General features: G+C 40.6%; 2 protein-coding genes and 1 long non-coding RNA gene across 5 annotated transcripts; 2 read left to right on the top strand and 1 right to left on the bottom strand.

The window, feature by feature from the left end:
- Window positions 1-3,139: 3,139 nt before the first annotated feature.
- Window positions 3,140-58,331, top strand: SHC3 (SHC adaptor protein 3). Of its 3 annotated transcripts, none has more exons than XM_048932168.1 (13): window positions 3,140-3,174; window positions 8,090-8,254; window positions 25,681-25,751; window positions 38,829-38,892; window positions 40,901-41,020; window positions 44,202-44,255; window positions 47,199-47,250; window positions 49,157-49,283; window positions 50,118-50,271; window positions 51,170-51,266; window positions 52,196-52,381; window positions 54,538-54,833; window positions 57,732-58,331. In XM_048932168.1, the coding sequence occupies exons 2-13, from the start codon at window positions 8,105-8,107 to the stop codon at window positions 57,858-57,860; spliced, it is 1,500 nt and encodes a 499-aa protein (XP_048788125.1). In that variant the 5' UTR covers window positions 3,140-3,174; window positions 8,090-8,104; the 3' UTR covers window positions 57,861-58,331. The 3 variants fall into 3 exon arrangements, with proteins under 3 accessions (XP_048788125.1, XP_048788126.1, XP_048788124.1); XM_048932169.1 differs by lacking the exon at window positions 3,140-3,174 and adding an exon at window positions 6,101-6,212; XM_048932167.1 differs by lacking the exon at window positions 3,140-3,174 and having other exon boundaries at window positions 7,412-8,254.
- Window positions 58,332-66,746: 8,415 nt separating this feature from the next.
- S1PR3 (sphingosine-1-phosphate receptor 3) lies at window positions 66,747-80,396 on the bottom strand. Its single transcript, XM_048932189.1, has 2 exons — window positions 80,055-80,396; window positions 66,747-70,771 (listed from the first exon to the last, which is right to left on the bottom strand). The coding sequence occupies exon 2, from the start codon at window positions 70,588-70,590 to the stop codon at window positions 69,448-69,450; it is 1,143 nt and encodes a 380-aa protein (XP_048788146.1). The 5' UTR covers window positions 70,591-70,771; window positions 80,055-80,396; the 3' UTR covers window positions 66,747-69,447.
- Window positions 80,397-88,765: 8,369 nt separating this feature from the next.
- Window positions 88,766-99,567, top strand: LOC125687260 (uncharacterized). The gene is made up of 3 exons (XR_007374030.1): window positions 88,766-88,846; window positions 90,348-90,425; window positions 99,295-99,567. It is a non-coding gene; the product is annotated as an uncharacterized LOC125687260 (long non-coding RNA).
- Window positions 99,568-144,179: the final 44,612 nt, after the last annotated feature.

Below are 144,179 nucleotides of genomic sequence, written 5' to 3' on the forward strand. Positions count from 1 at the left end.
ATACAGCACACTGTTTAACTTCTCATTTGCTAAGGAAACCTGTATAATTTAATGGCACAAGCTGGTGGATTGTATTTCAGGGTGAGAGTAGATAATCAGGCATTTGTCCTGGCCTGTGCAATTAGTACATTTCATCTCTGCACTACCCATAACTTATTCCTAGATTTGCTCTGCCCTCAGTTCAATTTTTCATTTAGTGAAACAATGTGTAGATCTTGTCTGTCTGGAAAAAAATAACTGTATTTTTCTGTGTTATTCTTCAGACAGGTGCCATAGCATGTGTTTTATGCCAACAGAGCAAAGGTGGTGACAAATCAATGAAAGGTGTGTGAAAGCAGGCTAAGCAGCTCTTGCAACTGCCACCAAATGTCTATGCAAACCTCCAGAATTTTGGTCAGATGTATATAAAATACAAGGTAAAAGCACCCCTTTATACTATTCCTTGTTTTTCTGTCCTTATCATTTTGATTGTATCTTTTTGGTAAGAGGAGGGGAACATGCAGCATTAAAAAAGTTCATCATTTTTAGTGGACAATTACCAGCAAAGACAAGGCTGTTACCACTTATACAAAAAATAAAAGAAGGAGCAGTGTGGTTTTCACTGAACAACAATTTCAGACAAATATGAGGACCCGTTTATATAGAGAAAGTTTTGGGGTCAGGACCTTTGTGTAAGTTATGCTATTGCTTTGTGATTGTTTTATATGTTGTATGTGTGAAAAGTAGGTCACTCTGAATGTAATGCCTCCTATTTATTTCTATGGAAATTACAACAGATTCAAAGAATATAATAGCACTATTTGATAGTACAAGTTCTCAGTTATAAAACAGTATTTTTCAGCAATCACTATCATTTTTGCCAGCAATGAACAAGAGCCTATATGCCATATTCACATAATTCTTCATGAGTAGGAGTTCTTGCATCATTTGTTTGTAGAAGATGTTGCTATTTACTTTTTCCTATGAATCTTCCTAATTGTTCAAAATAAAAATCCTGCCTCGGGCAGATAAAGGTTTATCTAATTTTCTGATTTGTCTCTTTTTCATAAATGGATTGCATCATTAGCATCAGCAAATTACAGAGTGTTACAACTGCCATCTTGCTTTCTAACTTCCAGGTTTAGTTTACTTGAACAAAAGCTTTCATGTCTTCGTACACGATACAGTCCTTATTCTCATCTTTCATTCATGTGTCACCTGTAGCAGCAGGGAGAAATACTTGAATGATAATGTGGATATGCCAAAGAGAACTATCATTTCTTGTCAACTGGAGCATCACAGCATTAGAGAGGCAGTTATGGTCTCGTGCTATCTTACACAGGACCACACAGTTTGTTAGCCATGCAATAGTTCTTGGAGGTGGAAAAAGACATGGCTGAGTGGTCTTTCTCTGGGAGACAGGCTCCAAGTCTGGTGTGGTGTTTCAACTGAAGTGTAGCACCTGAACTCAGTCTGTGCCTACAGGAGCAGTGTCCCTGCAGTCACTCTGTAGGAACATTGGTCTAAAGTGATTCTGCAGAGCTCCTTGTGCCTCCAGCTTGGTTAGATGAGGGAGGGAGGCTGTTCAGGTACATCACTTCATGTAAAACACTCACATGAGGTTGTCTAGAAATTTCCTGTGAAGCAGCCAAAGTACAGCAAGAGAGAAAAGGGAAAAAAAAAAAAAAAAAAAAAAGAGAGAAAAATGAATAGCAAAAAAGTAATGTAGCTCAACTGAAAGTAAAACAAGTGAGTTTTTAAATGAATACTGGCAGCAATGGATCTACAAAGGTTGTTGCGAGGGTGGAAATGTCCTTTGGTACAAGTGAGATGAGGGAGGCAGAGAGAATAATCCACATTGTCCACCTTCCATACTGCTGCACTTTAGGTGTGCTCAGAAGGTACAGCCACTACTGCTGCAGCTGATTTCCATTCTCACCTCAGATGACAGCATAGATAAGAGTTTACTATAAAAATTTGTGTTCTTAAGAACAGGTTTAGTGTTACAAGGTTGACCTACTGCTAATTTGCAGATTGTGATGGAGTTCCATCCATCATGAAGCCATGGAGCCACAGTCAGATTCTGTAGTAAGATCCAGATCCAGTTCAGATTCATACTGAACTTTCACTGTGTGCTGGCTTTTAGCAGTAGGCCAACAGGAGCCACACTGATGCAGCATGAAGAGCTGCAAGTTTCATTCTCTACCAACTATTCCATGGCATATTTCACAGAATGAAAGAGTCTTGAGGCAGAAGTGTTCCAGTATTTTCAAGCAACCAGAAACGATCCTGTTTAGGATCAGCTTCTGGCTTCAAACCTGCACATTTGCACAGAAATTTTTGGCATACTTTGAACCTTTATTTACATTGGACTACTTCAAATTAAGGCAGAAGTTGAATGTTAGTAAATAGTAATCATTGTTTTTAAACAGTTATATTTCCAACAATATGGTTTTCCAGAGAAATAACTTGCACAACTGCAGATAATGTTCCAATTTACTCACACAACTAACCCTTAGCAATAAGGTTGCCACAGAAGCAGCAAAACTGATTGTGTGAGAGGATAGAATGAAAAGGAAAGGAAGGCAATTTGCAGCAGGTTTTTGTTGAAATAAATCAACTAGAACTTTTTAAAATAGTTGTTGGAGGTTTTTATTGTTGTCTTTTTTTTTTCTTTTTTCTTTTCTAAAGCAGAACTGCAGACTTTGCAATAGACCTCATTCTTTTCTTGCAGACTGTTTTGTAATAGTCCTGGCTCTTTTTAATGACATTGATGGAGATTTTGGTTCTTTTGGATATTCCTGTCAGCTCTGTGAAAGTGTCCCTTAAAATCACAGGAGCATGTAACTGACCTCTGTGTGCTGGTATGCCAGAGATAGTAAGGACAGATGTATGTAACTGATGTATTAAGTATGTTCAAACAGAATAGATATATAAAAATTAAGTAGAATAATTTCTTTAACTATGATAGTGTATGGGAACTGCTGAGTCATGGCCTGAACCTCTGATTAATCACCTGAGGCAAGCCATGAGTCAGCCAGAGGAGCACAGGTGAAGACAATTCACCTGTGCTGCCAGAAGGGGTGGAGCCAGGCTGCACCCCTCCTAGACCTATTTAAGGGCTGGCTACCAGAGGGGAAGGATCTCTTCTGGAGATCACCTCTCTTGGTGTCTTCTGGTGAGCTCAGCTGAAGGGTAAGCTCTTCCACTTATTCTCTTTTGTGATCGTTGTTTACTTTGCCTAATTCTCTTGATTATATTGAGATTATAACATCTTGATATCTGTTCATTATACAATTATATTGCGATTATAACATCTTGATTATACTGATAGCTACATACCTGCTTAAGAAGTTTAGATTATAATGCTCTGCTGCTTGTTGTAATGTTACTTGCTTATCTATAACCATGTCATCTAAGCTTCCCTCACATATATAAAGCTGTGTAAAGCCTGATGAATATACAGTTAGAGGTTTCCGGAAAATATCTATAGGATGAAAGCTGGTATTTTCTTCTCTCAATTAACAAATCAGGAGATTAAGTATCCTCACAGAACATTAGAAGCCATTGGACTGTTGAAATGCTATGTTTTAATGTGAGCAATCAATCACTTGTGATATTAAATAGTCTGCAAAATGATTTACTAAAACAGAGTATTAACCCTTGTGCCTACCAGATTACAAGGAGAAAAAGTATAATCCTATATGCTGATGATTTAATGCTGCAACATAACAGCATTGATTATCTAGGACTTTTTATAAAGAGGAAGGTCAACTACAGTAGAACTCATATGTGCTTTGTGGGTTGCAATCAAAACTCATGGCAACATCTGTATTCAAAGTTGTTTGACATTTTCAGTGTTTCTTGTAACAACTAAACCTAAATCAGCTTAGAGTATGTTTCCTCCAAAATCAGTGTCTTTTTCATGCACATCGTTTTTAAAAATCAGTCCAAAATAAATTTTTTCACCACTCGCCAGAAATGCAAATGTCCTTTCTGCACAATTTTAACATCACCCAACTTGGCTGCTTACTGTACATATTTACCACAATGCAGTACTAGGATTTTGTTCCTCATTCTGAAATGATTAACATTTCTTTAAATATGGATCACTCACTGGAAGTCATTGCTTTGCTGTCAAACGGGCTTCCATCAGAAAGTGGTGGAACACTCCGGTTCTGCCTGCGCTTCCCTTTGTGGTGATCACAACATCTCCTGCATGAACAGTGCCTCCTACCTTTGCATCTGGAGAAATGTAATCCCTTTAAGCCTCATCCCAACAACAGAAACAAAAAAAGAAAAGAATTTTCTCCTTTCCTTTCTCTGATCTTGACCCAATTATCTTTTTCCCCCCCTCTTTGTGAGTAATAAAACTTCGTTGCTTCTGAAATACAGGCTGTAGAGGTCATTAAGATACAATAGGAAAACAGCACTTCAGAGCCATCGGAAAGGGAAAGGGAAATAATAATGTGAAACACTGTCTGCATTCATATAAAAAGCCAATGGAGATAAGTTCAAAGCAAGAAGGAGCAATCAGAGATACCAAAATTAATGGTAGTTCCTAAGAAATGCTGTACTTGGTCAGAGGTGGCTACTTCCCCTTATTATGTGTATATTGCTAGGGCTATGTATTATTTTGCATTTATCAACACTGAAGTTCCACTTAACATTTTATTACTGAGTCCACAATGGACTGACTGTTCTATGGCTATTTATTACTCATGGTGCCAGTGTCTGGCTCACATCCCTTCAACAAAAAGGCTCATGTTTTAACTTGGATTCACTTTACTAGCTGACCTAGCATGGCTGCAGATGGATTAGAGGGAAATAGTTCACTGAATGCCTTACTGTTGAGAGTGCTCTGGTAATGATGATGATAATAATAATAATAAAGGTTGCAGGCTAGCATGGTATTATATGTGTGAAAACAATGGGCATGTAGTTCAGAAGACACCTTATAATGATCTGACAATACAGAAGAAGTGACTGAATTCTAATTCTAATTGCATTTTAAGGCCACTACAAGTTTTCCTACTTTTATTATTTACTTGAGTGAGTTTTGGGTGTGCTGCCTGTAGGGCAAAATTTTCTACATGTTCTGGTCACAAGAATTACTATAGACTAAATTTTCAGATATTCAGTTTTTCTAGTTTTGGGACAGATTTTCAAAGGAAACCATTTCCTATCAGATCAAATTTCAAGCCCTTAGGGATTCAGTAGCTACTACTGCTCTGCTCTGCAACAGCATTAAATGTCATATTTTTAGGAGAGTTCAGAGTCTGTTGGAGATCTAGATAGCATTTCTATGATAATGTCAGAATTCCATCCTGCTTCTGTGGGTCTGGGAAGTGGAATCAATCCTCTTTCCCTCTGCTTCTCTCTCACTGGCCTGGTAATCACAACATTTTAAAATAATGTGCTAATAGTGCAAATAAATATCTGCTATTATTTTATTTTTTTCTTTTCAGGCAGTTTGTTTTGTTTTGTTTTTTTTTCCTTAGACTTATGAATGCAGAGCTGTAAAATCTGTGAATCTGCTGGCACATAGGCAGAGCAGTTAAACATCAAACAAAATATGCACATTCACGTTCCCACTCTGGATGCAAATGAATCAGCCAAACCAACAGCTCAGGGAAGACCACAGCCCTGGCTCCCCATTTTTCCTCCCCTGCCACCTCTATCCCACATAATCCTTGCATTTCTCCTGCTATACCCTTTCCCCTATAGTGGCTTTACAATGTGCTGTCACCCACCCTTGACACCAGCTTTGTTTTCTCGTGCTACTGCAGGAAAGATGCCACCTGTGTTCAGAATGGGATCTTCCACTATTTAGCAAGCCTTTGCTGAATGAGTCATCAAGGCCGGCTGGTATTGGCTGGCCTGGTGAGTACCCAAGGGGATTGCCTGGTAGAGGCTGTGAGGCCTTGCTTCATTCACAGAAATGTGAGGTTGCTAGCCAGCCCTTCCATTCACACACTCTCATTCATATTTTGCAGTTTTGCTAGCTGCTTCTAATGAAGAGAGCCATTTGGGAGTGATAGGGTTTTCTGGGCAGTTGAGTCAAGTAAAATTGGGCTATGATATGTATATTTGCTGTTGCTATGCTAGGAGGATGAAGAAAGGAACAAATGCTTTGAGGATGCTGTAGCAGGTTGGCAGTGTGATGGTGAGAGGCTGTTCCACATCACTAGAAACACAGACACTGCCATTATTCATCACTGCGGGGACAAGAGGTGCTGATTTAATTTAATGGCATAAATATACTAATTAAGTAACTGTATTTAATCTGTTTTGTTGTATTCGAATACTGTAGCCTTTATTGAGGGAGAGGGAAGGAATACCACAGGACTTTTCCTTTAAAATTTTCTGCAGTTATTTGTCTGTTCAAAAAAGAATGCTATATACTGTACTTTTGTATGTCTAAAAGATGTTTTGAAGAGAAGGTCAGCTTAAAAAAAGAGCCATATGGCTTGTGATGAGCATTGTATTTCACAATGCTGTATACACTTTGCATTTTAAAAAGAATAAAAAAGAGAGAAAAATGAAGTATCTGATTTCTTCATGTTTTTCTCCTCCCCAGATCAAGTGCTTGTGGTTGATATTTGTGCTTAATATGAATTGGTTTATTCCTGTCCTTGTACTGCAGGACATTAGTGAGATGATGCATGGACTTTTGACTATTCCCCTTGCACTTCTCAGTTTTTCAGAATTGTAGCAAATATTCTAGGGAATGGAAGATCTATTTCACATTTTTCTTTGGAGTGAATATCAGTGGTGAAAGAAAAAGCATCTCTTACACCTGTTATTGGACGTCAGAAAAATACTTACTTCATACATAGGTACTTTATATAATCCTGCATTAAAACATAAGATTGCTGTGAGGTAGGGGAGAAGGATTGCTTTCTCTGTGAAAAACTGGAAGTAAGAATTTCTGTGAGAAATAGCATTGACACAAAAGCTTGTAAAATCTGCTAGACTGCTTTTTGTGAGGGGAAAATAGTGTATTTTCTTTATTTCTATCATCTGTTTTTGAAATGCTTAAAGGTATTCTGAAAACCCTTGAAGTATCTGTATTTTGCTGGTGGAAAGAGAGGGGAATATATGTGTGTATATATTATCCAGATATTTGCTTTCTAATTGTATCTATAGATTCACAAATATGTGAGGTGAAAGAACAGTTAAACAGAAGAATAAAGTGTGGTGTTTTATAAAGGCTGTTAATTCCTTTTTAAAGGTAATTGCCTTTGGTATGAAAAGGAGTGGTGGGGGGGAGGAATAAAGTGTTAGAAGGAAATATCTGTTTGAGGAGAGAAGATAAGGAAATTTGAGAATTGATTGGTGCTAGTGTGCTGTAAGTGGGTGGATTTTTTTTTATTTTTTATTTATTTATTTTTTTTGCTACAGGAAGTGATTTGCAGTGCTCACTGAGCCTTTTGTTGAAAAGGGTCCTTCTCATTTATGTGAGTCATGCTTTTGCTGTGAGCAAGTTGGCAGCTCTAAGCAGGACTGGGATCTCTGTTATAGAAAACTGTTTCTTCACCTAACCTTAACGTGGAACCACAAAAAATATCTTAAATATATAATTTTTTTGTTCTTCCTCATTTTATTTGCTTTTTTACCCTAAAATCTTGTTCTCTGCCTGTGTTGCTATGAATCGCCTGCTATGTTAGCACAGGCATCTCCTGCATTGGCATCAGATTTGCCAGAACATATGCAGGAAACTAGATAGAAGGGCATGCTTCAACGTACCAAGTATAACCGCTTCAGGAATGATTCAGTGACATCAGTTGATGATCTTATTCACAATTTGTCCATGAACAGCAAGGTTTCAGCAGTTGCTACAACTTCGGCAGCACCTTCATATCTGGTCACTCCAGAGGTTCTCCGCAAGGACCAAGAAGATGGACCCACCACTATGTGTACCCTCATCCATAAAGTGTCCCACTTGAAATTCTCTAATACAGGCAGCCTTTTGGGTATCAAAAACCTGTCCTCTGCAGTGAAGGAGCTTGCAGTCTCCAAGTTACAGGGAAGCTCGGGTGCTTCCAGCTCAGCAGCAGAAGCTTTTGACAACACATGTAACCTTGTCTCTGCTACTTCGTGTTTGCAGCAGGACGTGAGCAAGATGAATATGGGGAGAAAAACACAGTCAGAGGAAATGCACCCCAGAGATGAAGACTGGAATCAAAGGAGCAGCACTGTCGATAAACCCTCTCAAGGATGGCTGCACTGGAGTGAGAAGATCCTGGGACCTGGTGTGACGTACACTGTGAAGGTTGGTCTGATTCCTTCCATTCTCTTCTTTTTATCAATGAAAAATTCTGTGCTGGTTTTGATGGCAGGCTAGAGGGGCAGAAAGGATCTCTATTTGTATGCTCCTTTTTTGTGCATAATGCACGGTATGTAAATGCAGAAAGGCAGTGTTGCAAAGCAGTGTTAATTACTTATACCAGCTCAAACCTGCAAATAGACTTCTTGTCAGATAATATTCTGCAGCTGAGTAAAAATATTGTTTTTAAGCTAATGGCTATTTTTATTACTATTGTGTTGGTTGTTCCCACCCATCTTCCTAATTTAGGTTTTTAGAGTTACCTAGCATACTGTATGTATCTTGGATGCATGGGCTTCCAACATATCTGGTGCAATCTACAGTAGGAAAGAAATACACCCTGATGTATGAACAACCATCTATCCTGCATGATATTTCAGATTGAAAATACCTTTAAAGGCATGTGTGCTTTTAATGTGAAAGTATAAGGCACAGATTGTAATTCTTATCATGTTCCACAAATAGAAATACTGTTGTGGGTAGAGCAGGAAAATGCTTGTTTTACATAATGAGAATTCAGCCACTTTTAATGTTATTGCTCTTCAATTCACTGATACTGAATGTCAATAGCAGCAAATCACAAGTTTCCAGGGTAATATTTTGGTATGCTTTGAAAGTATTTTGAAATGATCTGTTAAAATAGATCCTCTGAGAATAGGTTATGTGCTGCATAGTTTTGCAGTCAGGTATGATACTGGTTATGCCTTCTAGCATCAGTGTAAAAATAACATCTGCAATTCATTCTTCAGTCACTCTTCTTTGCTGAGAGGCTTTTGCATGATGTTTAACTGTAGCAGACTGTTAATAAGATTACAGACCTATTTTAAATCTCCCCTTATTTTGGGGACAAATGTTTTGTTTGCAATACAAAGCATGATCTTGTATCAGGATGCTTTAAAAGTGAGTTACAAGAGTTACTTAATTCTTAACAGTATTTCTCAAGTGTCATTATCAAATGCATATTTAACCTTTGGAACACTGGGAAGCAGCTTTCATGTGTTTCTGCTAGTTATAAGTTTTGCAAGCAATGGTAGATGTATTATATATAATGGCAATAAGTAGGCCAATTCAGAGACTGGTAATCTAAAATAGCACTTCCTGACTATTCTGACATTTACTGCGACTACAAAAGAAAAAGAGAGTCAGTGTTACCCTTTGGGATATAAAATGCTTCTCTCTTACTGTTTGAGAAGCATCTCGATAAAAATGTTCCATTAATGCTAGATGTAACTCTGTGAAGACCCTTCTGCACAAGAAACACTCTAGTTGGAAGAAAATTGTTTAATGTTCTCTGGTTAGGTCAGGAAACTCAGCTGATTTATTTTGCTTTGGGCACTGTAAGTAGGCAGACAGTCACTATGAGAATTCACAGCCTTTTTTTTGTTTTACCTGAAATCAAACACATTGTTCATTTTCTGTGATTTTCATTGGTTGAATTTATACTTTCAGTTTAAAAGAAAATTACAATTATATATGAGCAAACTTTCATTTAATCATCAACCTCTATCTAATACGGATACTAGAACAAGAACTTCAATTAGCTGATTTCCAATATGTGAAAGTATATTTCTAAATATGACTGTTAGAATTTCAAAATAAATCATTAGCACTTTGTACAACTTACACTACTGGTGTTTATTTTCCTGTGATTAGAATTTACAGAATCCATTTTTAATGAAGTATTGTTCCTATTAAAACAGGGTGATATTTTACATTTTGTACTCTTTGCCATAATATCAATGGTGAATGAATGAATGAAAATAAACCTGTTCTCATTTAGCTATAATTTGTCTGTTCATTAAGTATCTCAGAATTTCTCTCAGCAACTGCAGCATTCATATAGATAAGGAGTGCAGTTCCTGCATCATTAAACACTGTCAGTTCCGAAGGCTTTTATGCATTCAGACTATCAAATCAATAGATAGATAATGTACACTGAAGCGAAGCATTCCTTGGATACCTCAAGGCTGTATTGACTGTTTGGGAGACAGGCACTGTGTTTAATTATTGCCGTATGCTTTGCAGAAGCAAAAGCCATACGTAATTAGTTAAGACAAAAATTAGATTTGTTGTTAACTAGCATTTTTTGTGCAAATGTGCACTGGATTGCATTTTCCATATTCAGTGAAAATAATCTCCGGGACAGGGTAAATAATCAATGCTGGGCAGCTAGGTAAATCATATTGGAATCTCTTGAAGTAAGAGAAATAAGTTACTACGTGCAGTGTATGACAAATGTAACACTTTCATGACACTCTTTTGATATGTTTCTGTTCTCCAACTCTTCTGGAGAGCCTTTTTCTGTTTTCTCCAATCATTTTCTGGCAGTGTTCATTCTGTTTTTCCTTAGCCATTTTGTAAATGTGCAGTGTAATGGTAATTCTTGAAAAGGAGTGTAGAGTTATGGTAAACAGGAACTGTGTTCTGATTTCCATGGTCTGCTGCAATGGAATTATTTTCTGCCACTGGACTACTGGCACAGTCTCTTTTTTTTTTTTTTTTCTTCCCATGGATTTTGCATTGAATTTTTGTACATTACTTTCACTAGAAAATTTCTTCACAGAAAAAGCAAGCGTTTGTGTAACAAATCAGATTTTGTCCATAGCCAAAACCAGGGACATAAAGTAGTAAGGTACTTAAAAATACCATTCAACAGTTTAACAAATAATGAATTAATGGAAAAAAAAAAATAGTTTGCAATGATGAAACTAATTGATAAGCTTATTGTTTTTCCCATAGGGAGACTGACAGAGTGATTTTAATGTTGTCAGAGTCAAATACATAAAATTAAAAAGTGTTAACTTCTGAAATGTAACAACAGTTGAAATCTATTTATTTCCAGTGACAAATATCTACTGATGCATTTAACTGAGTAATGGCAGAGATTTTCCAGATTTTAGTTGATTGAACTAGGAGTATAATGAACAACCATGATAAGAGGCAAATATACATCTGACTTTAGATAACTTGTGGATGGGCATTGCAATAAAACTGTGCTGAGTTTAAAATTCCATTTTTCAGCAGTTAAAAAATATATAGAGAGCCAAAACACTGAAATATAATGTTAAAATTATATATTTAATGTTTCTGAAAGAGCCTTGAAAACAAGATAGTGGCATAGAAAATGCTTGGGTAAATCCTATATTGAAAAAAAGGAGTTACAAAGGTAATATCTTAAAGAAGCTACACAAACCTTGCAAATAATATTTCAGTGAAAAGCAAATTAGTTTATTAAGACAAAGTAGCTAGAGTTAATGGCTAAGTATTATTCTTTAACATTATTATTTCTATAATATTTTAACACTTATGTGTCTTGGGATGGGTGAACATTCCTAAAAGAATATTCTCACTGAATTAACTACTTCCTTATGCTGAAAGTATGTGCTTAAGGATGAAGTAAATTACTGAGCTTTATGAATCTATTGCATCTTTTTCTACTTCATTGTAGTATTCCCTTCAGCATATGTGCAGGGCTAATATAATTTCAGCAGTCCTCTGCGAGTAGGTACCAAGATTACAACATCACTTTCTTCTTTAGTGGCTAAGCCAGTCTGCAAAGTATAATCTTACATGGAGCTAACATGGCAGAAACTGTGACATACGTGCCATTTCTTTCCATCTTTTCTAACAAAAATTGGATTTGCTGCTGGCCTACAGCAGCAGTAAAATACCACATTTCATGGTTTTGTCATGGTAGTCTCCATTTTCCTGTTTGAAAGGTACTTCGTGTACCATAAGAAAAAGATTGAAGAGGGTTTATTGTTTCCTCTTACTCTTTTAAATAGACATAAAGTCAAAATTATAACCAAATTTACAATTTTCATTTTACCTTTTTATTCATTTTTAAGAACATTAATGTTACAGCAAGGATTTTTAGCTTCCTTTCTAATTGATGCTAGTTTTATCATTATTTCTTATGAAAAAATTAATGAAGTTTTTTTTCGTTTCGTTTCAATTTTTTTATTTTTGAATTCTGCTTCTATCAGTCAAGTTGCAGTTGTGTTAGTAGTTTATCACTGATATTTTATGCCGAGTAAAAACCTAGTTGGTAGGATTTTGTGCATGTGATTCTAATAACAAGGAAAATAGTCCCAAACCGTTTACATGCTTAAGATGTGGATTTTATATTTCAGGCAAATTGTGATAATAGCACTGAAAAAAGACCCTTTATTTGAGATTCTGCTCTCCTCTATGTAGGTACCCAAAGAGTACTAGCCAGAGCTCAAAGACTTATAAGACTGGCTTGTCATCTTGGCTGTTAATGCTGCATGCATGAATTTTTTAAGGAGAGAAAGTGGGAAAATGTGATAAAGACAGTACTGGTTTTAGCAGTTGATTCCTGCCGACATATTATATTATTTTGCAATTAGTTAGTGTCCTTCACATTTGCTTTGCTGTTGTTTGAACTATGAAAAATACATCTATTATTTGGTTCAGTATCCCATTCTGGACAGCTTCCCACATCTGAGTTTGTTGTAGTGTGAACTGATTTGAAAAGAGACTTTCCCACAGAAGTTAAATCAAATCCTACAAACAGAAATCATACAGTCAATATTACTCTAACGACATAAATCAAGTATTATTTCTTTACTTTTACACACCTTTCAGAGAAAGAAAAGCACCTGGTGATTTCAGTAGTGAAAGAACCAACACTGAAAGCAAATATCTGGTCTGCAGAATAGCTGGGGTATTTGCAAAATAGTATAATTTGTGCAGCTAAGGTTGTTTTGTAAGGGACAGAGTTTGGCCACTGTTCATCTTGATTTCAAAGTTTAAGTGAGAATGACATCCTTTTTTAAAATGAAACTGATACTGTTTTAAAGTCCACAGATAAATTTACCTAATCCTTTTAGGAGGCAAAACTACAGACAGAATTCTTTCTTTGTTTTCCCTTAGAAGTTGGATTGTAATTTTCTTATCTTCAAATAATGGTTATTTTAAGAGTACCATGTGTCCAATTTAAGTATCTTCCTCTGTAAAGAAAACACATGGATGAATCAGAATCTTCAGGGAAAATCCACATCTTTTCAGCCAGTAGTGAGGCACTTATCCTGCCTACTGGGCACTCCTTTGTCCCCCAGCCTTGTAACCTATCAAGAAATGTTGTTTCCATTAGCACACCAGCTACATTTCCATTAGCACACCAGCTCCAGATTGGCTTCAATTATTGTAGGAAGTTCAAGTGAGTACACAAGGTATTAGTATTAGATTTTCTTCATGTTTGCAATGGGAAAAGTGTAGATCTGCCTTGGACAGCCCCAGACAGGCAGCGTTCCTGGTGGCAGATGCTCAGGCAGGGTGAAGCAAGCAAAGGAGACAATGAAACAAATTCCATAGTCATAGAAGAAAAAGTAATTGCTTGCATGTGTTTCTGGACTGTCCTGATGTACTCCTGGTTTATGTGATTCTGTGCACTTACAACAGCTTTCACTGCAGCACTGTTCCTGTCTGTACTGAAATGCTCTGGGGCAGAACCTGGCCATTGCAATGGCAACAAGGATGCAGCGACATCCCAGGTGTCATGTGTTTTTGGAGAAGGATGGGGATAGTTTCATAAGGCTAATCTAGCATGTTTGCTTAACAAGTGATATTTATTCCATAAATTTTTTTCAAATAAGTTTTCCTTAGGGCCTGAAAAGATTGACTCAGACAAGCCAAGTTGCAGCTGAAAGTTTTAAAACATGGATAGAAAAGAAGACAATAAAAACTAGAGAAGGGTAGCAAGCAAAAAAAAAAAAAATATGTTTTTTTTAAAGTAAAGATAAACAAGTTGCTGGGAGACAAAAAGAAAATAACATGAGGCAGATAGAAAAAGCTTCCTGGGCCTCTTTTCCCAAAGCACCATCATACTACATTTACTGGCACAGCCATTTTAAATAAATTTAAAAAAAAAATCTCAGAAACTGATCCTGGAATTGGTTACTGAATACGAGAAAGAACAGGGACAAGACTGAAAGGAAGATATGGTGTCCAGGGGATTGCTCAGCACTATTTATGTCTTTCTGGAGTTGCTGTGGTACTAACTGTCCTTTATTCCCGTGTTTAGCTCTTGTTAGCACTGAAATGATATGAGAACAGGCTGGCACCAACATCCTGAATGGCATTTGACACAGTGTGATCCTGATGAAGAAATTACTGGAAACAGAGCTGTCTCTTTGCTCGTAAACAAGTTTCTTCTGTAATTCACAGGGCATTGAAAAAGTATCCTTAATTTTCCTAGAAATTAAATGTTTTGGAAATGCTACCATTGCCATGCAGTATGGGGTCTATCCTTCATTTCCAAGTGCCAAGCACAGGTGCAAGAAAATAAACTACCCCTGGTAGTCTGATTTCCAGGCTACTAAATCCCCAGCTGAGCAAGAAGAGTAGGCAAATGCTCTTTTAATTTGCAAATGGAGCAGATTTATGGCAGAAATTTTAGTAAAAATTTTGGATGGACAGAGATACATCTTTGCCCAGGAATGCAGACCTTGCCTTTAAATCACTGTGGTCTGTCTGCTGTGACACTGTGACACTTGTAATCATTGTCAGAAAAGATCACCTGGCACATAGTGCCTGACACAGCTGGAGGAAAGAAAGGATTTCCTATCACACACATAATTAAAAATGTTTTGAAGAAAATTTAGATACATATTTCAGATGCTCAGAGTTGGTGCTCTGTATGGATGTTTTTATGATGGATCAGGCTTGTGAAGAATAGCTCAGCCTGTAGACTTTGATGCAACAGACTTTTCAAGATAAGACAAGGTTGAGGGTGTTTAAAATTCTTTTAGGGATGTAGTATAAATTACTTGTGGATTTTACCATTTATTGCCATTCATTTGTTACAGCAACCCTACTCTAGAACAAAACATTCAAACGCTAATTGTTGAAAGATATAGCTTTTACTCATTTTCAAATTTTTGTAAATTAATTTTATAGTCATGAAATAAGCAGAGACCAGTAAGTGAACAGAATCATCCCATCAACTCTCTCTTTCAGGATATATCCTCCTGTGAAGGAGCAGGGCTGCTCTGTGCAGCAGAGGGACTGTGGGAGTGTGTCCTTGCAAGACTGGTGGCTTCCAGCCCCTGCTTTGCTCTGCTCATACCCACTGGCTTTCCAGGCCTCCCTGCTGCCTGTAGAGATTTATAGTCCTTTACATCTGGTCTGTGATGCTTCTAACCTTCCCTTTTCTGTTGTGCATGCTGGGCCGTATTTTGGGCACTCCTTCAAGAAACACAAGAAATTAAATGCAAGAAAGCTGAATATTGACCAAGATTCAGGAAAAACGCATATTAACTCCTGTGATGAAAACCTGTAGCATTTATATAAGAAAGGACTCTCTCTCTCTCTATTTTGAATTATGGGTTTTAACACTGGCAGAATACTTCTGGAATCACACCTTCAAATTGTATATTTGGATACAATTACAATATACAATTTTGAAAACATAGCAGTGTTTCAGAATCTTATCTCAGGTTTATACCCAGTTTAGAGGAAATGCTCCTGTCTTCTGGATCTTTGCTGTAATAAGTAGATTCATCAAGCAGTCCTACTTCATGTCTAAGCTGATGTTCTTCAAAAAACTGGATATATCTACAGTCTCCATATTTATGATTTTAAACTTCTAATTCTGATTTTCAGGTTTTGAAGCATGTTTTGGCTGCAGAAGTTTTGTACATTTGCATTAGATGAAATTTGGTGCAGAGCATAAGCTGCTAGAGCTAATGTGCATGGAGATTTAGAAGGAAAGACATCTTAGCGAATATTCAAGGTAGTAAGTAAACTGTCTGGAAAGTGTTCACCCATTTTTGGTATGTACCTGAGGAAAATGAAGCATTTCATTTGTGACACTGTTGTGCATATTACAGGCATTCACTTTGGTTAACGTCACACTGCAGCAATTGCACTCATCCTCTATTATATGCCGTGAAAGTTATATCTGAACGATACAGAACTAAACTACATGCAACTTCTTTTTTCACTAGAACCTGTAATGTATTAAAAAAAAAAAAAATTGGCAGTATGCAAAACATGTTTACATATAAAATGGTAGGTGCCTAATGTATGCATTTCTTATTCTAACATTACCAAGTTTTTGCATGCAAAAATATAAGTTTGCAAAATGCAAACAAAAAGAAATATTGTGCATATAAAAGTACTGATATTTTTAATGTGGAATATTGTGAAAGTCCGTTCCGTTTAGCATCTGCATTGTATGAGTATTTTTGAGCAAGATGTTGGCAGTCTTCTTTCTCTATGCTATAAGTAAGAAATGAGAAAAAGGTCTTTTTTTTGAAGATGGTTGTTTTCAGTACTGTTTGAGATGGAAATTAGAAAGTCAACAGATGGAAAATGTGCTTCCCTGTGCTATTTTTCTCCTTACTAGCAAGAAATGAGACTTTAGAGTTGACTTAAGAAATTGCATTTCAAGATAAGATAAAATATATTTTCCTTTCCCTAGCTGAATCGTTAGCCTTTTTTTAATGGAGTTCTGAATCATTATCCTATGACTTGTGTGTGAGATGCTGACAGAATGTTTTCACAGGGGACAAATGTAAACCACTATTAATATCTTATGATAATTATGAATGTATCCGGATTGGCATTGATTTTCTTTTTTTTTTTTTTGCACAGAGATTTAGGAGATATCCTTTTGTTTTTGTTTTTTTTTTAATCATTGATAAAATGTTGCGTGACGATTTCTAGGGCTGCTCATATCTACAAGTCTGATACAGGAATAGTAGAAAAAAATCAGTAGAAAAAGTTTATTTTCTTAAAATCAAGGGAAAATATAGCAACAGAAGAAAACTACACTTGGAAGCATGGAGAAAATATTGCACATTGATGCACAGCTTAACTTCAGACAACATTTCCCTCAGCAAGTGATAATTTTTAATCACATAAAATCTTAGTCATGCATTGGGAATTATGTTAACAAATGTAGAATCAATTGCTCAGTACTATTCTACCTTCTGTCCTTCTGCCCTGATAACAGTGGCACAGAAGTACCATTTCTTTGTCAAATGTTGCTCTCTCTGACTCACTTTCAAAAAGAATTGGAGACATTCAAAGTGTTCATATTTTCTTTAAGGCCTCAGTGTTTATGTGAACCCCCAGGTAATAAAGAGGGCCTTAACAGATTATTATTTTTTTTAATCTCTGTGGGGGGAAAAGGATAACAAATTTCTGTCTTTTTCAGTGTTGGCAAATACTTCTTACAAAAAATATTCAAGTCCATAGATATATACATATAGATATATACAGCTAATATGCCAAAAGTTGGTATATTTATCAGCTGCCCACAAAATATTAAAATGGCATTTATCTATAAACTGTTTTTCAGAAAGAAGAAAAAACTTTTTTTCAGACTTAATGGTACTTGGTAAATATTCTTAAGAACAACGGTACTGTATATTTCTGCAAACATGTAGTCAATATATAGGGTTTGTATGTGCATATATATATATATACACTCATATATAAATTAAAAGCATTTTTTAATATGTTAAGATGGATTGATTCTTTATATAACATTTAAGCAAAAATATGAAAAACAGGAAAAACAAGTTGCTTGCTTTTGTTTAGAAGCTGGTACTTCTAGCAGTGGATCAGACTTAAGAATTTATTTAGATGAAGTTTCACAGTGTCTCTGTATTGATTAAGTGTGAAGCACATCATTGTGTTGTTGATCTCAGAATCCTGCTGGAAGTCCGTCTCCCCTTACTTATGTGGCTGAATGCCTTTATGAAAATCTTCAAGAAACTCTTTGTAAAGGGATTTACATGATTAAGGCTAGGCATCTAGGAAAAATACAGTGACTTACTGTCATGCACTGAAATTTTTAAAATATGACCTTTCTTTTTATTATTTTGTATTCTAGATGCCAAACAGTTACTGTTTGGTGGCAGTGAATCAAAATATATCAAGGCACAGATATACGTAGAAAGTCTTATTTCCCTGCAGTCTCTTATGAAAGTGTTTTGCAGCTCTATGATAATCAGAAAAATGTTTCTCTATTTCTCATGGCAGCATATGTTTATGACACGTTTTTAGTTTTAGATTCTGACAATGTCATTTAGGGCCTTTCCCTCATTCATTTCCTTCATTATGCTGCCCATGTTTCATTTCTACAACACTGCTGAGTTCTGTAGGAAGCAGGGCACCGTTATGCAGATACTTGGGAAGCACAGGGCAGTGATGCAGATCATTTCCCTCAACATCTGCTGGTGAATGACAGGCATCAGGTACCCTCAGAGGCAGCTCTGAAGATGAACCTTGCCATAAGGGAAGGGAAGAAAATCACACCAGGTGTGACATGGCTTCACAGAAGTGCATGGACCTCAGCTCTCACTAGCTGCACATGTGCCTCAGTACATCTCTGAGGTCATCCTAAGGCTCAGTGCAGTCATTACATTTTGGAGATAATTGCAGGAGAGGATTAGTTTGGGAGTTCAGAAAATGGCTATATGTATAGAAATATCTGAAACGTGTCACTACAAGTGTATCTTCTTACACAAAAGATTGATGAAATTTCAAATAACAGACTGAGATTAATTTACGCTACTTTATGATGTGTACGTACAGTGTAACACTAGTTCTAGGTAAGATTTTAATGTGTTAATTGATAGCTAAACAGAGGACTTATAGACGAATATTTATATCCCAAACTTCTAGAGAAACTGAAAATCTCTAACAGCTGACTTGAAGGCTCTGTATCTGCTGCTCATACAAATTTATTTTTCTCTAAATATCCAGTTTTACTTCTGCCCACAGCTTTTTCTAATATTGTAACTCACCCTATGTTAGAAATATCACAGAACTAATCTTCTATTCCACCCTTCTGCTTAAAATATCTAGATACTCTGACATAACTCTGAATGGCTATGTACGTGCTAAGCCCTTCTTCTCACTGCTCTGCTGTCTCTTCAGAAGATGGTAGCTCATGTTTGCCAAAAGCAACTCCATTCCCAGGAGGCACCTTGCTTTATCAGCAACAACTGCAGAAAAGGGGTGTCTGCAGACATCCATGGTGCTGGAACTGGGGCAAGGCAGTGGCAGGACAGTGCACACCTACTCTTCACTTACAAGAAGATTTTTGCCTGAGTTTTGGCAAACACCCTCTTAGCAGACACTAAAGTTTGTTTGTTTGTTTTTAAATAAAGTGGTTGCTGCATATTGAGAGTACAGATCTTCTACAGAAAATGCTGGCTTTCAGCTGTTATAGAGGAAAACTTCCTTATGATACTGTGTTCTGGTTTAGCTTCAGAGTAGATCTGATGCTTCAGTGTAATAGCTGACCAGATCCAGATCCTGCAGGGACCAAGGCTCCAGCCCAGCTGCTGAGCTCCTAGTATCATGTGGATGAAGTCCCTATATATATAGTCTTTTTCAGTATGAATGCAGTAACACTGTATTTAAAATTTTTCAAGCATAAATTTAGCCTTAAGAGCTTTCCATGGTTTTCAGTACTCACAATTGATTATTATGCCAGCTCTTATTCTAGCTTTTGTCTGCGGTGGTGCTGAAATGTATGGCACAGCTTCAGCCAGTAGTGCTGAAATGTATGGCACAGCTTCAGCCTGTCTATGTGGAGATATCTTCACAACAACCCTCCTTCTAAAGTGATCCTTTTGTTCAATGGAATAAAGGCTACCCCCACCCTTAACCTAACTAAAGGAACTGTTTACCTGGTTTGAATGGCTCTTTCTGTTAAATGGGTAGAGATTTATGCTTTTTAAGCTGCAATATAAGTGTGCCATATATCATTACATTAGAAACAAAGTTTTATTCAAATATATGTAAGAACTATAAATACCTATCAATGTTAGCTATCCGGGTATAGAACCTTGCTTCCAGATCTTCAGTACCTCCTTTCCAATGTGCTAGCCTGACACAGAGGTGTGAACACTATGTCAAGTCAAAGGGTACAAAGGGTCCTTAAATAGTCAGCCCGAATTGGATAGATTTGTCTTCAAAAAATGCTGAGCAATTAACTTTCTTCCTGCAGATGTGGTAGGATATGTTCTCCTGTCATGTGCCACTTTGTTACAGGTAACATAACATGCAACTATGTATTTCAAATGCTAGGTAGGACTCTACCCGTTTTGCCTTAAAAAAAATTGCAAGGACCATTTTACCTCCAGACAGATGCTCTCAGACAATGACTCCTGCTGCCTCTGTTTGTGCATGAGTAAAATGTAGCATTCAGAAGATAAGCAACAGCCTAGAAGGGGGATTATTTTATGGGTTTTCTTTTAAGATTCCACTGTCTTCACAGAATTAGTAGATTTTCTTCTATGTAGTTTGGTATACGTGCAACTAAGGTACAATGTCCTTATGAAGTGGAGGAGCAAATGTATATTATGATAAACCATCCTCTCTTCGTGCAAACAATTTGAAGTGCCTTACTCCAATCAGTAAGGTATTCAAGGCAGTAAATGTTATGTTGAAGCAAAATTTTAGAAGATTATGAAATATTTTGCATATCTTATTAATTTTTTACTTAGTATTTTTGTATTAATGGAAAGACCTTTTGATTGCAATTCCTTTTTTTCTTTTCCTATTCAGTAATTTAGTAAGTGGGCATTATAAATTCAGTTAAGCTAGGAATGTGTTAAAAAGTGATGTCAAAAGGATTCAAGTTAATTCCTCCTTATTATTTTGCCAAAGACAAAAATTACTTTGAAAGTGGTTAACTCTGAACTCTCTATCTAGGACCTGGGTTGCTTTTGGTTTTGTTTGATTTTCTTCTTTTCTTGCATCAATTGAGTTTTTACAATACAAATCTATGACTGAGTTTTCAGTTATGTGTGGAGAAGTTTATTAACTTGAAACTGTCAGTATTTTTGTATTATACCCTGCTTGTTAGTGTGCATCCAGATTTCAGTCTTGATAGGGCTTAGGAAGGAAGGCAAGCTTGTAAGTTGTAAATCTTGTAGAACATTTTGGAACTCTTAGTGTCCTTTTACCAAACATATTAGGCTGTTATTGACAGCATCTGAAATACCAACAATTGGTTGTTTTGATGAAGAAATAAATGTATGCTGCAATAGAAGCAAAATAGTCTGAAATTGACATAAAAGCTCTCCTTTTGAAATAGGGAGCCATCAGCTGGGCTTATTTAGCAACAGTCAGCTCTTAACTGGTAAATTATCTTTTTTTTTTTATTACTTCACCTAACAAGTAAAAAAAAAAAAAGTCATGAAAATGTCAGGATATTACTCTAAATACACATGAGAAATAGATGTGGCAAGTAAAAAAGTGTTCTTTTTTGTATACTTCACAAGTAAATGCGTAGTCTGAGCCTGAGGGTGACAAATTGTCCAACTTATTACAGAGTACCTTACAAAATGTTTCAGAGCTTTCTATTTTCAAAAATTAGGTCTGTATACACCATGCAGAATCACCTCTGTTTTTCGTTGGGTCCCTAGCCTATTATCAGCATTTGTGCAATGCTTGAACAGATTTCAGATACTCTAGTGTTTGAAGGCACTGGCTAATTTATGGCCGACTGCCAAGTGTGTGTCTGCTGACATAACCCTGTTATCCTTTATATAACTTGCACAAGGCTATGTGTGTTGCAGATGCAATCTGCAGCACTGTGAGCCGCTCGTATTTATGGCAGGTGGCTGGAAACACAGATTTGAAACCACTTTTAATTTGCTGTGAATAAGTATGCAGCTTTGGTGAACTAATGATATTCTAATAGTTTAGGTTCAGGGATCAGGTTTCCTTATTTTGTCTGAGAGTTCATGATAGGTGTATCTTAATGCTACCCATCCTTCTGGCAGATACTAATCTGCTAGACAGTGACACCTATACACCTGCCATTCAAACATTTGTTGTTCCCAGGCTGGACTACTGCAGTGCTATATGTGCCTAAGTGTTGCCATATTTTTATAAAAATGTTTATTGCTGTTGCTATTACTAGCTTCTGACAAAAAAAGTGAAAGATTTCTTCTAGTAAATTGGTGTTTTGAATGAGCTCATTATGAAAAACTGAGCAAGATTTTATGTTCTAGGGAAAAAGATAACTCTGATGGTGACTTCCCTCTTTTGCCTTTCCTCTTCATTGCACGCACATGAACACACTCAACCCTCATTTGTTGAACTGTCTGTTTCTGACACATGGTGAAAAACTCTGTACCCTTTCTTGCCCTGAGTACTGTAAAAAATTTTTAGTTGTTAAGCAAGAATTTTCTGAGTGAGTCATAGAGAAGATAGAGAAACTTCAGGGAATTTGGAAAAAACCTTTGCCTGTGGGATAAACTAAAAACCTGGAATGTGTTATGCTTACCTGAAAAAATGATGACTAGCCAAGATGTTTGAAACTCTGCAGTAGAAGACATGATTCCAGTAGAATGTGATACCATGCTATTGGATTTAAATCAGTGTCCTGCAAGGCACTGGTTAGAATGCAGAATGTTATGATTCTAAAACCTCTCAATGGGGAGGCATGCATTCCTCTGAAAGATGTCACCTTAGGGTGCAGTACCACTCAGTGAAGGTATACAAGCTGGAATATTCTCATTCAAATATGAGAAACTAGACAGAAAGCAGAACATTGTCTGAGAGAGCTTGGTGCTCCCAAATTTTCCTACTTTAAGGTGAGCTGCATTTGGTGTATTTATTTATTGAGCATGAGAGAGAGGATGCTAGTGGGATGCTATCTTGATGCACAGTAACCAATTGGTTAGAATGTGCATTAAGTGTTGGGTGAATAGGAGCTTTCTTACAAGTAGACTGCTTTATAACTATATTTTAAATGTTTTGTGGAATGCCTAAAACAAAAGATAGCATTTCTTTTTAAACAGGATATGTATTTGTTGAAATAAATGAATAATTTATTTACTTGCTATCTTGGTTGTATGTCTCCTTTCTGTGGATCCTTGTCAGGATGTACTTCAAATGGATATTTTTAGAGAACAGTATTGGTCTTTGGGAATAAGTGAAGCATAGCAGTAGGTGAGTTATATGTCCCTGTAGTTGGCCTTTGGGCCTTTTGAATGTGAGTTTTTTTAGTAATTTCATTACTTGAAAACATGCCATGGTGATTAAGTGTTCACATCTTTTATCTAAGAAAATCAATTGCCATCTTTGCCTTGATCAGTCAGGAAAATTGCAAGCCTTACTATGTTGTGTTCAACTGTCTCCATGCTATACATAAAGCAAGTACAAGATAATTTTTCCATTTGACTTTTCTTCAGTCTGGTTTTGTCTCTCCTTTCGTTAATGCAGACCAGGTAGTATGACTCAAAAGGAGTCTAACTGCACGCCTTCTGTTTATGGATATTTGTCTAATTGCTTGTGTGTTTATTTCAATACGTGTGTGAATATGTGTTTGTATATTTATTTGCACGCCTGCATGTACTTGTGAAACTACCTTTCAGCGTTTACTTCTAAAGTGTTTGACTTAGTCCTCAACATTTCTGCAATTTCTGAGCTTTAAAAAAACTTGTGGCAAATACAAACATGTAAAGGAACAAGTGCAATTCAAGAGTCTTTTGGTATCAAGCGGCCTAAGTGGGTATGTTGAAAAAACCAAGTATTTCAGTAAGGAACAGTCATTGGAATGCTTTTCAATAGTTTTACCAGTTTTCAACATACTAAAATTAAAAAAAAAAAAAGTGCTGTATGGAATAAATATTTGGGAATATTTATCTTTAAGAGAATCACAGAACTAAACCAAAATGACTAATGTCTGTATGTTGGCTTAACTTACTTCAGCTGATTATCTCAACTGATGTATAATGAACTTCATCTTCAAGAAAATCAAATCATCCTCTGAGATACTTAAAAATAGAATTAATAGCTTAACTTCTCTCATCAGAACATGACAATCTTTTTGGATGCTTTAAGTGCTTAGGGAGAAATTTACTTAAAAAAAAGAAGCTACTTGCAATGAGATACAGGAGGTTACCTTTTTTTCACTGTTTCAGGATTGGTAATAGTCTAAAAAGCCTGAGGACATGACCCTTATTTTGAAAGCTCCAGGTGCCAGATCTCCATCAAGATGATATTTTCCACAAGGATTTTACAAACTTTTTGAAAACTTAAGATAATATTGCAGAATAGTAATAATAATAATAAAATGATCTTGAAATAAGCCTTCCCAGAAACTTCAGGCAATTATAATCCAAATTTGAGCAATTTAATGAATATGAGTTATTTGATATTCTAGTTTGTTTTATTTAGTGTTGTAACAACTTCATAACATTTAATAAATAGTAATTGACATCTGAAAACAAAAAAGTAATTTCCTCAGCTTGTAAACATTTTGTAACATATATGTTTCTGTAGAAAAAGCACTGCTGAAGATCCTAGTAATGAAATAAAATCTTTTTTTTCCAGTAGAATGAAAAAGTCCTAAATAGACACAAAATGCTGACCTCCCTTGGTTTTTGCACCAGTTTTGTGTCTAAATAGGTTTGATTACACTGCAAATCGGTATTATGCTAGAATAGCGTTATCAAGTTAATTATCTAAAAACTCATCCCAGCTTCCCATAACTTTCAAAAGCCAGGTGAATGGCTGAGTGCATGCAGTACATGCAGTGATGCTGCCACTGGATATGCCTATTATAAGCTGGTTTGTACAAAGCCATTCTACTAAATACCTGTTGAGATCTGCAGCTGTAGCTGTAGGCTTTATCATGTGCAAATTATCCCTGCTTTTGGAAGTAAGTTCAGAATTCCTCTGAGGTTGTCTCACTCCTATGACAGTTACTGTTATATTTGAACATATTTTCCAACTTATCCCTGTTTTTCAAAGAGATGCCGGGCAGAAATGTCTGGTCTTTTCCTAAATATTAGCCAGCCTTCATATCTCTCCTCTCTAGAATAATTCTGTTGAAACTGTCTCCCTGTATTTGTTACTAACGTATTTTCTTAAGATTTTCCTGTATCTTTATACTGTTACCATTACAACACTAAGGAAAATCCCACCTGTCCCTGAGGTAATCATTAAAGAATCTTTGGATTGCTGATGCTGTTTTCAATTCCCTGCCACAATTTTTTTTTCTCGTTTTCCCCCACTAACAGTAGTTGAATTTGTTTTTCTGCACTTCCTTTTTATGTAATTTTTAATTTGAATAGCTTTGTATGTAAAATAAAACATGGAAAGTGAAAAGCTAAAAATCAGCACATTATGAACAACATATATTAATGGCATTAGATTAAACTTACAGAGAGATGTTGAATCTTGAGACTTAAGTGAAATTGTTTATGGAATAAGTCTGTGTTACACAAGAGCATAATCACAAAAATCTCCCTGACACATAGGATTCATGGAATGTAAAAATACAAATTGTGCAATGCCTTTCAGTGAGTATTTTGTCTTATAAATCGAGAATATTTACATGGTTTTCAACTGTTTCTTTTTCCTTGCAGTACTTGGGGTGTATAGAAGTCTTGCGTTCAATGAGATCTCTTGACTTCAATACTAGAACACAAATTACAAGGTAAGACTTTATACAAGTATATATTTAAAATAAAGTATGAATTGTTTCCACAGAGAGGAGGGGATATGAAAATAGCAAGACAAGACATATAGTAAATATTTTATGGATACCTTAAATCTGCTTTTTTTTTTTTTTTTTTTTTTTTTTGCTTTCAAAAACTCAAACATCACACCTAGTATTAATAGAGCTCCAGTGGAGTCTAAGGAATATATTCCTTCTCTTTCTCTTTTTTGTTCTAATTTTTTAATTTTATGTGCCAGGAACTGCTTTAGAAAATTTTAGTCTGTTTTTCAAATTATGCTGCCCCAAAAGGCACTTAGCTAGCTAGTACTTTCGTGACATTTAGGCTACCAAGAATGAGAACTATGTTTATAATCTGTATACAAGTCTACAAGGCATTCGTCCAAATTAGTCAAGGGAGCTAAAAGAAATGAATGGATATGTTCTTTTCCAGATAACACGTAGCAAACAACAAGCTTATATTAGACTCTCTTTACAATTCTTCTTTGAAAGCTATCCTGGTATTGTTTTAAAGGTAGTATAGTGTCTTAAGAAGTGACCATGAATCATTTCATTTCTAAGATATATTTTGAGAGCAGTAGCAAATAGTATTTTGAAGATGTTTTCACTTGAAAAGCTGAGGTCATTGATGCAGAGAACTGTAGTGTTGCCATCTTCCAGCAACTGGGATCACATTTCAATGACCATAGTCACAGCTGCTGATAGTCTTTCATAAAGCACGGTCATACTATAGGTACCTAAGTATTTCTGTCATTAAGTGAGTAAAATGACTTACTTCAGGCTTGGATGCCATTCTTGTGGTCTGTATGTACTGCCTTTGAGTTACCTTCGCATATATCAGCTTTGGATAGGACCCTGTGTGTCCCTAAAAATATTTATCATTTACTTGTCAAGACACTGATTTGATGAGGAACATAAAAACACAAGGAGAGATTAATAGTTGAATTCTGAATTTCAGACAATATAGACAATGGTGTCATCTGAGAATTTTCTTACTGTGTTGTTTTAAACTCATAGTGTACGTTTCTGTGTTATTTGCAACAGTGAACTTCTAAAATGCTTGTATGTCCAGGCAGACTTACAGTTCCAGTGTTATGCTACATCTGTGATGATCACTTGGAATTTAGATGACTTACTGTGGTAGGTTATTTTTCTATATTTCATAACTGAGGATGGAGTTCAGCTTTTTTTTTGTGTGTGTGTGTGTGTGTGTGTGTGTGCAGTCTCTTTACACTTTATGCCTCCAATGAAACAGCATTCCAATTTTCTTATTATTTTGCTTATAGGCACAACTTTGCTTTTGATACTTAAGCATATACTTATGCATAAACTTAACTGTACTGTTGATCTGAACCCAGTGCCATTTGCACAAAGTATTGTGTCTTACAACTCTTTAAATACAAAATGCTTTTTGGCTTTCATTGTGAAACAGACTTTGAATCACATTTTTTTCTGTTATGTTATAGCATATTTGACTACATGCTGGATATACTGTTGGCTTATCTTCCCTGTACCACATGTAGTGCACAGGATATTTTTTCAAGCAGGAAGCTCTGTTTTCATGGTTTGCTTATTGTTTAGCGTTTTCTACTTTTTGATTCATAAAATAACAAGAACTTTCTAATTCATCATTCTGATCATACTATTCCCAACTAAAACTTATTCTGAAGTTGGAATCTTTAGTTCGAATTGGAATCAGAATCTAGCACCTTAACTTGCACTTCATTAATTACTCTGGCTCCTGAAATCCTCATGTCATGCTTTAAGTACCTGCAGGAAACAATCTGATCAGGATTAATCCTGTAGCATTTCATGTACGAGCCTATTTTTTTAATTAGTTAATACTAATTGCTACTAAGGAATTACTAAAACTCACATTTGCCAGCTAGCTTGCTCATGTGCACTAAGAAGCATAACATAGGCTTGAAGGTATATTTTGAATTATTATAGCTGATATTCTCATATTACAAGCACCAGTTCCCTCTCAAAGCGACACCTGTAACTCTGTACAACCCTTTAATTACAAATAAAGTGGAAGTACCTGAAAGCTATGTCTATTCGGGAGTGATAATTGTTTCAGTTTACCTCTGCCTGCATGAACTGCTCTGAATGATTCCCTTGGCTCTTGTCAAAGCAGTAGGCCCTTCCCTGTGGCCTGCTGCCAGCCAAGGGCTGCACTTGTGATCCAGCTGTTTGTGGCAGGACATCACTGGGCTCCACATGTTCTCAGCTCCCTGCGGCTGCGCTACAAGGTCCTCTGTGTGAGGGGCGATGTGAAATTCTCTGTGTGTTTTTCAGTATCTGGAGAAAGAGACTTCCTAGCAGCTCTGTTTCTTTTCTGACCCACTACTTAATAATTCAAACCTACTTTATAAATGTAAGCTTGTATCGTAACTTTTCAATATAATGCTGTTTTTTTCCTAGACTTTGCAAAATCAATCACAGAAGAAACTGATCCATTTTGGGCCAATCTAATTTCCGGTATCATGCTGTATTTGCCAAGCAGCGTAAAAGTCATTCAGAAAAGATAATCCAGGTTATCTGGTGTGTGTGGAAACCTGGATATACCTTTTCCTAACTGGTGTGCATTGTGCTTGACACATACAAAACACTCTCAGGTGAAGCATCTACCCACACCTGCTTGCTTTCTTGTCTTTGCACTTCCTCCGTATTGCAGAGCTCCAGCAAAGGACATCAATCATCAATCTTTCAGAATTCCATATTCGCTTTTTTTTTTTTTCCCTCTCTCTCTTGGTTATTTTGTACATCATATTTTATATATCAAGTTATCTTTCTGCTGGCTCAGAGCAGGAACAATCCTCTAGGAAAGATGAGCAGCACCAATTCATAGAAAAAAAAAAACAGAACTGGCTCAGTCATTGTGTGATTGAGTTGTGTAGTCACTGGCCCTTCTGTAAATACTGGGCATCATTTTGGGAACCATTAGTCTCACTTTCTGATAACTCTGTGATGAAGGGAGTTAGTGCTTGACATGTGGCACTTGCATGATTGGTGAACATTTAGCAATTGCTTAAAATCTGGCTACCATTTCCACATAACTAGTTGATTAGACATTCATATTATATAGGAAGAAAATGAGAAAAGATGTATTCATGTCTTTGAAAATTCCATCCTTTATAGTTAACACATTAGGAGAGAATACATGTCAATATGAATGCATGGACTATTTTTGACAAATCATAAATCGTAATTTCAACACCAGGAACAGGACTGAAGCCAAGCTATCAACAGTCTGATCAGGACTTTTTCCTGTCATAATCGTGGGGTGAATTACAGTTATTACCAATCCATAACATCTAGTGCCATTGTATCTAACTTATGACTTGGTTTTTCTTTTCCACATTTTCACATATCTTTTGTAAATTAAAATGTTAAACTTGTAGATATACATTTATCTTTGTGCAAAAGCAGTGAGCAAACACTTTCACTTGTCATGCTCATCATCATCATGAGATTTTTTACAAACTTGGTGGTGCCTGTCAAAAGGTATTTTTATCCTTGCTGTGGAAAATCATTCTTTAGAATTGTTTCAGAATAGCACTTGCTTAATTATGAACTAGGTAAGGGGGTGAAGAGCAAACAAAGGCAATGATGGGTGCTATAGAGAGGGATATTGAGCAACAGCTTAGAAAACGGGAGCTAGAGGGGGAGCCAAAGGATGCAAGCTGAAGAATGCAGCCTTATCTGTCTTGTGCCACTTCAGGCACTCATGTGCTCACACCTTGGTTCAGGCTGGTTCAGGCTATGACTGCCTCCAGTGGATGCAGCAAGGTTGCACCCTTTCATTACACCAGAAGGACAGAATGTAGTTCCCAACAAATGTCTCATGCTCCCTGATGAGGAAGGAGCCAACAGGGACCCCCATCTCAGTGCAGTACTCTGTCATGAGCCACTCAGCAATGTGCCGCCCACTACTCCCTACTTCCAGCTTGCCATGGAACCATTCCTGTGTGAAATGCAGCTCAGTGTTGTTGCTCACCTCCTTCTGCGCAGATTGTCTCCCATGTTTGTTTCTGGCTGGGATGTAGAGTGAGATCCATATGTAATTGATGGAGTCTTTCATCATTTGGCAATCTGCCTTCTGCTCCTTTGTCACACATGGACCCATGGTTCCTTGCCACTCACCTCTGTCAGCCACCTCAGGTTTGGTGGGGCTTGCCACTGGTCAGCTTGCCCTTTATAGCATCCGCTCACACCCATGCCAGGTGTACAAGCTAGATGTCTGGTGATTATGTCAAGAGGTACTGTCTGACATAAATAGTTACAATCTTTTGATTTTCTCCCTCCATGTCTGCCAAACTTATTTACACCTGCCAAGGTCTTTTGCTAATCAGAGTGAGAACGTCTTTATTTCCCAATGATACGCAGATTAAAGGAAGTGAAATACTGGACCTGGATAAATTAATTGATGGGGCCTTGGAGAGTATAAAGAAACAGGGATTGTAAATGAAAGAAAGAAATTGGGAAGAACAGTAGCAGTTGCACTAGAAGTGGTACAACTAGCTGAGAAGATGGCTATCATGTACTGTAAAGCCCACCGGAGGGGAGAAACAACTGAATAAGTGGGCAATGCATTAGCTGACTGAGAAACAAAGAGTGGCAGAAATGGAAGACAAGAGAAATGCAGGCTTTGGTTCCAGACAGTAAAATTCAAATTGAAGGTAAACCAAGATATTCAAGAGAGGACCAAAAATTGATAAAGGACTTAGGAGGGCAGGTGAGAAAAGGAGGGTGGATTAGGGTTGAGAACAAAATAATAGTTCCCATCTCCCTGTTATGGGCCATAATCATGGCTGAGCAAAGGAAAAGTCACTAGGGAACCAAGATCCTGTATAAATACCCGAGCCAACAAATTGTGGCTTGGAATTTATACACCATCATTAAACAGGTAACACAGTGGTGTGAGATTTGTTTAATCCTAGAACAGGCCCCAGGGTCCCGTTGGGACAAATAGGGAAGGGAAATTATCCTGGGTAACAATGGCAAATTGATTTCTTTGAACTCTCAAGAAAAGGGGGGTATAAGCATATACTGGTATTAAAAGACACCTTTTCAGATTGGCCAGAGGCTTTCTCTTGCAGGACCAACAAAGTGCAGGAAGTAACAAAACTATTGTTACAAGAGATAATTCCAAGATTTGGGGTTCCAGAACATCATATATATAGTGTGGATAAAAGAGCAAGCATTGTGGATCCAATACACACAAGTTAAGAAAACATCTCAATCCCAGTGGACTATTAAGAAGGCCGGACTGCTGAAACTAAGGGTTAAGAGACAATATGTTTAGAATGTGTTTTATAGGTTGCATGTATTATGTAAGACTTGCTGTAGCCTGGCATGAAAATACAAATTTAAACATCACTAAAGGAGTAGTGGCTAGCCTAAACCCCATTGATTGTTGGATATGTACAGACTTGCCAAGCGATGGAGGGATGGAAATCCCTCAGTATGGGATTCCCTCCACCAATTGGTCACTATGGGGTGGAGCAGGAGCTAGGCGTAAATGTGCAAATAAAATTGTGACAATAGGAAAAAAGGATCTAAAAGGATCTAAAAGGATCTAAATTCAGTACACAACTACGGTACTTAATTCGGATTCTGTGGAACAAATTAACCAGTTGGTTACCAAACTTTGCCTGGCTAAAGCAACTCTTCATAACTTGTGTAGTCCTACTCTTTCTTGGAATATTCATACGTTTGTTGTTTCTTGTGTATGTCTAAACAACCAGGTGGAAATTATGAGATGTAGGAACAGCATAAGATACGCTAAAAGGTGGAAAGCGGGGTATATTTTCATAAATCCTTAGGAGAGAATGATATCTAACAACACGAAGACTGCTAGATTATAGAAAAGGGGGGAATTGATGTGGAACATATTTATTTAGAATTGTTTCAGAACAGCATTCACTTAATTATGAACTAGGTAAGCAGGTGTAGACTGAACAAAGGCAATGACAGGCACTACAGGGAGGGCTTGACTCACCCACCCCTCCTAGCAATGGCCCAGAGAAGGTGGAGGGGGGGCAGTGAGCCAAAGAATGCAGCCTTATTTCTCTCATGCCACTCCAGGTACTCACGTGCTCACATATTGGTCATCCTAACTTTGAATCTTGTGAAAAATGAACAGCTTAGTACATTTTATAAAATATTTTTTCCATTTTCATTGCATATTTGAAGTTCTAAGGTTCTTTAATTATGGGAATGCTTGAGTAGTGTACTAACAAATTGTACTGCATTCGTTCTTTTCTATAATGAATGTAATGTACTTTTGAGCAAATTAATGGAAGTGCAAACCAAGGGTCAGTAGTTTAACGTAATGAAGAATAAAAGCCATCTGAATCTGCATGGTGCATCATTAATAATCAGGTGACAACTCTTGTAACACTTGTAAGGTCAAGATGACTTTCTTAAGGAACAAGATGAACAGAAGCATTTAATTTTAAAACTAGAGGAGGAAAAAAGAGGAGTTAAAGGCAAGAATGCTCAGCTAACAGGTGCAGGTGTCAAGAAGTCATTCATCTGAAATCTGTCACCATCAACAGAGAAAGGTGCACTGTGTTCTTGAACTTTTGTGACCCCAGCATTTGTTCCCTCAGGCTTTTTAGAAAGCAAAGATCAGGTAAGGAGTTTGCAATTCATCTAGTATTTGTAAGCTTATTGTTAAACCTGTTACAGTGTAATGAGTCTTCACTGCTTGTTATGTGCATGAGCGTAGTTGTGCACTGGATTGAATTAGAATAATGTTGCATGCACTGTTTATTGTACAGCAATATCTGGGCTACAACGCCATGTGTTTTTTATCCTACTGTAAGCTACCTAAGCAAATGCAATTGGATTACTGCATGCACTTCAGAAAACCATGCCTGTCTTTGCAGTGCAAAACACATTGCATAGTAAATAAATGGCATGCAGTGTCAATAACAAGTAGAACAGGGGTGCAAAGTATTTCATACTAGCACTGAACCGAAATCCATACTCTTATCTTCTCTGCAGCTATGCAATGCTGAATGGTTTGAAAGAGATTCCTCTACATATCTGGGGCATGACCCCATCTTCATTAAGAGTGAAAATCTAACTCATTTATGACAATATCCCAATCTCTTGAAGGGGTAAGAATGCAAATCCATGCTTCTGAGTTTATTCAATGCTAAACCACATGAATAAAATTTGGTTCATGAAGTGTTTCCTTCAAACGTATTTGTTGTTTCAGAAATTCACTATCAACAAGCATCAGTGAAAAATGACTGAAGACACTGGAAAGGAAGATGCTTCCACTGTGTTTTCAGAGGATGGATAGTGATATAGGTTGGTTTGTCTAGCAATAGGGATTAGTACATTAGTTTAAGAACTAATATAAACTAAGTTTAGCAAAAGGAATCCACAAATGATAATTCTAAAACTTTCCATTTCAGCTTTATTGGGTGAACAGTATTGTTTTTCCTCAATAATTCTGCACTGGGGACATAATAGAATATTTTCATTTTCTGCCTCAATGATTTTGCCTTATGAGATGTACTGGAGTCACAATAGAATGCTTTTATCTTTTACCTCAAAACATGCTGGGACGTTTTCCTCAGATTCCACATACATTGTTGTTAAAAAGCGGTTCACTGTGGTCTAATAAGCAGTGGAAATCTTCCAAATTGGAGAAAAGTTAATGAAAGTGAGTCAAAGGCTTCCATGATGAAGCTGATGGTGAAAAAAGGGAAGAAGTAGGTGGGCACTTGACCACCCTGAATACCACTTAGCATTCCCAAAGGAACATTAGCATATATCTATGTGCTCTTGAAAAGTAGTGAATATATATGCCAAAGTACTGCATATCTTAACTGTTTAAATATAGAACCTGAACTCTGAGAGCGTAGGCTTTCTTGTCAAGCTGCTCGACGTGCTTCGTGAGGAATGCCAAAGGAATGCCACTTTCTAACACCACATAGGAGTTACAGAGTTTTCTTCTCAGATTTTGGATGACTATATGTACCACATATCATCTTCAGAGAGTTCTGAGCCCAGCTTTCTTGATATCAAGCCCTCTGGTGTAGAAGGTGCATGTCGTCTGCCCCTGCTTTTTGCTGTGTGGACTCTGGGTGTGGGGCAGTAGGGAAGGACTAGTTTACATGAAAACACAGAGCACAGCATCCTGGGTACGTGGCTCCACAGGGCAGAGCTGGGAACAGCAATGGTCTGCTTTCCATGGGCACACTTACCTTGGGGCCAAAGCCCTGGGAAGGAAGGTTGCTGGCCACTGCCGCTTTACCAGGAAGCAGTACTCCTGGAGGTGGATGGAGTCATCCTCATAATTCAGACAACAGGTCATTAAGTGAGGCAGTGATGGCTGAAGCTGCTGAATATGTCAGGGAATAACTTACATTTGCTTGTTTAGCTGTCAGTAGCACGGAAGCAGACTAGAATAAAAAGGGTTTTGTATGCCTAATATTTATATCTTTCATTAGGATGTGTTACTTCTGGGGAAAAATGTTAACTGTTTTTTGGATTCATTTGACTAATGCATGGCAATGCAAAGCCTGAGTGAGAGTAATTAATTGAGTTCTCCCTCTCCACTTGCCTTCATGAGAAAAAGCCCTCAGAGAATTGGAAAGCTGAAGAATCTGAAGCTAAACGTTCAAGGAAGCAGTTACAGTTATAGCAGAGTGTCTTAGCATACTCTCAAATTTTGTTAATAGCACCAAGTGGTCTGATTACACAGAGAAATTTATGCCTTTTATGTGACATGTCTTGTCATACCAGACAGTTCATCAACATCAGGTAGAACTTTTAGGCAGATATATCTTGTATATTTGTAAAATGTCATAAATCTTATGAGATTGCATGATTGCATGAAAGCACAATGTTAGAATGTTTATATTCTAATAATATCTTCCAAGACTCCTTTTTTATTTCCAAAGTCCTGTTTTAGATGTTAAACCAATTAGGAGTAAAGGAAAATATTCTTTAGATCAATTTTTTAAATTTTATTTTTGTTAGGCTTACTATGCCTTTCCTTTGAAATGTCTGCTACAGGCTGTTTTTTTGAGAGGATGCTATACTAAATGACCTGGCTGGACTCAGTCTGGAGGTTATTTTGATCCCTATCCAGATCCTGTCCCTCTTCCTGACAACTACCAGAATAAACAGCAAGAGACCAGGCTGAATGGAAGAAGGCCTGGAGATCACAAAGGTGAAAGGATTGGAGCTATCTATCTAACAGTTTAAGCCTCCAAGTACATCTTTTTCTCTTTTTTCTTTCTTCTTCTTCTTCTTCTTCTCTTCTCTTCTCTTTTTTTTTTTTTTTTTTTTTTGGTCTTATTCCTGACGGAAAGTTGTGCAAAAGGAAAGGTTTTGGTGGGTACGCATTCAGAATCAAGGTTTTTTATATCTCTACTTTATATCCCCAAAGCTGTAAACTATTTCAAGAGCTTTCCTCTTTGAAAGATACCCCAGATTTTGGACCAAGATTATCAGAGACAAAGCAATATTCAATTGCTTATGACCATATTCTCAGCAGCCTTTTTGGTGTCACCTGTTGGTAACATACATTTGACAAAACTGTAAGTTAAAAATTACAGTGGTTACTGCAGTTTTCTAAGTGCTAAGCTTACTGTGTGTGCATGCAGAATGAAGTGATAAGGTGGGTGGACAAACAGTTTTCACTGTGCCTTTGTAAAAACCAGGGCATTGTTCAGAACCACTGTCTTGGGAGATACCATCAAAAGCAGCTGAATATCTCTGCTAGTGATGAATGGAACAGAGCAAGTTTCTGAAACGTGATAAGAAGATAAAGATGGCATTAAAATTGCCTCAAATGTCCCTTTAAGTTAGATTACGTATGCTGTCATAAGGCAAATGGAGGGACTACATTTATTTTTTCTGAGAGAGATGCTGAGTCATTTCAAGGTAGAATATGTCAGTCTGGGGAAATGCACACTTGTAATTTTTCACTGGATATATTTGCATGTTGAAAATATTTTCAAAATGCAAAACAAGTTTTGTGCCAAGAAAGTGACTCCACAGTATGACCATCTGCAGAATAGGAAATACCCTTGGACAGATTTGGAACTCAGCATTTGGTTCCGCATGCAGATAGCACAGTAACTAATTTTAGAAGATATCTGGATTAATTCTGGTGTTAGCCTCTGCCCAGTGATTAAAATGGCATATGGCAATTTATTTAATAAAATTTTTCCTGAAGTTCCCAGTATTTTCACCAAAAGCATTAACTCAAATCTTGCAATTGTTTGAGTAGATTTAGTATTCATAGTGTTTTTAAAAATGGGCTTAATACAAATTGTCAAATTTCAGTTCAAATTACCTGCTTACCTGACATGCGTCTCAATGTGCTGTCACCTTTCTCAGGTCTTCCTTCCACTTCCAGCATTCACCGCATTTGGGAACGCTGAGTTCAGTAAAACTAGTATTTTACTGAAAGGAAGGACTGTTACAGGAAAATCTATAGTGCTTTGTTATTGAATAGGAGGATGTGTGCCATGGCTTTTCCGCTGTTCTGTGCTCTCTCAGCAGGGCCACAGAAACCAAGGCTGTCCTGCTGTCCCCAGCCCTTCTAGAGCTGGTTCATTTTCTGTTGCACAATCAAGCCATGGTTTTGATCAAGAAGGGTCCTTGAGTCAGATCGATCTGTTGAGTTACGTGCTTTATGCCTGGTAACTTGGAGATGCCAAATACAAAAGGCAGTACTAGAAATATTACAAACCGCAACCCTGCGCCAGAAAAACTGCATACTTATAAACAGTTTTGGCCAGGCCAGAAAATTTCCTTTTCTTCCTGCTCACTTCACACTGCTGCAAAAGATAGAAAATGAGGGAGGCAATAGGAAGAGAAAGGAAATTATGGACAAATTTAAAGCACACTGAATCTAAAATGCAAAGCCTTTTTGTAATAGGCAAAATGTATGAGGGATCTTACTATGTCCGTTGTGCCACTGATAACAGTAAGGATGGGGACAAAGAGGATGAAGTTCTGGTGGTGCATCTGTGACAGCAGTTTGCAGTGGGGGAAGGACAACTCTCTCCTTGGCAGGAGTCTTGGGCTTCCTGCCACGTTGCCTTCAAAGGGTGCAGTGCAGTTTAAGAAGGAGGTGGAAAACAACAATGTTGAGTTCAGTGACAAGATAAAGACCTCTGTATAAAATAATGTCTGCTGGTTTTGTAATACTAGGAAAATCTTTTCTGACAGAGAAGAAGAAAATTTATTTTCGTCATTACATTTTCAGAAATAACCTATGTCTGAGTATCTCATGGCAATAAGCATTTGTGATGCTTGTGTGCTCTATTTCTAAGACTTATCAGAGCTGCTTATTTAAACAAACTTTTTTACCTTCTAGTAGCTGCTTTAACTAAAAGATTTATTTGGGTTCGAAGAAGTGCTGTTTTGAATGTAGGAACGGGGCACTGTACTGTGAAATGGGCTGCTAATGTAGCTGTGATGGTATAAGGACATAGACAAGGCAGAATTTGTAGCGAGAGGCAATTTTATTAGATGAGCAGATGTAGCTGGGAGAAAAAACAAGCTCTCCTCTAGACCTGAAGAAAGGATCTGAAAGCTTTTTGATTATTTGTTTCATGAAATCTTGCTTCAGAGTGGCAGGACTTTAAACCTGCTGCAAGGCCTGTTACTCCCTTACCCTCCTCCCAAAAAACATGCAGTTCTTTCAGATTACTTGAACTTTGGCCTGCCCTAAGTAAAACCAACCCAGACACAACTATATATTAATTACTGAGTACGTATAGGTAAATCTGTGACATTTGCTCAGCTATTACGTATTGAATGATGAAACATATATGATGTTTCTCTCCAGACTCTCTTGTTGATCCTAGGCATTCACTTAATGTGTTGTTGAAAAAACATCCTGTATATGGCACAAAATTAAAATAATACATATTCTTATCAAGATTGTGTTTCTATGCTTTGAGTATTTTGACTGTTCTTTATTTCACAGTTAATTGCATTTCATTCTATATATTTTTGGCATAAAATACACACTTTTTGCAAGATTTTAGGTCTAGAGACAATGAGCTATTATTCCCAATTTATATTTAAATAAACAAGAGTTGCAATCAGCTTTACTGGACTCCATGCAACAATTCTATATTGCAGTGTCAGTGGTGCAGGTCTATTAATAGTACAGTTAGCACTGTAGATAATTGTCACAGGAATGTCTGGATATGCACAGTAGCACATTTTAAACAACAGCCAGATGATTGACCATTTTTGTAATCTTTTAAGTACCGAAAGTAAATAAAGGATTTGTTGTTGCTGTACAATTTGAAAAAAAATTAGTAGTACATGGTTACTCTCCTCATTCAAATTCACTTTCAATGTGATTTTCTTTCACTGAATGTTGTATATGGTGCGAAGAATGAAGAAAACAGAGGAAAAGTGTGTAGGGCACTAATTTTGATTACAATAGCAAAAATATCATGAATAAATTACTTAGCTCATATTGAATATATTATCAATTCAAATTGTGTCAAAACATACTTTGTACACCATGTGTATTACCAAGAATATTGCAGGTTTCTGATATTGTCTAAAGCCAAAAAGGTGGTTTTGCTGTGTCTGAAGAAGTGCGTAGTGAGATAAAGAATTGTTACTAACCCTTGTTTTACAGGAAAGTATTCAAATAAAGGTGTAAAGCAATGTTAATTAAATGCATGTATTGTGTTCTGATTCCTCGTGGCCTAGTAAGATACAGGAATGAGAAGTGGAAGAAAGTATTAAAATAAATATTGTAATTTAAAGTGATGAAAGATATTTTTTGTAGTGTGAGGAAATATTTTTATCCTTTGCAGTTTTCAAAGTATTTTTCCTTGCATTAATGCTGGGCTGCTTGTTGCCTTCTGCTTTACTCTGAAGTAGTCTAAATCAGAATAGTGGGTCTGTTACTGATGAGGAGAGCTCACTGACTCGCTAACTGTCCTCACATGTGAACAGAGATTCTGTCTTTTCTAGTGCATTTCAGAAGTACAATGAAGAAACCCACATGTTCATTTGCCATAAACCTTTTTTCTGCCTTTTCAGGGAAGCAATCAGTCGTGTTTGTGAAGCTGTACCTGGTGCCAAAGGAGCCTCCAAGAAACGAAAGGTATTCTTCCCTTCTTGTAGTGAAGTTGACTGTTTTTTCCTAGTTCACCCCAAGGAGACCAGCACAGCAGGCAGGAAACTTAAAGCAGCTTTGAGAATTGCAGATCATTATGTATTTAAAGTATTTGCTCTTCTTACACACTGTATGCTGCTTCTCTCTCTTTGTCAGAATCTTCTTTCACAGGAATCTTGAAGTAGGAGTACATCTCAGAAACAGACTGAAGCTTGTTCCTACTGTAGAAACTCCATTTGTGTGTGTGTGTTTTCTTTTGTAGATTTGCAGGTGAAAGGCTAAAACCAAACAAAATGGGATGCCTTTTCATTCAATACATGAGCGAATTGTGAAAATCCATACTGGAAACTACTGAAGAGTTCAAAAGTATACATTATTTTGAAAGTGACTAGATCTGTTTAAGGAGCATAGCTCTTCTGATGACATTTAAAGAGTTTGGAAATTGCTAGTTACTGGAAATTGAAAGAATGTGCCCAGCAATTTCCTGTTTCACATGCTCTTCCCTGAGCAACATTGGCCTAGCGCACTGATTACTATACTTTGATTCTTATGTGTAGTGCGAATTAGGATCTGCAAACAAGGAATGGAGGAGGCCTCAGCTTGGCCCCTGCAGCACCATACGCTCTTCTACATGCCCATGAGCAAAGTTGGGATTCAATGCTAAGCCTCAGGGAGAGAGTGCAGAATGAAATTAACTGTAACTGTTGTGTGTGTTTCTGGATGCAGAAGAACAGGCAGGTGAAAGTGAGGTCTGCCTGCTTGCCACTGCCTGGCCATCTTTGCAGTCCCCACAGAATAGAGAGACTGAATTCTGCTTCTGCAATAGGTAATGTTCCCAAAATAAGGCAATGGAACCACATCTGTGACAGCATAATTGGAAATTGTCTCAGAATTGAAGTTGTGATTCTTGTCTTCTCCAGGAAATTTATCTCATTGGCAGTGTTAGGTTCTCCAGCCTTGATTTTTAAACCAAAAAAGGCAAAATGCCTTTTTTGTAAGTGTTCTATCATACAAAATGTAGGAATCTTACACGCCTAGTGAGACACTATATTACTATGTTTAGGAGTAGTGTCACTTATTAGTTGTGAAAATGAAGTACTGTTCTTAAAATAAATCTACTGGTGGAGAAGAAATTTTGCCCAGCAACAGAATATCAGCAAAACGTTAAAGACAAGTTATCTGTTGTCATGGTGTAACTTCCATGGTTTTGCCTCTACTGGTTACTGATCTGGTTAAGGAGGCTTCTTGAGGACAGTGGCACCATTAAGTGGGGATCATCAGGCATTAGCTGGGAAGGGTTTAAAAAAGAAAGAATAGTTAGAAGAGCTTGTTTTAGAAAGCTTCTTGTGAAAATACTGTCTCTGTAACAATATGAATTAAAACCCATGGAGCACAGATGTTGCATGCAAGTAATAAGTAGTCAGTGTGTTTTTAATCAATCAAACTGAAACGAAAAAGTTAGCAATGAATTTAAGCTTTAAGGAGTACAAGATTGGCCAGTGTGGTAGAGACAAAGCTTACCAGCCTTGCAGGCACTGTATCTCAGATACATTGGCAGAGGAACACTGCCTTCAGTCACAGCTCTGCTTTCATAATCTCATTACCAACATGCATGTGCAGCTGTATATCTGCAGTGAGTGCATGGCTTGGTCTGCTGTTTCTGCAGGGCAGCCTGCTTTTCAGGCTGCATCAACCTAGACAAGACAGCTGTATGAGCTGCCAGAAGTGGGAAGTTTGTGACCTATGTAACTGCTCTGAGGTAACCCCTCAGGTTACACTTTGATCAGGCATCAGGGTATACCTACCTAACTTGTAATCACTATTAGTAGTAGTAGTATAAATGAGATAATATCTCGAGAGGAAAATAGCTGTTCCAATGAAGTGATCTTTCAAAGGTTAGCAGCTTTTTAGAAGTTTTATTGTTTGGGATAACCCTATCTACAAGAAAGGTCACCCAAGTAAATGGAGCAAAAATATGCTTTTCCTCCCCCAACAGACACCGAACAAAGTTCTGTCCAGCATCTTGGGAAAGAGCAATCTTCAGTTTGCAGGAATGAGCATAATGCTGAATATTTCTACTGCAAGCTTAAACCTTATGACTCCTGATATGAAACAGGTGAGTATAAGAACGATATTAATTTGTGAGTCTTTTGGCAAACAGCCTAGTGTGCGGTTATTTGTAATCTACCAAAATACTGGCTTAAGGTGTAATTACTCAACATTGTTAATAAAGTGAATGAAAATAGAATATAAATCATATTAGGAGTCATATTATGCTGCAGCATTCAACACAGATTTGATTTTCTCCTTACCATGCTTGAGGTTTTGCTCTTAAGGGACCCGTAATTTGAAAAGGCGTTTACTGGCTATAGGAGTTCTTGTTAGGCACAATTACAAGCATTCAGAGTGTTCAGAGAGGTGCATCTGGAGTAGGTGACTAAAGGACAGAATGTGCAACCCTGATTTTTTTTTTTTCATTCTTCTGTCTTAGAGCCTTGAAGGGCAATCTGTTTCTAAAGTGCTGCTAAAAATATAGCTGGAGGCATTTTGCAGTGCAGTGAAATGCCAGTCTTTTCAAAAGACTAGGCAGGCTTTTTCAGGCAGCCCATTTCTTCTTCTCTGTGCTGAAGGTACCCTACAGACTTTGGAGAATTACTGCATTGGTCTGTGAATTATGAATGAGATGAGAAAAATTCTTGCTCAGAGTATAGAGAAAGCAGTCAGGCTTGTGTAGTCACTGCTATGCTATTTGCAGGGAGCCTCATACTGTGATAAGGCACACAACTTTCTGCCCAGATAGGGGAAAAAAATTTTTTTGCGGGCTTCAAGAGCATCAGGATTACAGAAGAAAATGAATATACACATTGTGTGATAAAAAACCTGCTGTTCATTATTATATTTTCACTGATTATATTTTCAGTGATTCTTATCCTCCATTTCAAAAGCATTGTAATCTTCTACAACGAGCACTGAGACTATGAGTGCAGTGTTATGGTTGCTTGCAGTATTTTGGAGCCTTATTATGCAATAGATAAAGAGATGTTTTTCATTAGGCCAGTTGCCCACAGTCAGAAGCATAGGAACTTGATCTATTTATATTACATCTATTTACCTATTTATAATATACTGCATCTATTTAAAAAGTGCCAGACCCTGAAAGTGATTTTGTTTTCAGCCGACATCAGAGTAGAAATGCAATTAAATGTTATATCCCTAAAAAGGATCCTCCCCCAAATGCTTTGATTTTTCTCTGTGAGTGATGAGCCTGGTCTAGCATAGAATGGGGAGTTTGGTGGCCCTGCATGTGCAGGGAGGTTGGAGATTCATGATCCCTGAGGTCCCTTCCAACCCTGGCCATTCTGTGATTCTGTGATGAAGTGATAACCAGTGAGCTGAAAAACAAACAAAAAAAGGAGTTGACAAAATTGTTTCTCCCAGATCATTATTGTTCTGGATGCTCCCAGTCTGAGGAACATCTGGTTTCTCAGAGATCCAATTAAACTATTGCCTCTTGTTTGTGCTGAGCATTTGACTTTAATATAAGCATGGCTCTGCCCTTGGAGGCTTCACCCAGGAATATGGCTCTGGGCATCTTTTTCCCAGAGGAGGTGAAATGAAAGAAAAAAGGATGTTGCAGGCTCTTGGGTGGCAGGCAAGCAGTGGCTTATGTCCCTACACAAGAATGTTGTGATCATGCTAAGCAGAGGCATACGGAACCTTTTTGTTTTCTTTTGTTTCATTTTATTTGTTTAAAGTGCAGATCTGGGTAAGCTGAGGTTTTTCCAAACAATTTGCCAAGCAGAATAAACTCCTTCATTTAAATTAGGGCAAGATACCAATTATCTGACACTCCTTTCAATATTTTGTATTTGGGGAAAAAATTTAGTTTGCCTCAAACTAATCTAAAATGTTTAACTATGGAATTTGGAAAGAAAAAAAAAAAAGAAGTCTTACATTTCCTTAAAATTTGAAAAAATATTTTTGAGGCAATCTTAATTTTTCTTTTTAATGCTGAAGAATGAGATGTTTGCACAATACCAAAGGTGCAGAAAATGTCTATTAGTTCACTTTCATTGTTAAGTTCACTCCCTTTTTATGGAAAAAAAAGTTATGGAAATTCTCACTGCTGAATACAGAGTGGTGGTTCTGCATTGAAAACATAAAAATTAAGGATAAATCCTGAGGCTGCTGTGGAAAAGGAAGAGTATTACAGAGGTAATGTTCTATGTATGAAATAAACACTTTGAGTTGTCTGTGTTGATTCTATCTGACTTGATGAAGTTTTCTTTTTAAGGAAGGATGGTTGCTAATTCTTTTAGATCTTTAAAATTGAGGATGAATAAAGACATCACAGAATTTTTTCTACTGAGTCATTCTTCCCTTCCCTCCTCTACCTGCTCCCCTCCCCCTCCAAAAAAAACCCCCAAAACAGTTTTCTTAAATTTATGGTTCCCTCTCCAAGTGAGGGATTGAAATGTCCGAGGCACTGAGTAAGAGGCCTGTCCTAAAACAGATGAATACTTTGGTATGAATTCTATGAATAAAATGACCAAGAGAAATTTTCTCTCAAATGACCTTTTCTTTCTTGGTTCTTACATGATTTTATTATTAAAAGAATAATAAGTTAAATCTCAGGACAGCAGTGCAGCAGAACTGTTATCCTCGTATTAGAGGTTCACTACAATTCATCTCTTCAGAGAAATATCTTGTTAGTTCAGACTGTACATAAGCAAATTGAATTTAGTCATTTCAAAGCCCTGGGGTATGCCTGAAATTTTACCATGATGCTAGATTGCAGCTAGATTGAAAATCCCATTTGCATATTCCAAACATTTATGTTTGCAACATAAAACAATACAGAGCTATTGGAAGGAATATTAGGAACTTGAGCTGGTGTGCAGGTTGGCATGATATCATCAATTTCACCATCATGGTATTAGCAGGAAAGTATTTTGATGAAGGGGACCCTTTGCTTCATTCATTATTAACTGTGATAAAGAAAGCAAACTTTAGCAGATTAAAAATTCTCATGTGGACTCTGTATGAGAAATCCATATGAATTACTGGAGTTCTAAGAACATTTAACAATTTTGCTGTGTCCTGCCAGGTTGTAAAGAATATCAGAACGAATACATTCATCCTTGAGTTTGTTTACATTCTCATGTTACAGATGCACTCTTTTGTAGATATAACACAGTTTATTTTGATTGCGGTTTTGGATTTTCACCCCCAAAAAGGGGTAAACTGTGAAAAAATCCTACTGACTTGCACTTCATTCTTTTGATCTTTTGACACAGATCATAGCAAATCACCATATGCAGTCTATCTCTTTTGCATCTGGAGGTGACCCGGTAAGCATTTATTTTTAAGCTTTCTCCCACACAGATAATGCTTCGAGAACCGTGTGACAAAATTTATTGTATAGCTTTCTGAAAGAAAAATACAACCACCTTAGCTCCTGCTTCTTGTTTCATGAATTCTTCTTGATTGTTGCCATCAAACTCTTTTTGAGGGAAACTAATGTCAGGCAGTCACAAATCCTGCTCTTTGAATACTGAAAGGAAAAGTATCAAGGGCTGCAAACATTCATATAAAAACTGGTAAGTGGAGCTCCATTTTTCATTGTAGGATAAGCAAATGGGTATTGTGTGAATTTTCATCCCAAATGTTTTTTATTTTGTCGTCTTTGCAGTAACATACAGTTATGTTGCAGGTATATGTATAGGTTTTTTTCCTTTTTGTCTTGAAGAATACAATGAAGAGTGCATTAAGTACTGCCTCCAGGTATACTCATTACACACAGGCAGTGTGAAGACTGGCTTTCAGAAAAGGCTAGATCTTTCTTTGTAATTTTGCAAAGTTTTTAGATACACCTACACATTTGATTCATTTTAGATCGAAGGACAAACTCTGGTTGTGCTTTATCCTGTCTTTATGAGTGGCCCATCCAAAGGCATAATAAATGTGCTCTAAAAGTATTTCTCCTTTACAAAGAAGTGAAAGAACTGTAAAACAGGACAGTGCTTCCTTCATAACCTTAGGAATATGAGATCTTTTAAGCCTAGACTAATTGTATGAACCTACTTTTTGCTCTGTCATATTATCTTAATTTATCTGTCACAGAGTACAGTAAGGTGACTTACAGCCTGCCTTTGTAAGCTATTTCTCAGTTAAGCTGTTAAGTTGAAGACTGGTGGCATTTCCCCTGTGCATTTTACTGTCCTTGGTAAACATAAGGGCAAACATCAATCTTTGAATAGCTCTGCTGAACTCAGTTAAGATCCAGAAGGGAAAAGGACACTATGTCATAATAATCTGAGGAACAAAAAATGGATTAACAGCAGCTTTCAAATACAACAGATTGCAATGGATGCTGCAAATGAACAATTACTGAAGTAGGCAGAGGAGTGATTAGCACAGATCTCTGCCTCCATAAGAAGATTTTTGCTCCCCATCTGCCATCCCAAAAGCTAAGTTGCACACTGCCCACTGATAGAGTGATTTACCAGAGGAGAAAAGCAGTAGCGACTGAATTTGGAGTAAACAGGCTCTTCTAAATGTTTTGAAGAGAAAATTATACTACTGAGTCAGTGAGCTAGCAGAGAAATCGAAAGGTATGGCGTGAGAGAGCCTTTGAGAGACAGTGAAATTGTGACGTTAATTTCTCAGTATGACCACTCATATGATCTCATCCTGGAGGTGGAATGGGTAGGTGTGACACTGTGCAGGCTTATCTCAGGTGGCTAGAATATGACACAACTTTAAATCAAAAGCTGCTTCATAAATGTTGTGGTTCGGTGATTTTTTGTTGTCAGTATTCCGCATCAGAACATCATGTGGACCAGCGGCAGTTAAAGAGTTAATGTTCTGGTCGCGTTTTCTGCCTCTTATGGGCATCCTGATGGGAGGAGAGGGGCGGCATCCCTTGAGGACCTGGCGGGAAGAGGAAGTGAGGTGGAGCTCCGGAGAACTGCAGGGGCTGCCTCTCTTTCCGGCTCCAATCAGCCGCGTTTCTCTCGCACCGTCTTGGTTTGACTCGCACTTTCAGTGCTCTTGTCACTCTCGTTTTGTTTGATTTGGTTAATTTAGTAAATTACTGTTCCTCCTCAGATCGTTGCCAATTTGCCTTCTCAATTAAAACTACCTGCTAGCTCTCTGCCCTTCTCCCTCTCCCAGAGCTCACGCAGCCGGGGGCAGGAAGGGTCGTGTGGCAAACTGTTAGTTTCCTTCTTTTTTAAAATCTTTTTCCTGGGGCCTGTGCCCTCCCTATCACGGACTTATATCTAGGGATAACCCCGTGACAACTGCTGGTGGTTCCTTTGTGCCAAGAGCACAGGAGAGAAGGCGAATGTTGTGTATGTGATGCAAGGTACTGCTTTATTAACCCACCTGTAAGGAATTCAGACAGAACTTTAATCAGCCCCTTAATTGTGTCCACTTGGTTGAAGGTTGATGTCAACAAACCTTATCCACAAATCACAGTTGAGTCGTAGTCCATACACTCATCTCATTGTATAAGATTTCAGATGTAGGCATAATGGCCATACTGCACAAAATGTGAGAAGCTGAGATCTGTGCCTGAACTACTCCAGGGAATACTTCCCTTATAGTGAATTTTGAAGTTTGATTTATTCAGAAGTGGGTTTGCCACTACTCCTCGACCCATCCATTTTTTCTACTCAGGCTTTCTGCCACACGTTTTTCCTAGCATTTAGCTTTGCAACTTTCCTTCTACTCTCTAAGTGTTAATTACCTTCATAACTGAAAATATATCCAGCAGAAGAGTGTTCCTTGGTCTTGTAGAACTGTTTGAATACCATCTCATATTTGCAATATTTCTCTTTGCAATGAGTCAGACCTTAGTAGTGATGCTTAGCCAGTAATGTAAATACATCTTCTTATTACCCATGAATGAACTACACTGCTCAATATTTCTGAGGGCCATCAGTTCTGCTTTTTCTGTCACAGACCCCATTGCTTATTTGTATTTTGAAAAAAACTCTCTGGGTACTTGAAAGATGAGGACTTGACATTTCTATTCACCTCTAAATTAGGCCTTATCCACATCATTCTACTAGATTTGTTTAATTGATTTTCCAGGACCTTGAAAGAGATTTTTAAGTTATGCTGGAATAGACCATTGTACCAAAACATGTAAGTGTTTTTATTCATTTTAAGTTGTGCATAACATGTCATATTGAGCCCATACTCCCAGGAATATGTACTCTGGACTGCGATAATTTGATTTAACCTGTGCAAATTTTTTGCATTCAATGTCGCTAACTTTTTTTCAGGATACAACTGACTATGTTGCATACGTAGCTAAGGATCCTGTTAATCGGAGAGGTAAGTTAGAAATGTCTGTTTGGCATCTATTTTCCCTGGAGAAACATGGACTATTTATCATGTAATTCAGACTTTTTTGCTCCCTGAAAAAAATAAATGTAGCCCAATAAAACATTGGCTTGGACAGAGTAATGGAACAATTGTGTAGCAATAAAGAACATCCATATGCAAGTTGTTTCTGAAACCTGGAAAAGGCCTTTTCTGTCTTTCATTTCTAAATTTCACTCAGATTTTCTTCATCTTTTAAATCAAAAGCCAGTCTGCACAAGCTTCTAGTCAACAGCTGCCTCAATCAAGATGCAAGAAGCATCTTGATTAACTCTTGTGATTAGGAGGCTGAATCTGTCAGAGCTCAATTCATGACTTATTCTTCCTGGTAGAATCAGATATTTTTACTAAGTGTGAGCTTTTGAACCAGCTTGCTGGAGGCTGTAAATCTTCTTTCTCTATGAAGTTTTATTAATGCAGATTCCAGCTTCTATTTCACTGTCAGTGAAAAGTCAGGAATAGGGAACCTGTTGCTGATTGTGTTCAAAGACTGAGATCTGGTACAGTCTCAAATATAATAGCAAATTAAAAAAAGTGTGAGTTACAGTGTGTAATAATGGATACATAAAACATTCCTGCTTGTAATGCAGAAAGCATCATAGGTCTTAATACTAGATTCAGAATATTGTATAACGTACCTGAGAATCTATTTATTATCATAGATTCATAGAGGAAAAAGACTAGCTCCAAAGCATGTCCAAAGTGGTCCATATTAGCCAGCTTTCTTGGTTGCTTCTTCCCTTGAGGGTTCTACCCCACAGTACTTACCAAGCAGACCCTTGAAAAGGCCAAGCCTGCTCAGCTGAAGTCCAGGGTATTGAGCTTGTTGTGTGCTCTCCTTACTGTTCTAAGAATCTTGAAGTCTTGAATTTCATGGTCACTGCAGCCAAGGCTGCCTTTGAGCTTTACATACCCCACATGCTTCTTCTTATTGACAGGAGCGAGGTGCAACTTAGCACATCTCTGTTTTGGTTCCTTTATCACTTGGAAAGCAAACTTACCATCAACACATTCTAGGAGATCTCCTGGATTGCTTATATCCTTCTGTCCCTCCAAAAGATATTGTTGAAGTTGTTGTTGAAGTTGTTAGAAGTCCCCCATGAAGACAAGGTTGTGTGAATGAGAGGTTAACTGTCTGTTAGTAGAAGGCTTCATTTGCTTGCTTCTCCTGGCCAGGTGGCCTATAGCAGGCCCCCAATATAATGTTAGCAATCCTTTCTTCCTTTTAATCCTTACCCATGAACTCTCGTCAGCTCCTCGTTCATCCCTGGACAGAACTCAGTGTGCTCCAGCTTGTCACTGACATAGAATGTGACATCTCTGCTTCACCTCCCCTGCCTGTCCTTCCTAAAAAGCCTTTATCCTTCCATTCCAACACTGTAGTCATGGGAGTCTGGGATAAAACTAAAGTGGGATAATATTAGTGAAAACAAATTATGGATTGGTTAAATATTTTATAGTTGGTGTTGTTATTAATATTTACTAATGTCTTCATAAGCTCAACTTAAACCTCAGAATTTTCTTGCAGCTTGTTATTTTGAGGTAATTACAGATGAGTTTTTATGAGGTTCACAGTCTTTATGGACCTGTTAACATTGTGGAACTGATTTGTGCTCTCATCTATTACAGACATAAGCTACAGCAATTTTATTTAATCGTTAAATATTCCATTGTTTGAAGTTCACTGTGCTTGCTTTAGGGTTTATTGAAATACACATACCGTGAATAGGGCAACTATGCCTGACATGGAGATGCTTTGTCACAGGTCAGCGAATCCCTGCTGCACTGCATATCCCTGCTGTACTGCATGCACTCTAACATAAGTAACAGCTTCCATGTGTTAATCTTTTTCATGTAGCTTGTCATATACTGGAATGCTGTGATGGCCTTGCCCAGGATGTCATCAGCACCATTGGGCAAGCATTTGAGCTTCGATTTAAGCAATACTTGCAGTGCCCCTCTAAGATACCTACTTTCCATGATAGGTGAGTATGATTACAGAAGATTGCTAAGGAATCTACTACTTCATATTTATTTATTAAAATGTGCTGTAGAAAAAAAATTGCTGAGGAGGAAAAGGATTTACATGCTTCAGAAAGAGAGTTCTGCTAAATTGCAAATCTGGTTTGCCTATTTAATATGAAAAGAACACAACCATTTTAAAAGAATGCAGTAAATCTGGATTCCATAGTACAGTTACTAAAATGATCATGTATTCTCTGTTTATATGCAGAGCTGGATGGCTAAAAGTGAGTGTAATTTGTGACTTTTCCTTATTGTTGTTACTCTCATATTCAATTTAGATAAAGTGAACTAGAGTTGCTGGGCTTCCAGTATGACTAGTGATGTAAACAAATGTTAAATTCCGACTGAAATCACAGATTCAATCTCTTGATTTCATGAAGTTATTCCATAGTTACTTGAATAACTTTGAAGATTTACTAGTGCTAGAGTAGATAAAATTAAAGACAATGATTTAGAGCTTAGTCAGTCAATGAAGTAATAATACAACAAAGGATACCATGAAATTAAATATTTTGCTAATGCAGTTTTTACTGACTGTTGAAGGTAAGTAAAAACATCCTTTACTCAGACTAAGGAATTTCACCCATTGCAAAGGGAGTTTTCAAAAAATTAAAGCAAATTGTCCAAGAATGAGTCTGCTGCGCAATCCATCATTCCTTCCTGACTTATAATGGTATCTGAGTTTTCCAAATAAGATGCACAAGTGATTCCCTAACAAGCAGTTTCAACATGCTGCAAGTATCTGTAAGTGCTTTGTGAGTGAAGGATAAAATGAAGCACTCATTTTCTTACAGGATGCAGAGTTTTGATGAGCCATTGATGGAGGAAGAGAGTGCAGCAGCAGAACATCCCTATTATAATAATGTGCCAAATAAAATGCCCCCTTCTGGTGGCTTCATTGATGCCAGACTCAAAGCAAAGATTCCCACTGCTGCAGACACAACTCAGGTCAGTGCAATTGCATTTCTGCCTTCTCACAGATGGATCTGAAAAAAAGTCTTATAAAGTGGATACATCAGGAACACAAATGTGTGGCTAGTTCAGTTTTGAATGATCAGTGAAGATCTAGGAGACAACAGACTAGGCATTTTGAGAGCAAAGGGAGATGAATTCTTTGTGGTGTTAAAAAATTATGTAGGTTCAAGGAAGATAAACCCATTCAGGATTACTGTATCTGTAAACACCACATCTGTCTCAGTATGAAATGAGTGCACATTAACTGGAAAAATAATGATACAGAGGTTTTTGAACAGTCTAGCGTAGTCATTGCTAACAGTTACTTATGTTAATAACTCAGCAGCAATTAGTATTCAGCCAGATTCATACGTAGATCTTTCATCTCATACTGAAATGAAGCCTAATAAGATATTTCTGCCAGCATCATGGTTGGAAGTTTAACTGCAGTACCTACATAGCCATGTAAGTGTTTTAGATCCAGCCCAGTTCTGCTGAAATCTCTTAGGGCCCTGTCTTCAAAAAACATTCTCCTATCAATACCTGAGTGAGTCTTCCAGTAGCAATGTGACTCTTTCAGCTATGGAGAGTGCTTGGGGTGTCCATTCATCCTACATGTAGTTTCTTTTCCCATAGAATGTCAGGGCTGCCTAAGGAGGCAAATGCTCTGAAGTGTCATTTGAAATTAATAAAAGCAGGAATGAGTGAAGTTTTCATGAAGGTCACCAGTAATATCTTATTCCTACACACATTCCTGAAATATATATTTTGACACAATAATAAATCAGAAATGAAGAATGGGAGTACACAGAATACAACCAAGGGAATTGTCCAAACCACTCATAATATACCAGACCGTTATAAAGATTTTCTTTGCACATGTCCATTCTAGTTTACAGCAGGAATGAAAAAAGAGAAGATCTATTACCAGAATCGTCACGTAGGAGACAAATTCAATGAAGACTGGCATCAGGAGACTGTTAAGCAAGGTGAGACTTGCTAGTTCTACATTTAATACTGCAAAACATCTTGGGTGTGCAAAACATGTGGCAATCTGATGCCTTAAAGCCTTAAGGCAATGAAATGCACTTCCCTGATTCCTTTTGATAAGAATTTATTGCTGATATCAACGTAAAGCATATGATAAATGCCCCTGGATAAATTATTTAATGTACAGTTTTATAAAAATGTATATTTTGCAGAACAAGTCATATATGGATTTAGCCCAATCTTTCCGCCATATAGCTTGCCATGTCTTAAAGTGTGTATTGTTTAAAGACAGGCTTTCTGGTCTTTTCGGAAAATTTGATCCATGAGAATATGCAAGATGGAGTTTCCATCTTCCAAAGGAAGGGCCTAAAGTCAGCAGCTATTTTAAAATATAGAATAATGCATGTGTTTGCACATGATTTGTGTTCTAAAAGTAACAAAGACTGTGTGGTTTTCATTTTTCTGTTGCCTGTAAATTATAAGGAAATCACATCAAAATGTCTGCATAAAATTTTACCCCATCCATTCTTAAATGACAGCTTTGAGGTGTTTCTGGGGACTCTATTTTCAAATGCTGGAATATGGTATCTGCTGTTAATGTGCAGCAATTTGGGGATTTTGTTTTATTTCCTTTCTTCACAAGTCCCCAGCTGAATATTAATTTTGAAACTCACAATCCTTATTTACAAAAAATTCCCTTCCTTCTTGAATAATTAAAATTCATTGAATTGAATGAATTTGAATTGAATGCTCATCAGCATTTTTTCCTACAAGGTTCATCAGTTACTATCTCTCCAGCTCCCATTTCAGCAAATTTTAAACCTATGGTGATGGGTTGTGATTTTATCATTTGGTCTTTCTAACAACACTGTTCTGTAAAATAAAAAAAGAAGAAAAAAAAATCTCTTAAATTTTCTTGGATCCCTAGATATTTATTGTATGCCAAAAGGGAAATCACAAGCAACCACTGCAGCAGAGATGCCAACGTATGTGAACACACAGCATATAAATATGGAAAGTCTACTGGCACTTCCGGCAGATGCTGAAAGTGACATCAGTGGAAACACAGATAGTACCAAAGAGAGCAGCCCAGAAAAGGATCTGTTCGATATGAGTAAGCTCTCTTTCTTTTCATTCCCTTTCTAACAGGAAAATCAATATCTTTATACATTAATTCTGCATACAAGTAATTATAGAATTGGCCAGATGGAATTTTAGTGTTCCAGTGAACTTAAGATGAATTTTAGAAATCACAGGGGTTTCATATCTGACATGGTTAAAAATGCAGTTGACCAAAGTCTTGAAGCTAATTTGTACTAGATATGTGTTAGTCTGAGCTGAAACTTTTGTTGTCCACAGCATCATGGCTATCTGTGTCAGAAGGAAAATTAATCATGGACTTTGTCCTGCAGGAAAGTGAGTGAATGGCTTGGAGAACTTGCCTGCTCTAAGTATGTGTTACTAAAAAGCCAATGCATACAGCAAAAACTTTATGCAGCATGGAATCTGAGTGGGAAATCAGGAGAGTATGTTATCTTTTCCTCTGGGTAGGACTATAATCCTACCTAGCTATCTCTTTTGGCATGGGAGTCAGCTTTCCCAAAGCCAGTATCTTATCTACTGTCTTAAAATAGAGATTTAAGCATCAGCATCAGCATTATTTTGCTGCTGATTATACCCATATACAGTGTTTTTAGTACTGAGTTGGTACTTAAAAAAAAAAAAAAAAAAAAAATGTGGGGAAAGTTGTTTGATGAATAGGAAACTTTTCTTGTTATTCTATTCTTTCTGTTGCCACTCAATAGCTGATATCATTTATTCAATTTAGGTCATATAACCAAAAGGCAGTGAGACAAAGTGATAGGTGCCTGCATGTTATGTATATAATAACCTGTCTCCATTTCTTATATCTCAGTCAAAACTGTCTTTCTGACATGCTTTCACTGATTTTAGAATGAAAGAAAGGGAGAGGGGAGAAAGTTAGACAGTGTACATATGTATGAAATAAGAAAAGTCTGCTGTCTGAAATTATACATGTTAACATTGATTTGTAACAACTTTGCCCTTAAAATACAGACATGCTTAACTCTATACTAAACATATTCTTTTCCTAAAAATGAAAGCTGATTTCTCATGTTCCAGCCTGCGTTATACTTTATTGACCATTGAAATATAATGGAAAAGTAGTATCTGAAAATATGTCAACTTGAACAAAGTTATTAATTTGTCAAGTTAAACACAGGCTTTGTGCAGACTGTAATGTAGTGAAGACATACACAAAATAGATTCAAGAATTACCCAAATCATGACAGCTCTGTATGTGTCCTTTTAATTTGACCTAAAATAACTTCTCAGTGGTTCTCTACAAGTATGGCTACGTGTCCCTAGATTTCGAGCAGTCTATTCAGAGCTTCTGTAATGCTTCACAGTACTGCTTTGCATATATTCTTTAGTAAAACTAGCAGGCACAAAAAAAAAAATGTCTTTATAATATGCTCTAGTTGGCCAGATGAAAATCTGGAAAGAGCAAATAGCTTCTATTAGTTAAGCATAGCCTATAATGAAGCATACACTGACCAATTTACTACTTCTCTAAGACTGCTGGGATATTTAATGATACATCTTTTTCATTGGGATTAAAAGTTCAGCTGAAATTTAAAATATTGTTTCACGAAGGCTGATTTCACTGAGGTAAATCACACCACAAGTGTCAGTCTGCCTCTGTATCACAAAGTCCCCTCCCTAAGCTGAGACTTGGAGGAGGCTGAGTAATCAGGGTGACTGAATCTTTCTGGAGACTCAGTAATAGATAACTGTTAAGTGAGTATGTTGCTTGACGATGGAACAGATATGATTATATTGACTTTGTGCACCAGTATTATGCAATTTATTTGAAATGAGACTGAATGATGTAACTAGTAAGGCAAAAGGACAGCTTTGCTCTGTACCAGGTTATATAAATACAACTGTTGACAATGGCCATTTCTGAAAAAAATCAATGTTTCAAAAGCTCCTGCTAAGGTTCACTTTGATTTTTGTTACTATTTTTCTGCATGTCACATATTATTTTAACATATTACATTCCTTGGTCTTAGTATATGATATAAATCAGTAGGCCCAGCACCCCACCTTTTTCTCTTTTTTTCTCTAAAGATAAAGAGAAGCTGCTGGAACACAAAATAAGTACATTTTAAAATGACTGGAATATCACTGTTTTGCAATTTGATTTACCTCTGAATAATCTTACACTTGTTTTATTTCCACAACCAGAACCATTTGAAGATACCCTCAAGAACCAAACGTCTGAGCCTGTGCTGAGTAAATTGACTTCTGTTGAATGTACTAGTCCTCTCTTATGTAGAGCTGCTGACTGGACTAGAACAGAAGAGCTGAGTATAGAGCCATGGTATCAAGGAGAGATGAGTAGGAAAGAAGCTGAACAGCTGTTAAAGAAATGCGGAGACTTCCTTGTGAGAAAGAGTACCACAAATGCAGGTTCTTACGTATTGACAGGCATGCAAAATGGACAAGCCAAACACCTTCTTTTGGTGGATCCAGAAGGAACTGTAAGTATGACTCAGTGATGCAGGAGGTTTCCATCTCTATTTTCTCTGAGTGTTTAATCTTATTTGCAACTGACTGTAATTACAGCTTCATGTTAAATGCAAGTTACATCCATTTCTCGCCTAATGCCTAGGCAAAGATGTACTGCATGAATTCTGCACATTGTAGGGGTAGGTGAAGACATCCTGCTTGACTTAGGTAAACTGCAAGAAGCCTAGGGATGAGTTTCCCCGGTTTTGGCCACTGCAGTATTGTCATACTCAAAAGTGTAGCTGAGTCCTTATCTAATCGTCTAGCTGCTGGTGGCCATGCAAGTTCAACCAGCAGTTTTGAGGACCAACACCAAGTCCTCCAAGCCATGAAGTTTTCCAGCCCTGAAAGCTAGAAGACAGATGGGTTAAAAGCTACACTATCACTTTGTTGCACAGGGACTCCTTTAACTGATGAAGCCTCCCAGCAGCAGCACAGTGAGTGCCAAGAACTTCTTGTTTTTTCTAGCTGTCCTGTTGTACTTCCAGGGAGGCTGAGGCAGGCTTCAGTGAGCACTGGTGTACATTAATCTTGGCTCCTGGTAGCTGGCAACTGGCAAATCCTCTTATGCTATAAAGAACAGCATTAAAAGCCACAAAGTAAATGAGAAACTCCTGGGAATGAGATGGCCTGTTGGCATCCATTTCAGCTGAGAAACCTGCAGAAGGAAGACCCAGGAGAATTGTGCTAGTCTTGTAGACTCTAACCAGAATAACCATAGCACTCTCTGGCCTACTTACTTACTTTTGACACATGAGGGCAGTCAAAGACTGTTTTTAACACTTTTATGTGCCAGCTTCTGGCTTGGGCTTTACCGGTAGGAATAGCCTCCTTCTTTAAAATGTTGGTGGGTGCTGTCTGACTCCTGCAGTCAGACCCACTAATTCTTTCTTAAAAATAAGCACTGTAGGCTACTTTCTGCAAGGAATATGTTGCTGTGTGGTGTGGCAAGTGCAGAGGTTTGAAGCCAGGAGGTATGGAAGCCTGATGATAGTTGTGTATCTGTTACTCCTCTGGCTGGCAGGGAGTACCAAGGCCAGAGATGCTTTCTGCACACCTTGGCAGGGCTCTCCAAGTATTTCTGCTGCTTTGCAGCGAGTTTGGCTGACTTGGGAGGCACTACTCAGTAATGAGCTATATTTAGGTTAGTTGAGCTGTTTGTATGAATTGTGAGGACCCGACACAGCTCCTGAGCAGCTTTATTTGTAATTTGTCACAGTCATCCATAAAATGTGTGTGTGTGGTGGCATGTACTTCTCTGCATGGCCTCAGAGTGAAAAAAAAGCTAGTTCATACAAAGCGTGCCTAACAGCCACTTCACACACAGATTATCTAGGAGCATGTTACAGCCCCTCAAGGTCTGTTTTGAGAGCAGAGATAACTGTCCTGATGCTTCTACTCTGATCCAGCTCAAACAAACAAACAAACAAACAAAACCCCACTTGCTCAGATAAGGCATGCTAAAGATAAGGACTGCGAACTTTCTACTGGGTTTAGGATTAGAGCTTGAACAGTAATGAGGATGATGTGTGCTGCTGATGGTGAGAAAGTTCTAACATGATTTGGAAGGACTGAAAGTATCTTGGCTTGAATATAGGTAGTGAAAGCTCCTGATGTTATAAATATATCTTAATTTGCAAAATATAGCTTTGAATAATGACAGGAAGTTGTGTTTTAAAGAAGAATAAAAAATCACAAGAGCCTGCTAGTTTTCTTTAGTGAGGCAGCCATGTGTAACTGAGTGGAAGGCATCAAAGTTGCTTGTTGTTTCCTTTTCCTGTGACATTGTATCCCAAATTCTAATAATGTTACCAGAACTTTATTATGAAGACTGAAATATTTCAAGTGAGGTGCTCACTGAAGTACAGTATTTCTGGAAAGTTTTAACAGAAAAATAGATTATAAAAGTTGTTATCTATTTTTGAGAACAGTTGAAGGAAAATAGATGATATGCTTAATTTTAGAGCAGTGTCTATACACTTTTTCTTGCGACATCGTAGTGCTATCCCAATACAGAGCGCTGTTTCAGCTTTACTCTGCCTTTGGAACTATATGCACGAAATAGTTTTAAATGTAAAAAGGAAAAAAATGTTTTGAGAAGATGAAGTTATAAATTTAAATATCTCTTTGTAATACAAATTAGGTTTTGATCTGTTCTAGCTGTGACTGGTTTACCTTGCAACATTAATTTTCTCGTATCACAAATGTAATAATTCATTCAGGATACTGGTACAAATGCTAGTAAGAGGGCCAGAGAAAATTACATTCCTTGTCCTAATGTGTTTCAGTTTCAAAGTCCCAAGCAGATACTATGCGTGCAGCATGGGGCAAACCCAAGTCAAATAGCAGTGGTATTTGGTCACCTTCAGGGAAAGGGAATTTTCCAGTGGAAGCCAGCGATGTTTGTTGGTACCTTCTTTGTTGAGGAAAAGGCAGAGATGCTAAAGTGCACAGAGAGGTTCTGATGTTGCCAGAAAAAAAAAAAAGTAAAAAAAAAAAAAGTAAAAAAATAAAAGTGAAAACACCTGAAAGGAACCTTTAATTTCTTGAAGAAGAAAACTTGAGCTAAAAGTCCATCTTATGGCAAAGAAAAATATTGTATGGAAACTTTTCAAGCAGATCAGGTGTGTGCTTTCATCAGGTGTAAAAACAGTATACTGGCCCATAGATAACTAGCCAAATATCTATTTGGAGAGACTAAAAGAGTCATAGACAAAACAGAGATCTATTTCTACTGTTTCTGATGGAGGAGCAGCCAGTGTCTAAGACATGATCAATTGTCCCATTTCATCCTTAGAGAATTTGGTGTAAAGTTAAGGGGAAAGGTATTTTGCTGCTTAATCTATCTTCTTGCATCCTTTTTTTTGAAGGTTCGTACAAAAGATCGTGTCTTTGACAGCATAAGTCATCTCATCAATCATCACCTTGAGAATAATTTGCCAATAGTTTCTTCTGGGAGTGAACTCTGCTTGCAGCAGCCTGCTGAGAGGAAACACTGAGTCGAGATAATTATTTCAGTTTTTGTAACTTGCAAGCTATAACTGGTGAAAACTGCAGATCTCAAAATGTATGTTAAAAAAAGAAAAAAAGCATATTCCCCTATAATTCACCAGTATATTTTCTTTAGTTTTAATAAACCCTCTTTCACATGAAAATTCTCAATGCTTTATGTGGATATGAAGCCACAACAGAAGGCTTTCTAAAAAAGTAATTTCAATAAAATTGTTCCGATTCTCTGTTGTGAATACTAAGTGTATATATACACATTATACATAAATACTACAAGTATTTATATTTTTCAAGTCAGTCTGTTGATGTTATAGTGTTATAGGACTAATTTTCTGTTAGATGTGTTTTTAACTGAAGAAAATCGCCAGTTGTGATTGTTCAGATAAAAACAGAATACAGCAGTCTCAATTTCTCAAGGGAAAAAAAAAAAAGAGCATCTTATTTATGATTTTATCTAAGAAGCACAACTATGGGGATAACCATTGGATCACACTGCTTAAATACTATGTAAGGAGAATGAATTCAGCAACTTGTACTCCAACTCAGAATTTTAACATGAAAGGATTTTTTAAATGTTATTCAGTGTTATCGATATCAAAACCATTTTATCTTTCTGATGTCAAGTCTGAATTCTTGTATGATACTACTCAAAGCATTTATATGTAGCTTTAACAATGATTTGGTGTGATCTCTTTGTGTACAAGATGTATGCACTTGGTTGTTTTTAATTATAATATAACAATATTCTGCAACTTGAATTTATTAATTTGAGTGACAAAGTTATTTGATTAATTTGATAAAGTTCTCTAATTGTAGTGAAGAGGTAGGTATCCTTGACTGTCAGTTTCCAGTGGAGATGTTATATACTGATTAGACAAGTTCCAGTATCTTGTGTTTAGTTGGTTTAATACAAAACATGAATGGTTGGTAAAAGACATTTGAAAAAAGCTTTTCTTCTTACAAAAAATGAAAACTATTAACACTTAGTGATCAGTTTTGCAAATGATGTAATTTGTGTTTACCAAGTTACTAGGTGCCTCTTCCAAAGTATAACTTGACTTTGGCCTTCAGCAAGTGATAGTAGAAATATCAGGTTTTCTCTATATATCAAAGATGCATTTCTGGCAAATACATTCTTGACTTTTGGTACTGGGAAATGTTTTAATGAAGGTTTGTGCTGTTCAAGTGCAAGGACTATATGAATTTATCTTCCTAGAACCTGTAAAATGTAAAATCATTGAGCCAAATTCAATAGACACAGTTCCTGTTATGGCAGAGTTTTTAGCTAGAGCCACGATATAGCCTTCAGCATTTCAAGGTCACAGGCATCTCAAATCAAATAATAGACTTGATTTGTAATGGCCAAAACTCAGCAGGATAAGTCTCGGTTATGCACCTGCCTGTGCTGAAGTAGCTTTTAAGATATTTGCTTTTAAGGATTTTGAAAGTTCAAGAATTTGTTTTATTAAGATCAAACCGATGAAAGAATTCATTTGGAATGAATTCAGACAACATCATTATATATGTGTGTGTGTATACATGTATATATATAAAACAGAAAGAAAAATACCCAAACACAAAAAAACTTACCACAACTTCAGGTAATTTTCTTAGACCTTTTGCTCTGAAACATGGTGAAGTTGCAACTTTGGAAGGTTTTTTTGTTCACAAGAACAAAACTTGGTAAGGTCTCTAAGACTGATCGTGTGACCTATGCCATGAAAGTACTTCTGATTCTGTAAACAAGACATTCTGAAACCAAACTAAGACATTCAGTGAACCAAATGTTTCCAATTCATTTTGATTGCAGCTAGTTATTAGGTTTCTAGGTCGGGGTGCAAGCTGAAACCAAAGGAAAGAAATCAAATAAGCATGGCACAAATTAGCATGGAGTGGGACAAGTAGAATTCTTAAGATCTAGGTCCTTTTACCAGGTTGGAATTTGCAAGGGAAAGTGAAGAGATGCATCAAACTGATTTTATTGATGAGAATCCATTCTTACCATATTTCCATTTGAAGTATCTCAGTTGACACTTTTTTTCATCATATAGAATACCTTTTTCTGGGCTTCCACCTTCCTACAGCCATGAAATGGGAAGTTTTTACCATTATATCACTAGCCATAAGAGAAGGCCACTTCAGAAAGTGTCAGGTGCCTAATTTCTTCAGATGCCTTCAAGAACACCACCTGCTACCTATCTCTGTTTTAGATTCCAAAGTATCTTGTCAACATATGCATGGAAAAATGTGACAAGACACAGGTGTATGACTGAAGGCACTAAATAAAGACTGAAATAAGCAGCTAATTTTTTTTTACTGTTGTCCTAATGGTAGCTTTAATAACTTAAAAGCCAAATAGCTGTATGTTTTGGAAATTAAAGCAGGTGTCAGAGACATAAAATGAAAAATCTTGGCGGAAATATACAGTTCCCCAAACTGTATGTCACACACCGCTTCCAGATTTTCAGACTTTTTTCCAGAGGCTGTTTCAGACTGTTCTGTCAACTCATCCAATTTGCCAAGTATGTTCACTGATGTTACAAGGGTTACATGTAGCTTGACTGGGCACAGTTTAGTCCTAGGTGTTTTGGGCTGCAATAATGTCCTGCTGTGGCAATGTTCTGGGAGACTCTGGTCAGTAGCAAGGTCCAGACCCTTTTCTAAGTCACTGGGAATGATCTTGAAGGTAGAAAGAAGGAAAAGCACAGGGCAAATCAAAGTTCCTTTTTTTTTTTCTTTCTTTTTTTTCTTTTCATTGTTACTCTCATAGATTTGGCTTTCCTTCATATGACAATGCTGTAAAAATTGTACAGCCATTTGGATACAAGATCCTAAACTGTTGCCATTAGAGTTGAGGAGTCAGGGCTCATTTCTGTGAGAAACACCATTGTAGGCAACTGAAGATACATGAAGTTATGAGACTGATTTGAATGGTGTACAATTAACTAAATATGGTATTGCCAACACCATTACAATTTGAGCCTTTTAATGTTTGCCTTTGGTTATGAATCCCCTCTCCTTTTGATTTTCTTTGCCATGTCCCAAGGGATACACACTTACTTGTTTAAAAATATGATCATCATTTAATACCATGACTACAAGAGTTAGAATTTAAGTGAAAGAAAAATCTACTAGGCTCAATAAAAATCACTGAGATTAGACAATATTGTGGTATCCTTTTATATTTTTCCAGGGAATAATTGAGAAGCTAGAAATGAAACTGAATCAGAAAATCTCAATAACATTTTTGATTCCAGTTGTATTGCTATTCTCTGAACTACAAGCAATGAAAATACATTACATTCCTTTAAACAAGACAAGTGAAACAAGTACTTATGATTGATTTTTTTAAAGATTAATTATTCCAATAATAGCATTTTCCATTGAAGCTGAGAAGGATACATTGGACAGCTGAGGTATAGTCACATCCCAAATTTTCAGGTTACCAGTTACTTCAGGTGCTTTACAAGCAACCCCAAAGGTAGAAAACATGAGCTGAAAACTGAATTCCTTCTAACGTCAATGAGAGTTTGTCCCTCACTCCCTTCCATAGCAAAATAAAAGGATGTTCAGGTTGGCTGGTCTTCAGTGCAGAAGGGGATGCAGTCTCCATGGTTTATTGTTTAAATGCCAAGGACTTTGCACATGAGGACAGGGTAGAAGAGAAGGCTGATGTGACGCCCATCTACAAGAAGGGCTGTAAGGAGGATCCGGGGAACTACAGGCCTGTCAGCCTGACATCAGTGCCAGGGAAGGTCATGGAACAAATCCTCCTGGGAGAGATCACACGGCTCGTGTGTGACATTCACGGGATCAGGCCCAGCCAGCATGGGTTCATGAAAAGCAGGTCGTGTTTGACCAACCTCATCTCCTTCTACGACTGGGTGACCAGACTGGTAGATGAGGGAAAGGCTGTTGATGTAGTCTACCTAGACTTCTGCAAAGCCTTTGACATGGTCTCTCACAGTATCCTTCTGCGGAAACTGGCTGCCCGTGGCTTGGACAGTTTTACCCTCCGTTGGATAAGGAACTGGCTGGAGGGCCGCGCTCAACGGGTGATGGTCAATGGAGTGAAGTCTAGCTGGAGACCTGTTACAAATGGTGTCCCCCAGGGGTCGGTGCTGGGGCCCATCCTGTTTAATCTTCATTGATGACTTAGATGAAGGGATTGAGTGTACCCTGAGTAAGTTTGCAGATGACACCAAGTTGGGAGGTGGGGAGGCCCTGCAGAGGGATCTAGATAAGCTGGATCGCTGGGCCGAGGTGAATGGGATGAGGTTTAACAAGGCCAAGTGTCAGGTCCTGCACTTTGGCCACAACAACCCCATGCAACGTTACAGGCTTGGAGATGAGTGGCTGGATGAGTGTGAAGAACAGAAGGACCTGGGGGTGTTGGTTGATGCTCGGCTGAACATGAGCCGACAGTGTGCTCAGGTGGCCAAGAGGGCCAACGGCATCCTGGCCTGCATTAGAAATAGTGTGGCCAGCAGGAGCAGGGAGGTGATCATCCCCTGTACTCAGCACTCGAGTACTGTGTTCAGTTTTGGGCCCCTCACTACAAGAAAGACATTGAGGCCCTGGAACGTGTCCAGAGAAGGGCAACAAAACTGGTGAGGGGTCTGGAGCACAAGTCTTATGAGGAGCGGCTGAGGGAGCTGGGATTGTTTAGTCTGGAGAAGAGGAGGCTCAGGGGAGACCTCATTGCACTCTACAACTTCCTGAAGGGAGGCTGTGGTGCAAAAGGGTCCGGCCTCTTCTCCCAGGCAAATAGTAGGACCTGAGGAAACGGCCAGAAGTTATACCAGAGGAGGTTTAGGCTGGATATTAGGAGAAACTTTTTATCTCAAAGGGTGGTCAGGCACTGGAATGGCTGCCCAGGGAGGTGGTGGAGTCGCCGTCCCTGGTAGTGTTCAAGAGGCACCTGGATGAGGAGCTACGAGATATGGCTTAGTGCTTGTGGTACTAATAGGAATGGGAGGGTGGTTGGACTAGATGATCTTGCAGGTCGTTTCCAACCTTGTGATTCTGTGATTCTGTGATTCTGTACAGTAGCTTCCTCCACTGCAAATCCTACAGGGTTCTATCAGAAATCTATCTGCCATACTTGTTCAACAAAAAGAAAAGAACAAAGGAGTTATGTCTTAGACTAGGATTTCAGTACAACTTACAGTACATTTACTGCCTACTGTTACCTGGCAACACTGAATTTCCAATATTCTGTTATCATTCTTCTTTCCACTACAAAATGCTCACATTTCTTATCATGGTCCCTAGGCATCAGGATGTGCAGTAAGAGGAGGAGAATTCATAAAATTTATATCACAGTGCAACTGTTGCTGCTATATCAAGAGCCAGCTACAGCATTCATCATAGAATGTATGCGTATTTTGATATTTGTAAGTAGTAAATGCTCCACTTCAAAGCAAAGTTTTGCAGCCTCTAAGACATTTGCATCTCTAGAACAATTGCAATCCGTGCATTTTCTGACAATATATTACATACCAGCTTTCAAACCTTTGTTCTTAGAATCCCATATCTGTATGAAGTGGTGAAACGAAGAATTTTATGTAAACCACATTTCCCTTAAAAAAAAAGAGCTGAAGTAATAGCTACACTTTCCTTTTGATCTACCAGTCTCTCAATATGCTCATAAGAAATCCAAATATACATTTACCTAAATTGCTGAAAAAACATGTTGGTTTGCTCTGTCTTTTTTGTGCAAAACTTTGTTTGCACCTATACACTCTCCATGCTGGTTCAAAGCTGTCAGGATATGGAGCTAATTACTGCTCAAATTCTTACACACACTCAGTGTCTGAACTTTGCTCACATCCATGCTGGATGCAACTGTAACATGCACAAGGCTGGGTAGAGGATACACGGGCATAATGATTTGCCGGCAGTTAACCAGAGACTTGGGGTGAGGCAAAAGGTGAAAAGCTGCCCAGGGAGAGAAGACCCTGGGGGTTAGAAGTATGAGGCTTGCCAACATGAACCAATAGGCATGTAAGCCACTAAGAAGACTAAAGATGTGTCACCAAATTATAAACATGCTGGTTGGCTGATAGGGTTAAAGCAGAACCACAGCAAGGGAAATTGCAAAACACTTGTGCAATTCCTAAGGCTCATCTTCTTTTGAGACACTCCCGATCTGTTCCTCTGCATTCTCCAATATGAGCATAATATATGGCTTCCACAGAGAGTGAGCAGTAGTTTTCAAAAACTTTTTTCAATAAGGGGGATAAGAGATGCAGGTTTCTAGCCAAAGTACTGTATAGGGGAAAAGCTAAGGAAAGGGTGTTTAAAACATTGTTTGACAACAGCAGCAAGTGTGGGGGAAAAAAAAAAAAAAAAAAAAAGGAAGATGAAACTAGATCATTCATTCCACTAACCCATTTTGTGGGAGATTTGTTGTAAGGAATGTAGCCTCAAATTCTGAGATTAAGATGCAGGCTTAGGTTCCTGTAGTAGTTATTGTGAAGGTTGAATAACAAAGAATAAATGACAGCTTGTCGTCCTTTTTCTTCAGTGAGACAAAAACTACCCCAAACACCCAAATACTCATTCTAAAACAGTGAATTTTTTCATTAACTGAAGTATGTGAAGATTATGATATAAATATCCTGTGTTATGGCTAGACTGACGCTTCTAAGTAAAGTTCTGCAGAGTTAAATCTTGAGGGAAGATGGGTTTCTTCTTTTGAGGTAAATGTTTCTCTTCATATTTTGTGGACAACAATGAAACAAAAAAGTGGCTATTTTGCTGTAAAAGAGAGTCTGACTATACATTTTATATTTATTAATATTTATTACTTTTAGAAACATTTTTAATTGAGAACTGCAGGAAAAAATAAAGTGTGTGGAAAAACAGATCACTTATACTCCCAAAAACTTCAGTGAATCTCAAGTTTTTGCCTGCCTGCTGATTGTAATATTCTAGTTATGGAGGCAAATCTTGTCTCTGAGGAAGTCCTTAAGCAACAGAATTTGTGTCATGTAAGTGTCATGCAGCTGTTTTCTGATTACTCAGTTTGTGTTTGATAACCAAATTAATAAAATAACAAGCATTGCTATCAACACTGAATGCATGTAAACTGGGCTTGAGTTTGTGCTCCTATGACCAGGTTCCCTAATAATCCATCTATATCTATCTATCTATCTACTATCTACGTACCTACCTAGTTCCTACCTACCTACCTACCTATGGATTGGATATTGAATATTTTTAAGTTAATGAATTACACAGTAGCAATAGAGACCAAACATTTCAGAGGACAAGGTAGTATGTAAAAGTACTGGTCAGCTACGCTGACTTTACATTAGAGCAGTTCTATTCACTTTGACAGAAATGACTTTGATTTCTACTTCTCTTTTTTGCCAAACAACATTTTCTTGATACAAGTAAAGGCCCATACTCTTCGCAGCAGATGATGTGCTCGCCTGAAAAGGTAGCTCTCCTGCTTGATGTGTGAGTGAGAGTAAACCAGTTCCACAGTTTCTCCATGGAGAGTGACTGCAAGGATGACATCCATACAAGAGCGGCTGTTTAGTGTGCTGAGAAGAAAGCCTTCACGTTTGAAGGACATTCAGCTGTGCTGACACTCCCCAGTTTCCCTTCCTACATCACCAGAAGTTCCTTGCAAAGACCCTTCTCTCAAAACTAATGGGAGAAAAGTTTAGCCCAAGAATGCCATTGCTCTTGGTGAGAACTGCACCCCTGAAGTCCACATAGGTGCACATCTCTTCACGGTGCTTGCAGCCTGCTGAAGGCTGCATTAAGCCTCATGGCCCAGAGACACCCATGCAGAAACCCCTGAATCACTGCTGCTGTCCTTGCTGCTAGTGAGTTTTTGCCATGAGAAGAGATTGTCCCCAAGTCCAGGGACCATGCTTCCAGCATAGTCAAGGGCTGATCTGTGCTGCAGACTATACTGCAAATGGTGGGTTAAATGACACTGATTGGTGCTAGCAAACCTCAGCTCAGGAGGGGTGGATTGGCTGCCCTCAGGATCTGAGGTCTTTTTGGCACCTAACATTTCACACCCAGGTCTATTTTCCATTTCCTCACTAAAGCTGTTGGAAAAAAACAAATGCTTCAGGCAATGCTACACCCAATGCTACAGTTGCTTAGTGCAAAATGTGCCTTTTCTATGGATGTTGCAGCCAGTCAAGACCCTCAAAGCAGTTATGGTCAGAGAGCTTCCAGAAGAGGCTGTTTTCTGCTGCCTCCAGACTGACAGAATAGTAGCCTTGGGCTCGCTGCTGCTCTCACAGATAGTGCTTTCAGGCATGATATCCAGAATTTACATCTGTGTTTTCTAAGGAAGGCCAGAATCATTCTACATTTCCTGAAAAGATGATTGCTACATAACAACTTTGCTCAAAGCTTTGAGATTCAAATAAAAGTTTCCTAAATGTTTATGGCACCCATACTCGATAAGACTCAGTAATTGTGAAAGCTGAATATGAAGGGTGGTTGTTTTTTGTTTTTTTTGTGTGTTTTTTTTTTTGTGTTTTTTTTTTTTTTTTTTAACCTTAGATGGTTGTATTTCAATTTCTTTTGCAATCTGGAAAAGAAAATCCCAACCCATGAAATTGAAATATGAATGAAATGTGAACTTGCTTTACAGTTTTTGTTCCATGTAAAACCAGTAATGAATGAAGACCGACTCAGATTTCTGGCAGACTCAAATCATTCAAGATATTAAAAAGTTTGGATACTACACAGCATTTTAAGGAACTTTATAAAATTTTAGGGGGGTAGAGCTACGTCCTAGTTGTTTAGGATCCATAACTTTTAAGCCCTTGATTTATCCTACTCCAAAATTTTGCTATGAAATCTTCCCAAATTTGCATTTAACCTAATATATCTTGTACCCACTGAAGAAGGACCAGGAATCTTATTTTTATCAGTATTATGTGGATTTTATTACCAGTGTTCCATGAAAAAGCATGAGTACTAAGAACCTGCTTCAAGTATGCTGGGCAATGAAATACTCCTCACTTTCCAATTTCCTACCCTAAAAAAAATGCAAAACTTAAAAAACAAAAACAAAAACCTCCCAAAATAAGAAAGTAGAGTGAGAGTTTTTTTTTTTTTTTTAATTATTATTGACACATAATCATGTCTTCCATCAGTTGCTTGTATTGTTTGTACCATGCATCAACTAACAGCAGCTAAGGCTAGCACGCAGATGTCACAACTCGTACTTACAGGCATGTTTCTAGATTTTGGCTACTGAAATTTTTATTTTTCACTTAAATATGGAATATCACGTAACATCATAACACAGTGTGAGGGTTGATGTGGAACAGCCACCATGATTTCTTCACCAGCTGTCCTGTCTTCTCAGCCTTTCTCATTTACAAAAAGCAAGAAATGCTGCCACATGCCACCACTTCATAAGCTAGCACTTAAGAGCACATTAGCATTTTAGCAGGCAGTTTCCAAACAGGCAACTTCAAGGCAGATCTTCAAGACCGAAAGTACACACAAATAGCACTGTAGCATCTAAGAACTTAAGCCACAACAATACAATGTTGTCAGTTTTATTTGTAAAAAAACCTACAGAGTTGCTGACCTTGTCCTTATCTGCAGTGTATGCTCCTGTTCATGGTAAGCTTTGTTTGTCTGGTTCTTTCTCTCTATCTGCCCTGTGTTATACCATTTTTGGTAGAAGTTATTCATACTTACTACTCTCTTTCACAGTTCGTTCAAATGCAGTCTATGTTCTTTGTTCGTACACTTCATTAAATGGAAGAAAACATTTACAAGTACCCTTCTAACTTGTAAAGATAATCACAATGTAAACCTCTACATTTTAAAGGCATTACATCACTTCTGCATTGTACATGCTTGTCTTAATGCTGTTGATAATGATTAAGATCAGACTCAAGCTAAGGATGAGCTGCTACAAGTTATTAATTAAAAAAGCTTCAACCTCTTCTGATAGTGCTTAAGGTGAAGTGTGGTTTGAGGCATTAAACAGGAATCTTCAAAGGAGTCCAAGAAAGTTAGATGTTTTCATTGAGAAGTATCTGAGTATTTCCCTTCCACTGAAGGGAAAACCTACACCAAAGCCTCTAGCTGTAAAGTAACTGGATGGAAGTACCACAGGCCACTTCCATGGGAATATAAACTCAGATGCTTCTGAAGTCCTATCTACTCCAGGTCTTAGGTTTTAGTGATGCCAAACAGCATCCTATACTGAGGCTGGTAAGGCAGTGATAAATTACAAAGCTGTTTTCATAGAGGTTTTCTGGACCTGCCCCTCAAAAGGATGATTCTGAGGCTCCTGAAAAGTTGGAAGATCTTTCAAACTGAATGGGCTCTCATTCCAGATCCAAGGCAGGGCCTGGTATAAACTGAGAGATGCTGTTCAGCATGATTCTGTTGTACCACATCTTCCCTCCTGTATCTACAAAAGTGCTCAGAGATGATAGAAGCATAATGTCCCCCTGCCAAAAAATGGGATCTCATCCTACTGGTGGGGCCTCTTCCCAAGGACAATTTATTTCACAATCCCATGTTATGGTCGTGCCCAGAGGGAGAACGAGGAACTCCACAAGAACCAGGTTGTGGTTCACTGCTCTCTGAAATTATACATCTCTGCTTCAGAAACTTAAGAATCTCAATTTAGGTAGTGCATTCACAAGGTACACAGGTTTACATGGGTTTTACATGCATGTTTAAATACACTAAAAATAGTAAGTAAAAATATATGCATTGAAATAATACACACCCTTGATTTATGTATGGTTGGGTCACATTTTAACTGCTTTAAATAGCAAACATACATAACCTCTCACAATAGTTATTTACTACTGCATGCTTAAAATAAATCGTGAAATGTCGGTGACAACTGTCATGTTGTCCTTCACTAAACATGAAAAGTTTGAGCAGCAGTAGAAACAAAAATACTGCATTGATATGGCATCAAAGTTTGTCAGTTTAAAGCTACTACTTCATGTATTTTAAAAATCCCCCTCAGAACACATCCGCCTATTACTATAATTCGTCACCTTATACTCTATACTACAATATAATGTTTAAAATACAGTTAACTAACCCGTCAATAACTTTTTAATAAGGTATTGTACAAATATACAGCTATTTATAACAGATACAATAAAGCCATTAACATAACAGCAAGATACATAAAATTATAATCCCCAATATATGGAATGAGCTTTTCTCTGAGTCAGACAAAATCAGGCTCATTTTTTAATTATCAGCAGCGTTTAGTGAATGCTGAAGTTTTACTGATTTTGTGAACATTTAGTGAATGTAACAGATTTTACTGATGTCCTGAAGGATCAAGTGGTGTCCAGTACAGCTTCACAACGTAATTCCACCACGGTCACAATGTCAATAGATGTGCATGGTCTCTGAACTTGCTGTTGAGTAGCATGAAAAGTTTTTTCTGGATGCCTTACTGAAAGATACGCAAAGCAAATGACTGTTGATGGTGAAGTCCTTAAAGTTAAATAATTGTTTAGTGTTTCCCCCTAAAATTTAAGTGCACGAATAGTTAAACTACACTTGTAGTTTAGAAAGGTCCTTGTCTTGAGGAATATTTTACTTACAGAAGCTTCCATTGTAAAATGAAGATTCATGTTTCCCAATGACACGTGACGGAATGCTAATCTGTGGGAAATCATCCTTTGGCTTCTGGGTGTTGCTGCTGCTGGACTTACTTCGGCTGTGATCTGGTGTGGGCTGGATAGGCAAAGATCTGGCTGCCCTGGATCTCACCAGGCAGCCACAAACAAGGCGAAAGAAAGCTCGACGCATTTCCTTACTAGCCAAAGTATAGATGATAGGATTCATTGCAGAATTGATGACAGCCAAAGCTATAAACCAGTTGGCTTTGAATAGGACAGAGCATTCCCTGACTTGGCAGGCCACATCAATAAGGAACAGAATGAACAGAGGTGACCAACAGGCAATGAAGACACTAACAACAATCACAACAGTCCTGAGGAGTGCCATGGACCGCTCTGAGTTATTATGGTTAGTGACATTACGGCTGCTGGACTTTACCAGGATGTAGATGCGTGCATAAAGGATAACAATGGCTACCAGAATGGCTATGAAGATACTAATGCAGAATACAACATACTTCTTGGAGTAAAGAGGCAAAATTGTTGAGCAATCTGGCAAGTTGTTTATACAGTTCCAGCCAAGGATGGGCAAGGCACCCAAGGATATTGAAATAAGCCAGCAGGTTCCAATGAGAAGGAACACTCTGTATTTTTTATTTGCATCATAAGGCCTCATCTTAATCATTGTCAAGTGTCGTTCAATAGCTATTGCTAATAAGCTGAAGGTGGAGGCTCCTAACGCAACAAACATACTGCCTTCCCTAATAAACCAAATTGTGGAGGACAAGCTCAGAGTTTTCTTCCCAGACATAAGAATGTTTACTTTGTAAACAATTCCAGCTAAAAGATCACAGAGAGCTAGATTGCCAATGAAAAAGTACATGCGGTTGTGAAATTTATTGTTTTTCCAAATGGCAATCAACACCATCAGATTTTCCAGGACTATGAAACTACATAGGATCAGAAATGCAACAGTGGTAAGGTCTATGTTATCAGTTGCCTTTTCCCTCAGAATAAGCTTTCCTGTGTAATTATAATGCAGTACAATCAGAGAGTCCATCTCCTCATTTCCTTCAGTACCAACAACAGCAGCAGGTATCACAGTAACTGCTGACATAGTTTATTAGCTGCTGTTGGATGTTTCTTCTTTAATGTCACGAGAATTTAGTTCCAGTAATGTTCCACAAGAGGGAGATCAAGCCACAATCCTCCAAGTGCTCCTCTGGGTAGGCAGTGGATATTCCCAGATCCAGCGAGTCTCTCATGTTAATTTGGGAAAGCAGCTAAGAAACCAGATTCTGAAAATAAGAACAAATGCAAAGTAAGTCTCGCTGTCATCACACATCACCCATATAGACTGTGTGACTGCTCAAGCTGTAATACAGGCCCTGGATCCAAAAGGGATGTTGGCTATGGCTGAGTTCTGAGGTCACAGATTTATTAAGCTGGTGGTAAGGAAGCCATAGGTCTTGCTCCTCATGGGTTCAATTCTGCTATGGAAATATGATTTCAATGTAGAGAACTGTTGGTAAGTGTTTTCACCTGCAAAAGTTCCAAGTTCAAAAAAAAAAAAAAAAAAAAAGAAAGCAGGAGTAGAGAGAAGCTCCCAGCAAGCCTGTGTGCACAGTAACTGCTGCAATCTCAGAAAGGCTGGAGTGTATGTGGCACTGCCAAAGCACCACCCCATCTTCACTGCCTGAGCAGTAGCAAGGCAAAATTACTGCTTTTTAGTTTTCCACAGAGATTTAAGGCAGCAGAGAACACAAGAAAACATCAAACTTCGTCCACTGTGCACACTGCCAACGCGTAAAATAGCTTTCCACACTTAACAATACCAAAACTATGCTACTTGCAGTTAAGGAGACACTCTGAAAGCCATTCATGATAAAGCTAATCCTACTTCAAATTCAAATTAGTTGACCAACGACTATCATTTTTTAAACAAACATAGCCAATCACATCTTTCTATTACTTTTTTTCTATACTGTGTATGCAACACATGCATATGCACAAAACAGAATCAGAGAATAGTTTTGGTTGGAAGTGATCTTTAAAGATCAACCCTTCAGCCCTGGGCAGGACTGCTACCTACCAGATCTGGCTGCTCGTGGCCCCATCCCACTGGCCTTGAACACCTCTGGGGAAGGGGCATCCAGAAGTTTTTTTCTGCGCTAGTGCCTCAAAGGGTGATGAGTAAAAAACTTCTGCCTAATGTCTAACCTAAATCTCCCATTTTAGTTTAAAGCCATTCTTCCTTGTTGTTTCACTATTAGATTATGTAAAAAATAGGTTCCCCTCCTGCTAATAAACTCCCTTCAAGTACTGGAAGGCAACAATGGGGTCTCCTTTGGAGCCTACTCTTCTCCAACTTAAACAAGCCCAATTCACTCAATCTTTTCTCTTAGGAGAGCTACCCTTCGACCATCCTCATGGCCCTTCTCTGGACCTGCTCCAATAGCTCCCCATCTCTCCTGTACTCAGGATCCCAGACCTGGATGCAGAACTCCAGATGAGGCCTCACAAAGGCAGAGTAGAGAGGGACAATCACGTCCCTCACCCTGCTGGCCACCCCTCCTCTGATGCAGCCCAGAATACAGCCCCAGCTGCAAGCACACACTGCTGGCTCATGTACAGATTTTCATCCACAAGGATTTCCAAGACCTTCCCTGCAGGGCTGTTATCAATGAGCTCTTCTCCCAGTCTGTACTCATATCTGAGATTGTCCTGAGTCTCTCTGCACTTGTCCTTGTTGAACCTCAATAGGTTTATCTGTGCCCACTTTTTGAGCCTGTATAGGTCCCTATGGATGGCATTCCTTCCGTCTGCTACGTCAACTGTACTACTCAGCTTGTGTCATCATCAAACAGAGCACTCGATCCCACTGTGCTGAAAAGGACTAGATCCGAGATGGACCATTGGAAGACACCACTCATTACTGGTCTCCACCTGGACACAGATCTAGATATAAAATCACAGAATCACAGAATTGTAGGGGTTGGAAGGGACCTCCAGAGATCATCGAGTCCAACCCCCCTGCCAAAGCAGGTTCCCTACAGTAGGTCACACAGGTAGGCATCCAGGCAGGTCTTGAACATCTCCAGAGAAGGAGACTCCACCACCTCCCTGGGCAGCCTGTTCCAGTGCTCCGTCACCTCGCTGTAAAGAAGTTCTTGCGCATGTTTGTGCGGAACTTCCTATGCTGCAGTTTCCAGCCGTTTCCCCTTGTCCTGTCTCCACTCACCACTGAAAAGAGTCCGGCCTCGCCATTCTGCCCCCCACACCTTAGATATTTATAGACCTGGATCAGGTCCCCTCTCAGTCTCCTTTTCTCAAGGCTGAACAGACCCAGTTCACTCAGCCTTTCCTCATAGGGGAGATGCTCCAGGCCCTTCACCATCTTCGTGGCCCTCCGCTGGACTCTTTCCAAGAGATCCCTGTCTTTTTTGTACTGGGGAGCCCAGAACTGGATGCAGTACTCCAGATGAGGTCTTACCAGGGCAGAGTAGAGGGGGAGGATCACCTCCTTTGACCTGCTGGCCACGCTCTTTTTAATGCAGCCCAGGATGCCATTGGCCTTTTTGGCCACAAGGGCACACTGCTGGCTCATGGCCAACCTGTCATCCACCAGGACACCCAGGTCCCTTTCCACAGAGCTCCCCTCCAGCAGGTCATCCCCCAACCTGTACTGGTGCATGCAATTATTCCTCCCCAGATGCAAGACTCTACACTTGCTTTTGTTAAACCTCATCCGGTTTTTTTCTGCCCAGCTCTCCAGCCTATCCAGGTCTTGCTGAATGGCAACACAGCCTTCAGGCGTGTCAGCCAATCCTCCCAACTTCGTATCATCAGCAAACTTGCTGAGGGTGGTCATTATCCCCTCATCAAGGTCATTGATGAAGATGTTGAACAAGACCGGACCCAGCACAGACCCCTGAGGAACACCGCTAGTTACAGGCCTCCAACCGGACTCTGCACCACCAACAACGACCCTCTGTGCTCTGCCAGTCAGCCAGTTCTCAACCCACCTCACTGTCCACTCATCTATCCCACACTTCCTCAGCTTTGTTATAAGGACGTCGTGGGGGACAGTATCAAATGCCTTGCTGAAATCAAGGTAGACTACATCCACTGCTCTCCCCCTATCCACCCAGCCAGAGACAACATCATAGAAGGCTACCAGGTTGGTCAAGCACGACCTCCCCCTTGTGAACCCGTGCTGACTACTCCTGATAACCTCCTCTTCTTCCAGTTGTCTGGAGATGACATCCAGTACAAGCTGTTCCATCACCTTTCACAGAATCACAGAATCACAGAATCACCTGGGTTGGAAGGGACCCCAAGGATCATGTAGTTCCAACCCCCCTGCCTAGCAGGGCCACCAAACATACACATTTAGATCAGGTTGCCCAGGACCCCGTCCAACCTGGCCTTAAACACGTCCAAGGACGGGGCATCCACAACCTCCCTGGGCAGCCCGTTCCAGGGCCTAACCACTCTCCTAGTAAAGAACTTCCCCCTAACATCTAACCTAAATCTTCCCTCCTTCAACTTAAAACCATTTCCCCTAGTCCTGCTGTTGTCAGCCCTTTTGAAGAGTTTACTCCCCTCCTGGGTGTAGGTTCCCTTCAGGTATTGATAGGCTGCAATGAGGTCACCCCGCAGCCTTCTCTTCTCCAGGCTGAACAAGCCCAACTCCCTCAGCCTGTCCTCATAGGGGAGGTGCTCCAGCCCCCTGATCATCTTAGTCGCCCTCCTCTGGACCCTTTCCAAAATCTCAATGTCTTTCTTGTACTGAGGGCTCCACACCTGGACACAGTACTCCAGATGGGGCCTCACAAGAGCCGAGTAGAGAGGGACAATCACCTCCCTGTCCCTGCTGGCCACCCCTCTCCTGATGGAAACCTTTCCAGGTTTCCAGGGACCTTTCCAGGTACCTTTCCAGGGACAGAGGTGAGGCTGACTGGCCTATAATTGCCTGGGTCTTCCTTCTTGCCTTTTTTGAAGACCGGGGTGACGTTGGCTATCTTCCAGTCTTCAGGCACCTCTCCCGTCCTCCAAGACTTCTCAAAGATGACAGAAAGCGGTTCAGCAATCACCTCTGCCAGCTCCTTCAGCACCCGTGGATGAATCCCATCGGGTCCCATGGATTTCTGAACACTGATGTTGCCTAGGCGCTCCCGGACCACCTCTTCCCTGACAGAAGGGGGGGTCTTCCATTCCCCAGATCCTCTCACTAACCTCCAGGGTCTCAGATTCCCGAGGGGGAGCTTTTTCACTGAAGACAGAAGCAAAGAAGGCATTCAGTATCTCCGCCTTCTCAGCATCCCCCGTTACCAGAACACCCCCGTCACTTAGCAGGGAAGCCACATTCTCCCTAGTCTTCCTTTTACTGTTAATGTACTTGAAAAAACCTTTTTTATTATCCTTTATCCCCTTTGCCAGATTTAATTCCAGGCAGGCTTTAGCCTTCCTTGTCGCATCCCTGCAGACCCTGACAACATTCCTGTATTCTTCCCAAGTAGTCAGACCCTTTTTCCACAATTTCATGGGCCTTCTTCTTTCCTTTGAGTTTGTGCATGAGCTCCTTGCTCATCCACACAGGTCTCCTGCCACCCTTTCCCGATTTCTTCCTCACAGGGACGCACCGATCCTGAGCTTGGAAGAAGAGCTGCTTAAATGCTGACCAGCTCTCACAGGCCCCCTTGCCTTCCAACACCCTAGCCCATGAGACAGCTCCAAGTAGGCCCCGAAAATAGAGTATGTATAAAAGACACTGATTTAAGATTTTTCTTTTTTAAATACTAAAATGACCATTCATTGTTCTTTTCAATTTACTTCTGTTCTTCAAATGGAGACTTAGATTAATTGTAGCATTTTCCCATGGACTTTGAAATGATGCATTTTCACAGCAGATTGATTCTCTTACCTCTTTTTTTGCACTTCCATGCATAAGTATTGGAAGAGATCTATACAGCTTTATAAAAATATCAGGCGGTGACAGAAGCGCTTAATACTCTACCAAAATGTGACAGGCACTGCATACTTCAATGAGAATCAGTGCTCATGCCTCAAGTGCATGCAGTAAGGTTGAATGGATAGCCAATTTTTCAGTTCAGCTACCAAACAAGGATGAAGACAAGAACAGAACTGATTCCATCTGAAGCAAATTTGTGTGTTTTTTTTTTAATTCATGAAAAATAGGAAAATAAAATTTCTGCTACATGGAGGTCACTTTCTATTGGTCTGCCCTCCCCCTAGTGTAACTTAATTTTAGGAATTTATAGGAGCTAGAACTCATATATATATACTATTTACAAAATGGCCATGAGCATTTCCCAAATATGTCAAAGGCACTTTCAAAAGAAGACATCAAGAGATGAATTAGAGATTTCAGCCTCGACTAGTACACCAGCAGTTTTCAACCTCTGACCTATACGGTGCAAGGACTCTCTTAATTATTCTACATAACTGAGGTATGCAGGCTTACTGTCAGTAGGCTTAGGCTTAATGCAGGAGTGTATGTACTTTCATTGGAAAGCACACAGGTTTCTGAAGATCACAAAAGCTCCTGAGTTACCACTATTCCAGCACATCGTTTTGTACACTTCAGAACTGGGAGTGGAATTTCAAGTGCCTTGTAGAAGACTGGAGGAGCAAAGCAAGTCCCAGTTGAATGTAAATGGAGTAAAGGATGACCCAACCCATTTTTCCCACCCTCCCTTTTCCTTAATTCTCTCCTTCAGAAAAGAATGAACCTAACAAAAGCTTGTGGTGACATGACATAATTTCATTATCACATTCCGGACATATCAAAATGATTGTCTGAGAGAGTGATTTTCTATTATTATTCGCCCATTCTAGTCTCTATGTCCAAAATTCTTTGGTGGAGAGAACCACAGGGAGAGGTTATGCAAGAAGCACAGTTATCTCTTGGAGCTGTAAGTCTTTTTCTTTCTGAAGATGGCAATCCCCTCATTCATTTCTCCTGATCTGAACTGGGCCCTCAAGTTGTTCACCGTTTTTCTGAAGCATGAACAGCAAAGCTCTGAGCTTCACCTCAGCCAAGGTTCAATCTAATTGTAATTCAGTTAAAATCTGTACACTGTTATCACAGACTATCACAATCTTTCATTGTATTGAGTTACAACAAAATGCCACTGTTCATATGAATTGCAAGTGCTTGTCACTGTACAATAAGCAATTATATTTGATTAGAAAAGTATTCATTAATGACAGCTTAACTAGCATCAGACTGCTTGAGAGAATTGTACTCAGTGTTGTTACAACACCACATGCAACAAAATGCGTGTTTCTGTAAGACTTTTCCAAGCAGAGATATGATACTCTTCTATCACAGAGCAAATGCATTTCATTCTGACTCTATTGAAGGCAATGGTGCTATACCAGTTTCCCTGGCAGAAAGCATGGGTGATGCACTCAATCAGCAGAAATTACACTGGGTCTTTTTCATTGTTTATAATTACTTCTTCTCTTAAAATTATTACAGCAAATTCAGTATCACTGGTAAATCTGCCTCTGACAGCCCAGTGTCAAGGCAGTGGAGAATGTAACAGTATTCACCAGGACTCTATGGGAATGAATTTGACTCACTAGTCACCTGAAAGTACCTGAAATACACCTGAAAAGTCACCTGAAATACACTAAATTAAAAACTACTCCTTTCTGGCAGCAGCATTCAGCCATGCCATTTTTTAAAGATTGTTTTCATTCTTCTCCTTCTTTGTAGTCAGTAACTCAGAAATTATACAATTGGTTGTGTACTATAACAATGAGATAGCAGCAGTCAGATTTAGAACCACTGCTTCCTGACAGCTCTACAAACTAGTCCTCCAAATGTCTCTGTGCCAGCCAGATGCAGAGGACTAGTCACTAGCTGCAAAGTATGGACCTTACCTTTAAACAGTGAAAAAAGAACATGAAGAATATGTTGGTGTGCATTTCACATTCAGCACTGCTGTGGTTAAGTACCTCAGTACCCTGAGATACAGCGAGAAACCCACTTCATTCTCTCTAAAGGAAAGAGGAGAATCTCTACTGCTGCACCACCAGGCACCACAAGAAGCATAAAACTATAGGCAGAGCAAGGGCAACCTGACTATGACTCCTTGTGGATGCGTGTTCAAACAAAGGAACGATGCCAAGAACCACAGCCAAGTGGAGCACAATTCAGCTGCCTCCTTTCCTGCCTATTCTGAGGATGGAAAAAGCAGCTGGGTGAGCAGTGTGGCTGTGAACATCACGATCTGCCCATGCTGGCAAACCTTCTTGCCCACCGCTACATTTTATGATTTCAGTAGCTGTTAGTGTGGTCTCCTGCAGAGGTCCAAGATCCTCATGCATCCTTCCAAGTTGCAGTAGAGCTCACCACCACAGCTGATGTTCCCAGAGTCTGATGATACTGCCTCCCACATGGAAAGGTCAATTCCGCATGAAAGTCGGTAACACTCAGTTCTGCCCCCTGGTACATCTCTACCACCCTCCCCAGACATACCACTAGCAGGTGGGCAAGCTGGGCTCTCCACAGGTAAGCCTGGGTAAGGCTGCTGGGGACAACCTGCAGTTTTCCTCTGGGACTGTGGAACTCCCAGTACCTGAAGGCAGCAGGGAGCTGATGACGAGACAGGGGTCTCTCTTTGGATGGGTGCTTTGTAACATCTTTATCAATGACATCGATGACGGAATCGAGTGCACGCTCAGCAAGTTTGCTGATGACACCAAGCTGAGTGGTGCGGTTGACACGGTTGAAGGAAGGGATGCCATTCAGAGGGCTGAAAGGTGGGCCTGGGTGAACCTAATGAGGTTCAACATGGCAAAGTGCAAGGTTTTGCACTTGGGCCGGAGGAAACCCAGGCATCCATACAGACCAGAAGGAGCAGTCCTTGAGAGCAGCCCTATGGAGAAGGACCTGTGGATCCTGACAGATGAAAAGTTTAATGTGAGCCAGCAGTGTGCCAGCAGCTCGGAAAGCAAATGGTATCCTGGGTTCTATGAGAAGAGGGGTGGCCAGCAGGGACAGGGAGTGATTGTCCCCCTCTACTCTGCTCTTGAGAGGCCCCACCTGCAGTAGTAACTGTCCAGCTCTGGAGCCCCCAGTACAAGAAAGACGGAGAGCTATTGGAGAGGGTCCAGAGGAGAGTCACGAAGATGGTCAGGGGACTGGAGCACCTCCCCTACAAAGACAGGCTGATGGCGCTGGGCTTGTTCAGCCTGGAGAAAAGAAGGCTGCGGGGTGACCTCATTGCAGCCTTTCAGTACCTAAAGGGAGCCTACAAACATGAGGGGAATCAACTCTTTGAAAGTGTAGATATCAGCTAGCCCTCAGATATCAGGACAAGAGGAAAAGGGGACTCTGGGCAGCCTGGCCTAGCATTAAACAGGGAGGTTGGTAGCCCTGCATGTGGCAGGGGGGTTGGAGATTTACAATCCTTGAGGTCCCTTCCAACCCAGGCCATTCTGTGATTCTGTGATAATGCAGACTCCCAGCACCCTTCCGCAACTATCTGCAGCATACCTCTGTTCTCAGCAGGCATTCTGCTCAGAGACCCATAGGGAGTAAAGGGCAGCCACCATCTCATGAGTCACTGTGCAATTTACAGCAGCAAAAATAAGAAGTATATATTTTCAAAACACTGAGCCAAACAATTTTCATGGTAGCCTAAGTCAATCTTACAAAACACAAATGAAAACAAGACTTAATTTACTGCTCCTTACATTTCCCCTTCACAACAGCATAAAATCCAGTTAAGTTTCGGACACCCACTGCAACTCATCTGGATTCTGTATTTTCCTACCTTCCAATCATCCATGAAAATACATGCCCAAACAGACTGGAGCCCCCCTCAACACCGCCACACACATTCCTGTTCTTCCTTCTCTTCCACACGTTGCCATATGCTTTGGCCACAAATTACAATTTTAAGAAAAGCAAAGGGAAAGACAAGAACGTATATTCACAGCCAAACCATTGTATATTTTAAAGCCTTTATAGATTAAAAGTAAATGTGTGCAATTTCTCTGGTAACCCTGGCAGTGTCAAATTTAAAAAAAGGCTTTTAAGAACAGCCATGCTCAATGTAAATAGCATCCAGACAACAAACATCTGCTGCAAAACAATGTATTGGACAACTCAAATAAATTTTAAAATAATTTTTTTTGAAGTGAATGTTCTGGCAGTTTACGGCCGTTAGTAATGGTTACTTTTTGGCTTTGAAAGTCAGACATCCGTTTGCATTCTGTAACCCCGAACAGCACACGGGCACCTCGCAGTCCCGTCCAGTGTTGTTCCTGCATGTAAGCAAGCTAAAAGAAGGAATATTCACTTATTCCCCCCTGCCGGCCCCTGCTGCTCTCAACTTATTCCTCCCAGCCCCAAAAAATCAGCACTCAGTTCGCAAACTCTAATTTCTCAGCAACTCGAACTTCGGGGGGCGGGGTGGGGGGAGGGGAGGAGAGGTATGTGACAAAGCACTCGTTGGAGCCGTCCGAGCACAACCCCGACAGCTCCGGAATGCTCGCAGAAGGCCGGCGTCACCTACCCCCGGCGCTCGGCGCCCCACTCACCGCTCTGCCGCTCCGCGCCGCATCCTGGGCTCGCCGCCTTCTGCAACTTTCCAGCTCCGAACAAGAGCTCCCTGGCGGCCGGACAGGGGATTCACAGCACTCACCCACTGCCGCACCGACGCCGGATAGAGGGCCGCGCCGCGAGGAACAGTACCTGCCTCCCGCCCCCGAAGCTCAGTGGCAGCAGCTCTCGAGCTCGCGGGCTGTGCTGGGGCCGGGCCGGGCCGGGCCAGGTCGGGCGGGTCTGAGATGGCAGCAGCCGTTCCCCGCCAGCGCTTCCCGCCGGCCCGGAGCCGCCCCGACCGGCCGGCCCCCTCCTCAACCCCGAAGTCTGCCCGCCTCCTCCCGCCTCCGTCCTGTTCTGCCTGTCCCGCTGTCAGTCTGTCGATGCAGACAGGCTGGGCGTGGAACAATAGCAGTGAGCACGGAGAGAGAAGAGCGGGGCAACAAAGCCCACTGCGGAGTATTTTTGCGGACCATCTAAGTGCTGTTGGAGAGAAGAGGGGGAGGAAATTCTAGGTAGTTCTTACTCATCTCGAATTATTAGCATGTTCGAGTGAGGCTCACCTTTCCTGCAGCTGCCCTCGATTTTATTGTGTCTGATAATCAGCAGTCGGCAGAGAGGGATGGCACCAGGTGAAAGGCACATTTAGAAATTCCAAGCAAAAATTGTGGAGGTTTTACACTGAACTGCCAATTACAATAGGCCCTTCGCAAGGTACATCTTGACAGAAGTATTGATTGAATAAAAGTATCTCAAGGATAGCGATAGGCATGCAGGTTGCTTGAGTGCTGGAAGCTATACTTCTCAAAAGAAGTTGAAACTGGTGTCCTAGAATGTCTTAATTTACTCCAATTTGTAAAGTATCTGTGGGTATTGCAAAGCATCCTGTCAGAAAGCAAAATCTTTCTGTCAAGAGTGCATACAGTGCGCAGGAACAGCGCAGCTGCACTGCTGAGTGCAGGCAGGCCTCAAGGGTGCCCAGTGCCTCACAGCAGTGATGTTCTCAGCTCAGCATCATTGCACTGATACTCATGCCACGGTTTCAGCTGTCAAGTGGCCTGCACCACTTATCTGGTTAAAGTCCTAGAAGAAAGCAGAAATGGGGTCTTAAAAGCTAGACGTGTGTTTTACACAAAGCTGATGAAACAGAATACAAGGTGGTTTTCTGTCGCTTTTTTTAATCCATGGGAGATGATTAATAAAACATTTCTGGATAGGAGCTTAGGAAATAAGAACTACAGATGACTGTAGACTCTATAGACTACAGAAGACTGGTAAAATTGCTTTGAAGCCTCTGGGTCCAGTCTTTGAGGCCCTACCAAGCTATGGGCAGCACTGCGCTGCAGTGAGAGTGGTGCTGGCCTGATTTTGTCTTTCCATCTTGCATACTGTTTGAGGTCTGCTCAGTTCTGTGGAATGAAAGTTCCCTCCACACTGCTTAGATGCACACGCCACTTCTTACAGCAAAGGGGACTCCAAGCCTGCGGGCTGGGGCTTTCTTGTACCATGGGAAAGTCTTGTCCAGCCAAATGACCCCAGAATGCTCTGCAGATACCCTGGAAGTCACTTTCCACATGCTGCAAAGCCCAGTTCTGGTAGAGATGTTTTGGTAGGCACCTCTTTGTCTTGCTCTCAGATCTGTTATTATTCTTTGTCCTTTCCTCTGTATTTCCTTTAGTACCTTTTTAGAGAGGTATATCTTTTTAGAGTACCTTTGAGAGAGGAGCCTTGCTGGTCAGAGTCAGGAATCTGCCACAAGAAAGATTCTTTTGGCAACATTGGCTGGAGGTGCCAAGCCGAGCCTTGCAGTGGATTTGGTGTGGCTCCTCAGTTGGTCCTGCCACAAACTTGTGAGGGTGTATGAGTAGCCAGGGCCCACAACAGGACAAGGAAACTGCCCTTCACTGCAGAGCACTGTGCTTGGGAAGTACTGTATATGTGGTGCAGACCAAATATTACTTCTGAGAATGCTGATGTTTGGCATCCCAAGCCCTTCTTCTGCCAACAAAACCCCTTTAATAGTATGATCCCAGCAGTAAGCACAGGGGACATTATACCCCTGCTCTTCCCTCTGGAAGGCAGGGAGGCAGACAGCAGGATAGTGCAGTGCAGGCTGGAGGAGCCTCCCAGGAGCAATGAGTGGAGAAAGGTCCTCAAGCAGGTGCTGTCAGGGATTTTCTGGGGTAACACCTCATATCCCAGCAGCTCTCCACAGCAACCCTCTGGGAGCTCAGCACAGCCCTCTGGTTCATTTCTGAACGTTGTGCAACAGCCTGAAAGGCATGCTTACAAATAGTTTTCCAAAAAGCTCTCAGCTTTGTTGAAGCACTCTTAAAAGAAATGGCATATTTCTGAGGTAAATTATTAGCAATCAGGTAAGAAACAGAAAGCATTGGCAAAGAACAATGGTCAATTTTCATAGCAACAGGAGTTTAGCTGCTGAATTGCCCAGCAACCTGGAGTCTATTATGACCTGGAAATTCATGAGTAGCTGGGTGAATAGGATGCATAATGGGAGAGCAGCATTTGCTGATGTTATTGGGGTACTTAACAGGAAAACTAAAACTGTTGACAAAAAATTTCCAGACCCTAAAGGTCTTCAGTGACCTGCTGATAAAATGATGTGTCAGGTTCCAGGTTGCTAAGTGAAACAGCGGAAAAAACAACTGTACTTATACATACATAAATTTGCCTGAAGTGTTAGCACTCAGGAGGGATGGATGTAATTGTGGATAGTTACTTGAAAACACTGTACTCATTAACTGTAAATGGGAAACTAAGCATTAGGAATGATGAGATAAGAAAAGAAAATCAGAGCATATTTCTAGTTGCTTCATCTATACACTATGATTGGCATAATGTGGTACAGTGAACCACAGAAAAGAGCACACAAGGTGACAGGATGGTTATGAAAGTTTTCTGGGCAGAGAAAATGCAAGTTGGCTGGGCCTGATCATTAGTGTGACGAAAGGGAAAAGCGCAGCAATGGAGAAAGACAGTTTAAAACAAAAGGAAACAAATTTCCAAAAGGATAGTATTGAACTGAGGAACAGGTTGCTGCAGGAGAAAAAAGTAGAAGATGGTTAAACGTACACACAGGTACAGTTCTGATGACTCTTAAGCCTCGTGGCAAACACAGCATGGAACAGAGGTTGCTGGATCCGGGCTGGGGCAGCACACTTCCATCCCTGGAGCTAGTATGGGGTGGATCCCACTTGTTTTCTTTCCTCTCTTTTTGTAAAAACTCATGATCTTGGCTAAAAGGACAAACAAACAGTCACATAGGTGATGGCATGAACACTGCTTCTGCAGATACAGGAAAACTGAGCACTTATTTTGAGGGGAAGGGTGGAATTTAAGATGAATATAAAATAGGAAGATTCAGAACTCAGAGAAGTAGCTCAGCCAAAGCAATAGACTTGGAAGTGATGTAGCCAAGTTATGTGATCAGTCTGGAGCCTCACAGCACACTGTGGCAGCTGATGACTTTGTTTCTCTGTCATCTGTGTTCAATGGAGAATTTATAAGTAAATTTTGTCATTCAGAAATTGCTTCTGATTCAACTCAGTAAGAGACGCATATACCATTTATATTAAAGGGTTTTCAGCACAGGCTTGAAAGTTAAAAAAGCAATGTTAGAACTTTACAAATACTTACAGGAATAAAAAAAAATGTGGTAACTGCCAGACAAGATGAAGCCACCCTCAGACTTGAGTTTGCAGTTTTTATACAGAAACACAGATCATGTGACATGACTAATACTTTCTCAGGTACCAGAAGACACTCTCTTTTATGTTAACTGTTTTAGATCTTATAAAACTTAGGGTCTTTCGGCTTATCAAGATTAAAAAACGTTAGTGCCATGTACTACTGATGCATTAGTTAGAAATCCTCACACAGATCTGTCACTGATTTAATCTCCTGATGTTCCTGAAGTAATTCTTCATAACTTGGAAAATCAGTCATCTATTTTTTATTTGATTGGTTTAATATGTAAACAAAACATGAGCAGAGCAATCTTAAAAAACTGCAATTAAAAACAGAAGGACATTTACCTAATTATATTATAACTTATTGTAGCTGTCTGCTTTTGACTGCAGCTGAGTTTATCTTTTTAGCAAGATACATTGTGCATTTTCATGTTTTGGTAATGAAGTTGTGCAAAATATTTTTCTTTGTAAAACTGGTTCTTCACATGTTTTTGTGCTTAAAAGCCAAGCTCAAACCCAATATTGTTTAATTCAGAAATGATTACTAGAATACAAAATATTAAAGAAAAACAAAGAAAAAGAGTATTAATTTGGAAAGCTGTTGAACCATAATCCTCAGGGACAAAAACATATTTGGTTGCTACATCAAAGAAGTTATCTATCAATCACAGTAATTAAAGAAGATTCTGGATGCTTCAAAAATTATAATTTCACATCCTTATGCACTTTTTTTGTCATGGCTATGCATTTGTTGAATTATTTTGATTTTCTCTATTTGTTTTAAATATCTGTGCCCTCCTTTCTTTTTCAACAGTAAATCTGGCACGCTGACCCTGTAAATACACTGTATGAATGACTGAGGCCATGATCCTGCTGCTCCAACATTTCTAACCCATTTTGCTTGAATCACAACATCCCATAATGTGTTTTGAGTTCATAGATTTAAAATGGGAATCTTTAGAAAACAGTATTTGAGTCAGAGCATCTGAAAATATTAACATTGCTTTAATATACAATTTTGGAGTTTGTCTTAGGGGTGATTGACAAACACAGTAACCAAATACAATCACATGTGCTTTCTGTTCCCCCAGATCAGTACTTGGGAATGACAAAAAGGGAAATGCTTGGACTTTTCACAAGCTGAATGTAAATGCATATGAAGGCTGTAGGTTTAGAACAACCTGCAGAAAAGGAGAGAGAAAGAACACGGTGATGGTGAATGCGATAGGCAGTGCCAGCAGGGCGTCCCCTGCTTCAAGGTGCACTTTTCCTCTCTCACCCACCACAGATTCTCTCTTGCTTTTATTCTTCTCAGGTATTTTCCATTTGTACACTGCATCTGCATGGCCAGTGTGTGATACAGAGGCCAAATGGAACACCTGCTTGCAGAATAAACTATCAAGGTTAGTTCTCTTAGTATGCCTTTGTCTCAGGTGCTGCATGATCATATTTTAAATTCCTGATTAATGGGATGAAAGAGAATTAATCATTCTATAATATAGGGTCATCCCTTTGCCTGGGATTCCTTTCCAAGTTTGTCTTAGCACTACTAATACATTAAAATAGCTATTCCATAGATTCCAGCATTGGTAACATTAAATCCTGATTGAATCACATTCAATCTATTACTTAAAATAAAAAATAAAAAAAACACACAACAACCATTACTACTGTTGCTATTTGCAATACAAGTTACAAAGCAATACCAAACAATAAGCACACAATCCCAATCATTATGAGTTCATGGTCATTTCAAGCCCGGTTTCAGTCTTTCTCATCATTTCACATCCTGACACCATTCTTTTCGTGGGTTCTGTGAGCTGCAACGGGGAGCTGCAATGGGGGGGTAGGCACAACCATTCCCCTTTTTCTGCATGCAGGACAGTAGCAGACATTTTGTTAAGTAAACATTTTACAATCCTGATAGCTATACTAATATAGTTATAATATAGTTATAATACCTATTCCCAGCAACAGCCCCTGGTATAAGGACAGCTAAAGCTACCCATGCGCTATGTTTAGAGTGGATGTCATGCATGTCCTGGAAAGTGAGAGAAAATATAGTGAGTTTACCAATGTAACATGGATCCCCAAAAGCATTTACTGGTATTTCCAAACATAAAATATGTTTTCTTCCATCCCTTAGATGTGTTACTGATCTTCTGAGTTCCAAGAAGATTTAACTCTTGTGGGTCCCAGAGTACAGTGGTATTGAGACTCCTAAGAAGCTTGAAAGAACAATCACCTGGAGTATCCAATACATTGCAACTACCTTGGAGTAAGCAGAAAAGTCAGAATCATTTAGAAACAGCATCCCTATAAAACAAGTTTGGAAGGGATCAGTGGCAGAAGCAAGCGTTAAGCAGAAGTCAGTCTGGCCTGCTGATTTAGCCCCGGTGACCCACATATTTTATTGCAGGTTGATTTGGTGCGGTTCAGGTAGCGCTTCCACACCAAGGGCGAGCACTGCGAGCAGGAATCCAAATAGGGCCATCATCTGTGGAAAGACAAAAATAACATCTTCCTACAAATATGGGGCCCTTGCCAATCTCCAGTCAATGGAGCGTTGTAAGATACTTCAGTAGACTCAGATAGCACTTTCATGGTAGTATCTGAATGATGCAAGATTATAGCAAGTACTGATGGACCTCCTCGTACAGAAAGGAAATTAAGGAAGAAGAGCACTCATGAGGCGATCTGGCACATCATGGATATCACTCATTTGGTTTAGTTGAGCTTCTAGCGTGGCATGCACGCATTCTGTAATAGCTGGCCCATTCTGTTATAGGCTGGCCCGTTATCCGTTTTAATTTGTTTTGGAACTCCCAGGATAGCAAAACATAAAATCCAGGGTTTAATGACATATCTAGCAGATTCACTCACTAACGGAGAAGCCCATATAAATCTAGAGTAAGTGTCAATAGTGACACGAACACATCACAATCGACCAAACTCTGCAATATGGGTGACATCTGTTTGCCACGCTTCCAATGCTTTCAAGCCTCAGGGATTAGTCCCCAGACCAAGGCCACCGTTATGGTGACTGCACTGTGGACATGTTTGTACTATCAAGCTTGCATCACTCACGCCAATATTAAACTGTCTATGTAAACCACGGGCATTTTCATGAAACATCTCATAAGAGTTATGAGCAGCATCAAACAGATTAGCAGGAGTCACCATAACCAATTTATCAGCAACAGTATTACCCTCCCCTAAACCAAGTTGGCTACAAATGTGGATGACACAATATGGTTCCTTTCTTTGCCCTAACGTGTGCTTAAGACATAAAAACAGAGATAAGCCACACGTTCTTGTTGTCTCTAACGTGGGCATCCTCAGTTCTTTGACATATGCCAGCGGCATAGAGGAAATCAGTTACAACATTTAGAGGTTCATTTGGCCATGCAGTAAAGGCCCATAAGATCGCCTTTAGTTCCATAGTTTGTAAGCTGTCTCGTGGCTCTATTGGCACAAGCTGCTGCTTCCAGCTGTTGTCCCACCACACACAGACAGCTTTGTGGTTCCGGCGTCCAGCGTCAATATATACTGTGTGACTGTCTACTGGTCATTTTGAATACTGAGTTATTCAAATCAGTCAGTTTTTTCCAGGAACTGCACTACTCGCTGATCTGGGCGTTCTGTATGCAAATGGCCAGGGTACCCTTTCTAAAGCCAACTGTAAGGAGAGGGAGTGACTGTACACCCACTCTGCCCACAGCAAGGTAAAGGTAAACTAATATCGTCAGGTTCTCAACCTGCTATGCAGAGAACTCTGTCTCTGCCCATACGAATCACTTCAGCTACTGTATTGATATGAGTCATCAAGAACGACTGAGGCTGAGCAGGGGGAAGCAGCCATTCCAGCAAAAAAAAGTACAGAAGGAGAAGCAGAAAATTGTTTAGTAGGCCTGTTTTGAGGAGAAGCGTGTGGGTTTTTTTGTTTTTTTTTTGTGTGTTTTTTTTTTTTTTTCTGTTTCCCCATTGACAAATGACTGTGAAAGGATGCTTCTCCTGGATATACACAACAAGGGAAATGTCATGAAGTAAAGATTGACGATGGCTAGCTGCCTTTTGAATTTGGGCGGTAATCTGAATTAGAGCCTGCTTAGCCTCAAGCATCAGTACGATCGCATCTTCAGCATATCTCCCCCTTAACAACTTTAGCAACGGTTCTAATTGAGCGTTAGAAATGCCAACCGATGGCCGCAGCCATTGTAAGTGACCTAAAAGAGTTTGTGAGTGTGGAAATGTCAATTTTTGATTCTACGGTCTGAAGATATATCATAGCATCTGACAATTTCCAACCCAGATATAACATAGGAGAGGTGCGTTGCACTTTCTCCGGTGCCACCGTAAGGCCAAATTGAGAAAGATGGGAGATTAATTGCACTTCCCAGCTATAATCAAAAGGCTGTTCCTGACAACACAGTATGCCATGTAATAGTAAATAATCATATGAGGGTTTGCTTTATGAATAGGTTGCAAGGCTGTGGCTACGAATAGCTCACGCATAGTTGGAGAATTCTTTGTGTCTTGAGGCAGAATGTTCATACTGAGAGGCTGACTCTGCTGTATTGACAGATGGCACAGAGAAAGCAAAAAACGCTTACAGTCTTCTTTGTGGTGTGTTTCCCGTATTACCCCTTTTTTGATTATTAAGAATGGATTTCAATGTTAGATGAGTATGCTCGATGATAGTTTGTCCAGTGGTAGAATGAAGAATGCCTGTAATATGTCTAACACCCTATTCTTGGAGGAAAGTTCGAATGTCTTTAGAAGTATAAGCAGGCCCGTTATTGGCCTTAACTAAGTTATATGCAGGCTGCAGACACCTAGCAGCAGGCGACGCAGGCGGGGCAGAGGAAGGCAGAGTCACGGCGAGCAACGGGGGCGGGCGGAGGCCGGGAGCGGCGCGAGTGTCGGGGGCGGAGCCGAGGGCGGGAGCGGGGTGAGCGCCGGGAGCGGAGCCAAGGGCGGCGGCGTGGGGGGAGTGTTGCGATTTCTTTTCTCCGCGGTCAGGGGTGGTGTCGGAGCCGCGGATCGAATCCGGACCAGGGCTGCTTTCTGCACCGAGGGTAGCGGCGGGGGTGGGAGGGGGGGCGATGGGGAATAGTCGGAAGAAATTCTTCCTTGTCAATTCTTTGTTTAAGTCCTTCCATTATTCGGTTCCAAACAAATAAAAGTTTGGCAGCCGTGCTGTCTTTAGTAATAGAAGCCTCCTGGAGTTTTGCGCCAATTTTGTCCCAAAGCTCTCCATAGAAAGAGAATCCAGTTTTCTGAAATTCAGGGACATTTTTGCTTAACCATTTGAGAAAAGTAACTAATGCTAAGGTAAATGCAGGCTGATTCTGAAACGTTAAAACTAACTGTAAGGCTTCAAGATTTACTTGCTGCTCCTTTGTTAGTGAATTACCCATAGTTCCTGACTGCTCACCTCTGACCCGCTGAACGGTGCAGGCACACGTGAAACAGTGGCAGCGCTGCCGCATGAGTCGATGGAGCAACAGGCGCTATCAGAAGGACAGGACCTGTAGAAGGCACTAGTTGAGAGCATTGGTCAGGTCCTGTACCCTTTGTTTGCCACACAGAGATTTCCAGATAGCATAATCACTCTGTTAATATTTTAACCTCGCAATTCAATTTTTCGAACCTCTTCACCCCCATCGTTGCTCTCTGATTCTGCAGGAGACTGCTTCTGGCAGTGTCATTCAGGATGATGTCAGGTATACCCCTTTTTCCTGCTGCAGTACTGTCATTTGAAAGATCAGGAGCTGCTGCCTCTACCGATGCTTTTAAGGCACGTCAAACACTGAAGCTGAATTAGTCGTTGTACTGACCAGTGCCTGAATAGCTGCAGCAGCTACTTGTCACTCAGCTTGCATAGCTTTCAAAGAGTTAATAATAGACCTCCAGAAGGGGCCATAGTTTTTCTTCCTTTCCACCACTAATGACTGATTCCCACATGCAGTCCCCAGTATCACGCCATTTGTTGACGGTGAATATCAGTGCCACTTCTGACAAATATCCCTTCTTCCAAGCCCAGTGCACCAGCTGGGTCATACCTTTAGGAGATAACTGTTCCCCTCTCTTAGAGAGAATACTTATCAGCAGTTTCTCCGCAGCTTCTCACTCCATCGTGGATACAGAGGGCAGGTTGCGACCCCACTTCCAGCTAACTGCAACACTTACATCGGCACCTAATCCAGCTACTGCAACACACTGCCAATCTCTGTCGTGACCATCCTGCTGTTGTCCACTTTCCCGAATCGTCCCACGAAGTGTCCCTGTTTGGGCGCCAAATGTGGGGAAGTCTCAGGATTCTCAGGACGCGCTAGAGACATAACAGCACACCAGTGTGGTTAAAAGCTATTAGTCTACTTTATTGTTAAGTACTACTCTATTTATACATGTTAATATAACATTCTGCAAAACACTCTTCAACCATTCACACAGGTGCTTAGCCAATCAGAGCCATGAGATGTTCTTTCTTCTTCTAAAGGTATCCTTGGTTCTCATGCCGCTTATCTTGCTCCACAGCTGCTGCTCTGAACAGTTTTTTCTTATGTTCACACACAGAATGAATATGGCAACATCTGGACTCCTGGTACATGTTGATTGGTGCTCTCCTGGCACAGCGGAGAAGCACAAAGCAAGGTAAGTTTTCACTTGAACTCATACTGAAAAGGTGAATAATCTATTTTGCAATGCTGAAAGAATGGACTTTGTGTAATAATGATGCTTAATGTGCAGTATCATGGTACTCCAGGCACTGATTTTCCAGCCCTACTTCAGTCCTCCTTAATTAAACTGCCCACAGCTCTCTGTTTTACTGTTTTCCTGAAAATGTTTACCTCTTCCATGTCAGTCTATGGCTTAGTTGATAATCCTTCATTCTAAGGGATCATGACAGCTGTTCAGGCAGGCAACTGTGGCCATAACTCTTTTAATGTTTGGGAACCTGGAGAGGGGCTGTCCCACTGAGGACCACCTCATGGTGCCAGACCCCGATCCATACATCTGAACAGGACTGTTCACAGGGCCCCAGCCACTGTGTGACCACCACCACCCCAGGCACAGCCAGGGGATAATAGGAAATGCAGCTGGAGGTGGTCCCCCTGCAGTCTGGCTGAGTCTAGGGTGAGGTGAGGTGCTCAGCTCAAGCTGAAATGTGGTCCCTGGCCCAGGTGGGACTGTGAAAAAGTTATCCCGACCGTGAATGTTTGGGTCATTAGAATGGTATGGCCTACCCTAGGGCCTTGACATTTAGTCCTCCTGCCCTAGGACCTTGACATTTAGTCCTCTCTGATGAACTTCATGAGGAGTCCATGAATCAGAGCTCTGTGGTACTCCATGCTTGAAGACACTGCAGTTTTGTCCTATGTCAAGTTCACTCAATTAACAACTGATCTTTCCACAAATGCAACTCCAGAATTCTCTCAAAGCATATCCTGGAAAACACAATCCAAGCTGCATGCTGAGACGCATAAGCACTGGCCTGTTCCACATGAAGGGACTGTATGACTGATTACATCTGCACACTAACCAGGGAGAACATAATTACCACTGACAGGGCATGTCAGGATCTTCAAAGGAAAATCATAGCAGGATGTGTGGGACTCAACTGTGAAAACCTGATACCTATTCTCTTTATACTGCAAAATTCTAGACAACTTGCCTAGACCTGAACAGTTCACACAACAGTGGGTCATAAAGAAAGAGATTTAACATTCTCTGTACCTTAGCATGCATGCAATTGTGGGCAGCCTAGATTAAGGCTACGTATACACACCCTCTAATACCTGCTTAGGAGAATTAGGACTCCTCATCAGCCAGTTTGCCATTTTCATAGTGGCCGTGTGAGGTGGCCATAGGTGGAAGAGAATGCAATACAGAAGCCTTTCTATATATTAATAGTGTGCCAGGCTACTACTCAGTCAAAACCTGCATCTGGACTTGCATCTAAGTAGGCAGGGAGTTATATGTAATATGTAATATGCAATATGCAATATGCAGTACGAAAAATAGGTTGAGACATGGAAATGTGAGTGGTCTCTGTGATCTTATGCTCTTTGATTTAGTATGGAATGTCAGGGAGAAGTGTTTTACAGAGAGTGGTGAGGTGCTGAAACAGGCTGCCTGAAGAGATTGTGGATGTGCATCGTCTCTGGAGGTGTGCAAGACCAGGTTGGATGGGGCCCTGGGCAATCTGATCTAGTACCAGATCTGAAGGCTAGTGGCCCTGCCTGTGGCAGAGGGTTGGAACTTGATTGTTAGGGTCCCTTCCAACCCAAGTCATTCTGTGATTCTATGACTTCATGCTTGGACTGAGTGTAAGAAATTAGAAGGGAAGCAGAAGAAGGGAATAGAAGAAATTTTTTATTTTTTAAGAAAGAAATGGACCAGGTTTTCAAAGCCATTGAGATATTCTGATTCCCATGGAGGATAATAGGGATTGAGAATGCTCAGAAAACTCAAAAAACAGACATCTGTATTGACTTTATAATAATGACTCAAAATTACAATTAAAACAAATTGTAAAACAAATACTGTTCAGAAAAGAACTCTAGATCTCTCACAGCAACCCCTTAATGATCTCATGTTTTTCAACATATGTCTCCCCTTATACTGAAGATAAATTCCTCTCATACTACATAGAATTCTTAAGAACTGTTATTATTTGATGAAGCAAGAAGTTCCCCAGAATCCTTATGTGCCACTTCTTTGAATCAGAGCCTGAGAGCTTCTTAGGAGCTAATGGTGCATTTTTTGCTATTCAATAGAACATGTAGGTTGAAACATCCCAGTAAATAATGGCCTTATTATAGTAGCCTGCAGATTAAACCGGGGATCAGTTTGAGCAGTCCCATGTGCCTCAAATGGTGCCATTGGATGGAAAGGCACTGACGGCAGAAGAAGATCTTTAGGTGATTGATGCTGCCCAAAATAATGTACACATACCCACATGATGCCACATCTGTATATAAAATAATATCAAATTGCTTTAAAGATTTGAGTGTATTTTTTTGCTGTTCCTCTTGGGTCTGTGTATGCACTGTAAGTCTGTGCTGAGTAGTAACATCCACAGTATAGCTCGGTTACTGGAAGCATTATTTCTCTGGCATGGGACACTCCACTCTGCTAAGCAATGTGCATTCCTGGGGGCACACTGCTGCCTCTTCTGGAGTGTCTGCCACATTTCTAAGGATGGTGTCATGGCTTTATGATTCTTGTTATCGGTATTCTGTATCATAACATCATGTAGTGCACTGAGAATTAGAGAGTTAATGCTCCAGTTCCTTGGATTGTCAATAGTTCTGGGTATACTTGTCTCAGAAGGGAAGAAGAACTACATACCCAAGAGGACTTTTCGTTTCATTTCCTGTTCAGAGTGAAAGATAAAACTTTTTGCAGGTCATGAGATGTCCCCTTTTTTCCCTTTCTGCTTGTCTTTGCACAGTGTGTGTGCTCCTTAGCAGTCTCACCTTCAGCATTGGAGTAAGTCTTTCGATTTTTGGACACTCTCATTTTATTTGATTTATTAACCTCAATTCCAGTTATATTGTATTATATTGTGTTATCTTGTATTCTGATATCATATTCAGTAAATAAGTTTGTTTCTTCTCAGACTGTTGCTTGGCCTTTAGGCCCATCTCCCTGCCCTTTTCCTTTCCCTCTCTACCAGGGAATGGTCTGTGGCTCCCTCCACTCCACTAGACATGGAATCAGGCTGAACCAGCCCATAAACAGTTGACAGATGTTAAAGAAAAACCTATCCTTATTGCATTCTATACACATAAGTTGTTTTATTTACATGAAGCTGTTCTCTGGGTCTGTTATATCATAGAATTATAGAATAATAGAATATCCTGATTTGGGAGGGACCTGCAAGAAACACTGAGTCCAACTCCTGATTCCATACAGACCCACCCAAAACTCAAATCTTATGTTGTCCAAATGCTCCTTGGGTGTTTGGAGCCTTACCCACTGCCTGAGGAGCTTTTTTCATGCCCAGCCCTCTCTGGTGAAGAACCTTTTCCTAACTTTCACCTGACCCTCTCCTGACACAGCTCCATACCGTTCTCTCTGGTCTTGCTGCTGTCACCAGAGAGCAGAGCCCAGCACAAACCCTCTACTACCTGTGAGGAGCTGTGGGCTGTCTCCCCTCAGTGTTGTCCAGGCTGAACAAATGAAGGGACCTCAGCTGCTCCCCCTACATACTGTTCTCTAGATCCTCCACCACCTCTGTAGCCCTCCTTTGGACACTGATAATTTTATGTCCTTCTTATATTGTGGCAACCAAACTTGCACACAGTGCTCAAGGTGAGGCAGCCACATGGAGTGGCTGGACAATCCCTTCCCTCAACCAGCTAGCAGTGCTGGGCATGAGGGACCTCATCTTGCTGTCAACCAACACCCCCAGAACCCTTTCCATGGGGCTAATTTCCACCCTCTCATCCCCTAGTCTGTGCATATACCTGGGGTTGCCCCATTCCAGGTGCAGAATCTGGCACCTGTTCTTGTATTTGGTGAGTGCCGAGTACTCCAGTTTGTTAAGGTTTCTCCACCCTCCATCCTGTTGAGAGAATCATTGACTACTCCTTTTTTAGTATTTTCTACAGCTATTTAGTAGACAACCAACCTTTTTGTCTATTGATCTGCACTAGCAATCACTACATGCCATAAGAGTTTCCAGTCCGTTTTGCCAGAATGACCTTAGAAAATTCTTTACTAGGTTCTGTTAGCAGAGAATGCTGTCCTTAAACTGTGGTTAGGTCTGCCAGTCGTCTCATTTTCTTTCATATATCACCTAACTGTTGATGCAAACTGGATGAGATATTGGTCTTTTTTTCACATCAACAGAGATTCCTGCTGATATTGATAGTTCTTGTATTATTTCTAAGTCTCCTTTTCATTTACAACTTCCCCTTTCTATTCTTTTATTCTTCAGATCTTCAAATGTTTCTCTGAAACTCAAGTTCTCCAACTACAGTGTGTTCTTTTCCTATTCAATTTCTTGCATTAACTATTCCTATGTTTGTATATATTCCTATAGCTCTGCTTCCTTTTGTTGAAATCTCTCTCATGAATCTTATGTTAGTATTCATTTCATAGAATCGTAGAATCATAGAATCATAGAGTTGGAAGGGATCTTTAAAAACCATCTAGTCCAACTCCCCTGAAATGAACAGAGACACCTAAATCTCAGTCAGGTTGCCCTGTCTACCCTGGCCTTGAAAGTCTCCATGGTCAGGGCATCCACTACATCTCTAGGCAACCTGTGCCAGTTTCTCACCACTCTTGTTGTAAAGAACTTCTTCCTTATGTCCAATCTAAATCTCCCCTCTTTTATTCTCTTTGTCCCGTCTCAACAGACACTAAGAGTCTCTCCTTTTCTTTCTTATGCTTTTAGATACTGAAAGGCCACTCTCAGATCTCCCTGCAGCCTTCTCTTCTCCAGGCTGATCAGTCCCAGGTCTCTCAACCTATCCCTGCAAGTGAGGTGTTCCATTCCTTGGATCATTTTTGTGGCCCTTCTCTGGATACTCTGGATACAATCTAACAGATCTGTATCTCTCTTGTACTGAGGAAACCACATTTGGACACAGTCCTTCAGATCACCTCACCTGGCCACACTTTTTTTGATACAGCTCATGGTAAGGTTGGCTTCAAGGGCATATTGCTGACTCGTGTCCAGCTTGCCATCCACCAGTGCGCCCAAGTCCTTTATGGCAGCGTGGAGCTCCATCCTTACATCTTCCAGCTTGTACTGACAGTGGGGATTAACATGACCCAGTTTGATGCCTGGCTTTGTTGAACCTTGTGAGGTTCACCACTACTTAAACCTGCATCTGTCTCTCCAGATGGAATCCTGTCCCTCAGTTATATCGACTGCACCACACATTTTGGTGCCATCTTCAAATTTGCGGAAGGTGCACTCAATCGTACTACTGGATGAAGATGAAGATTTCTCTTGATGAACATTTGAATGAAGATTTCTCTTAGCAGTTCATTTCTATGCTAAAAATATTTAACTATCAGTGGGACAAAAATGTATAAAGCATCAGAGTTAATAAAAGTTACTATCTTGTCAGTTTTACTGCTACATCTCATAACCTTCCAGGAGACTGCAAGAGTGGGAACAACTTGCTTAAGCCTGCCAGTAACTATCATTACTCATCTGCTGAGCTCATGGGCTTGTGCAGTAGGGTATGCCTTCTGCCTGAGGAGAATTATTATTCATAATAATTTTCCCCACCTCCAGAGGAAAAGAAGAATGTATGTCTCCATTTCTGCAATACTTTTGGAATAGTGTTATTTATGTCCCACCCATTGGTGAGCCTTATTTAGCCTAAATACAGAGTTCTGTGGTTCTGGAGCAGCAAATCCGTAATTTGCGTCTTCTCTGATGGTCACTTGGAGTGTGTGGACATAGTATCTTAAAAATGAAATCTTTCCAGTCTTAAGTGGATAACAGCATGCACAGGGGAGGGTTATGAAAAGAAGTGAACCTCCACACTGTCACCAGGACCTATTAGCTGTATTGCAGTGTAACACATTTGTATAAAAGTCACAAGTATATGTCTCAAAGACTCTGAATTTTTGTTCTGCTTTACTCAAGCTCAAATCTCTTTACTAATCCCTACACTCACCATGTTGGGGTAGGAAAGAGGATGAGCTCCAAGGTAGAGAACCAATGGCTGAGGGTATTTCTCATACTGACAGTTCAAGCTCAAGTAACAGGAAGCCTCAGGAGTCTGTGTAGCTGTCAGGAAAACTCATACAACAAAATCCGTAAGTCAGCATAAGATTCAGTTCAAAATGCATCAGATTTCTCTGTATTTTCTTAGATTCTATTCTTCTTTCTAAATTTTCAGATTTCCCTGGAGTTGTATAAAGGCTTGCGAATCTTGCTGGTGCTTATATTTTTTCTGAAGAGAACTCTTCATAAAAATTCCCTAAGTTATATATGTAAGAGAACATTTTACATGATCTGATGAAGATAAAACAAGCTGTTCACATTTCATTTCAAGTGCTGCTTTATGCTTGAGGTATTTACTTTTTTTGGAAGTTCAAATAAGCTTCTATAAGCTTCTGCAAGTGTTTGTCATTGTTCTATTTATTTCATCAACAAGAGATCAGTTATTGTGCTATGCTTTTACTAGTATATAATTTCTCTATGTATCTTTATACGTTAGTAGCCATTTTCATTGACTAATGAATAAGCTGTGGTTATAAAAAAACAAGGAGGGTATTGATGTTACAGTATTCCCAAAAGGTGGGACTTGAACTGCGTAAGGTAGCAGTCAAAGTCCAGTGTGTCTGGGAGTGCATGATGACACAGAGGATGGCACTGAGGTTGTGTATCCAAAATCTTTTATTGATAATAGCGTATCAGGTAATAGATGATATTTTGTCCCACACTGACATATTTACTCAGGCTGCAAGGCACAGACTACCCTCAGAAACTGCACAGAGAATAAGCAAGAGAATTTCAGTGAAATACTTTCTAGTGTATTCTACTCTCAGAACAGTTCTCCTCTAGTGATACTCGTGGAAACTGTGCATGTGTACTCTAAAACTGGTATAGGGGACAGCGGACATGCAGATAATCCTTGTATACAGATACCACTACTAGCCCTTTCTCTGTAAATGCTGTTTATATCCATTCCTTTCTTATAGGTCATCCTCTTGTGCTGTCTCTGGACATGATTATCCTTGTCCTTGTACTGGAAGTCAAAGAAACAACACATAGCAAGGGCTGTTGTAGAAAAACATTTTTACAGCATTCCTTTTTATTTGAAAACTTTAGATATTTAGTAAATAAATTAGTTCTGCTAGCTTTACACATTTAAATCAAAACACTTCATTTACTTACTCACTTTTTAGAAGCAGAACATGAAGATTTCTTCTTCTAAAACATCAGTTTGATTGTGTTCCAGAAATGACAGACCTTGCATTTTGACTGCGAAGTGTTCTACAGCTGGTCTAAGCTTCACATAGTTTATGTGAAAGATATTTTCCTACCTGCTGGAGTCCACTTTCTGTGGCTTCAACATCTTACTCTCTGAAGCCTACTTATGCATATAAAAATGAAATTCTGGCAGTGTCCTTATTCTACATACCCTATGGAACCCTTCAATCCTGTGAAGGGCAGGGAGAGACAAAGGGAAGACTGAAATAACAGTGTGATGTTCTTTGTAACATCTTCTTCCAACACAATAGTAAATCTCCAAGGACTCTGGGCAAGAATACTCTTAAGAGAATATTTCCTCCCAAAATTCTCGTACATAATGTATGCATGCAACAATTTCTGAGTGAGTTTCTGTATTATTTTGATTACTGCTGGTGATTTCAAAATGTGTTTTGATGCCATACTTTTGCAAGTGTTGATTTTGTAATCCCAATGAAAATAGCTGCAGTACTGTACGTCTGTGCGTGTGCATCTTATACTTTTTGCATTCTTCTTAGTTTCTGTTCCACGCGGTTAGTCAATAGTTGAATGAATAGTTCAATGAATAGTTCAATGAATAGTTCAATGAATAGTTGAATGTAGAAGAATCTGAGAAAACAATGTTTTTTATGTGCTTGTTCAGAGAGCTTTCCATTGAACCTTGGTCCTTTTTCTATCAGTTAAAGTCTTCTGATGTATGAACAACTTAAAATAGTGTGGCTTAAAATTGTTTGATATGAGTTCTTCCTGTTACAAATGTGGAGAATCAGGCATGATTCCCTAGCACAAAAGGAGAAGAAATGATGCAATGTCTATAAAGCTGTTGTTGAATGTGGCATGATTCCAGGTATATCCATGTGGCTGTTTAGTAATAACAGAGTTAAAAAACTTTCCCCATGGATGCAGTGCTGTGGGTTATGCAAGGCTGCTAAAGATAAAGCATTTTCATACGCTTCTAATACAAGCATGTGCTCCTTCTCTCACCATTTCTCATGAGAGCTGGAGAAATGCACTTCACTAATTTAGTATCATCAGATAATGTAGTCTCCGAAGCATTGTGTAGCAGTGAAGCAGTTCCCATTCAGGAAATTGTGACCAGAATATGTGAGTAGATTGAATCTATTTCAGAAAAGGGGAAGGAAAGAGTGTTGACCCACTCAGATGTGTATTTACAGTTCTCATGAATAACCACAGGAAGTGTATCTCAACAGATCACTCACTGAAGAGTGGAGTAGTAACAGAAGTATAACAAAGTACAGCAGACTTGGGAGAAAGTGGCTGTTTTAATGGACTGTGTCACAGCTGCAGTAGGGAAATATATGTGTGAGTGCACACACAGTAGAGTAACAGTTTTCCTGAGCATACTGCATCTCTTACAAAGATAGAACTAGAAGAATTTACTGGTAGGAATGGTCTTTTGAAAGTGATCTTTTGTGTGTACTTGGGTTTGTTTGTTCCCCTCCCATCTTTTAACTGAATACACTGTTAACTCTTGTATTGTGCTTTTTCTTGAGTTTTGAAAAAACTGTGATGCTCACTTGTTCGTCTGTATGGTGAATGTCTCCATGACAGTTGTTCACGAATCCTTCATTAAGAAATCAGCACAAAGGCAAATGGATCCTTTCAGGATAATTCCTGGAGTTGCTGCTCTGCCTGAAGAAATGTGTCTGCTTGACCAAAAAGAAATGAAAATGACACCTGCATCAGGATGGAACCGTAGACCTGGCACAGTGATCAGGAGCACTAAAAGAAGATGCAATCACAGTCAGGAAAGAATCAGTCTCTGGTTATAATTAATTAGTTGCTAACTGGTTTGGTGTAAATAGTTAATACCATGGGACTGTGGGGCTAGGTATGTGCAGCATTGCTTTCCTGTAAAACTCCTTTCCGCTGTATAACTGGGCTGGCTTTTCCCCAAAGAATGTTAAGGTTTTCACAGTGAAAATTACTGAATAAATTATTGAGAAGTCTCTATTTATGTACAGGGACGGTTATTTCCCCTTCCAGTTTTTAAATATGATTACTGTGAAAAATGAACTAATGTTTAAATAGAGCATTAAATAGAGCAAAAGCTCTATGATACCATGAAGTTTTAAAAGTCTGATCTGTATTTTCTGGTCACGAGAGGAAGATCTGTGCTCAAAAGCACCTGTAGCATTGAAATTGTTCCATTAGGACTCAGCCAGTGGATTTGTATATTTTTTTATACAGATTATGAATTTTTGTGCTGGGCACCTCAGTAGGAGAAAAGAGTTGGTAATGTTCTTCCGAGCTGTTGAAGAAAGAAATATGGTTTCCAAAGAAAATGCTACTGGGGTTGCTGCTGGTGTTCTGCCCTGTTGAGAATCAACTCCCTGCTATGAGTACTCCTTGCAATTGTTTGCAAAACTTTTTCAAAAACAAGGGAAATTACATGGTGATTGTGTGCCAGGAAAGTCAGGCTGGCTGCTAAACTGTTCCAGCAGTCATGGTGAAGTGCCCTGCAAACTTCACAACATTTACAGCTAAGTCATGCAGTCCCTGATGCTTTGTATCCTTTGTTCTCCAGGAAGGACAACTGGGAACCAAGTATGTGCTTTTCTGACAGACTTTGGTGGTGATTGCTGTAAGTATCATGTTTTTTGCAAGAACTTCACAGTCTGTGCTTTTCAAAGTAGAAGACAGTGAACTGTTCAAGATACAAAGCTACAGATGTAAAGAGAGCTTCAAAGATCTTAAAATAAACTGTGGACTCTACATCAAATGAAAGTTATTAATAACCAAGGATGGAAAACGCTTTAGAGAATAGTGCTATGAAGAATGTATAGCCAAAGTCAGAGGAAAATGTTGTTAGAGAAGTGGAAAAGCAGGCAAATGGGCTATGTTTTTGCATGAAAGTGAATTCTATGCTATGTAGACAGGCTTAGCAGATAAGATTGCAGTTTCTGTGACAATTTTGATGCAAATTCTACTTTTTTTTTTTTTTTTTTCTCCTGAATATGGTATTCAATACTGGACCAAAGCCAAGGCCTCAACAACTGTCAGCCAGGAATAAAAGCTTGCTGCCTTTTCTTTTTGGGATTTCACTTTACTTTGAAAGGACCTTTCCTTCCTTTTTAGGACTTCCCATCTTGGTCTGTGGCAGGTGAGATTAACAAACTTCACTATTTGTTACTGTTGGCTGTATGTGGTGGTGAAAAGACTAATGTTATAGAAGTTCTGACACTGCTTCCACTTTGAGGAATGAGGAGGTATAAGTCCAAAAAAGCGTGATTTGTGAAGGTGGACCAAAACAACTCAACATCACCTTGGCATGCAAGGAGTGGAGGGGGTCTTAACCAACAGGTGCTGGGAGAAGAGGCTAAGAGGGACAGAAGAAGTCCATCAGTGAGTCAGATGAAGGATGAAGCCAGCATTTGCATGGCAGACACAGACTGGTAGTTACCACTTGCTCATGCATAAATCTGTCTCTAAAGATGTTGAATAATATGAACTAGAACACCAGTAGACTTGGAGTAAGAAAAAGTTATGTATAAACACATCTTTACGCAGAACTCCTCAGACTGATCAGGCAACCAAGTGTAATAAAGAGACCCTAGTTCTAAAATTAATTTAAATTATTATTTTTCTGCAATGAATCAGAGGTGTTTTCTCTTTATGTGTTAATCTAAAGGCAAAATTACCTTATGTTTTAATCACTCAAATATTTTGTAAATAGTGTTGGACAGCTGAAAGGTTCTGAAGTGTTTCTATTTGCAGAATATTTTCTTTGTGTGTAATTTTCCACATAACAATTAGAATCCTATTGTGTCTAAATTAAAAGCACTGACAGTTCCATTGTGCCTTTTTAGTTTTGTTTAAAAGAAATAACCAATGTATTAGATGTTTTGTGTTGGCAAAACAGAAGTTGTTAAAACAGGATGCAAAAAATAGATTTACCTTAGCTCTAGTTGCACAGTGTTTGAGCAAACCATGCCAAGATACTCCAGCCAAATGTAAAAATCTGAAATATCTTCCATGACTGCAAGAAGTGCGAATAACTAGTATGAGGCACAGCATAGTGATGCATATTATGGGTAGTGATGCACATTGCCACCCAAACCAGAGGATTTTCACTCCTTGGGCCCACTGCATTCTGCTAGGGCTTCAGAGGGAATACAACTACAACTCAGGGTATCCTTGTGCCCCTGGGTTTTTGGGACTGGATGTGGTAGCATGACAGAGTTGGGCACCCTCCTAGATCATCCTTGAACAGTCAGGTGACTGTCGAGGTGTCGGTGACTCTGAGTGTGGCTCACTACTGCCCTCTGACACTCTAAGAGCCTGTGGTGCCTTCAGACTACCTCCAGTGGCATTGAGTCTGACAGGACAGCTCCTGGTGTGATAGTTAAAATAGCTAAAAAACTATCAGCCAAACACATCGGTGTTATGGCTTGCCTTCAAGATCTCTCCTTTATGCCGATGGCTTGCTAATTCTGTGTACCAGCAGCACACACTGAGACACAAGGCCTTATGAGACACATTGACATGCCAACATGCTCAGTTGATGATCTGGGCACAGTCCTGTCTAGAGGAGAGTAAATATGCCAGTCTCACTCACTATCAGTATTGTGTGTTTGTTGTCATAGTACAGGATGAGGCTGCTATAACCAGCCATAGACCTTCCAGGGAAAGGTGCAGTGAGTTTGCTACAGCTTCTCTGACATAAAGTTTTTTTGTGTTGTGAAGTGCTTTTGTTATTTTTTGGAGGAATAATTTTTGCCCTAGTGATGACTATGTGGAGTATGACCAGAAAGTCCATTCATTTCTCAGTGAACTGTGGATACAAGCAATGTAAAGGATGCATGATGTGCCAAGTGGTAATAAATTTCAGGTGGAACATAATTTCAGCAAAGTCTCTTGTTTCCTGGGAATGTGCTCAAAGTAAATATTTAAGGAATTTGATTTCTGAATGAAACACAGATGTTGCAGATATAAGCTTTGTGCTAGGGCCAGCCCTGGACACAGGCCGGCTGGAATAACCCTCTAAATGGCTCTGAATATCAGAGCACTGTGGAATGAATAATGAGAAGGAGCACAAATCTCTCATGTAGCATAAATATTATCTTCACTGCTAGCAAGCAAATGTTTAACAGGAAGCTTTAAAAGCTCCTTCATGGGGTCCTGGGAAGAAAAATTTCCTCTTGTATTTTTGTAAGCTGAAGTGGTTTGTAGAGAAGTGAGGCCCCCAGCAGCATGCTTGCTTTCTCTTTTGGGAATTCCAGTGGGAAACTCAGCACTTACTTTCATCTAAACAGCTATTTATGTGGCTGCCACTTCCATGCTTTGGGAATGTTCTGGGCACATGGTATCCTCGCCACGTATTACTGGCCACTGCAAACTTTCAGATATGTTTGCATTGGGTGATGTAGCTCACAAATCATTTGCATCTTGTCTAAATAATCCTGACTCTGCTGTCAGGCTGCCTGTATAACTTATTTCTGCTGCAATGATCAAAGGGCATACAAATCTGGTAGTACAGTGCTAATCTAACCAACCAACCTTGCATATACAGTTTTTCTTCAGAATTGCCCAGTCTCCGTTGTGGTTTTTTTTTTTTGTCTCTTTTCAAAATTAAATCCATGTTCCAATGAAGCTATAGGCAGAGTTTAGAAGCCTTGGCAGTGTGAAGAAATGCTTACAAGAAGCTGATGAATCAAAGCCAAGCTGCACCCAACAGCAATATGGTCCGAAATTAACCATGCTGCCTGCTCATCTGTCATCACTCACACAGCATGCAAGCTCCAGGTGCTGGGGTCATTTTCTGAACAAGTCACATCAATTACTTCAGGCATAAAGTATTTAGCACCTTCGGATCCAGTGCACTATTCACCTCTCTCTGTGAATGATTGTGTTTTTTTCCTGTATGGCTTTGGCATTCAGAAATGTGAAACGAACCAGTTTTTATTTTTCTTGTTGCTCCCAAATGGAAAAATATTAAACAAAATGTTTCTAATTCTAGCTGGATACAAGGCACTGTGAAACAAATGCATATGTAGTATGCTTTCTAGTTTTGATGCACTGGCCTTAAAATCCTTTGCCAAAGAATATGGAGTAAAAAGACACTCTATATCTTTTGCTTACTATTTTGTACATAATATGTTAGACATTGATAAATAAATGAAGACCAGTATGGAAGAAGGAAAAAATCAAAACATCATCTTCTAATTTTGAATCATGCTCAAAACTAGGGAAATTGAAAAAATAGTACAGGCAGTATTTTCAAAACACTTGAATAAAATATCAGCTTATGACTTAGAATTCACTGAAGACACAAATGGCACAATAAAGTGTCTATTTCTCTTCATTTATTATACAGTGAAACTAGAGCAAATACATATCAGTTAGGTGCCTGAGCTAGATGGGATAAATATGGTCTTTAGGACAGTCTTTTGCCCAAGAGAGTGATGCAAAATACTAGTTCTAACAACATTCTAAGTTGGATCTTAGAATGAATTCTAAGTTGAATTCTAACTTGAATTCTAGTGGTTGGCAACACTGCCCATGGCAGTGGGGTTGAAACTAGATGATCATTCTCATCCTTTTCAATCCTATTCTATGATTCTATGATAACATTCATGCTGTGTGGATAGTACCTTATTCCAAAATCCAGCACCTATTTTGCTAAGCATATCAGATTGGTTGAGCAGCAGCACAGATGTGGTTATATTGCTTCCAGTTTCATATCCTTCTGAACTTGAACATTTCTGTCATGCTACATAAACTGATCACTAGCTCTTGTACATTGTTTCTCAGTTCTTCTTCTCGTTTTTGAGATTTTAGAAGGTTCAAGACATATTGCTAATAGAAGAAAATAAAAAAGTAGCATGACATATCTATTATCCTCACACTAATATTATATAAGGTACAAGGGAGTTGCATTTTATGAAACTTTAGTGGATAGGTAATAAAAAAATATTTGTATATTTTTTCAAGACCACCCCGTCATCACTTGGCACAGATGTAGATGACCTTTGATAGAACAGTTATCCATCTCATGCTGGCATTGTTTCCCAAAAGCAGAGTTTTAGATGCTTTCTACTGTATTCAGTCTAGCGTATACTTCTACAGGCAGTACTTTGGCTGAGTGAGCAGCCACTTCCAGTTCTTATCTAGCATCTAGATAAGAATCTAGCATCTGATCTAGCTTGTATTAGTTTTTTTACACAACTCTGGAGAATAACAGAGACACATCCAAATGCTTAAATTTTGCTGCTCGTTTTGGAAAGAACCAATCCTATACTTCTGGCCATGACTGTACAGAAATGACTAGCAGGTTGGTCTTGGTTTCAAGTCTGGAGGAAAAAGGCTTGTCTTACATCATTCTCCAGACTGCTAAGAGCAGTGTTGAAGTATAGGCCTTAGTTACTTACAGTGCACTCATATGAGAAAATTCTCCTCTAAAGTCTCATGGGTGTTTTGCCACCTGCAAACAGATAACAGATATGTGAAGCTTCACTTAGCATAAAAAGACTTCCTAGTTTTCAAGTCGTGATGAGAACAAAATATCTAGCTGAAAATCCCATATACATTCTTCTGCAGACTCTTAGCAGCTACTGAGTTCATAAATATAAAGCCAGTACTTTTCTGCTTTTAAATTTTAGCTCTGTTGTGGCAGGAAACTTGTTGATATCTTACTGCCAAATTTGTCTTCCATCACTGTAAGCATATAGCTGAGCTGGTTGGTTTGGGAGCTCAGACTGTTAATGTGAACAGAGTCACACACATGCTGTGTTCATGCGCATGTAATTGTCCAAAAAACTTGTTAACCAGTATTTCTGTAGAAGACATGTCTTGGTTTCGTCTGGGATAGAATTTTTTTTCTTCAGAATGTCTACTATGATGCTTTTGGTTCCAAGACAAAAACAGTGTTGATAATGTACCAATGTTTATAGCTGCTGCTAAGCAGAGTTGCACAGAGCTAAGGCCATCCACAGCAAAGGGCCCAAAGAGCTGGGAGAGAACAGAATTATGACACCTGACTAAAATTGGCCAAAGGGATACTCCATATCATATGGGTGGGAATTCATCTTCTACTGCATGGGCGGCTAGCTGGGCAGCTAACTGGATATTGGTTGGGTGGTGGTGAGCAATTCCTTGTGTATCAACTGCTATATACATTCATCTATATACAAATATATACATATATATATAGTCATAACCATTATCATTTTCATTTTCTCTATCTTAGTAAATAGTTTTATCTCAGTCCACAAGTTTTACTTCTTTTTTTCCTTCTCAATTCTCTCCACAACCCACTGGGAAGTGGGTGGTATGCTACTGTATGATGCTGAGCCATCTAAAGTTAAACTACAGCGAGATGTTTTTATCTCCATCAACCGTAGCGGAACAGTCTCAGGAGATGATGCATTTATCATAGTTACTCCAGTTAGCAGCTCGAAAATAAGCTTCCTCGTAACACCACTACTTTCTAATTTGGTATATAAAATCCAAAATATGTTTCTCCTGCAAGGCATTGAGAATCCAAACATAAATAATACAAAATGTAGAGTTTGATTTAGGTGCAAGGAAATGGCTTCCTTTCCTACCCCCAACTAAGGACCACTTCGCCTGGTAGTAGATCAAGAGATTTTTAAAAACAGACTGGTTGCAGACCAAATAGAGTTAGAAATTACCATCCTGAGGTTTACAAAAATCCATCAGTCCATAACTTTATTCTCTTGTTGTATGGCCTTATTCAGTTTTCAAGAGCAAATGATGTTAAAATGATGTCAACTTAGAGAGCATATATACACAGGAGTTAAGTAAATTGCAGGAGTGTTTTAATTGCCAAACAGTAATTCTTTGTATAGACAGGAAGTTTTTAACTAATGTGAAGTTTAATAGAAATCCAAGCAACCTTAATGCTCTTGTGTAGGTATACTTTATTGTGCTCATGCGATAATGCATAATTAGCAATTTAAATGGTTTTCTCATTTCTTTACACACATTGTGTATCATACTGGAATACAGAAAAGAATGTTAGATTGTTCCAAAATCTTCTGAAGGCACAACTCTCAGTTATTAGCAACTTTTTTTTTTCCTTAAGGTGATTCAACATCTCCTGAACAATTGTGGCTGTATAAACCACTGTCTGAAACTGGTCCCTCCGAAGTGATCTTTCTTCACTAATGAACTTTTTTTCTCCAGAGAGGAGAAAAGAACTGATGAATGCAATAATTATTTGCAATCAGTCTAGTCCACCTAACAACTCTCCCAAACCACTCATCTTTTTCAGAATATGAAGGATACTCAATAATTCAATGAAAAGGTTGAGTCTGTGGTAAATATGCATAGTCACTAATGAAGTGTATTTCCCCTGGGTATTTTTTAAGAAGGATTCAGACTGACAGATGTTTACCACATCCTTTCTGGGTTTGTCTTCTGAGGTTTTTTTTTTTTGTGACACTGCTTATGCTTATTCTCAAAATGCAGCTCTTTGGTTTTATTGCTTTGCTGAAGTTGTAACTGGGTGCCAGTGAAGTAAGTCAGCCATGAAAATACATGCACACCCAAATCAAATCATAAAGTCCCATACCATTTTTGTGTATCAGTGAGTACCCCACTTCATGGAAATTATCAGAGAATAACTCACCTAACTTTGCTAGCTCTAAACTTACATCCATTCTTCTGCCTGGCCATCTGTCTAATGATTTAATTTCAGCAGTTTTTCTGCTATATATGTTTATAGGTATTCTGCACATAACCATCAATACACATTACTATACATATGTAGGACCTTAAAACTCTGCTGCTATTGAAAATGCTTGTTTTTGGTGCTTTGAGGTATGAAGACTTTTTTCTTCAGTAGTAACTGCAGATTTTTTCTTTTTCATACAGATTTTTGCAGAAAAAAATGGGACAGCAAATTCTTAGGTGACTGAAGATCACCTCTATCTGTAATCAGTAATCAGCATTATTTCCAGAAGCATCTTGGCCTGAGTGTTTATTTTGAATGAGTCAGTGGAAACATTTCATACTTTCTCATTGGAGAGGCCTCTCACAGGTAAGAGTTTAAGTCTTGTGCACAGACAGCATCCATGTCACCAGAGTCTCCAAGACTGCAACAGAAGCCTTGAAGAAACCAGTTCAGATTGCCAGAGCATAGCTGCTGTTTGCAAATATCACTACTTTTGCTGTGCAAAAGAGCACAGGGTAGCCCATGGGAGCAGACACATTTCAAGAATTTGCAGCCAGAGGCCACTCATCCATAGACTTTTCTCTAGGCTGTGTGAGCTGCTGCCTTTCTTTAGTGGCCTTTGAGTTCTCCTTCCCTCTGAAATGGCAAAATATAGTAGCTGTCATGCCAGCACGTTTTACTTACAGGGGGATTAATCCCACTGTGCAATCACTTGGGTAAAAAAAAAAAGGTGTTGAAAAAGGGCTATTTTGAATGCCCTCAGGTTTCCTGAAAGTGTGGCCTGAAAACTGAAATGTGATAAGAAAGATCATAGTTTGAGTTGGTGATGGCTTTGTCCAGCTGTCTCCATGGTGTGAGTAAAACTTGTGGAGAGAGAGAGAGAGGCGAGAGGAGTTCATTCAGAAGCATGTGGTTAAATTTAGCATCTTGACTGAATTATGTTCACAGTGATTGTCCAGTGACAAGGAGAACAGATTTAAAGAGGAATGCAATGTCAGGTGATTTTGCATAGCAGTTAAATATTACTTGTCTCTAATTTATCTCTTTGAAGGCAGGAACTATGAGAGCATAATTAGAAAGGGCCCTCAATATCTTGGAAGACTGAGACATAACAGAAAGAAATCTCTTATAGAAGATCTGATGTATAGACAGAAATAAATACAGTTTCGCTTTTCTTTACTGATATTTAAAGCTTATATAACTGTTGTCTTTATTTTGTGTGTTAAGTTCACTTCATATGTTTTACTTTATTTTATGTTTGTGTTAGAAATGATTTCTAAGTGAAAAACACCATTATTGATCCATTTTCATTTTTTAACACTGGACTCTGGGCCACTTGCATGGTACCCAACGTCTCTTCATGATTTTTAAGCATAAAATGAAAGACAATGTACATCCACTGAGCAGCACAGGAGATAGCAAGGTGCTACAGATGTCTAACAGGGTGGTTCCAAGAGAGGGACACTGGGAAGAGTGGTCAATGCCCACTCAAAGTCAAAGACCTCACTTAGGTCGCCACAGCTGGATCACATGGCTCTGCAAAATAGACCTTATTCCTCTACCCACTCTCATGAAGTCTCTAGGAATGAGGGCAGAACTTCAGTACTGCATCAGAATGTCAGTGTAACAGGGACAAGCAGAGACTGGGGTAAGTGGAAATGGATGAGTCTACTTAATCTTCCCAGGAATCCCTAAGAAGGAAGAAAAAACATATGAAAAAGAAGACTGTAATTCAAACTGTTCCTCATTTTATGAGTTGGAAAAGTTCAGTGATACAAGCAGACTTTTAGAGCACCTTCATGTAAGTAACATCTCATCTGATGTCTTAACATTTATAAATATTTGCATTGAGGGCTATTCATCAAGGTTGAATTCCATCTATTGCATGCTAACAGAGATATTTTTAATACTCATTAAATTTCTGTACAAAGAGAAGCAGTGCAATTAGAAAGTCAAAATGTTGATGACTTTTCTTATTTCCTGTGGAATCTTTTTAGTGGGAAAATATTTTTCACACAGTGTTTTAGGGATATTAATTCTCTTTGTTGTGGAGGGAAGAACTTTTTTTTATATGTGGTTGTTTTTTATTCTTGTATTCTTATCATTACTTAGTGTTTATGTTGCAGTTGTGCCTAAAGACTCCAAGAAAACCAGAGATTCTATTACACTATGGAAGAAAATGGGGGGAGGAGTGCAGACTTTGGCCTGAAAGGCTGGTGAACCAGTTTCCATTTCTCTTTTTCATCTTGTGGAAAAAACTGTCTTTGAGAGCTCAGCTTCAGTGTTGCTAATAAATTCAGGCAAGAAGTAGAATGTGTAGCCGAAGGCTGGCAAATTACAATGTGCAACATTATGTATTATGCTTCAGCTGTCAGACAGTCCAGGAAGATCAAAAATACAAGGAGAAATAGAATTTCCTAAATAGATAATAAAAATGCCCATACTGCAATGGCTAGGTATTGAGCAGAAACCTAGGAGGAGAGAAAAAGTGACAAAGGCATTCAAATGCATGGTATTGTTGGTCTTTTGATAAGTGAAATCTATGCAACACAACATTGGACATGACTTTGCAATGAGGCAGATGTCAAAGGAATTGCCCTGGTGGAACACAGCAGGATGTGGTTCACAGACCAAAAGGACAAATCCTTGGAAATATGGAACAGCACTGTGTGAGAAAGAGGAATGGAATAAGAAAGACTATGCATCTGAAATGAATCATGGCCTTACTCTCTTTAATGAGCTGTTCTGGTTTTCTATGCCATCTGAATTCTCACTTCACAAGGGAACATGCAGGTGGACATGTACACAGGAACGTACACAGGCATTAAGGTTGTAGGCAGCCTGGGCTGCAGTGACCAATCCCTGGTCGAGTTCGTGATCTCAAGAAATGTGGGCTTGGCAAAGTGTGAGATCAGGACCCTGAACTTTGGAAGAGTGAACTTTAAGTTGTTCAATGGACTGTTAGACAAGATCCCCTGGGATGCTGTCTTTAAAAACAAAGATGTTGAGAAGAGCTGGCTACTCTTCAAGGATGCCCTTCTGAGAGCACAAAGCTCTCCGTCCCTCTGAATAAGAAAGCGGGCATAGGAGGTAGGAAACCGGCATGGCTTGGCAAGGACCTGCTGGGCACACTGAGGGCAAAGAAAGCTCTGCAAACAAAGGTGTGTCACCTGGGAAGAATACAGGGATGCTGTCCGGACTTACAGACATGGAATCAGGTAAGCCAAGGCACAGGTGGAACTGAAGTTAGCAAAGGATGTGAAAAACAATAGGAAGACTTTCTACAGGTACACTGGCCAAAAGAGACAGGCCAAAGAGAATGTACCTCCTTTGTTAAATGTAAAAGGAGAACTGGCTTCAACAGACGAAGAGAAGGCTGAGGTACTGGATGAGTTCTTTGCCTCAGTCTACACTGGCAGCCTGGACTCTAATATTTCTCACGTCCCTGAGCCCTGTATCTCTAAACCTCTAGGTGGGAACTGGGGTGGTAAATCTCCCACCCACTATAAGGGCAGAGCAAGTTCCAAGACTGCCTCATGAGACTGAATGTGTACAAGTCTATGGGGCCGGATGGCATGCATACTAGGGTTCTGAAGGAGCTGGCTGAGGTGGTTGCTGAGCCGATCTCCATCATATTTGAAAAGTCATGACTGTCAGGTGAGGTCCCAGATGACAGGAGGAAGGGTCACGTCACTCCTGTTAACAAGAAAGAGAGCAAGGAGGACCGGGGAACTACAGGCTGGTGAGTCTCACCTCTGTGCCTGGGAAGATCATGGAACAGATCATCCTGGAAGACATGCTTGATCACATGAGGAATGAGCGTATGATCTGAGACAGCCAGCATGTCTCCATTCTATAATGGAGTGACTGCATAGGTGGACAAGGGAAAGGCGACCGATTTCATTTGCCTGGACTTGAGCAAGGCCTGTGACACAGTCCCCCACCACATTCTTATCTCCAAATTGGAGGGATGTGGATTTGATGGGTGGACCACTTGATGGATAAGAAATTGTTTGAAAGGCCACAGACAGAGGGTGGTCATCAATGGTTCTGTGTCCAGTTGGAGGCCTGTCTCAGGACCGGTGCTTTGTAACATCTTTATCAATGACAGAATTGAGTGCACCCTCAGCAAGTTTGCTGATGACACCAAGCTGAGTGGTGCGGTCGACATGGTTGAAGGAAGGGATGCCATTCAGAGGGACCTCAACAGGCTTGAAAGGTGGGCCTGGGTGAACCTGATGAGGTTTGAAACGGCAAAGTGCAAGGTTTTGCACTTGGGCAGGAGGAATCCCAGGCATCCATACAGACCAGAAGGAGCAGTCCTTGAGAGTAGCCTTGCAGAGAAGGACTTAGGGATCTTGATAGATGAAAAGCTTAACATGAGCCAAAAGTGTGCACTTGCAGCTCAGAAAGCAAATGGTATCCTGGGTTCTATGAGAAGAGGGGTGGCCAGCAGGGACAGGGAGTGATTGTCCCCCTCTACTCTGCTCTTGAGAGGCCCCACCTGCAGTAGTAACTGTCCAGGTCTGGAGCCCTCAGTACAAGACAGCCGTTGGAGAGGGTCCAGAGGAGAGTCACGAAGATGATAAGGGGACTGGAGCACCTCCCCTATGAGGACAGGCTGAGGGAGTTGGACTTGTTCAGTCTGGAGAAAAGAAGGCTGCAGGGCGATCTCATTGCAGCCTTTCAGTACCTAAAGGGAGCCTACAAACATGAGGGGAATCAACTCTTTGAAAGGGTTGATAACTGCAGGACAAGGTTTTAAATTGAGGGAAGGGAGATTTAGGTTGGATGTCAGGGGGAAATTCTTTACAGAGAGAGTGGTGAGGTGCTGGAACAGGCTGCCCAGAGAGGTTGTGGATGTCCCGTCCCTAGAGGTGTTCAAGACCACATTGGAAGGGGTCCTGGGCAGCCTGTTCTATCATTAAATGGGGAGGTTGGTGGCCCTGCATGTGGCAGGGGCGTTGGAGATTCAGGATCCTTGAGGTCCCTTCCACCCTGGCCATTCTGTGATTCTGTGATTCTTTGATTCTGTGAATGGTGCAGCTGTATAAGAGATTAAAACAACCTCACAGCTGCAGCAATGGAAAGCACCATTGTAACACACTAAAGCTTTACTTCTCTTAAGAAGAAATTTCTCTCTGTGCAGACTCTGACAAAAACAAGAAATTACTATCTTCCTTATTCTTGGAAGTAATCAGAAAGAAGAAATCCCTTAAATAGATATTAGATGTTATCAATGGAAAACATACAGAAGTGGAAGCTTTGCTTAAATCAGCAGGAACAAAGATATTAAAAATAAGTAAATGTGTTTTCTGCTGTGGGGAAAGCCTCATGGTGTAGAGCTGGAATACAATGTACAGACGTACACTATCAAGAGATGCTCAGCTGGAAACTCTTTATTCACAGTTCAGGACTGCTAGCTGTGTCTTCACAGATAACCCTGTATACCACTTCAGCTTCCAGGTTTCCAAAAGTAGGATCAGATCTGAGGGATCTCTAACAACACAGTTCACATCTCTCACTCAGCTGCCTGGGAAAGTTAAACTAAGCTACTTGCTGCCTAGGTAATTATTTTTTTTCATTTATAAAGAGGAATCAATTGTCCTGCCAGTGAATATTTTACTAACAGTTATGAGGCCAATGCAATGGGAAGTTGAATCACAGAATTGTAGGAGTTTGAGGGATTTCTAGAGATCATAGAATGGCTTGGGTTGAAAAGAACCGCAAAGATCATCTATTCCAACCCCTCTGCAAAGCAGGTTGCCTAGATCAGACTGCACAAGCAGGTGTCCAGATGGGTCTTGAATATCTCCAGAGAAGGAAATCCCACAGACAGCCTGTTCCAGTGCTCCATCACCCTTACCGTGAAGAAGTTCTTTTGCATACTGGTGTAGAACTTCCTATGCTCTAGTTTATGGCCATTTCCTCTTGTTCTGTCCCCATAGACCACTGAAAAGAGATTGGCCATGTCCCTTTGCCTCCCACACTTACGATATAAACATTAATAAGATCCCTTCTCAGTCATCTCAATACTGAACAGACTCAGGTCGCCCAGCCTTTCCTCTTAGGAGAGGTGCTCCAGGCCATTTATCATCTTAGTGGCTCTCTGTTGGACTCTTTCCAGGAGATCCAGTCTTTTTTGTACCAAGGAGCCCAGAACTGGACACAATACTCCAGGCAAGGCCTCATCAGGGCAGAATAGAGAGGGAGGATCACCTCCCTTGACCTGCTGGTCACACTTCTTTTAATGCACCCCAGGATGCCACTGACCTTCTTCGCAACTAGGGCACACTGCTGGCTCATGGCCAACTTGTTATCCACCAGGACACCCAGCTTTTTCTCTGCAGAGCTCCCCTCCAGCAAGTTATTCTTCAACCTGTACTGATGCTTGCGGTTATTCCTCCCTAGGTGCAAGACACTACACTTGCTTTTGGTAAACCTCATCTGGTTTCTTACTGCCCATGAGAACAGCAACATTCAGTTGTTCCTTCCCAGAGTACAGAGTACTCTCCTCTACAGAGTACAGCTGTAGCCTTACCTGGTCTTCCTTTGTGCTTCTTGTGGAGGCATGGGTCTGGCTACACCAAGAGAGCACCTAAGTATGGTGCCCCTGGCAGGAATGTGAGGCCCTGTTCCACACACTTCTCCACATACTGCCCTGCACATCACCAGTTTCCCTGCTCAGTTGCCTCAGCTGCCTCAGCTGCCCAGCTCAAGTGCTTTGGCTGTAGCTTTGACTACTTCAGCTCTTAGGTAAAGTTCCCTGTGGCAGTGAGTCTTTCTCTTTTCTGTTTTTGGAAGACATTCTTTTTTTAGGTTTTAGTCTGTAGACTTAAGGCAAGGGGCTCTTCCTAGAAAAGGGAATAGTTTATATCAGGCATACCTCTGTACTTGTTGCTGCCTCGGGTTTCTGGGTATAGCTGCTTCCCTCTGCTCTGACGTGTGTCTCCTTGCTTTTCTTTTACTAAGAATGACTCCCAGCCTCACTGGAAGAGGAACTCCTGCAGGAATCTCTGGGATTCCTGGGTTCACCATGGCTGAGTGCCACTTGGATTACTGAAGAATGGGTTCCTGCAAAGGACAATGGTCCTATTATTATTATTGAGTAAGTTAGAACAAATTTTTTGACAAATGAGAAAAGACTAGTAGTAGCATCTCTTGTAGCATGGTCTCTGCTACTATTAATGCATATCATTCCTCTGACGAAGAACTGAAAGATAAAAATGATCATTTAAAAGCCTGTATTAGACAACTGGACAACAAACTTACATTTCTGACAGGGCAAACTGCCTTATCTTCAAATAGTGCTTCTCCTCTGAAATTAATAACCATATCATTAGAAGGGGAAAAGGACTTAGATCAGCAGTATCTGTGAGCCTCAAATCCTCTAGAAATAAGACCAGTGATAACACAAAAAATGAAGAGATTCCAAGACAGACCAGCAGGTTTGTATTGCATGTAACAGGTGCAAGATTACGTTCATTCACCAACATATGTTCATAATGTAGTGGCACGTGACCTACCAGATTGGAATAATCCCATTAATATCAAACTGTACCACTATACTGACCATCTCATGTTGATGTCTGACTCACTGGAGGCATTAGGAAAGGCAATACACTCATTGACTACTTATTTACAAGAGAAAGGATGGGCTATAAACCCACAGACAGTGCAAGGACTAGGCCTGTTGTTGAAATTCCTGGGTATAATCTGGATGGGAAAGAACAAAGTACTACCCAGAGCAATAAGAGACAAGGTTCAGGCATTTCTAGTCCCTCCCACACAAAAGCAGCTGCAAGAATTTTTGTGTATACTGGGATACTGGCATTCCTTTATACCCCACTTAACACAGTTGCTGAGGCCTTTATACTGACTCACGAAGAAAGGTCAAAAATGGAACTTGGGGAGAATAGAACAAGAGGCCTTCCAGCAAGCAAAACTAGCTATTAAACAGACCCAGGCACTGGGTGTATCTGATCCTACCTTTCCTGCTGAAACTAGATGTCCAGGTAACTCAGGACAGGTTTTGCTTGGGCCTATGGCAGCACCAGAATTCCATTTGAACCCCAGTTGGGTTCTAGTCTCAGGTGTAGCATGGAGCAGAAGAGAGGTATAGTATGATTGAAAAATAGCTATTAGCTTCCTGCTGCACACTGAAGACAGTAGAGCCAATAACCCAAACATCTGAAGTCACAGTTAAGATGACCTTGCCAATTCATGGGTGTGTGAAAGATCTGACTGACCTTCCCAAAACAGGGGTTGCCCAAGCACAGACAGTGACATGATGTATTGCCTATCTCAGCCAGAGGAGTAGTCTGTCTGCATCACCACTGAAAGAAGAGCTCCAGAACATCCTAGGTAACATATAATAGTGATGTGCCTGAAGAGACAACGATTATTCCATCAGAGAAAAGTCCCATTCAGGAAGGGAAATATCCCATTCCAAAGATGCTTGGTATAGGCATGGATCCAGCAAGGGTAATCCAAGCAAGTGGAGAGCAGTGGCATACTGCCCCTCCACTGAAACAATCTAGTTGGAAGAGAGGGATGGTGAGAGCACCCCATGGGTGGCTGTGTAGTGGGGGCTCCCTCTTTGGATCACACAGTGGGCCTGGCAGGACTGGAATACTGGACTATTCACCCCCAATGAATCCAGGGTGGCTATGTGGTTAGACATATAGAATGTGGTTAAACATAGTAGCATACATGTCTACCATGTTTCTGGCCACCAACCTCTACAGCCACTGGGAAACGATGAAGCCGACACATTGGCTCAAGCTTGATGCTTTAAGGATTCACCATCCAAGAGTATCGCTCGCTGGTTACATCAGAACCTGCAGCATGCCAGACAAAAGACAATGTGGGCAGCTGCTAAAGCATGGGGACTGCCCATACTACTGTCTGATATCATCCAGGTATGCGATGTTTGCTCCAAGATGAGACCAAGACTTCTGCCAGAAACAACAGCCCATATTGCTAGAGGATATAATCCTTTCCAGCGATGGCAGGTTGATTACATGGGGTGAGAGGGCGAGATATGCTCTGACCTGCATCAACACAGCAAGTGGGCTAATGTCGGCCTATCCAGTGCCAAGAGCAAACCAGCATCTACCATCAACGTGCTCACAAGTTAATGGGTAATCAGGTAAGAGCTTAAATTAGCAATGAAAATAATCTTTTGCTCCCCACCCCTGAAAACCCCGAACCTGGTACCCAGAAAACAGAATGGCCTTGGAAGGAGCAAGTAGGACACAAGTGGTGTGGCCTGCTTGCACTTTGGAGATTATTGGAGAATGTAGGATCAGCTGTCCCCCTGTAATAGGTACATGAACTGCAGACATCATGGTCAATACTCTGGTATTCACGCTAAGGGGACCTTAATAATGGCCCTGTGGCAAATCAGCACCCCTGCTTTGGTACCTGGTATAGTTATAGAATCTCAAGAATCAGGCCAAAGAGCATGGTACAGACAGCCGTGGCATGCCCCAGTGCAAGCCAAAGTGTTGACTCAGGACAGGAACAGAGCCTGCATCTTACTGTGGAGGGCAGACCTACCCCTTCTAGCACCTCTGAAATATCTATCTTTCTACCTGTGAATTTCTTTCAGTCCACGGGATCACTGGGAGGAGCAACATGACATCAAGATGCTCCAGCATCACTATAAGATCAGCATGACACCCAGTGGTGTACTGTATGGGACTGATGGAATGCGAGCCAAACCTTCCCTGGTTCACACAGCTATGTGCCTCCAGAAGAATCATCAAGTACTGGCCCACAGAGGAACATGAATTTCAACCATGAACCGATTATCAATCGCCTTATGTTTTGTCAGTGTACACTGTAACAGGCAAATCATACAAAGCATCATGGCGTACTGGATCACCATAATGGAAAGGGCTTACTTTTAGCCTGCTCAATCATTAGTTCATGCCATGAAGGAGTGGAGTGTACCAGAAATGCTAAGTCAGGGCCTGAGCCAGCGGTTGAGCACCTGGTGGGAAGGAAGGGCCAACCCAAACAAGCTCAGATGCAAGCAATGCAGCTGAGTGACCAGGAGTGAAGCCAGGGTCCACCCTTCCCAGACCTCATTTAAGGGTTGGCAGTGGAGGCAGTGGTGTCTTGCTGGAGATTCCTACATATGTGAGGTCTTCTGAGGGTAAGCAGCTTTTTTCCTTTGTTTCTATGTCCAAAGCTGCTGCACTTGGGCTTATCGTCTCTTGTTGTGGCCTAGAACTTCACCACCTTGCAATTGTTGCTGTGTTTTCCACTGCACTGTAGTGTTATGGGGCTTTTTTTTTCTCTTTTAGACCCACATAGGATTTTTTTTTTGCTGAAGAAATATGGAATCTAGAAAGTTTTACAAGCTTCAAAAATAATTAAGCATTACTTCTGAAAGGAGCCTATTTGCTTGAGAATATTATCTTGATTCAGAGCAGAAAGTCATGAACTGAGATTCCTTAGTAGAGATAACAAGAGCTCGGACTAAACATTTCTGCATGGCCTGAAGTAGCATAAAATTGTGTCCAGTCGTTTAGCCTCAGATTAAATATATGCAAAACAAACTTTACAAACATGCATGCAACCACAACACTATTTGTTGTATTATTATTACATTTTTTTTTATATATATATATATTTTTTTTTATTTTACATTTTTTATTTACTATTATAACAGTTTGGCTAGAAATGGCTTCTATTCCTTGGAGCATTAACACAGGAAGTTTATGTGGAATTAGCAGCTGAGGTATCTGGGGCTAAAACACAGGGGAAGCATAGGTGATGGTGCTGGAAATACATCAGTATGCCCAAACTGAAAATGAGAACCACAGGTTTGATTCTCTTGTACAGAGCCTGGCAGAGTCGGACTTTATATAAATATGAAAACATGGGGAAACTTAGTAAGGTTTGGTTGGGGTTGCTAATGCTGAATCACAAATGGCTAGGATGATAGTTATTTTATGGCTGCCCTGGGCACATCAGCTTCTACAATCTTTTTTCACTTTATTGCTGTTGCAGTAGTTCAAAGGTTGTCCTTATAGTTGGTGGAACAGCAGAAGAATAAATGTATGGGTATTTAAGTTTCAGTGCTCTCAGCTATGGCTTAGCTTTAGTACTGGCAAAAATGAAGCTGTTAGAGCCATCAGTTAAATAAATCACATGATTTATGTCCCTTTAACTATCAGGAAACTCAGAAAAAAGCTCCAGGCTGAGTTTCCCTAAAAAGACGGGAACACTCAGCCTTATTTTAAGATAAAGGGGTGAAGGCTGTCTGGAGAAGAGAGATTCTTTTCAAGTTGTTAAAAGTTGCCATGCTGTGGGGAAATAACTATTGCAGTGACTTCTCTACACACGTTTAGTCTGACACCACTAGGCAGCCTGTTCCTGTCATAGTCTGTACTAAGTGTAAGCCTGGGGGCATTTCAACTTTAACAACCTTTGAAAATGTACTGAAATTCCCACTGTTAATGGTGTCTTGTTTCATTTTGTTTTGCTTTGCTTTCTGGAAGTCTCAAACCTGTCAATCAGGTTATTTGTCTTCTTAGGTCCAGCAGTTTTAACACATGTTGTTACTTTACATCCAAACAAAGTATACATGTATACATGTATACATGGAGTGGTTATAAATGGCGTAAAACAAAATCTGCCCAACATTTATCATGCTCTTTCAAAAAAACATGAATTTTAAAGCTTATCTCTGGATTATATTGGTCGTGACTTGTGATTTCTGTGTGTCTGAGTTTAGCTATAATGCAAGCTGATTTGTTGTCTCAAAGTCAGTGTATCGGTACTACCAAAGGTCCAGGCCAAGCTGGCTAATATCATGATAAGGGCAGCACGCATAGATGTAGGCGTGTGCTGAGATCCTTGTGCTCCCCTAGACTTCAGAGACTTGTGATGCATTTTGCAATAGTGGTAGAATAAAAATAAGAGGGAGGTATCTCTCTTGTTTAAAACAGCCTTTCACACTGAGCAACTGCATAAAGTGTGCAATTGGTTGTATTTGTGCAACTTGGGAGCCCCTTGCTGTAAGACATGGTTGCATGGTCTCCTTTGCTTGCCTGGCCTGTGCCACCTGGGTCAACAGCTTTTGTGGGATAAGAGCTGTGCACTACTTCCTTCCTGTCCACACATCCTTGTGGTGCATGTCTGCTCCCCTCTTCTTTCAGAGTGAAGTACGTCTGTTTTCCCTAGGTAAAAAGTCACTACTTTAGTTACTGTTCCTTGGAAGTTGCTTCTGCCAAGAAGAATTTCCTCCATAACCACTAACATCTGCTGGTCCCAGGAGTCAAGTCCTCTGCTTGTGGTTGCAGAGGAAGACAAATATCCTACAGTGCCCCAGGCAAGAATCAGGTCATGCTGCTGGGGGGGGGGGGGGGGGGGGGGGGAAGGGAAGGGAAGGGAAGGGAAGGGAAGAGCATCCAGAAGCCTTGCAACAAAATGGCTGGGGTTTGGTCATCCAAGATGAAGTGGGTTGAAAGCACAGCTGTTACTTTGCCCACACTTTTTGCAGCTGCCTGCCTTGGTGCTGCTCACACTGACTTTGGGAAGATTAGAAGTTGCAGCAGAACAAAATGTCTGCTCATCTGGGGATTGTAGAAAATAGCATCACTGTGAAATGAATTTTTCAAGTAGGGACCAAGTTATAGTACAGATGTACCAATAAAATCTTGGCATGCTCAGTTCAGCTCTTTCATTTAGACCAAAAAGAAACTGTTGACGGATGGAGAACCAGTGCATGTGAATTAAGAATCTTAACAGAAAGAGTGGTGAGGTACTGGGAACAGGCTGCCCAGGGAGATGGTAGAGTCATCATCCCTGGAAGTGTTGAAGGAAACATGTAAATGTGGCACTGAGGGACATGGTTAGTGGGCATGGTGGTGATAGGTCTGCAGTTGGTCTAGATGATCTTAGTGGTCTCTTCCAACCTGAATGATTCTATGATTCCCTAGTCCGATGTAAATACTAAAGGTGATGTCAGTTCTTTCAGTAAACATGGAACTTCACAAGGCATGTGGTGGGAATAGAGTCTTACAGCTCTGTAGTGCCCACTGAGAGCAACAAGAGGTATAAACAGCTGACATCCCTTTAGCATGCAGTCTGGGCAGCCCACCTAAAGAGTTGACCCCTGGAACCAGTGTTGCAAGGCCCCAGTAATATCCAGCAATCAAACTAGATGATAGAGACCCAGACTCTTCAGCAGCTGGTATTTTCAGCTTTGAGCAGGCTACTAGCTGAAATTGACTATTGTCAAGATAGATTTCAGCTATCTTCTACAAGATTATTGACATTCTCTGCTACAGAAAATTGGAAATCAAAGGACTTTGATTGCTGAGGTTAGCTGTTTTGGATCTGTCCCAGCCAGAACCTCAGCGACTGATCGTGAGGTACGGGAGGGTTTCAGTCTGTTCCTTTATCCAGGAAGCCCTGAGCTAGCACAGCAGCTCTCGTGAGAGCGGCTGATGTGGGCATGGGCGTTGCCAGGGCAACTGCTCTCCATCCACGCTCCATGCCTTTGAAAAAGCCTGGGAGGTGAGGCGTTGCTATGTGTGTATCCCGTAGGCCATTCAAATGCAGAGAAGCCGTAAGCCTCTCATTCGCGTGATTACACAGTGAGAAGGCTTGTTATCTCACTGTGCAGAGAGTGGTAAGTGCAGGAGCACTTGTAAACGGGCTGGTAAGTCGGCAAGGGCGGAGCCAGCGCTACCGGCAGCACGGCAGAGCTGGTCAATCACACTCCATTAAAGCCACCCTAATAGTGCTAGTGAGTCTGCTGGTTTGCCATGGCTGCACCCCAGCAGAAGGCTATTGCCAGGAAAAATGTGGAGACTTGGACAGATGTCCCATGCACGCATAAAAAGAAGGCTGCTGCCAAGAAAACTGTTTGAATACTCAGACAGAGGTCCTGAAACAACTTGCTGGCACACAGGTCTCTGACTGAAGTGAGTACCAGAGCCTGGCCTTTGCAGTGCAAGATGATGGAGACAGCACTTGTGTTAGATGCAACCAGCTAAATGATTTGCTTAGCCTTGTGGCTGATCTAAAGAAAGAGGTGGAGAGGCTGAGGAGCATTAGGGAGTGTGAGCAGGAGACTGGTGCTGCCAGTCCCTACTGGCCCAGAAATTTGGGCAGCCAGCTGAGGCTCCATGTGAAGCACACCACTCCCTGCCGGCTTGCAAGCAGGTAAACAGAGGGATCTGGCAGGCAGATTACTTACTGCTGCAGTGAACTCCCATCCTGCCTCCCACCCTCTCTTTGGAAGGGGGGGCAAGTAACCTATGAGGATTACAAATGCACAGTGAAGCTGTGCAGGGAGAAAATTAAGTAAGCCAAAGACCAGCTAGAACAAGGGGCACGCAGCCCCTTGTGCTGGTAGGTAGGGATGGGGAATGGAACAGAACAGGCCCTGCATAATCCCTGATGAGTTTTGGAATCCATGCTTCAAAACATGGACACTCACAAATCCATGGGGCCAGATGGATTGAACCCTAGAGTGCCAAGGGAGCTAATGGATGTAGTTGCCAAGCCACTCTCCATCATTCTTTGGCAGTCCTGGCTAAATGGAAATGTCCCTGGAGACTGGCAGAGATGATGCCCATCTTCAAAAAGGGCTGGAAAGATGATCCTGGCAGCTACAGACCTATCAGTCTCACCCTGGTGTCTGGGAAGGTTTTGGAAAAAATAATTGTGGGAGCCATCACGGACAACTAAAGGACAGCTTGGGGATCAGGCCAAGTCAGCATGAGTTTGCAAATGGTAGATCCTGCTGACAAACCTGATTTCATTCTATGACAAGGTAACCTGTTTAGTGGATGAGGGTAAAGCTGTTGATGTGGTCTACCTGGACTTCAGTAAAGCCTTTGACTCTGTCCCCCACAGCATCCTTGTGGAGAAGCTGGCTGCTCATGGTTTGGATGGGTGTGCACTCTGCTGGGTGAAACACTGTCTGAAAGGCTGTGCCCAAAGAGTTCTGGTCAATGGTGTTAAATCCAGTTGATGGCCAGTCATGAGTAGTGTTCCCCAGGGCTCAGTACTGGGGCTGTTTCTCATTAACTTCTTCATTAATGATCTTGATGAGGGGATTGAGTGCACCCTCAGTAAGTTTGCAGGCGACATCAAGTTGGGAGTGTTGTTCTGCCAGAGTGGAGAAAGGCACACAGAGGGACCTGGATAGACAGGATTGATGGGCCAAGGTAAACTGTATGAGTTGCAGTAGGGCCAAATGTCAGGTCCTGCATTTTGGTCACAACCACCCCAGGCAACCCTACTGACAGGAGAGGAGTGGCTGGAAAGCTGCCTGATGGGAAGGGACCTTGTTGTACTGATGGACTGTCTGCTGAATATGAGCCAGCAGTGTGTCCAGGTGGCCAAGAAGACCAAAGGCATCCTTTTTTGGATCAGGAATGGTCTGGTGAGCAGGACTAGGGAAGTAATCCTGCTCCTGTACTAGGAACTGGGGCTGTTTAGTCTGGGGAGAAGGAAGCTGAGGAGAGACCTTATTGCTCTCTTCAAATACTTGAAAGGTAACCCAGCAAGAGCAGGGTTGGTTTCTTCTCAGCAACGACAGGATGAGGCAAAATGGTCTGAAGTTGTGCCAGGGTAAATTTAGTTTGGATATCAGGAAACACTTCTTTACAGAAAGGATTATTAAGTATTGGAATAGGCCCCTCAGGGGGGTAGTTGAGTGACCATCCCTGGATGTTCCTAAAAACCATTTGGATGTGGTGCTCAGGAACATGATGTAGCAGAGGGTTGTTAAGAGTTAGGGTAGCACGGTTAGGTTGTGGTTGATGATCTTGAAGATCTTTTCTAACCTGAGTGATTCTATGACTAGTGAAATGAAAATTTCAGTGGACTCCATTCAGTGGGACTGAGGAAAGATGCTGGGGAATTCCTTGGTGCAAGAATCTGAGCCGAGCTGACTGTCTTTAGTGTCACTGCTGGTACTACCTGAACAATCACAGAATTGTTGAGGTTGGAGAAGACCACTAAGATCATTTAGTCCAACCATAAACCCATAAAAACCCTCCATATCTATCAACCAGATGTCATAGACCACCTGAAACATTCATTTGGACATGTTCAGCTGCAGTTCGGGTGGGCACTTCCTGGACTGTGGACATCATGACTCTTTTGGTTCAGGTGTCCCAAGAAGTTGGGAACATCTGGTGTTGTGAAAGGCCTTAAAATAGTCCAACATACTGAGTTGAAAAGGGAGTGTCTTATTGACTTGCTTTCATGAGTTTAAAAGAATTTCTTGGGCATCATGCAGTTATAAGACAATTGGAAGAGGTTTACTGACAATATACTAATGTAACTGTAGGTTCAGCCCAATGCCCAAACCATGGCCAGATGTTTGCACAGTGGGCCATGGCAGGGGTGCTGTGGCAGATAAAGCCACCTTCGGTCCTTGGCAGCCACTATTGATGGCAATGGCTCAGTCTCAGTTCTGGTGGAGACTATGGGCTGTGTCGAGCCAATAAAGTTGCTAGAAGGAATCCCTGCAAGCCTGGCTGGCAATTACACAATACCAACACAGAGGCAGAAAACCCATGTAACTATTGGGTCCAGCAGCCTCGTGTACTTTAGAAAGTCCCTTCACAGTCTTCCAATCAGTTTAATTTTGTGCTCTCAAATACTTTGTAATCTCTTTTGCCCTGTTTGTGTTAGCAAATACTCAGGGGATTTTTAATTTCCAGGACAGTCAAGATACTTCAAGATTTATAGAGCAATTCATGGCCTTTAATTTTAAATACATTACAATACATTTAAATACACAAAAACGCTGTTTTACTGAAACACAGCAAAATCTTTATTCATAAGAGAATGGCATAACAAAGTCAGTCCAGTGCCCAATTTTCTGTCCTTTATAATGGCTTTTTCTCCACCCTGTTGGGCTCTGAGTACAGCTTGTGACTTGTTTTTTTTTCTTCCTGATTTATTGTTCCCTATGATTCCCATAGATAAATGCTTTTGCTTCAGAGGAACATAATTGCTTATTGGAAAGCCCAGTTCTCCAGGAGGAAAGAACAGCCACCTGGCATCAGTAGAAACATTAAGAAAAGAAATAAGTAAGATATGTCTTGAGACTTTTAAGTACTGGAAAGTGTCCAGCTGTGGACAGAGGGACTGTGAGAACTTGAACATCAACCCACGTTTTTTTCTGTTGCTTTTAAGAGAAGATGTGGAAATATAAAAGAAAATACGCTTTTGTCTGAAGGGAGGTCTCTGGAAGGACAGAGTGGGTTCAATTTCTTTGGAAGAGCTGGATTTCATTTTAAATAGTGAACTTCAAAGATCTACAACTGAGGAAAAAAGTGCACAATACAGACTAAAAAAGGTGAATGGCATTTTTTAAACAATTCTGATCATCTAGGAGCAAGAGATTGTTTGACCAGAAGAAGGAAAAATGATTAAGAAACTTTCAAGGACATAGAAAAGCTTTTCAGAACTTCTAGGAAAGTACAAGTTGGACCCTAAACAAAGATTTGATAGAGGACATTTTGTTCAGATTTCTTTCACAGAGGCAGGAAGTCATCAACTGGAAAGCTGTTCCTGGATGTTAGGTCCCCTGTGAGCTCTGCAAAGCGTGGATTTATTTATTCTTTCTTTGTTGTTGTTTGCTTGTTTTGTGTGTGTGTCCAAAAATCCTGTGTTTTTACTTGAATTAGAAAGAAAAACTGGTTAGTTTCAAGCCCCAGAACCCTGAGCTTGCCTGATAGATCAAAAAAAGTAGCACTGATGTTTCACTGTACTAATATTAGGGTGGGGGAAGGAATATCACTAAATGTATCTGAAAGTAGGGAAGGATCGCTTTCACTGACATCTTGGACATCTTTTCTCCATTTCCATGTGGTGCATGTATGCATGCTGGAGTGATGTGCCAGTACCCTTGCCAAGTACTTGCAGCTGTGCTGACACAAGGCAAGGTGAATGGATGTAGGCACACCATGCAATGGTGCTATTTTGGCTAAAGGTTGCAGTTTGATACTTCTCCTGACTGTCCTGTGCAACCTGTAAGGAAGTACCTGAAATGACAAACAGCTCAGCTTGCACTGTTTTCTAAGCAATGTTTGCATTGCTGGTTGCTGGATATGATTTGCCTAAGCCTATGCTGACTCAATTTCAGCTTTGGATCAGCCAATTTAGTTCAAAACTGTCTTCAAATACTAAGTACTGTTCTCCAGACTTTAGTGTCTCCTTGTATACTCTTTTCTCAGGCAACAGCTCAGTCTACAAAAAATAGAAACATCAACAATCTGACACTTCAAAAAAATACTTTTGTTTCAATAATTGCAATCTAAATTCAGACTCACTTGGCTTCTGGTAGTGTTCCTTGTTGAAGGCTTTCTCCCCTTTAGGAAAGAAAGTTAAAGCAAAATCTTACATTTGTGAATAGCTGTATATTAATTTGGCATCTTATGGTCAATGTTTTGCTGTTCCTAATTATCTTTCTGACTTTTCTGCACATTATTCTATTTATGTCATGGTCATTCACAAACAGCCAGGACCTTGCTTTACAGTGGATATTCTGTCCTCAAGATTACAGAATGACTTCTCTCTCTCTCTCTCTCTCTCTCTCTCTCTCTCTCTCTCTCTCTCTCAGGCATTGTTAATAAAACTTACGAGAAAAATAGAGGAGTTGACCATCCCAGGCTACTGAGGCGTTCTGGATGTGCTAAAGGATTATAAACTGTAGATGGCACATTGCAGATTTTCTCTCTCTCTTTCTGCCACTTTGCAACTGTGTAATGGCAAGCATTTGGGGGAATTTTCAGCAAAAACTTTGGCTAGCTATGTGTATCTCTGTCAAATTATTAGTGGCCCAATATATTTTTTACAGGGCTTCAGAGCAGGACATTTTTCTGACATCCGGTTGACAGAGCTGCTGAGAGTTGGGGTGGGCTCCTTGCAGGAGAATAAATCTTAAAGAGGAGTACTTGTTGGAAAAGCCATAGAGCTATAGTGCTAAACACAAACCTACTGTTAAAGGCAGGTACAGGAAGAAGAGATAACTGGGTGAGATTCTTTCATACAATAAAGCTCTGTTCTTCTGTGAATTGTTTGCTCAGTTGCTATAATCAGTCTGAGGGAATATGCTTTCTGAAGCAATTGCAGTCTGTAACATATATCAGTGTTTAATATCTCAGTTAACAGAACGCCACTGTATTGAATCCACAACAGATTTTGGATCCAAATTGTAACATACATTCAGGGATTCCCAATCTGTCTGTAATAGATTAGCTGCTCTTCAAAAGAACAAGAAGTGAAATCTGTTTTGTTGTTTTTATACCCAACCCACAATAGATCAATGCATCCATTACATGAAGAAAAAAGAGACTTTCCATTGTAAATGAACTACGGTTTCCTAGGTAAGCATGCAGAGCAGCAATCCAGTCTCAAACTGAGACATGGGTGTCATAGTTTTGTGATTTTTGTTATTGGTATTCCACATCATAACATCATGTAGTGGACTGGGAGTGAAAGAGGTAATGCTCTAGTTCCATTGATTATCGATATTTCTGGGTGTCTGGTTCTCAGAAAAAAAGAATAACTACATATCCCAGAATACTTTCACTGTTCCATTTTTGTTTTCCGTGTAGAGGGGAAAAATGAAACTGTTTGTGAGTCCTGAGAATGTCCTTTCTTTTACTGTACATCTCTATGGTGTGTGCTCCCTAGCCTTCTCACCTTCAGCACTAGAGTAAGTCCTTGGTTTTGGACACTGTATCAATTTATTAGCTTCAATTTCAGTTATATTGTATCACATTGTGTTATCTTGCATTCTGGTATCATATTTAGCGAATTAGTTTTTTCCCTTAGCTTGTTGCCACCATTTTGTTTTTAGGCTTGTCTACCTAGCGTACCTTTTGCCCTTTCCCCATCTCCTAGGGCATGAGTCTGTGTTTCATTAGTCATGAAATTGGCCCAAACTGGCCCAGAAACCTTGGCAGTGGGTCATGTAGAACATGGATTGTTCTCCCAATCTGATACGGATTAAAAAACACTTACGCTGATCTTTGTTGCCACATGAATATCTAAAAGCATACTTGCATCCAAAAGTATTACTAGATTGTGAAATCTCCTAAAGAATAAATAAGCAGCTTTCTTCAGTCAAAGAATCGGAGACTGCCTTCACAAGGTAGTTTGTGGTGGGAGAGGTACGGACTTCGTTGCTGGTGCAGAATGAAGATGTTTATTATATGTGCTTACAACCTCTTATACTGCGCAACAATCCCTTGTAGGTCACATGTGGGAATCAGGTGCTTCATGTGTGTTTATGTCTGGCCCAAGCAGCTACCAAGCTTATTCACTCATCTGCAAGGTCTTTTGTTCACAATGTCTTTCTTTGTCCCACATCTCCCCCTTCCTTATTAGTTTGAACAACAAGCATTTAGTTGATTACCTTATAAGAGTATATACCAGCAGATGTGCAAAAACCAAAAAACATATCAATCCATCTTTCAGACTCGTGGTCCCAAACTTTTATACCACCCATCAAACTAAACCCATGAGTTTTTTTTAACACAGCTTTTTCCTCACAAATCAAAAATTTTCTGAGGTGGTTGTTGCATTGCTTGGCACTGAGAGATTGGCTGCAGTGTCTGCAGACCAGTTGCCTCCATAGGCTTCAGTTGGGAGGATACCAGAAGGTTGTTATGGATCTGAAAAAGCAGCAGCAGATGCTGATGGTGCAGTCAAGCAGGACTTTATGACTGTGACTAGAATCCATCGTGGTCCAGCACCCGTGGAAACAAAAGCATAAGCTCTTCCCCAAGTTATTAAAGGAAATGAAGCCTCCCATTGTCCAGATCCCAAGTTTTTAACCATCACAAGTGTTCTCCCAGGACTGCTCACTCTTTCATCATTCACTGAAGCAAAATGTTGAGCTATGGGTAGTCCAATCTCATCCTGCCATTCAAAAAATTTAATACATCTCCCACTTTTGCTAGTTTCTTGGTTGGGGATATACCACCCATTCCCCTTTTTTTTGGTTTAGCAGCATGGCCTTTAGTGTGCCTGGGTGCATTTGCTGTGGGTGAGTGAAGATGTTAACGCCTCAGACCTGTGTAGAGACATAACTTGGGCCATTATCTGTTTTTATGGTTTGTGGAGACGTCTCTTCTAAATGCTCTTTTTTTCGTTTCTATCCTGGTGACTATTCCAGTGACATATGCAGAATCTGTAACAATATTAATAGGTCAGTCCATTTGTGAAATAACCACACAACCGCAGCTAACTCCACTATCTGTGGAGATCCCTTCACAATACAGGTATCAGACACCCGCTGTACAGTTAATAATCTGTGCCCTGGCAGATTCACTGATATTGCTCCATGGAAGCTTCCATGGCCACCTGGAAAAGCCAAAAACTTTGAAACAACCACTGTAACATATTTACTGATATTGGCAAAATAAGCACTGAAGGCTCCAACCCACTCAGCGACAGTAGTCTTTGCTGTCCCCTGATGATGAGGGTGGTAATCATTTCAACCCCCCTAGTGATAGTTTTTTGAAAATTGATGAGGTAGAAATATCCATTCCAACATCAGATGTGGGTCTTTCAATTTTGCATCCCATTAAAATACGAGTGCATATGGCTGAAAGTACAGATTCGTAATGATTAACAATTGAAAGGAGAGAGCTGGATCATATCCCTGAACCTGTCATCCTGACATGGCTGTGGCAATCTCCTTCCTTAATGGCAATCTGTGCATTCAACATCAAACTTCGCTTTGAATTTCATGCAGTGTCCGCTTTTAATAATTGGAATAAAGGATGCAAAGTTTTGTTGATTATACCTAGTACGGGTCTGACTCAATTTATTGCTCCTAATAGTTTTTGCATGTCATTCAGGATGCGAACTTCTGTGCTTATTTTTAAGCAGTGTGGGGCTATGTTCTGATTCATAATCCGCCAACCCAAATATCTCCAGGGTGAGCTCTCCTGAACTTTCTCAGGAGCTACTTCCAGTCCCTGGCTTCTAACACATTCAAGAACAGTGGTCATTGCATGTTTCATCTCTTTCCCTGACTGGATTGCCACAAGAATGTCATCCATATAGTGATAAATAATCGTGTGGGGAAACTTTTCTCTCACTGGGGATTGAGCCCTCGCTGTAAACCATTGACATATAGTGGTACAATTTTTCATTCCTTGGGTTAACACCGTCCAATGATATTGTTTTACTGGTTCAAACACATTATTAGAGGGAACTGAGAATGCAAATTTAGGCACATCATGAGGATCCAGTGGAATGGTGAAGAAGCAGTCCATTAAATCAATAACAGTCAAACACCAGTCTTTTGGTATAACTGTAGGGAATGGTAGTCCAGATTGCAATGGTCCTATTTCTTCCATGACAGCATTAATTTGTCATAAGTCTTGCAACAGACATCATTTCCCATTCTTCTTCCCCCATCCTGCAGAAGTGATTCTGACTGTGCAGCCTGGTCCTGCTTCCTTCTTACAAAAATTTCTCTGACCACCTTATAAAAATTTCTCTGACCATAATAAGAAGATTTATTCTTTCTGTGAGCTATTTTCATTGTAAGCTTTATGAGACTAATCTTTCTTGGACTGAGGGGGCTCCAAATCTTATAATTCCATGAAATAACAGTAATATAAGTTATCATTACAGTATGCAGCTGTATTGCTGCTTGCAGTCTCTATCAATTTCTGTTTTTCATATTCATCATACTGTTGCTGGAAGGCAGAAAAGGGAGAGATTTACAGAGGCATTCTTACAGGCTACTTACAGGACAGTAAAATATGCATATAGTGAATGTTGATCTTTGATTTACACCAACTCTCAGCACTTGGTTGCTCCAGAATCAGGATTGTTTTTAATTGTTTTTCTTTGGGAATCTGGGGCAAAACTCCCCATTCACACATATGTCTCAAACCCATCCTTTTCCCCAAATTTAATATGCATATTAGAAAAGTAAACATACATGGGAGTGGATCTAGCTTGAGTACTTATGTCACTTTGCACTTCTGGCATATCACATCTAGCGGTTCTAGGACATCTCAGAAAAGATTTCTAGGAATGATCTACCTGCTACCATTCAGATAGTATAAAGAATTTTTAGTCGTGAATAGATCTTGGACTGCCTTGTCCTTTGAGTTGGAGGACCATGACTGAAGTAGCAAGGGCTTTTCATTTGTGGTCACTGGAATTCTAAGGAAACAGTTGTATCAGCTGAATGTCTATAAATTCATGGGATCTGATGGGGTTTACCCCAGAATACTGAGAGAGTTAATAGATGTAACTGACTGGACCATTCTCAGTAGTTTACCAAAGGTCTTGTGAGTCTGAGGAGAGCCCTGCTGACTGGAAGCTAGCATTATATTCAGCTATAGAAAATACCTGAGAGAAGGCCCAGAAAACTACAGACCTGTTATCAAGCCTCAGTCCCTGAGAAAGATATTGAGAAGCTCATCCTGGGGGATACTGAAAGGCATTTAAAGAGCACAGCCATTATTATCAGGCATAGTGAATATGGTTCATTAAGGGAAAGTCACAGAATCGTAGAATTATCAAGGTTGGAAAGTACCGCTAAGATGGTCTAGTCCAACCATCCACCTACCAAAATATTGCCCACAGAACAATGTCTCTAAGTACCACATAACTTTGCACTGAGTGGTAGTGAGAGTTTTTCAGGGATTAGCATCTACCATTTTCATGCCAAGTCTTTTCCAGTTTTAATAAAAGTACCCAATTCAAAGAAAATGTGGAGAATATTGTTTAGCGTGTAAATATATGGTTGGGAGTTGCCAAGTTTTCTATTCTGTTGTGCTTGGAGTGAGAGAAATTCACCTTTGTACAATACTAGTGCAATATTAACTTTACTCCAAATACTGTTCTGTGTTTCTGTATACATTTATTCCATTTCCCCTGTTGCAAAAGCATTGCATTTATATTTGTCTAATTTTAACTTGCATTAATCTTATTTCATGAATATTTGTGAAATATCTCAGGATGAAAAAGGTCTTAGAAGCTTTACATTTATTTTTATGTTTTTTTGAAGTTACTCAAGTGACTTTTTAGGACAAATGAAATAAGAATGATGGTGTGGAAATAGAACTCTGATGAGAAGGTTTTAGAAACACATTTGCATTTTTCAGCTTCACAGAATGTTGCTGTTAAAATCCTGCTACTGAGTGGAGAAAGAATGCATATGAATGTAAAATTAGACAGGACATCTGAGAAAGAAGACAGAAAAGTGGTTACAAATTCAAGGTGAAGACAAAGGAGTGCAAATGCAAAATTTAGCCAAGGGCTTCAGTGATTAGTAGGAGTAAATTGTAGTAAATTGTAGTACAAATTGCCCCTCCTCTTTTCTTCATGATCTTTTTTTCCTTGTTGTCAGTAGTGCATTAGCTGCCACTTTACTGAAGTGTTTGTACTCTGAATACAAACACTGAAGTTCTTATCTGGCAATCACTTGTGTGAGTCAGGACCAAAGCTTTTTGCCTCCCTAAAACCTTTTTGTGAGCTCTGACTCAGGCCCAATGTGTTTAATATTTCCATAGGTCTGCCTGTTTGTACACCCTTATGCATACTAACAGCATCTTATACTCCTCAGGAGTTTTCCTGAAAGCACACAGTCATTTGTGATGTTGAAGTGCCTAAAAGCAGAATGACTTTGCATCTGAGAAGTCAGAATGTCTTAATGCTTCTGAGCAGGGTCCTGGGTAAGTGAAATATGCTATTGGGATTGATGTTTTCTTATCTACCTTCTCAGTATACTTTGTGGGTTCCTTTTTCAAGAAGGAAGCTGCTGAGCAAACTGGCTTAAAGCCACCAAACCACTTTAGCTTGTACTCAATTTAGGACACATGTATACTCTACTGAGGTCTCTGAGTAACACGGGAGGACTGTTTTTTCAAGCCAGCAGTCCAGAGAATTTCATGAGAATATGGGATTATTTCCGAGAAAAAAAATAAAACAATTGAAAACAATATTACTTCTTGTTTCTTATAACAGTTCAGTGCTAAATAGTGTATCTCAGTATGTCCCAAAGTTGTCAGGAGTTTGGACATTTGGTCCATTGCTGCTCAGCAGGCCAAATTTTTAAGATTATGGAAGAATTAAGTAAGATACGGAGTGGAAAGTGATCTTAGTGTGAATGGTCAGAAATACCACCAATACTGTCCATACAGCATCCAGAAAAGCACATGATCATGCATTGGGTGAGCTGCATTAGGCACCGCCTCTGAGAAAAGGCCACAATGACCAAGAGCACTCTCTTTGGTCTACCTCATCCCAGCCCCTTTGTTCATTCAAAACTTCCCTGTGTCTGGGGAGAGCTTTTCCTAGAGCAAGGCAGGTCTTGGCAATGTGCAGGTGTAGTGCATGCAGTACTGCAAGGAAAACAAGGATTCTGATGTACTTTCCATTTTCTGCTCAGTTCCATTTCCTCCATGTTCAGTAAGTGCACATTTAGAATTAACTGTGTTTTTCTGGCTTTGACTCAGCAGCATTAGAAGGTTATAGTCTCCTGTACTCCTGTAACCACACAAAACTACCTCTTGCTCTCATAACACCTGGCTTCACAAGAATCTTCAAAACTGGCTTGGGATGAAACTGCAATCACTATTGTCTGTGGAAGGAGTTGTTTCTTGGGAATGAGCAGTGAAAAGAGTGAGGAGAGGAACCAAATTGTTAACCTGAGTTTTCTGCACTCTGGTCAGTGCCCACTTCAACTTGCATTGATTTAGTTTGCAGGCTGTCAAGTACTTTGCTGCATCCAGGAAGGATATAGGACAATAACAATCCAGTTTCCACCGGGAGCTCTGAAAAACTGAATAAAATAAAGGTGTCTCTTGAAACTCAGTTTGCAAAACCATTAATATGGGGAGAGAAACTGTTTTAAACAAAAAATTTACAGTTGTGAAGACTTTACTTTTTAGGACCTCAAAGTATTCACAGAATCACAGAATTGTAGGGTTGGAAGGGACCTCTAGAGGTCATTGAGACCAACCCCCCCTGCCAAAGCAGGTTCCCTACACCAGGCCGCACAGGTAGGCATCCAGGCAGGTCTTGAACATCTCCAGAGAAGGAGACTCCGCGACCTCCCTGGGCAGCCTGTTCCAGTGCTCCATCACCCTCACCGTAAAGAAGTTCTTGCGCACATTTGTGTGGAACTTCCTATGCTGCAGTTTATGTCCGTTTCCCCTTGTCCTGTCTCCACGTACCACTGAAAAGAGACTGGCCTCACCACTATGGCCCCCACGCCTCAGATATTTATAAGCCTGGATCAGGTCCCCCCTCAGTCGTCTTTTCTCAAGGCCAAACAGACCCGGTTCACTCAGCCTTTCTTCATAGGAGAGATGCTCCAGGCCCTTCACCATCTTTGTGGCCCTCCGCTGGGCTCTTTCCAAGAGATCCCTGTCTTTTTGTACTGGGGAGCCCAGAACTGGACGCAGTACTCCAGATGAGGCCTCACCAGGGCAGAGTAGAGGGGGAGGATCACCTCCTTTGACCTGCTGGCCACGCTCTTTTTAATGCAGCCCAGGATGCCATTGGCCTTTTTGGCCACCAGGGCACACTGCTGGCTCATGGCCAACCTGTCATCCACCAGGACACCAGGTCCCTCTCTGCAGAGCTCTTCTCCAGCAGGTCATCCCCCAACCTGTCCTGGTGCATGCAATTATTCCTCCCTAGGTGTAAGACTCCACACTTGCTTTTGTTGAACCTCATCCGGTTTCTCACTGCCCAGCTCTCCAGCCTGTCCAGGTCTCGCTGAATGGCAGCACAGCCTTCAGGCGTGTCAGCCAATCCTCCCAACTTCGTATCATCAGCAAACTTGCTGAGGGTGGATATCATTCAAGCTCACCTCCACTTTTCATTCCTGAGTTCATCTCTATTTTGTATCTCTTCCTAGCCATTTCATGTGCCCACCAAGTCATAGATAAAGATAATTCACCATTATGTTGCCATTCCTGAGAAACTTCAGTCCTATTAGCCCAATCCAGCTGACAGTTTCTCTTGATTTGATAGGTGTCTCAACCAGTCCTGGAACTGGGACAAGAAAAGGCTCCAAAAGTACTGGGTACTGGGGCCTATAGGTAAGCCCATGCACAAGTCTAGGGGGGGGGCCTTTCCCTCCACGCCTGACACCCCACTGGCAGGTCAGACGCTGAATCCAGGACTGGCAATCTCTCTCCGTTCCTCCCCCTTTCACTCTTTCCTCCTAAAGTTGCTATGGCAAGATTTCCAAAAGTTAAGCAACTCAAGGCTTGCTTTGATTTCCCATAAAACTGCACAGCTTGGGTAGATATACAGGTGGGAGGACCAAAGCCTGCAGGATAGCTGTTCTATTTAAACTTCCCACTAAAGTACATGTTTATGTTTGAACCATGTTGCTCAAAGTGCATGATAAGTGATCATCAGACGCATCCATCTTTCAGCATGATGCGGAAGGCTACATATGCATGCACATGTAATTAATGAAGCGAACACCTATCAGTGTATAATCCTTCTGGAACTGGCAATTGTTATCTGATGTTGTATTGTGTAAAGCATTCCACCATTGTGCTCCTTGAAAACTTACATTAATATGTATCACCATCTATCTTCGAGAAACTGTAATGTGCAAAATGTGTAAGACAGTTTGCATGTGCAGGAATAAAGCTGCTGTGAGACTGGACAGTGGCACTACACTGACATCGAGCTGGCATTATGGAGTAGGAGACCATGCCCTGTAAGTCTGTTCTAAAATGACATTTGTTATGTCTCCTCTCAATGCTGGTGACTATTTGCCAATTAGTGCCTATGACAGTTTCCTTGCCTTTCAGGAGAAGGTATTTTACTATGTCTTTTATTCCTGGACAGGTAAGAAAATGAGTCCCCAACCTTGAAGGACGTGTAGATGTGGTCTTCAGGGACATAGTTTAGTGGTAGATTTGGAAGTGCTAGGCTGAAGTTTGGACTTGATGATCTTGGAGGTCTTTGCCAATCCGGATGAGTCTGTGATGTCACCGAGCAACAGGCTGTGACATCACCGGGTGATGGATTGTGACAGCCTTGCCCTCACTGCTCATAGTGGGGTGCCGGCCGCGCCTGGCTCAGTCTGGCTCGTTCCTGGACCGTGCTGAGCAGCTCTGCGAGGCTTGGAGGTCGAGCAAGGTTTTGGCTGTGCTGTGCTGGGTCGTGCCTGGGGCTGCTCGCAGCATCTCAGTGCCTGACCCCACAGCATCGCATCTGTTTCCCTGGCCCTGCCTAGTGCAGGCAGCCAGGACCCTACTGAGCGCACCCGCAGCAGCGGAGGTGAGTGGTGCGGGGACACCTGGGTCCCTCAGGGCAGCTGTGGGGAGCCTGGCCCTGTGCCAGCGGGGAGCACGAGAAGGCCCAGTCATGAGCTTGGGAGGGCTTTCTGCAGAGGACTCGCACACCCTGGCACAGCGAGTGACTGTGACCTTCCTTCCTCTTGCAGGGCAGACAGCACCTCTGCGGCTGCGTTGAGGGAGAACAGCTGGTCATCCTCGGTTCTCCCAGCCCCTGCAGCGAGAAGACCATGGCTGCAGAAGAGGCATGGATGTGTCCTGTCTGCCGCGATGTGCGGCGGGACACGGCCTGTGTGATTCCGTGCAATCACACTTTCTGCCTTGGCTGCATCCAGCGGTGGGCGAGGCTGAGGGACAGCTGCCCGCTCTGCCGCTCGGCCATGCAGACCATCCGGGTCTCTGTGCGGGGAGACAATCAGTTCGTGGATTGCATCGTCTCCCCGCCCGCACTGCCGGTGCCCGCCGGCTTCGGCACCACCACTGCCACTGACCCTGACGGCGAGGAGGAACTTCTTCCACCCCTTCCACCGCTGTCCCCTGAGCCCATGGCCGAGGAGCAGGAGCGAGTGGGCGGCCTCCTGCCGGAGCAGTGGGCAGCACTTTTCAGGGTCCATCGAGACATCCTCGACCCGGTGCTGCCCTGGCTGGAGCAAGAATTGCGCCGCAACGGGGAGCTGCGTTGGTGGAAGATCAACTGGCTCAAAAGCATGATCCTGGCATTCCTGTGCCAGGTGGGGCCGGACCGGGACGTCCTGGTGGAGTGCACAGAGCACGCCCTGGGACCCAGCTCCGCACCGCTCATCGACGGCCTCATCACAGCTATCGAGAGCCGGTGCGGCCAGGGGGCCCGCAGGCTGCTGGGCGTCGAAGATCCCAGCGCTGCCCAGGAGCAGCAGGACGGCCCAGCGGCCCCGTCCGGTCCCGCCACCTCCCCGCAAAACACCATCGCCCGCAGTGCCGTGCCCTCCGGCAGCTCCGCGGGTCCCGACATAGAGGAGCTCCCCGGCACATCCAGCGGGGTCCTCGGCACACGTCCTGGCGAGGAGCCGGGTCCCGAGGAAGCCGGTCCCTCTGGTCAGCACCGCAGCCGTGGCCCTTCCGCTCGTGGCCGGGGCAGGAAGCGCTCGGCTGGGGGGACCCGGCGCGCCACAAAGAGGAGGGCCGGCAGCGCTCAGTGCGCTCCTCCGCCCTGCAAGAGGCGGCGCCCCCGTCGCCTCTAGCGGCTCTTACGCATCTCCAATAAAAGATTAGAACGCAGAAGCACGCGTTGTTCCCAGTGTCTGTCCTTTCCGAGGTTCATCCTTCACGCACACACCCTACACACACTGTGCCGTACAAGAGCCAGTGCTCTCTGCACCCACTGTGGCTGTGGCACCCATAAACCCTTCTCCTGGGCCTTTTGTGTGGTGTGAGCTACAAATCACATAACCATGACCCACGCTCATGGATAGAATTGTAGATAGAATCACAGAATTGTAGGGGTTGGAAGGGACCTCTAGAGGTCATTGAGACCAACCCCCCTGCCAAAGCAGGTTCCCTACACCAGGCTGCACAGGTAGGCATCCAGGCAGGTCTTGAACATCTCCAGAGAAGGAGACTCCGCGACCTCCCTGGGCAGCCTGTTCCAGTGCTCCATCACCCTCACTGTAAAGAAGTTCTTGCGCACATTTGTGTGGAACTTCCTATGCTGCAGTTTATGTCCGTTTCCCCTTGTCCTGTCTCCACGTACCACTGAAAAGAGACTGGCCTCACCACTATGGCCCCCACGCCTCAGATATTTATAAGCCTGGATCAGGTCCCCCCTCAGTCGTCTTTTCTCAAGGCCAAACAGACCCGGTTCACTCAGCCTTTCTTCATAGGAGAGATGCTCCAGGCCCTTCACCATCTTTGTGGCCCTCCGCTGGGCTCTTTCCAAGAGATCCCTGTCTTTTTGTACTGGGGAGCCCAGAACTGGACGCAGTACTCCAGATGAGGCCTCACCAGGGCAGAGTAGAGGGGGAGGATCACCTCCTTTGACCTGCTGGCCACGCTCTTTTTAATGCAGCCCAGGATGCCATTGGCCTTTTTGGCCACCAGGGCACACTGCTGGCTCATGGCCAACCTGTCATCCACCAGGACACCCAGGTCCTGGGAGACAGTCTCAAACAAAGAGAATTCTTCTCATTAATTACTGAACAAATTGTAACCACCCTCTTGAAAATAGATGTGGATAACTACTTCCAGAAGTCTTACTCAGATGAATAACATTGTAAAGTGTATTTTTCTGATTGGTGAAATAAATATCACTTGTGTCAGCATAGTCTGAAACTTGAAGATTCTGATGTTCAAAGGATCTACTAGATTATCTCTGGTCTAGACCGTAAATGTTGTCCTGGGAATGTTATAGACTATTTATGCCATGCTCCTTATCCATTTTTAAACAATCCATTGATGTTCTTCCCATACTTTTGAAATAATTTTCTACTCTAGTCTAAAAAAACTATTAGTGACCTTTCTGTGTTATAGCAACTCAGTACTGTTGCCTTTTCTGTCTGTTCTGCTTACTGACTTAATGACTCAGAAAAATAGTATTGCCATTGATAAGTTTAGTTGGAGCACAAGCACAGAAAGCAAGATAAATCTTATCTAGGATGTCCCCTACTATGTTTCTCTTTAAAAATGCTTAATGGTGATTTTTACAACAGGTGTAAGGCAGTTAAGAGATTCCCCCAACCTTCTGTGGGCTATATGGATGGTACATGAACTGAGATGAGAGAGGTTCTAACATCTCAGTTGCCACAGTGCTGGGAATGAGTTCTCAGGGCTGCTGTTTGACAAAATTTACTTTGCTAATAATGCTTCAGAAATAAAATAGCATCCTTATATTTTGTCAGAGTGCCGAGTTGGGCCTGTGCTCTGAATTTATCAAGCCATGTCTGACATTTGGTATGGGGATTCATTTAACTGCGTAAGGGTGACTACACTGGTGTTAGTCATTTCAGTTTTTCTTCAGAGATCATAGAGAGAAAAGGATGCTCCCCAGGCATGAAGATATGATTAATCTCATTCTAAAGTAGTTACCTAAGAGCATATTATGCCTATTGTGCTTCCAGATAAGCCCAGATATCTCTGCTAAACTTATTAGCTCATTTTCATATTCTTCCATACAGACATTGAAAAAAAAAATGTAACTTCTCTTATAAATTTTTGCTAGAAAAATTCAAACTTATTTCTTCCCTTCCCACATGGTTACAACAGAGCAGTAGGTACCAGAGTCCTATAACAAAATCTTAAGTATCAGACAACTGTTATCATATACCTGTTTTCTAAATGAAATAACATTTTCCCCCCAGTCTTTCCTTAAGAACACATCTGTTAATTTCTTATCACTCTTGCTATGTTTCACCGGCTTGCCTTCAAAATTTAATCTGTTGTATTCTCTCTCAATAACTCAGACTAATAAAATCTCTTGCTGGCATGTCAGCCCCTACTTCAACTCTCTCCTTTTATATTCATGCAGTAAGCAGTGAGTTATTTCTAATTTTTTCTCATGCATCAGTATCCATACATAATTTAGTACATGAAGTCAAACTGAAAAACTCCATTATTCCTTCCTTCACTTGGCAGTTCAGAAAAGAGGAAACAAAATAAGATTAGTAGCAATGGCTTGGAATCCAAATGCCCTCCAGGATTGGCTGCACTTGGGTTTGAATTTCTATCTTAGCAGGAGGCAGATTTACATTTTGATCAGTAGATCTCTATGAGAAACTTCTCTCCTACTCCCTGTGCTTCTATGATTTTCATAGCTCATGATTACTGAACGTGCTTAGATTTAATACCAGTGATAACAACTGAAGGCACCGGGAGCTGTTAGGTAATTTGAAGCAAGAAGCAGTTCCACACAACCTCTGTGAATGAAAATATATATGGATGATCATGTATCTTATTTGGACCAGAAAACCATAGAGATCAGTACTTGTTGCTAGATTATCCCTAAAAAACAAAAACAAACAAACAAGCACAAACACTTTCTTAGAACAAACGTTAACTAGAAAAGCCCTTCAAAACATCGAGGCATAGGTCAAGGTAAAGCTCTTCTATTCTGCATAGCTTTGGTATAATTTCAGTGGGATCAAGGCTCTGAAAGAAATTTAGATCTAGAATAAGAGGAACAAGGTATTGCTTGCTTCTTACCCTTTATCTGGGGCTGTTCAGGAAGAACATTATTTATTCATCTCTGTTAAACCACCCTGGGTCCCTGATCATAACTGGGTCCCTTCATCATAAACTGGGACCATATTTCTTTGATGTGTACATGGTTTGGCTTTTCGTTGTATGATTTTAGTATTTTCTCAAGAATGCTGTTTGCCAGACCAAAAGCAGTCATTTTTTTAGCAGCCACTACCCTGCAAAACCTCACCCTAGGGAACAATGAAGTACATAGCATCAAATTGCAGTGTGAAAAGAAAAGGCTTACTTCATTTTTATGTCTGTGGCCTGTACTACATGTGATATGAGAGACATTAACCAGCAAGATCTTGTACAGACAAGGCTTTAACATTTGAAACAGACTGTCAGATGGTGCCCAGACCTTTCCAGACTTATCTGAGCTCCTGCTATTCAGCGTAAATGAGATCATTTAATGTATGGAGAGAGTGGTGTGATTCTACCACTGATCCTCACATGCAGTTATGGAGTCAAAACCAGCTAAATATTTTGAGGGACTTATTAGCCTAAGGGCACTAATTATTGTGGCACAGCAGTTGCAGTGTAGTCACTCACATGTGCAGCCCTGTATGCTAAATATCCTCTTCCATGTTATTAAGCAAAAAGGGCAGCCAACAAAAGTGAATGAAAAACCATTTATCAGCTGGCAGTACTCTCCTGCCAGCTGAGGCAAAAAGAAAAGACAGGTAGAAAAGAACCTAACCAGCAACAAAAAAGTAAAATCTAACAAAATCAAACAGATGTACTTACAACACAAAACCTTATTCCCAGCAAAGAAAGAAAGAAAGTGAATTGGAAGTAAAAATGAAGATAAATTATGTTTTTTTAGAATCATAGAACAGTTTGGACTGGAAGGGTGCTTAATAGCCATCTAGTTCCAATCCCACTGCCATAAACAAGGGTTGCTACCCACTATATCAGATTGCCCAAAGCCCTGTCAACCTGGCCCTTGACATTTCCATGGATAGGGCATCCACAGCTTCTCTGGACAGCCTGTTCTATTAGCCTTACCACCCTTTGACTAAAGAAAGTCTTCCTTATATCAAAACTAAATCTCTCCTCTTTCAGTTTAAAACCATTCCTCTTCGTCCTATCACTTCATTATCTGCTGAAGTATTCCTCTCCATCTTCATCTAGGCTCCTTTCAAGTACAGGGGGGACTCTGTAAGGTCTACCCAGAGCCTTCTCTCCTCTAGGCTAGCCCAGCTCTCTCAGTCTGTCTTCATGGGACAGGTGTTCCAACCCTCTGATCATCTTCATAGTCCTCCTTTAACTGGTCTGTGTCCTTCTTATGCTAGGGGACCCAGAGCTGAAGAAGAGTAGAGGAGAATCACATCCTTTGACCTGTTATTTACACTTCTTTTGATGCAGCCCAGGACATGCTTGGCTTTCTGGGCTGCAGGAATACATTGTCAGCTCTTGCTGAATTTCTCATCTACCAATAACCTGAAGTACTTCTCTGCAGGGCTTCTCTCAATCCACTTATTGATCAGGCTTCTTGAGATTACCCTGACCCAGGTGCACTTGACTTAGTTGAGCTTCATAAGATGTGAATAGGGAGCCACCTCTCAAGCCAGTTGAGAGCATCCCTTTCCTCCAGCATGCTGACTGCATCACATAGGTTGGTTTCATCCATAAACTCTCTGAGGGTGCTCTTAATCCCAGTGCCTATGTCACCAGCAAAAATGTTAGTAATATCAGTCCCAATACAGACACATGAGAAACAGCATCCATCCATGGTCTTTACTTGGATATTTTATCACTGATCCCAACTCTTTCAGTGTGACCATTCAGTCCATTTCTCATCTCCAAACAATCCATCTGTCAAATCTTGAATTTAGAGACAAGGATGTTGTATAAGTTTTTGGACCTGCTCCAAAATCTGGACACTCACAAATCCATGGGGCCAGATGGATTGAACCCTAGAGTGCCGAGGGAGTTGATGGGTGTGGTTGTCAAGCCACTCTCCATCATTCTTTGGCTGTCCTGGCTAAACGGAAATAAATGTCACAGGAGAGCAGAAAGATGAGCTACAGACCTATCAGTCTCACCCTGGTGTCTGGGAAGGTTTTGGAATATAATATAAATAATTAAATATTTAATACAATAATTAAAAATAATCACAGGAGCCATCATGGACAACTAAAGGACAGCTTGGGGATCAGGTCCAGTTAGCACAAGATTACAAATGGTAGATCTTATTTGACAAACCTGATTTCATTCTATGACAAGGTAACCTGCTTAGTGGATGAAGGTAAAGCTGTTGATGTAGTCTACCTGGACTTCAGTAAAGCCTTTGACTCTGTCCCCCACAGCATCCTTGTGGAGAAGTTGGCTGCCCATGGTTTGGATGGGTGTGCACTCTGCTGGGTGAAACACTCTGGATGGCCATGCCCAAAGAACTGTGGTCAGTGGAGTTAAATCCAGTTGGCATGTATCATACTGATACATGGCATGTGAGTACAGAACATCATCAATTGTTCTACTGACAGTTGTTCACTGTCAATAGTGGTCAGTCTACTGATCTTTTGTAATGATTTCAACTTTAGAAATATAATGTGCCAGTGAAGTCTTCAGGAAAACACTGATTTCTACAATTTTCTAAGAATGAAGAAACAGTATTGATTCCCACACAACCAAAACCTCAGTGATTGTGTTTAAAACTATTTCCTTGTAACCTTTCAGCTGTCCATGTTTCTGCCTATGTTGTCTCTGTGATTTCTCCTAAGAACTTGAATTTCTCCTTATGCAAGAGAGGAAACATTATCCCCTTTTCTACCTAGAGAAAAACATTTGTTTGAAGAAAGGCTGCAGAGCAATTAGGCGAGGAAAGGAAATTTCTCAGTACCATCTGCATTTGTATGTCCTTTTGTCATAGCATCATTTTCCTCATCACATGAATGCTTGCTTCTGCCTCTGTGAGCACATTGCAGAAATGCGTATGAATGTAATGTAAGTTCATATATAAGAATGTAATTCCTAGATGACCTTGCATAATAGGTATGAGGCTCTGGAGCTGGACATACAGGGGGATGAGTGAATGGATGAAGGACCCTTCACATTGGAGGGGCTGCCTGAGGCAAGTTGGACTGCCCCCCATATCACCACATCATCAATCAGGAAAAAAAGAAGGGCTACTGTCATAGCTCCCTTCTGCAGGAGACTGAGGGCCCGATACTCTGCTTGGATCCGTCCCATAGGGAAGTATGTTACCTGCCTGGGGCCTAGGTAAGCAATGTTACTAGGAACATCACTCACCTAGTAAGATCCTCTGATTATTACCCAATTACCCAAAAGAATCCCTAGGGCAATCAAAACAGACTAGAGGGCTCTGGGGACATTGCTGAGAAGATCAGGAGTGCCAGTAGAGTTCTCTATCCTCTCAGTTGATGACTGTGATCCAAATAAAAAGAGGAGGATGGACACGTTCAATAAATGACTTCAAGGATGATGTTGCACTCAGGGGTTTTGACACTATCACCTGGGACTCAGCTTTGAGAAATGGGGAATGCTGATGTCAGATGGGATGTAGCTTACTAGAAGGGCCAAGAGTATTCTAGAAAGCAAGCTGGCTGAGCTGGTTAGCAGGTCTTCAGACTAGATATGAGAGGAGAAGGGAATGACTGGGTGGAATATATTAACGTTGGGAAGCAGTGGAGGAAAGCCCCAGATTTGTCCCAAAGGGAGTAGGTATTATTGACTCCTACAAGATGGCAATGAGGCCAGTAGCCCAGCTGAAGCATCGCTGTATCAATGCACACAGCAGTAAACAGGAAGAGTTAGAAACCATGGTACAATTGGAAAAATAGACTTAATTGCTATCATGGAAATATGGTGGGATGAATCTCATGACTGGAATACTGTAATCGAGGCCTACAGAGTCTTCAGAAGGGATAGACAGAGTAGGAGGGGAAGGGGAGTTGTCCCCTGTGTTAGGAGGTGGCTAGATTGCAAAAAGCCGTGCTTGAGACTAAAATCAAGGACCTGGTCAGGGGGAGCCTGTTGATGAGGCCTTCTCACTTCTACTGCAGTACATGCCACGATCGCAGGCTCTTGTCCTGATGTCCCACCTGGATATCAGATGGGATAGCAGCATAGCGGGTGGCAGACAATCCAGGAGATTCCCGGAGTTTGCTGAGGACAACTTCCTGGTCCAGATATTAGACAGACCAACCTGAGGTAAAGCCTTACTGGACCAGGTGCTCACCAATGCACAAGAGAGCATTAGAGAATTTAAGATTGGAGGGTGTAGTGACCATGTGCTGGTGGAGTTTGTGATCTTGAGGAATGAAGGCCTG

This window comes from Lagopus muta, chromosome Z (assembly GCF_023343835.1).
Source record: "Lagopus muta isolate bLagMut1 chromosome Z, bLagMut1 primary, whole genome shotgun sequence".
NCBI lineage: Eukaryota > Metazoa > Chordata > Aves > Galliformes > Phasianidae > Lagopus > Lagopus muta.

What these genes read in the sequence shown, in the direction of transcription:
- SHC3 (XM_048932167.1), top strand. Translation starts at nt 7,715, where the DNA reads ATGCTTCAACGTACCAAGTATAACCGCTTCAGGAATGATTCAGTGACA. An exon ending in GTGTGACGTACACTGTGAAG is followed by an intron (nt 8,255 to 25,680) that starts GTTGGTCTGATT and finishes TTTTCCTTGCAG; the next exon opens with TACTTGGGGTGTATAGAAGT. An exon ending in GGATCCTGTTAATCGGAGAG is followed by an intron (nt 47,251 to 49,156) that starts GTAAGTTAGAAA and finishes TTTTTCATGTAG; the next exon opens with CTTGTCATATACTGGAATGC.
- S1PR3 (XM_048932189.1), bottom strand. Translation starts at nt 70,590, where the DNA reads ATGTCAGCAGTTACTGTGATACCTGCTGCTGTTGTTGGTACTGAAGGA.